The 120,707-nt window shown below is 45.5% G+C and overlaps 3 protein-coding genes and 2 long non-coding RNA genes across 12 annotated transcripts; 3 read left to right on the top strand and 2 right to left on the bottom strand.

Annotated features, from left to right (window-relative positions):
• Window positions 1-10,884: 10,884 nt before the first annotated feature.
• Window positions 10,885-26,414, bottom strand: LRRC3C (leucine rich repeat containing 3C). 2 transcript variants are annotated; one of them, XM_081886416.1, is made up of 2 exons: window positions 25,259-26,414; window positions 10,885-13,681 (listed from the first exon to the last, which is right to left on the bottom strand). In XM_081886416.1, the coding sequence occupies exon 2, from the start codon at window positions 13,572-13,574 to the stop codon at window positions 12,792-12,794; it is 783 nt and encodes a 260-aa protein (XP_081742542.1). In that variant the 5' UTR covers window positions 13,575-13,681; window positions 25,259-26,414; the 3' UTR covers window positions 10,885-12,791. The 2 variants fall into 2 exon arrangements, with proteins under 2 accessions (XP_081742542.1, XP_081742541.1); XM_081886415.1 differs by lacking the exon at window positions 25,259-26,414 and adding an exon at window positions 17,990-18,199.
• A 5,327-nt stretch (window positions 26,415-31,741) lies between these two features.
• Window positions 31,742-38,161, bottom strand: LOC309355612. The gene is made up of 4 exons (XR_014162561.1): window positions 38,118-38,161; window positions 37,313-37,399; window positions 33,991-36,234; window positions 31,742-32,548 (listed from the first exon to the last, which is right to left on the bottom strand). It is a non-coding gene; the product is annotated as an uncharacterized lncRNA (long non-coding RNA).
• Window positions 38,162-62,474: 24,313 nt separating this feature from the next.
• Window positions 62,475-94,729, top strand: ORMDL3 (ORMDL sphingolipid biosynthesis regulator 3). Of its 4 annotated transcripts, none has more exons than XM_081886555.1 (5): window positions 62,475-62,642; window positions 73,990-74,047; window positions 78,094-78,285; window positions 84,929-85,080; window positions 87,324-94,729. In XM_081886555.1, the coding sequence occupies exons 3-5, from the start codon at window positions 78,112-78,114 to the stop codon at window positions 87,457-87,459; spliced, it is 462 nt and encodes a 153-aa protein (XP_081742681.1). In that variant the 5' UTR covers window positions 62,475-62,642; window positions 73,990-74,047; window positions 78,094-78,111; the 3' UTR covers window positions 87,460-94,729. The 4 variants fall into 4 exon arrangements, with proteins under 4 accessions (XP_081742681.1, XP_081742680.1, XP_081742682.1 ...); XM_081886554.1 differs by having other exon boundaries at window positions 73,993-74,047; XM_081886556.1 differs by lacking the exon at window positions 62,475-62,642 and adding an exon at window positions 66,408-66,594 and having other exon boundaries at window positions 73,993-74,047.
• A 2,046-nt stretch (window positions 94,730-96,775) lies between these two features.
• On the top strand, window positions 96,776-97,795 carry LOC309355614. The gene is made up of 2 exons (XR_014162563.1): window positions 96,776-96,873; window positions 97,108-97,795. It is a non-coding gene; the product is annotated as an uncharacterized lncRNA (long non-coding RNA).
• Window positions 97,796-102,806: 5,011 nt separating this feature from the next.
• LOC309355465 (gasdermin-A3-like) lies at window positions 102,807-120,350 on the top strand. 4 transcript variants are annotated; one of them, XM_081886369.1, is made up of 12 exons: window positions 102,807-103,286; window positions 104,971-105,126; window positions 108,712-108,960; window positions 109,941-110,130; window positions 111,032-111,197; window positions 111,312-111,405; window positions 112,470-112,508; window positions 114,289-114,342; window positions 115,833-115,999; window positions 116,987-117,137; window positions 117,952-118,025; window positions 119,357-120,350. In XM_081886369.1, exons 3-12 carry the CDS (start codon window positions 108,744-108,746, stop codon window positions 119,582-119,584), a joined length of 1,380 nt encoding a protein of 459 aa, XP_081742495.1. In that variant the 5' UTR covers window positions 102,807-103,286; window positions 104,971-105,126; window positions 108,712-108,743; the 3' UTR covers window positions 119,585-120,350. The 4 variants fall into 4 exon arrangements, with proteins under 4 accessions (XP_081742495.1, XP_081742494.1, XP_081742493.1 ...); XM_081886367.1 differs by having other exon boundaries at window positions 102,808-103,286; window positions 104,971-105,076; XM_081886368.1 differs by lacking the exon at window positions 104,971-105,126.
• The last annotated feature ends 357 nt before the right edge of the window (window positions 120,351-120,707 follow it).

Consider the following 120,707-nt stretch of genomic DNA (forward strand, 5'->3'; position numbering starts at 1 on the left):
CAGGATGGCAAATCCTAAATCACAGACTCAAAAGGGCACTTCAGGCAAGGATTTTGAGTTCACCTTGGGTGGAATTTCCTCAGCACTTTACATGTGTTTTTTTTTAAATGCCCTGGAACATGTATAACTCAGTCATGTTTACGCAAACTCCTGAGTGTAACCAGGAGCAGCACTATGTTCGACTCTCCTATTTCCTAGAAACAAAAGTCTTTCCCTTTCCATCGCTCCCTCTCCATGATGCCTGCCAATATATGGCGGGGCAGGGTGTGTGTGGATAACTTTTCTTGTTCCTGTGGATAATTCTATACTTATTGATTCTTCACGGGTGCCTTTTTTACATGCCTTAAAGGAGAATTGATTCTATCCTTTTGTTTTTAAGAACATGCTGCTGCTATTGGTTCTCTGGCTCCATTCCTGGTTTTTGCACAAGTTTTCTTTTAGACCTCACGAACCTGAAAGATTTATGTTCTTTGACATTGCCACTGCCTCCTGTGAGGGGCAGGAGTGGAGAAAAGCTGGTTGTTGCCTTATCCCTAGTAATGCGTGCGTCAGCTTAGGCAGCAGTCCTGTATCTAGTTGGCCATTATGCCCACGTGTCCAAAGGACCATAAAGAGGGTTGTTGATCTGCTTTTCCACTCCCTTTTCATACACAACAGCTCCCTGCCTGCTATTGCTGCTGTCTTCCAGAGAAAAGTTTTGTTTTCATTGGAACTGTCTGTGCACTGGAAAATGTCCTCCGCTTTGACTGTTTTAAACAACTTCTGAATCTGGCAACAGGTGGTTTTAAACAGAAACTGCTGTTATTTCCAAAGTCACATTTCAGGTTATATTACAAGTAGATTCAGCGCTATTTTTCTAGAAAAAGAGGTGCCAGAACTCACCATGAACACCTTCCTTGTTCTCTTATACAGTGGTACCTCGTGTTAAGTACTTAATTCTTAACCTGAAACTGTTCTTAACCTGAAGCACCACTTTAGCTAATGGGGCCTCCTGCTGCCGCCGCACCACCGAAGCACAATTTCTGTTCTCATCCTGAAGCAAAATTCTTAACCCGAGGTAATATTTCTGGGTTAGCGGAGTCTATAACCTGAAGCGTATGTAACCCAAGGTACCACTGTATTTCATCTCTGTATTCATTTTTGCACAGTCATAGTTTTGCAGTCTGAAATCTGTATATGAGCTTTACTAAACCTTTCTGGATAGAACAGACTCTCTTTAAGTATTGCATTCAGGGAAGTTTTCCATGTGTGACATTTTAATGTATTTTTAATCTTTGTTGGAAGCCGCCCAGAGTGGCTGGGGAAGCCCAGCCAGATGGGCGGGGTACAAATAATAAATTATTATTATTATTATTATTATTATTATTATTATTATTATTATGCACAAACCTGTGTTCTCTTACTTTCCCCTAGCGCAACTGAACAGAATGCCAGGAGATAAGATATGACGATGCAGAACGAAACACTAGGAGATCAGCCAAGCATCGTAAGTACATTATATCCTGGGTCAGGAACATAACAAAAATATCAACATAGAGAATTGAAAGCAGACATGGGCAAGATCGCTAATAACACAGAGCAATGAGTCAGAAGACAATGAAGACAGTGAAATACAGTTAGGTGTATGCACATATTATTAGAATGAAAGGATTAGAGTGGGCCGAAGGATCTCGGAGTAGCTTAAGAATGACAACAGCGTGTTGGAACGGCTTAGCGGTTCATTATACAAAACATCAACAACAAACAAACTGCTCAGGATGGTAGAAGGATAGTCAAATTTGTAACTGAAGCCATGAAAAGGTTGAGGGGAGAGTTGCTGACTCAACAGGGCTACCGCAAAGGAAGGAATTGTGCAATAAAATGGAGAACAGTCATTCTTTTTCCATGATGCAAAGGCTCTCGCAATTTTCTCAGCATTGCAAGTTGGCACCCTGAATAACCCTCAAAACTCAAGAACCCTGAAACACCCTGAGAATGTGATGAACCTTGGGGCAGTGATAAAGTTAGAGAATGGTCAGGAACAGGGAACACAACCCTCTGAACCCCCAGCTCACCCCCAAACCCACTTGTCAGATACAATTTCTAGTTTGGGGAGGGGAAAATCATTTTAACCTGATTTTGGTGCTATGCATCCTGAAAGACGTAATTCTTGGCTACTTTCCAACACAATTGTAGTTCTACTTCATTGAACAGAAAACTTATATTATGAAAAAAGTCGCCCTCTACAGGATCATGTGAATGAACTAATATTAACCGAAGTCCTCAAATTACCAGATGCATGAGAAGCAGTTGGGAATGACTTTCACTATACTGGTTTTTGATGGTCAGGGTTAAGCCAGCATGGAAGGAGTTGCCATGGCAGGATCTCCAGGGATAGGACTGAAGTTTCTGCTTCAGGTGGCAGAATCATGGAGGCAGGTATGATTTATGATCAGGGGTTTCAGCCTCCATCTGCAAGGATCCCGCCACATTAGAGTTTTCACCTAAATAGGCATCTGGGGTTGTACCATTTGAGTAGCTTCTACCCAGATTGGGTTTGTTTTGAACCCCATGCCTGGGACAAATGATAAATTTAGCCAACAGAAACTAAGGCTGTCGTTCCAACTCCAGTACTCTCATTTTAAGGTTTATACATGTCAAAATAATTTATACTTTTGTTATTGTTTACATGTGTAGCACACAATCAGTAGCCCAGAACTTGAGGCAATTCTGTGGTTTTATTTCTTATTCGTAATATACATTTCCCCCCTTATTTTTAAACTCTCCAAGCTTTCCCTGTTAAGTCTAAGAATATGAGCCAAACTAATCATCCCCTTTACATCCTTCATTTGTTAACAGATAATGATAACAACTATTTCTGTTCCGGGCACAGTAAGGATATTTGTGATAAATTCTGCATCTAAGATTTCTTCTGCTCTCCACTACCTCTAGTATTTTCCAAAATGGCTTAATTCTAGGGCAAGAGGATTCCCAGGACCACACATGGCCCTGAATAACCTAAGCAGTTTTGTCCAGTATACTTGAATTTTACCAAAATAGAGGTGCTGGCCATGTTATATGCTCATATTGCAACACCCCTTTTCTTCTCATGCTACCTCAGCATACTCCTTCCTCCTCCCCCCACATTACTCATTGCTGAAGATCCTTCCCCTTCTGCAGGGTTCTGCATTTGTTTACTCTTCCACAGGGACGGGTGGGTTTGTCAAATTCCATTTCACTCTGTTTTCTAATCACGACTAAACAACAACAACAAAGTTCCATTTGTCACATGCCCACATCTATTTGCAAATTCTTTTTTTAAAGCATCATCGTGAAAATTCATCAGCATATTAGTGTGAAATTCTTCTAAAATACAATTTTTGTATGTAATTTTGCCTAATGTACACTTTAACTAGCAAATTTCCCCAATATAATGTATTTTTGTCTGTGGTTTTTCACTAATATATGTGCTCCCATTTATTGATTATTATCTCCTCTTTTTTCATTATCCTTATCACTTTCCTATTCACAAAAAGTCCATTTTGCTTTCTTATAGCAGATTCGGCATGCCAGAGTACCAAATTTGTGACTGAATCCATTATGCAAAATATTGAAATTGTGGAGTTTATTAGAGATCAGGTTCTTGAGATCCAGGAAAGCGACTGAAGACTGAACTGTGATACACATGAGTCCCCACTGAAAAGATTGTCAAAAGGCATTTCAGAAGTTGAAATAGGGTCATTGACTTACCACGCAGGTATTGTTATCCAAACACAATGCATTCTCAGGAAATCATTTGTTAGGCAAACGTTCACATAACAAGTTGATGGTTTCAATTGATTCCTATGGGGAAATTTCCACATCGTTCCTGACCACAGAATTTTGACCCCAAAGTGATGAAAAACCCCAGGCATAGGTTCTGAAACCTTGCAAAACCCTCTGAAACCTTGCCAAAAGCAAACAAAGAAGGGAAAAAAATGCTTTCTTATTTGTTGAATCTCTCACCCTTCCCGCACCCCACCATGGTTTCTGGTGAAACAGCTGACCAGCAAACCAGTAAAACACACAAAGTAAGACTTGTTTAAGGTCACTTATTTGTTTACAGTAATACACTGAGATCTGGCTGCTTGGATGTGTGCAGTGTGTATAGTGAAGTTTGGGTACTAATTTCTCGTGTTTGGATAAGTGAATTTTGAAAACAAGCATTTGGGCAGTGGGAGCTGCGTGCATTTGAAAACTGGCAGTGCTGCTGGTCATTAGGGTCAGTTTTGGGCATGTGCATCTATGGATAATACAAACTGCTCCCACAGCACAGCTGCAACCTCCTTGATTGAAAAGAAAACCGTCAGGTATTCCAGCCGTGTCTAGTCCACCATATATACTTGATTTCAAGGGGGTAACATGATATATAGGTGGCTCTGAACATGACCTCGTTCACAAAAGCCCAACAAGCTTGTTGTTGTTTTATTCATTCGGGGATAAGGTTGGATTACACGCTGGCACCCGAAAGTGGGATTATGGCATCTCATTTCTAAAAACCTCTGTCCTCCAAACTCAGCAGAAGTGGGATGCAAGGAATGGCTGTAGCTAAACAGAAGCTTTCAAAATGGTTTAGCTTCCAGGACCCACCAGGCCCCAACGAGAGTTCCTCTGAAGAGGAGGAGAAGCTGGGTCCATCCTGAGGTGTCCTCTAGAAAAAAAGGTGGCCCTGGGGACTCCTTCCCGCCGGAGCGGTACCTATTTATCTACTTGCACTTTGATGTGCTTTCGAACTGCTAGGTGGGCAGGAGCAGGGACCAAGCAACGGGAGCTCACCCTGTCACGGGGATTCGAACCGCCAACCTTCTGATTGGCAAGCCCTAGGCTCTGTGGTTTAGACCACAGCGCCACCCGCATCCCGTCTCGCTATCCTTATCTTAGGGCAAAGCAGGTTTGCTGTGCAAAACTTCCCAAAGAGCTATAATTGTGCAACCTCAATTTGCTGGTATGTGATTGAATTCCACCTAATAGCAACCTCATACCTCAGCTTCTGCTCTCCGTCTGTGATGTCGCAGGACGTAACACTGACCTACCTTGCAGGGTTATTGCTAATATAAGTGAAGCATTTTGAACACTCGAAAATACCATATATGCTAAGTATTGCAATAATTAGGTTTAATTTCATAATCAAAACAATTAATGCTAAGCACTACTGCAGAACAGCCTGCCCTTTTCTGATGCCGTTGACAACCTTAATCTTACTTCAGCTATCAGATCAAGGGGAAAACAAAAAACCTTTTGGAAAAATTGAATATGTAGACGAATGCATGATTGGCTCTGAATATTTCCATACAACTGATAATCATCTTTATCAAGTTTTAGGCACCAGATAAAGGTGTTCCCATTTACCTAGGATTTTAAAAAATGTTATCACATGATAATACCCTAGCCTGCTGCGGTGTTCCATCTTTTAGCTGGGAGAAGTAGGTTTTGTCCCTTTTTAATCATATTGCAGGATTGTCACTTTTAGTAAATAATGGTTGAATCTTTCGGTATTATTTTAAATGTTTGTGTTCTTGGGGTTTTTTTACAGCTGCAAACCACTAGTGTGCAATGGATAAACATATATGCTAACGCTAACGGTAATATTAACATTTCTGAAATCATGAAATCACGAGACTGGGCAACAATTAAGACCTTTAGCCACATTCAAAATACACTCACACTCCTGGGCACATAACCAGAGGATTCTTTGCTGCTGCTTCTCGTTCTATTTCCTCTTCTACTTCCTTCTTGAACCTTCCCATTTTTGGAAAAAAAGGTCACATTGCGCTCCGTTAACTACTTGCAAGTACAAGGAGCAGAACATTTCTGTTCGGTTCAATCACCTTTCAACTGGTCCAACAAACTGCATGGTGTCTCCCTCACCAGCCAGTGGAGAACCTTCCTGAGCTTTCTGGGCCATTGGCAGATGCTGTCTGCCAGTATGGGCATAGCCAGGATTTTTGTTGGGGGCAGGGCAGGGTTTTTGTTGCGGGGGGGGGGGGGCAGAACCAATGCAATTGGTCAGTTAGTTAAGTATTTGTGTTGTTTTACTTGATCTAGCAGGGGCAGCTGCCCCCCTGCCCCCACCCTTAGCTACCCAGACGCCCATGTCTGCCAGTTATGGCTGGTGCCTGTTGAGACTGGTAGGGCCGGCCAAAGATGAAGACAGAGCCAATGAAAGGTAAAACCAACTAATTCGAGTTTCGCCCCCATCCTCCTCCCTGCTGAGGTCTACAAGAGCAAAGCGGGGAAGGAAACAGACAGCTAGGACCCTCCCTCCCTGAACTGGATATAAGTACAGTGGTACCTCGGGTTACAGACGCTTCAGGTTACAGACTCCGCCAACCCAGAAATAGTACCTCGGGTTAAGAACTTTGCTTCATGATGAGAACAGAAATTGCGCGGCGGCAGCACAGCGGCAGTGGGAGGCCCCATTAGCTAAAGTGGTACCTCAAGTTAAGAACAGTTTCAGGTTAAGAGCAGACCACCGGAACGAATAAAGTTCTTAACCCGAGGTACCACTGTAGTTAGGGAAGCAGGTAGGGGCTGGCTGAGGACAGAGTTTAGTGAGCCAGTGCCCCATTTCCCACTATATTATTTTTGTTGTTGGGAAGTTGAGGAAAGAATGACGCAGAACGGGGAGGGAAGGACCAAGGGGGAGAATGATGGGCATTTATCTGAGCTCTCGGCCCTTACTTTGGAGGGTAATTAGTTATATCTGTGGCCAATTTTTGTGCTTAGCTTTCAGTGGGGTGGGTAAGATTTGTCCTTTTCATATGCAATTATGGACGAGCATTTTTGGTTCTTGTTTTATTGCAACTTTCCATCTAGTTTTTATTATTATTTTTTAAGTTTCTGTTCTTTTTTGTTAAGCCACTTTGAGACACTTTGGCGTAATACAGTAAAAATTAAATTTCTTGTCTCTGTATTGCAGGTTGCAGCTGGCTTTAAAATGTCTGAAGAAGACTACTTTAATGAAAAAGTGGGGATAAGAACGGAGAATCTACTGGCATGCTTTTTTTTTGGTCCACACTTTCTTGATTTATAATCGTAGAATTGTAAAGTTAGAAGGGACCATAGGCCTAGTCCAAGCCCCTATAATGCAGGCTCAAATCCACAACTCATGAGATGGGAGAGTCTCTACCGACTGAGCTATCTCCCGCTTGAAATCTATTACATTAGCATGAAATGTCCACAGATAGACACAATATTGCCAGCGCAATCTTCTGACCTGAAGTGTGCTTGTGGTGTGCTTGTGAATCACCGTGTGAGGAAGTGGGGTGGGCTGAGATTTGCACTGAACCTATGCGGAGATGACTCGAGATTTCTGCCAGGAGCAACCCAAGCAGCTCTTCTTCTGAAATATCACCTCCATCAGATGCCTCCTGTCCCCGAGGTGCTTCCATTCTGGCTGCTCAGGAGAAGGACTAACATTTAACTATTAAGAATTGGTTCCCAAGTTTGCTTTCTTCCACTTCCCAACCTCTTCCTTTTCCCTTGTGTGTCACATATCTTTTTGAGCTGTCAGCTTGCAGGCAAGGACTATCCTGTTTTAAATTGATTGTATATTAAGTCGCACAGGGAGCATTTTCTGCTGAAGGGAGAGGTGTGCGAAGGCTCTAAATCAGGCCTGGAATTCAAACTCAGGCCTGGAGTTGAAATGCATTAAAGAAGCAGTGCTCCTCAAACTATCTGATGTGGCGGACCAGCAGTTATTTCCCCCAATGTGCTAGGGACTGGAACCATATTTGATCCCTGACACGTTCCACCCAACCTGGGCTGTGGTGGAGATACTGTGTACCAGCAGCCATTGGTACAACACTTCCCCTCACACCCCATTGCAGAATACTCCCATAAAATGCCAATCTGGAAGGACCCTAGGTAAAACCTTCAGCCTATCCAGCTCAGCATTTATCCCAGGATGGCTTGCTTGTGACCCTCCAAATGTTGGAGGACTCCAACTCCCAACCGCCCCAGGCAGAATGCCCAATGGTCAGGGATAACAGGAGTCGGGCTTCAGCACCGTCTGAGAGCCAGTGTGGTGTAGTGGTTAAGAGCAGTAGACTCGTAATCTGGTGAACCAGGTTCGCTTCCCCGCTTCTCCACATGCAGCTGCCCGGTGACCTTGGGCAAGTCACACTTCTTTGGTCTCTCAGCCTCACTCACCTCACAGAGTGTTTGTTGTGGGGGAGGAAGGGAAAGGAGATTGTTAGCCACTTTGAGACTCCTTAGGGTAGTGATAAAGCGGGATTCAAATCCAAACTCTTCTCTTCTTCTTCTCTGGAGGGAGACAAGTTCCCTTTCCCTGGGCCACAAATTGACAAGAGGGCAGCTCTTCAGGGTTTCGGACATTGTTATGGGCTGGCTGGATGCAGGAGACAGGCACCAGTTGAGGAACTCCCTAGAGAACCCCCAGGGGAAGAAGGCTCAGAGCCGGGGGATTGGTGGTGGGATGACGATGAGTGGTCCAAGGGAAAAGACTGGGAGGAGGTGGTTTTGGAAGCTAGAAGGGCAACAGGGTTTAGTGAGCAGGAAGAGTCTGTGGCAGAAAGCAATTCAGACTTTGAGACTGAAGTGGAGGCTGGAGAGAAGAGTGGGGTCAAGAGGTGGATGAAGAACCCAGGGAGTCTCCTGCTGCTGCTGCTGCTGCTGCTGCTGCTGCTGCTGCTGCTGCAACCTCCTCCCTTCCCCACTAGTCTGAGAACATGCAGAGAAATGAAAAGGGCAGAACAGAGATTAGTTGTGCAGTTTGAGACTGCATGGGGAAAACCCGGGAGAGTAGTAGCCTTAGAGAGGGGTGGAGAGGGCCTTCAGTCTTTGCAACCGTGTCATTGGGGCAATACCTGCTGGGAAGGGTTGCTGAGACCACTGGGCCTGAGCTGTATTTTGGTTTACTTGAATAGAGTTAACATCACCGGCATCAGTGACTTTTTACTTTAGTGCTGACCTAGTGCTGACCTGGATCTCACTCGAGCTTTGCCAGCCCTACCTGGATTGAACCCGTGGTCTCCTGCAAGCGAAACCCATGCTCTGCCCAAATGCCTTGAACCAACCCTGCACAGATCCCCCGTGCAACCCTTGCGTGGAAAAGCACATTTTCAAAGACACACACGCGGACACATAAAGCAGCCAAGCATCTTCCAATGTAACCTGTTGAATTTTTGTTTATTTGCCTTTTTTCATGGGGAAAAACTGAAATAAATAACATTTTGAGGGGGGGGGTGAAACAAAAAACAAAACAACCAGGAAAGTTTTTACTTATTACCAGTTATTTCTTCCTTCCTTTTCTCCCCCTCTCTTCTTTGTGCGCATGTGTATAAGCTTTTTCCACGGCTGCTTTGGTTTTCCCAACGGCAGCTCCGGCCGGCTGCCAACGCTGTGATGGAGGGGGGTCCTACTGCATACTGGGAATGTAGAGAAGAGGTACTGAGTTTGAAGAGGTCAAGGTATAAGGCTGCTGATCAACAGAGAAAGAGAGAGCGTGCGCACCAGAGTCTTCCTCCTCACCTCTTGGGCTCCCTCAATGCACGGTCACAGTGGAAGGTCAGTTGACTTCTGGGTCCTCCGTCGAGACACATTCGGTGACCAGCTGCCCCTTTTAAGTCTGATGGTAGGCTATTGCAGTGCGTTCTCTCTCTTGATAAAAGAAGGCGTTTCGGCTTTTATTGGTAAAGGAAACGGAAGGAGGGACCTCTTGAAGAACAAGGGGAGTATTTTGCTACAAAGTAGGTGGGACTTGCCAAAAAATAATAATAATAAATGTCCCCCCCACACACAGAAAGTCCTGCCCTGGAACACCAGGCTGAAAAGCTCTGGAGGAGGATGTCTCTCAGTAAAGGGCACTTGAGAGAATGGCAGGTGGATGTGATCTCTATGTCTTGCCCGCGCTTGGGCCAGAACAGAGTTATCGTATGGTCTAGAAACCTGGCAGGGCGTCATTCCCCCCCAAGCAGGAACCAGGTAGGCACATGAGGAATACAGGTGGATATCCAGGTCACATCTGCAGTCTGGAGTGGTGCGCCGCAGATGTGCCCCCTTGCCCACAGCTCTTTCAACACCCTCGAGGTTTGGAGCAAGTAGAAATAACTCTCCCAAGCCCAGCATACCTCCCTAAGGTCCTCCTTAATTTACTTCTTCCAGCGTTTGGAAAAGTCCAGACAAAACAACCCTTTGATGTGGCACATTGGTGTTGTATAAAAGGTGATGCAGTATTGGCTAGCAGGAGACATCAGATCGGATGATGCTTTCCACTGGCCCTGCGCAATCGACCGGGGCCAGTGCAGGCAATCCCCTTTTGATGCTCTCTTCACTCACAGGAGCAGTCCTCCCCATATGGGAACTGGCGGATCTCCGCTCCCTGTAAAGGTATTACTTCAGACCTCCACAGACCATGGAGGATGACGCAGCTGAGATCTGAGGTCTTGATGAAAACAAGGAGTTAAGGAGCTGGCAGGTTTAGCGTGCCAGCGAAACGATGAACAAAGCCACATTTCAATGACACTCGCTATAGAATCCCGGGCATAATTTTGTACGATGGTATAATTCATTGGCTGTTAGTTGCCCTGAGCTTCCAGACTGGAGGAAGGGCAGGTTATAAGGATCTTGGACAAAATAAATAAACTATTGAGTTCCACGAGTGGAGCTGGAAAAAAAGCATGTGCTCCGTTTTTATCACTGTTGTTCACAACAAGCAGGCAACTTCTGTGAGTGAAGAAATAACAAAAGGGCGACATGTGAACTGTTCCCCTTCCCCGCCCCCCTTTTGTTTTCCCGGGTTCATAGTTCTGGTTCTGAGAAATGGAAAGGTAACAGTACGATAAACCTTTGGAGCCCAGGTCAATAGTTTGAGCCTAAAACTCAAACTATTGAGTTAATAGCCTAAAACTATTTTCGTTTTTTGAAAGAAAGAAAAAAAGTCTCAAAGAACATGACCCCGTGATTCTAGTCTATAGATGTGTCTTCTATTATCTCGTGCCTTACTACTGATCCAAGTATTTATGCTATTGATCCATAAGTCCATATGCATTTCCATTCTGATAATTGCCATGGCTCGACGTGAAGCATTCCAGCAAAATGGATATCCAGCTATTGCTACAGCACATATAAAAAAGTTGATCCGTTTGGAAAACCAGCGACGATATGCGTTCGGGTTTTTAAGATTATTATTCTTAAGTACATAAAACTTAGCAAAACGAAAATTGCAATGTTCCCTGTTTTTTTTGGGGGGGGGGGATGCTGATGAGATAGTATACATTTCTTGGTAATGTGGCATTTTGCCTGTAGGTGCCAAAATAAATATTCTCTGCTACTGGTTGATGATTCCCAGATAGGAATTATTCTGTTTGGTGTGTGTTTTTTTAAAATTATTTTATCAAAATGGCAAAACCTCTTGTGAATCAAGGGAATTTTTTGGAGTCCTAGAATACTATAGTGATGATGCAGCCATTAGTTATAAGAGAAAACGGGTAAACACAACTACCCCTCAATCCAGTGGATGCAGTAGAAATAGGTTTCCCTGGATGTGAATCTATCACATAGCAGGTGTGGAAAAGGCTGCTGTGGAGTCGACAGGAGGGGGATGGACAGGTGGACGACAGGCATCACCCGGCAAGGTGAGCCATATGCTACTCCTCAGAGGCCCCTGCCAAAAAATCAGCTTAGCTTGGAGAGCTAAACAGTGTCTTTGCCTTCACGGCCTTCTGCTGGTCTGCCATCTCCTGGGTTGAGGGCGTTCATTGTGCATGTTTTCTTTGTGTTCCTTGAGAGTTGGTGCGGGTACGATTCCTGCCCCCACCCCCCCCACCCCCGAATTGCATGACTTGAGCTAGTTAAGATTTTTCCATCTCCCGGCAGGCCAGAGAAATAATCTTAACAGGAGCAAGAACTGTGAGAGAATGGCTTAAAAGTTCAAAACATTGATTCTCTCCCCCCCACACACACACACACTCCATGCTGAATGTTTTAATGGATTCCTGCAAAGAAGAAAATGATTAAAGGGGGTGGGGGGAAATCCCAATAGGAAGCATCTGACAGGGGAACTGGTGGTGCTATTAATGTGTGTTCAAAGAGAACATTCAGCATTAAGGGGACGCTGCAATTTGTTTCATCCTCTATAATCTTGCACATTAATAACAGGCTGAAAACGCCTCCCAGCACTTGGTAATTACTGTATATTGTTCAGAGCGCTTTGGGGGGGGGCTTTCGTACTTCAGGCCTTGAAATACCCTCTAAAGTCCGGCGCACACTTACTGAGGAGTAAACAGCACTGAACCCAGTGGCACTTACTTCTGGGCAAACGTGCGCAGGATCTTAACAGCACACCTACAGCACTGAGCTTCGCCTAAGTCTCACTCCCAATCCTTCTGGAGCATTGCATGATGGGAATATATCCCAGGATGCAGTTCTCCAGGTTTTTGGTACTCAATATCATGAGAGAAAGAGGTGGGTGGTTTTTTTTGCAAAGTGTGTGTATGATGGAGTCTCTACGGCAGGGTTGAGAAGTAGTTGATTCAACCTGGCACTAACCCCTGCCTTGAAGTGTGCCGAGTAATTCAACCTTGACATGATTTTTGTTGCTCATTGCTCGAAAAGAAACTCTTAAGGGAGGCCTTCTGTATAAGCAAGGCCCTGCCTCCCCAAGTCGTTTTGTTTGCTTAGTAACAGTCTCTTCAGCCATTGTGCATTCCAGCATCTAGTGGACACGATCCACATGAAGGAGATGTAGAATCTCTTTTATCTGCTTACGATTTTCTTGAGGATGCGGGGCAGAGGGAGGGTTTCGTTTTTGGTCACACCACAGTGCTAATAGTAGACGACTCTTCCGACTTCTTCTGCTTGCTGGGCAAGGACTTGAGATATTCTAGGTGCCGGCGGGCGTCTTCTTGGTTCTGCCGGACGTAGTAGATCAAGTACGAGATCACCATGGCGAACCAGCCGAACATGGTGACCAGCATGGCGATGTCTGTGGTCTTCTTGTAGATGTTGCAAAAGTCTATGTCCCCCACCAGTTGCAGAAAGGGCTTGCCGATGTGCTCCTTCCGGGCTGAGGCGTCGCAGATGATCCCGTCGGAGGTGCCGGCCACCAGCTCCACCCTCTCGACGAGCTGCTGGAGGGTGCAGTCGCAAAGCCAAGGGTTGCTGGAGAGGTTGGCTTTGGCTTTCAGCGCACTGAAGACATCCTTGTTGACAGACACCAGCTTGTTTGAGGACAGGTCCAGAGCATGCAGGCTTTCTGACAATCCCCGGAAGGCCCCGACCTCCACGCGGCTGATGGCGTTGTGCGACAAGTCGAGTTCCACCAGAAGGGGCAGGTTCTGAAAGGCGTCGTTAGGCAGGAAAGAAATGTGGTTGTAATCCAGGTACAATTTGTTGGTGTCATTGGGGATATCCCTGGGGATAACGGTGAGCTGGGCCTTGCTGCAGCGGAAGGTTTTGAAGCCGTCCTCGGTAGAAGGGTAGCAGCCCTTGGGGAAGGTGGTGGCGGAGTGGAAGCAAAAGGCTATCAGGACAAAACTCTGGAGGAGCAGCCACATGGCAACCGAGTGGTAGAGGAGCCAGTCCAAAAAAGGCATGGTGGGGCATCTGGGGAGCCACGGTGAAGCCGCTCGGTCATCAGTCGCTTGGTGGGCGTTCTTTGCCTCTGGGGGAGCCTCCGAGGCTGCGGCTCGGGGATCACTAACTGAAAAGACAGAGCAAGGGCAACACTGGAGCTGAGGCAACGTTTCATCATCACAGTGAAACACCACCACCACCAAAACAAAGTACAGTCGTACCTTGGAATCCGTTCTGGAAGTCTGTTCGACTTCCAAAACATTTGGAAACCCAAACACAGCTTCTGATTGGCTGCAGGAAGATCCTGCAGCCAATCAGAAGCCACGGAAGACTCGTTGGACGTTAGGGTTCCAAAGAACGTTCGCAAACCGGAACACTCACTTCTGGGTTTGCGGCATTCGGGAGCCAAAACGTCCGAGTACCAAGGCGTTTGGGATCCAAGGCGTTTGGGATCCAAGGTACAACTACATGTAGTCCTGGGTTTTTTGACATGGGTGCCCACCAGCGTTACAGTATATGAAAACGGCAGAGTTTGCCCCAAATGAGCAAGCTGTGGCCCTCCAGATATTCACAGAATTGTAGAGTTGGAAGGGACCCCAGGGGTCATCTAGTCCAAGCCCCTGCTGGACCCCAACTCCCATCAGCCCCAGCCAGCACGGCCCAAGGTCAGGAATGATGGGAGCTTTAGTCCAACGGCATTTAGAATTTGTTTTTATCAACACTGCATAAAGGTTAAGATTAGGTGAACTGCAATAATAATCATGCGATGTTTATAAGGTTTTTTGTTTTGGTTTTTTACATGGGTGTTATTTTATTTTTCTTCTTCTCAAGTCTTATTTTACCCGGTGCTCTTATACCGGTAATTATATACCGTATTTTTTTCGTGTATAAGACGCCCCCATATATAAGTCCTCTTTTGGGGGACTCCAAATTAAGAAAACACCCCTCAGCACTACCCGTGTATAAGACGAGCCCCAATTTTAAACCTTATTTTTTTGTTTTAAAAAAACCTAGTCTTATACGCAGAAAAATACAGCACTTCTTATTTTTCAATAAAGTGTTTACACACACATACAGGGGTGTATCTCCACTGCAGACAAGATATCATAGTCATTACCAGTCCTGAAGGAAACCTGAGAGCTACAATTCTGGAAGCAAGGCTAAAGATCTGAAGTTACCAGAGCACCTTCACTGCAGTTCTCATAGGACATGGCATGAGATTGCTGGGCCAGAACAATGATCCACCTAGTTCTGCCTCCTGTTCTCTCAGTGACCAACCAAATGCCTGTGGGAAGCCCACAAACAGGAACCTGAGTGCAAGAACACTCTCCTGTCCTGTGGATCGGTATTCAGAAACACACTGCCTCCAACCAGGGAAGAAGAGTGTAGCTATCGTGTCTAGCAGCCGTTGGAGAGCCTTGTCCTCCATCACACTTGGTGACCACCACAACCTTCGGTGGGAGCAAATTCCATGGCTTAACTATGCATAGTGTGAAGTACTTTATCGCCCCCAACGTGCGTCATTTTACCTCAGAAGGGTAATCAGAGGACTCTCCTCTGACCGTCCCTTCAAATAGAGTATTGTCTCCTGAGAGGTAGGACACATGGCCACCTTCAAAGGTGAAATTAGAGGACAGCTTCTGCTGAAGACACCAAGGCACGGGCAGGCTGGGAGGGGAGGAGGTCTTCCCGCAAGGTCCCACACCATTTAGGGCTTTAAAGGCCAGCACTTTAAACTGGGCTCAGAACTGAATAGGAAGTCCGCCATATTGAGGCCAGAGATCTTTAGAGCACTCCCTGCTCCGGCGCATCAATTGCCGGCTTGTGTCACTTTCTCATTTCCTCACCTAGTCATCTGAGCCACTGTTTCTGGATCATCAACAGTGAGGGCACTGCTTGTCATCTGCTAAGTGGTGGAATCTGACACTCTGGTATGGAATTTAGCCTCCCTGATCTTGCAAGAGACTTGCATTCAAATACACTTGTGTTCAATAAAGATCTTTTCCTTTTTTTAAAAAAAAAAAGCACACATGGGCACAATTCATTGCAGCTTGAACTTCCTTTTGTGATTAAGATCCTTGCATTTCTTTAAAAAAATGTTGGGGGTGTGCCAGGTTCTCAGGTCCAATTTCAATGTGGCACTGTTCATGCTGGGGTTTTAAAAAAACAAAACTTGTCTGAAGTCTCATGTGTCTAGGTGTTACATTTAAACTGGGTCACACCTGAACTTATAAGGAGCATAAGCACAACAGTGGCGTTGACCATGGAGCTGTGTTATAAACAATGGGCTTATAGGGTGATACTTTATACAATGTGCCCCATGAGCAGCAATTGTGTTATTAAAAAAAAAAAAAAATCCAGCACAGAGCTGCCCACAATAACTAGAAAATGGCCAGAAACAGTCCTGGAAGGAGAAAGCTGTTTTGGAGTTTCCCACTCCCTAGGCTGGGCATGAGATCATCAACGTGTCTGTGTCAGAAATAAATAAATTAATAATAATAATAATAATAATAATAATAATAATAATAATAATAATAATTTATTTATACCCCAACCATCTGGCTGGGTTTCCCCAGCCACTCTGGGCAGCTCCCAACAGAATATTAAAAACACAGTAAAACATCAAACATTCAAAACTTCCCTAAACTGGCCTGCCTTCAGATGTCTTCTAAAAGTCCGATAGTTGTTTATTTCCTTGATGTCTGGTGGGAGGGCGTTCCACAGGGTGGGCATCACTACCAAGAAGGCCCTCTGCATGGTTCTCTGTAGCCTCACTTCTTGCAGTGAGGGAATTGCCAGAAGGCCCTCGGAGCTGGACCTCAGTGTCTGGGCTGAATGATGGGGGTGGAGACACTCCTTCAGGTATACAGGACCGAGGCAATTTAGGGCTTTAAAGGTCAGCCCTAACACTTTGAACTGTGCTCGGAAATGTACAGGAAGCCAATGTAGATCTTTGAGGACCGGTGTTGTGGTCTTGGCGCCCACTCCCAGTCACCAGTCTAGCTGCTGTATTCTGTTTTTCAGCGAATGGTAGACAGACAGGGGCTACGTACACACAACGTACATTGAAAGTTGAGTTGCCTCAGAAAGCATGTTGTGTTACAGGCTGTTCCCTTGGTGGTCCTGAGGTGAGCGCAGTGGAGTTTGGAGAATTAAAGCTATACCTCTACCTGTGTCTGACCTGTCTATTTGTAAGGAAAGGCAAATACTACAAATACCATAAACTCCCTGTAACCTTTTGCTGGAGGTAACTGGTGAACCCAGGTGATTGCTACGTCCCGAGAACTTCTCACCAGCCAGGTGAGGTGAGCATGACAACATTGCTGTGAGATTGGGGGTCTGGGCAGGGCCAGAAGGACTACCTAAAGCTGGTCAGATCTGCTGGCCAGGCTCCAGACAGACAGACAGACGTCTCCTTCTATTAAGACGTCTCCTTCTATTAAGGGAAGCTGCATTTTAAGGCGTCTGCATAAGAGCTAACAGTCAGACAACTGCTTCCTGATATAGTGCCACTCTGGATGGTTCTGTATATGAAAAACCAATTAGAGAACGGGTCAGACTTCCCCTTCCCAAATAGGATTAAAATGTAATCCAGGAGTGTGAAGAAAGACCGCCGTTTGAGTGAGACTAAAGAGGGAAAAGATATAGAGAGCTGAGTTTGGGCTCTGTGAGCAGAGGCAGATTTGGGGCACTGCAACCAGTTCCCCCGCACAGGGCGCCAAGATGATGCCTTCCTGCCTCCTTCCCAAAGCCTTGTTAGCGATTGCTCGGCTTTGGGAAGAAGACAGGGGGGCTCTAAGATGCGGCCAGAGCCTGGTGCCTCCTTCCCAAAGCCTGGCACCTCGCTTAGCGGTGCAAGGGCTGGGGCGTATCAAATTTTGACCTTGCACAAGGCCTTACCAAGATCTTCCCCTGCTGTTAAAAGGTAAAGGTACCCCTGACCATTAGGTCCAGTTGTGGATGACTCTGGGTTTGCACGCTCATCTCACTCTATAGGCCAAGTGAGCCGACGTTTGTCCGCAGACAGCTTCCAGGTCATGTGGCCAGCATGATTAAGCCGCTTCTGGCAAACCAGAGCAGCACATGGAAACTCTGTTTTACCTTCCCGCCGGAGTGGTACCTATTTATCTACTTGAACTTTGACGTGCTTTCGAACTGCTAGGTTGGCAGGAGCTGGGACCGAGCAACGGGAGCTCACCCCGTCATGGGGATTTGAACTGCCGACCTTCAGATCAGCAAGCCCTCAGCTCTGTGGTTTAGACCGCAGCGCCACCCACGTCCCTTTCCCCCCTGCTGTTAGCTAACAGCATTTAGGGATAGTGGCTGCATCTCTCTGGAAACCTGCTGCGGGATGCGAGCCACAGACTTTGACCGTGTTTGTCATGGCCTCCACCTCCACCTGCAGGCATGAATATAAAATGAAATACAGTCGTACCTTGGATCCCGAATGCCTTGCGAGTCGAACGTTTTGGCCCCCAAACGCTGTAAACCCAGAAGTGAGTGTTCCGGTTTGTGGACGTTCTTTGGAACCTGAACGTCCAGCGTGGGTTCCGATTGGCTGCAGAAACTTCCTGCAGCCAATCGGAAGCCGCGCCTTGGTTTCTGAACATTTTGGAAGTCAAATGGACTTCTGGAATGGATTCCATTCAACTTCCAAGGTACGACTGCATTACAAAGCCCCAATAAACCTACAGTGACTGCCTCCTAAAGGGAACCAAACCTGGTCAGCACTGCTGGACATTCCCACTGCTAGGAGAAATGGGAATGTCCACAATAATATCTACAAGGAACCCCTTCCAATCCCAACAGATGACCTGAGATTGCCCCCTCAATGGAAGAGCTGCCCGCTCCTTTCGGCTATGAGAAATTGGGGACAAATCATTTCTAGCCACCTCTCAGATAGAAGGCCATAGGCAGGATTGGCACTGAGGCAGGCTATATTGGGAACAAGGGTGGGAGGAGACCAGGAGACCTCTTTTTGTCAAGAGGCTGCCATCGGGAGAGCTACTGAGGAGGTGCATACCCTTCAACATTTCTCCGATGCAAATAGGGACATCCTATTCCATACCCTCCAACATTTCTCCAGTTAAAATATGGGCATCCAGGTGGCAGGTCTGGCTTCCAAGGAGCTATTGCTGTTACCGTGGCGGTGGCGCCAGCAGCAGGCAGCGTGTTCCTCAGAGGCCAGATCTGCTGCCCCTGTGGATCCTCCTGCCTGAGGCAGCTGCCTCACCTTGCCTCATGTGTGGGCTGGCGCTGACCCCGTAGGTCACAGGCAAACAGCACCCTGAACTCAATGTCCTTTGGTGCCAGCCAAGTCACTACAAAAGCGTGCCAGTGTTGGCTGCCAGCAGTGTGCCCACGTGGTGTCAGCAAGCTGAGGTCACCAGTGTGAAGTTCTGCAATTATGTTCTCCACCCAGTGTTGTCATTTAAAAATAGACTGCAACCTGGGAGGGAAAGACGTCGGGGAGGAGGGGACTAGCCGAGAAAGGAAACCTACTAGGAGAAGGCTTCAGACATGCTGGCATCAGATAAGCCCTTTTGTGCCCACATGTCAACATCAGCTTTCACCCTGCAATGATTATGCAATGGCTTGGCACCATGCTCAGGGTGGAAACGTCGCAAGGCATATCTGATGTGGAGCTGCTTCCATACTCATCTCACATAACTACCGGGACCCAAATGGAAGTGCTTCAGAATGGGTACAGCAGCCAAGATGCAGCTGGAGAGCAAGTTTGCACCCACCCAAGCCATTGCTCTTAATGTATACAATGCTCTGCATCAAGGGAGTTGTTCCTGTCTGCCTCAAGGGGGCAGTAGTGAGCCCAGTCGTGGAGAAGTCAAATTTCACCAAGAAGCCATTTGACCATGGACAACTATGATCCAGTCTCTAAGCAGCCTCTAAACTTTCAAGGAGTTTGGGATGATACTGATGGCTTGGGTCCTTTCTAGTCTGGGTTCTGTCCCTTGGCTACCCTGGTGGATGGCATTTGCCAGAGAATGTATCAGGGCAGTTAGACCTCTCGGATTTCTCTGTAGCTCTCAGTACCATTGACCATAGTATCTCTAAGGTTTCCTGGGAACAGTCCCCGTTTTACAAATCAGTCCCCATACAAAATCCATTGAAGTTTAAAAGTGTCCCCAGATTCATTGAAAAAAAATCTGGTAACCTTATTCTAGGTCGGGATTAGGGTTAAAAGGTACTTTATTATAGTAATTCAGGTTCTTCATGGGTGGCCACTCCCAGAAGACGGTGTTGGTGAATGTTTGTTCCACGCTATGGCCATTGGCCTGTGGGCTTCCAGAGTGGCTTGATGTTCTACAGCTACATGACACGGCCAGGAGAAGTCACCTGCAGGTTTGGACTGCAGTGTCAACAGCATGGCTAAGGTGGCCTCAAGGTGGAATGGTATCGCACTGCAAATCTGCCTAGCGCCTCCTGCGCTCCACTTTAAGATTGTTATAAGCTACATATTTTGGGCTTCCAACACCATTCCTACATTTTACTTTCTCTCCATGCATCCCCCACCCCACCCCATGCACTGTTTTGCTTAATAAGCAACCTGAAGGAAAGTTCTGGAGAACTTGCTCTGTGATGCCTAGTAGCCATTGGCAGCCGCCTCCTCCATGAATTTGTCTGATCTTTTAAAGCCATCTAAACTGGTGGCTGTTACTACCTTTTGTGGGAGGGAATGCCGTAGTTTAACTCTGCACTGTGTGAAAAAGAAGTATTTCCTTTTGTCTTCCAGCATTCAGCTTCATTGGGTGGCCCAAGAAAAACTTGTCTCTGTCCATTTTCTCCACATAATTTTACTCTTATATCACCTCTTATCTCCCTTTTCTCTAAAACCATTGTTTCCCAAACTTGGGTCTCCAGCTGTTTTTGGACTACAATTCCCATCACCCCTGGCCACTGGTCTTGCTAGCTAGGGGATGATGGGAGTTGTAGTCCAAAAACCAGCTGGAGACCCAAGTCTGGGAAACATTGCTCTAAATTAAAGAACCCCTAGATGTTATAACCTTTCCAAGGCTTTGACAGGCATTGTCTCAGATAATTCTGTGCTGTACTTTGCATTCATGAAGGTTAAAAGTATGCAGGGTTGCTCTTTTTTTTTAAAAAAAAAAAAAGAGGGAAAGGAAGAAAATTATTATACTTAGGAAACAATTTCTCTCTCTCCAAATAGAACATGCCGTTCTTGCTGTGATCAAAACTCTGCTATCAGTGGAAGGATAGTCTTTCCAAATCTAGGATCAATAGGGCTTCTGCCTATTTCAAAAAGCCAATTATGCCTGGTGGGTTTTTTTGAAAACGGTCCTCCAGCTCTGAGGAGCTATAAAAGGTCTTGAGCCTGTGTGTTTTATGAAGGTAATTTGGTCCGGATTTCCATGAAACGAGCCAAGCTAAGATGTTTGGGTCTTTCCCTCCCTTTCAAGCAAATGGGTCTTCTGCCAGGAAGGCAATCCCATTAAATGGTGAAAGGGATTCACTGAGTGTTTCCAGGCTCTGCAAATGACGAGTTGCTTTCCCTAAGAGAGCGAAGAGGGTTGGGAAAGCCCTGCTGGCAACAGATCGGCCAATTAAAGATTCAAAAGTACCGAGTTGCACTGCTTTGGAACAGAACGAGGAATGAACTCACAAGGATGCAGCCTCAACCATTTCTGACTAGGAAATGGTACCAGTCTCCAAATATACAGCCTTGCCTATACCTGTGGGCAAGACTTGTAGGCAAGGTTTCAGATCAACATCCTTCTGACCAAAATCAGGACGCTCCTTTTTTTTCCCCATCCAGAGCTCTCTTGAGCAATTGTTTGTTCATTTTTTTGGTCTGATGCTTTGGTGCGAGCCAGCTGACTTGCACCAGAGAGCCAAACCGGAAAAAAACGCCCTGGACATTTCAGGATGCAGTACAGAAGCCAAGATGATGTTCTGTAAATCCGGGGTGTCCTGCTTAAATCAGGACTGTAGAGTGGCATGGGATCAGCCTATTCTCACAATAGCAAGGGCAGGCTTGTATGGAACCTCCTCATCCGATGGCTTGTGATGAGTCAGAGGTCACATTGTACTTCAATGCTAGCAGAACAGTGTCGTCCATTGCCCCTGAGGGCAGTAGGCTAGCTAATGGCACTGGGATAAGGCCATGTGGCACGCATAGGCCTGAGCCCACAAAGCCTTGCTACTGTTCCCTGCCCCCCAGGTTCTGCTGCCTTCCTCTGCCTAGCGATAGGGCCGGCCCTGAACTAGAAGGCCTTCTCCACTGGGGCAACTGCACACATGGAATCTCTCTGCCAGGCAGGCTTAAAGGTAAAGGTAAAGGGACCCCTGACCATTAGGTCCAGTCATGACCAACTCTGGGTTTGCGGCGCTCATCTCGCTTTACTGGCCGAGGGAGCTGGCATACAGCTTCCGGGTCATGTGGCCAGCATGACTAAGCCACTTCTGGCAAACCAGAGCAGCGCACGGAAACGCCGTTTACCTTCTCGCTGGAGCGGTACCTATTTATCTACTTGCACTTTGACGTGCTTTCGAACTGCTAGGTTGGCAGGAGCAGGGACCGAACAACGGGAGCTCACCCCATTCCGGAGATTCGAACCACCAACCTTCTGATCGGCAAGTCCTAGGCTCAGTGGTTTAAAGGTGCCAAATTTGATATCCTTTTGACAGCAGGTAAATAATTGTGCATTCAGCCAGACTTCCTAGCACAACTCCCAAGATTATTTCAATCTTGATGGTTTCTAGCAGTGCATCTGTTGTTCTAAAAAAAAAACTTTACTTGAGTTTTACTATTCTGCATGATCCCGGTCTTTGCTCCAGACTGTTGCGAGTCACTCTTGAGAATTGTCGCCTTAAATTAATGGACAAAAATATGTTTAGAATGAACAAACAAATAATTAACTGTACTGAAAAGTTCAGAACTTCCATCTTGGAAGTTAATTACAGCACGACCTTATGTATGTGTACTTAGGAGTTAAGTACCATTGAATTAAATGGGGCTTACTCCCAGGTAAAGCTGGTGTAGGATGGCAGCTTTGACTACTGAATGAGCACCAGGTAACTTAGGTTATATCTACACCACGGCTGCCTCACACATAATCCTGGGAACTGTAGCCTGTCACGGGTGTTGGGAATCGTAGCTCTGTGAGGGGTCAACTGCAGTTCCCGGGATTCTTTGCGGAACACCCTCTGCTGTACGGTGTAGATGTGGCCTTAAATAATAGGATGCCTAAGGTCACCATGGAGTGTCCTTTGTCTAAGGTGCAAACACACACACAAAAACACGTTGTACCTGCAGGGTTGGCCCTGCCATTAGGCAAAGTGAGGTAACTGCCTCAGGCAGCAGCTGCTGGTGAGCAGCAGTATCAGGCCCCACCCCTCCCCATTGTTCCTCCTATGCACTCTGGAGCCCTCCTCTTCTTAGAGCCCTGCTGGATCAGACCAAAGGCCCATCTATTTCAGCACTCTCTTCTCACAGTGGCCAACCAGATGGCTATGGAAAGCCCGCAAGCAAGACGTGAACGCAACAGAACTCTCCCGTGCTGTGGGAAAAAGCACTTTAATTTTGCCTGCCCTGAATCTTCAGCTTCATTTGGCTTCTGTGTGCGCTGCCAACCAGGCCAGTCACGCACCCCAGACTACCCCATGGCCAGTAGCAAGATTCAACAAACAGCCGAATCATTTTCTGAACTTGGAATGGGAGGAAGCCATCTTGTCCTTTGCCTCAGGCAGCAAAATAACTTGAGCCACCTCTACAAGCATCATACAGGAATTGTGACATGCATGTTATTTTCCCAGTGAAGGTATGCAGTCCCAAAAGCCCATCTAAGGAATGCCTTTATTCCCCCAGGGCACACCAGTATTTACAGGCATCTTACCGCTGCAGATTGCACACCTCTGCCATTTTTTTAAATTAAAGGAAAACCCTAACTTCAGACGACACCTTAACTGCACATTTTGGTTCTCCAGAACGGAACAGTCTTGCGCACACCCCTTTTTTCTGTTTGCTGCTGTGGCTGCTGCCACCACACACTCTCTTAAAGACAGGCATAATCAGCAGCCGTAAATTCCTATTCATTTTCCAGAAAAGGGAGAAAGAGGTCTGTCTGCATGTGTGCTTTCAAAGCAAACCTAGAATAATACTATCTTATATGACTATATGCAACCTGTGAAGGCCCATCCTTGCAAAGCAGCACATTAACAGTGAAGAGGGGATTTTTTAATTTTATTTTTTGGCAGATGAGCGTGGCCAAAATCTGAATCAGAGTTGCACCATGTGATTGTACAAAATCTATCATACTAAGCTGCAATCAAGCTCTGGAGGCAGATAAAAACTACATTTTTTCCAGGGGGAATTTAGCAATAATTTCGGGGTTGTTAATTTCCTGCTGTTTCCTTGATTTTTAAAGAAAGTGTGTGTGTGAGAGAGAGAGGGGGGGGGATCTTGATGCAGAGCCAGAGGAAATATCTACTACTGTAAGATCTGAAGTAAGATATACGTACTAAGAAACCAGCTAGGAAACTAATTCGTTCTTCGTTTGTTAAGTGGAACTGAAACTTACAGAAGCATGAAAAATGCCATTTCCAAAATTCTTCATGAAAAGGATGCAGAGAGGTTTCAAGTACTAAAATCCACCATGAAAAATGGCATTGTCTAGATCCAGTTGCTGCATAGATTTACATTCAAGATGATCCCAGTGGTTTTTACACGCAGGCTAAGTTTCTCCCCCAAGACCAACGTCCTTATTTCCTCACCTTTTAAAACTTGTGCTTAAGGAATTGCAACCTCTTGCTTTTTTAATATATATTTTCCATGGTTTTATATACTGTACAGATATACACGATATAATGGTATGAAACGGAGAGCCACGAGAGGGCACCAAATCAGCGGCTTCATACCTAAAGCAAAGGGTCTTTCATTTCTCCCTCTCTCTCTCTCTCTTACACACTCACGCGCATATACACGTACACACACATGCACAACCCACCCAGGCAGAATGGGAGAACCAAGCTTCAGCTGAGTACAGAGCAGGATTCTGCGTCGTGCCTGGGAGCCAAAATAAAGTGAGCTGTCGGATGCATGTCTAACCATGCACCTTGGGCAATGCAACCGACCGCCTTACCTGGGAGCCGGGGGGGGGTGGCGGGGCCACCACACACACCCCTTCCCCGCCCCTTCTGAAAACCCAGCTATTATTTTTATTATCACCCCCCAGTTTTTCGGTTTGGAAAAGACCTTTGCAACCAAATTTGCAAGCCCGTTTTAAATTTGCAATCCCCGTTCCTCTCTCCCGCACGAACGCTGAAGCGGAAGAGGTGTAACCAGGCTTCTGCAAGGCTGCAATCTTAACCGTGCACACTTTTGCCTGGGAGTAAACCCCGCTGCACACAACGGGGCTTACTTCTGAGCAAGCATGCATATGGTGCACGTTTGCCTTCCCTCTTTAAAAAATTAATATATAAAGATTTTGCATGGGAAGGGAAGGGGGGAATGAAACCAGAGACAACTTTCCACGATGCAGGCAAAGTTGCAGCACACCATCTCTCCCTGCAACTCCGCTGCTCCTCCGCGCGGGTCTCCGGATCTCGCTCCCGCTTCGCCCTTCTCGCCGGAGGAGCCATGGCTGAGCTCTCCCGCCCCGCTTCCCGCGCTCGCCTTCCTCCCGCTTCTGACCCGGGGGGGGGGGTGGAGGGCTGGGATCCGGCTCACCTTCCGCCGCTCGCCTCCCGCCGCTGGCCGTAGCTGCCCTCCGGAGCCCCGCAGCCCGAGGGGGGAAGCGGGAAAGGCGAGCCGCGGGGGGAGCCGACCGAATCCGCCACGATCCCCTTCCAAGCAACAGGCATTGCGGCTTTCCCCGCTCGGCTCCTCTCCCTTCTCCTCTTGCTCGCTCTCTTTTATCCCGTTAATCCGCAGCAGGCTCCGGAGCTTGCCTCTGAATCCGGAGCAGGAGACGACCCCGACCTCTCTCTCGCGCAAGAGCTCCCATCACGCCAGGGCAGGACGCGTGAAGTTTGCCAGCTTCTTGCCGCCACGCGTGCGAGCCGGGAACGGGCGTGTGAGTGGGTTGGTTGGGTGCGCGCGCGGGCGGGCGGGCGGGCGCGGGTGCACCTTGGGCACCTAGACTAGAGCAGCCTCTGGCTAGCTGGGAAGAAATCGCAGGCAAAAATGAATTAAGGGGGTGGGAGGGAAGTCACCGATCAGGGGCTCGATGCCCTCCCTGGTCTTTGTAATGTGCGAGTGCGTGTGTGCGCCTGCCTGCTCGTTTCCCTGCGCGCCACTGTGCGTTTGAGCCGGCGAGGGCGAGGGTGGGTTCCCCGCTTTGTCGCTGAGAATGATAGCTCTCCTTTGGGGATTGAAAACCCCGCCTGGAAAGAGGAGTGTGCATATATACACGCGCAGCGCTCTGTGCAACCTGGAATGTTTGTTGTTTCAAGTTGGGAGGCAAGCAAAGACGCTCCCTGCTAGTTATTGGGTATTTCTTCCCCATCTTCCCGTTTCTACTGATATCCCAAAGTGGAGACACAAACCCTACTAAGTTAACAAGCAAAGCGGACCGCTTGGGAAACTCCGTACTGAAAAGGGACCCTGAGACGACGTGGCTTGCGTCTGATTTGCATGCAGAATTCCCCTGGTTCAATGAGCAGCATCTGCCGGTAGGGCTAGGAAAGACCCCCTTCCTGTAAAACACACACACCCCGCGCGCAGAGCTGCTGCCTGCCCGTGTAGACAACACTGAGATAGATGGACCAGTGGGATAAGGCAGCACCCGATGTTCCTAAAGCATGCCTTTATTGGGATTGCCCACCATAAATGACCAAACGAGCAACAAGTCGCCCTTTAGTGATGCAAAGATGGTTTGAATGTGTGAAGAGAAAAACCAACCAAAATACAGGTGGGGAGGCTGACATTTGGATGTGGGGCCTGAATAGTTGGTCTCTAGGAAGCTCCCCAACTGAGAGTGGGACTCTGGTCAACAGGAGATCATACCCAATTCACCCACAAACCTTCAGTTTTAGGGCCTAACTGCAGAAACTGTTAAACTCCCCCTCCCCAAATTGCCTTGAAGAGGTATGTTGGAGTGGGATCCAGCAGACAGATCCCAAACCAAAATGAGCACTCGGATCCCCACAGCCTTTAAAAATAGCCGCTTTCTGCAGCTTGCCATTTTGACAGGTCCTGGACTCCGATGGCATATCTTGTTTCCTTGAAGCTACCTTGAAACTAAATACACCTCTGGGAACCATCTTGGGCTCATCTTCCAGTCTAGCTGGCGGAGGAAGGGGGCCCATCTGAAGCAAGTTGTTTTGGCAGCGGCCGCAGAAACTAATAGACATCGATCATGGGAGACAAGGTTACAGGACTTGGAGCACAGGGGACGGGGAAAGTCATCTCCCAAACATTACTTTGCTGCAGCAAGTCGTCCCCGTCCCCCAGCATCTTTGCAATATTAGGAATGTGTTCAAGCTAAAAATAAAATAAAATAATCATTTAAATTAACCCCCACTGAGAACACGGCCCAGCTTTTGATGTCTGATGCATCATGTGTTCTTTTATATTCAGTTGGAAGCTGCCCAGAGTGGCTGGAGTACAAGTAATTAATAATTTTATTATTTTTATTATTACTACTATTATTATTACAACTGTCATGTTGTTGTGCTCTGGTGTCAACCAGTATCATAACAGTATTCTGGTGCCTGTACTGGTTTCCTGTTCCAGGCTCAAGCGAAACAATTGCTTTCAAGCCCATAGGGAAGGGATAACCCCCTTCTTTGTATGGCCTCTTAGGACACCACTTTGCATCAAACTCACATATACTAATTTATGTTAACAGCATGGATGCAGATTTAGAAATAATGACTGTGGTATGAACAGTGAAGGCGCTGTTCCCCAAGCCTACGTCTGCCCTCAGCCAGCCCCCACTTGCCTGCCTTCTTACTCACATCCAGTCTAGGGGGAAGGGGTTCTTGTCTGCCAGCTTCTTCCACCTGAGTCCCAGTGTTGCCCTTGTAGAGACTCAGCAAGGAGGAGGATGGGGGACAGGGCTAGAATTAGCTCCACCTCTCATTGGCTCTGGTTCCCCTGAGCATTCTGCATCCCTGCATTCTGCTCTGCCATTCTCAGTGGGCAGCGGCCACCGCAAAACATGAATAGAAATAATAAAATCATAGAACTGTAGAGTTGGAAGGGACCCTGAGGGTCATTCTAGCCCAGGGGGTCAGCAAACTTTTTCAGCAGGGGGCCAGTCCACTGTCCCTCAGACCTTGTGGGGGGCCGGACTATATTTGGGGGGGGGGGAATGAATGAATTCCTATGCCCCACAAATAACTCAGAGGTGCATTTTAAATAAAAGGACACATTCTACTCATGTAAAAACACACTGATTCCCGGACCATCTTCAGGCCAGATTGAGAAGTCAGTTGGGCCAAATCCGGTCCCCAGGCCTTAGTTTGCCTACCTATGTTCTAGCCCAACCCCCTGCAATGCAGGAATATATGCAGTTGTTCGAACCTGCAACCTTGGCGTTATCAGCACCATGCTCTAACCAACTGAGCTGTCTGCGAAGCATCTCAGCATAGCTGGAGAAGACTGTGGCCAGAATGTGACCTGCTGTGTTCCTTCTTTGGTTGTCCAGGTTAGGAGCAGTTGATGGGGACCCTCCAAGGTCCCTCCTGTTGGAGTTCTGGACTGGATAGCCTTTGAAATAGAGGATGCCTTCAAAGAGAGGACCACCCTCTAACTGCCTTTCAAATGCAGTATTGTCCTCTAAAGTAGAACATGCCACCATGCTCCTGCTTCTATGTACCCGACAAAGAACTTGTGGGAGCATGTGATCATTGAATTGTCGACTTGGAAGGCACCCAAGGGTCCTCTAGTCCAGCTCCCTGCAATGCAGGATCCTGCCCACAGCCATCCCTGGGTGAGCTCAAACCACCAACCTTCTGGTCAAGACCCACTGACTCACTGTGCCACTAAAGCAATGTGGAAGGCGTTATGTTTCAAGCCCTAAAAACAGCTGGAGATTGGGCAATCTCCAGGACAGCCTCCTCTTGTATTGAACCTGTCCACACTCTGCAATCGCCAGGAAACTTTATTCCACCCAATGAGATGCAGAGGATGAGGATTCGAGACGGAGCCTTTTATTTTATTTTTAGGAATGCCTGGTCTTTGGAACTCACTGCCAAGGGAGCTTCAAGCAACTGAAAAATTGGTGTCTTGCACCAGACAATGTGATATAAAAGATGGAAGAGTCACCCATGCTCATTTAAAAGAGAAGAATCCAGATGTCTTGTTGTTGTTGTTGTTAGAGACATAGGTGGCAGGAGAGATGCATTTCTGATATTTCTATTTCCCGCCTTGAGAATCCCAGTAGAGGGAAAGGAGAGCAAATATAGCACTCCTAGTTTGACTCCAGTGTTAGCTTTTGCTGAACAAATAGATCAGCTTCTGTGGCAACTACTTGTGGGCCACCTTTAAGATCAATTGTGCTCATGGGCATTAGCGACAGGGCCTTCTCAGTGGTGGCTCCAACCTTATGGCACTGCTTTTCAAGAAAGATATGCATGGCTCCTTCATTTTCATTTTCAAGGAAGCCATACAATACCATCAGTTTTGCTCAGCAGGAGCATGGATAGGGAACCTATCCAATGGGCTGGACTACAACTCCCATCATATATGATCCCTTGGCCATGCCAGCTGTGGCTGATAGTAAATCCAGCAATAACCTGCTGGAGTTGCTATACAGTGGTACCTCAGGTTAAGTACTTAATTCGTTCTGGAGGTCCGTTCTTAATCTGAAGCACCACTTTAGCTAATGGGGCCTCCTGCTGCTGCCGCGCCACCGGAGCCCGATTTCTGTTCTCATCCTGAAGCAAAGTTCTTAACCCGAGGTAATATTTCTGGGTTAGCGGAGTCTGTAACCTGAAGCGTATGTAACCTGAAGCGTATGTAACCAGAGGTACCACTATATATTGAATTTTATTGACCTGGAAACTAGTTGGTTTTTGAAGTTTGTTTGTAAATGATAACGTGCATCTGTTACTAAATGCAAGCCTCCTTGGGAAGCCTATAGTCTTGAAAGACTGGGTTAAGAAAAAGCTCTAAATCAGGAAAGGCACAAAAGAGAAGCAGCCGCGCAGAATTGAGCACCGTTTCTAGATTGATAGCAAAAGTAACCAAAATGGAAAAGTGGCCGCAAGAGGCTTGGCTATCCAGGTCGGAGACATTTTTATTTGTCTGCAACTTTTTGAGAAGGAGAAAGAGCAACTCCTTCCTCCATACTCCAGAGAGCCATTAATCACTTTTGCACATTCTTAAACAGTAATGGCATATTTAACTTTTAGGGTGGCTGGTGCTGCTTGCTCTACTTCATTTGGGTTGGTGCCCCCCCCCCACGCTGCTCTGGGAACATGTGGGCAGGCATGTGTTTCAGCCACATTTTATTTATTCTTCAATATTTATATACCGACACAAGAACAAATGTTTCTGTGGGTGGTTTAGAAGTTTAAAAAAAAAATTAAAATGAAACCGTAAATTACAATATCAAAAGAAAATCTAATACAACATAAAACCTGCCACTGAATAAGACTTTAAATTTAAAAAGAACTTAAAAAGAAGCAGCAGGGCAGACATCAGTACAACAGCGCTAAAAAGTACCAGATATAGATAGATAGATAGATAGATGATAGATAGATAGATATAGATAGATAGATAGATAGATAGATAGATAAATAGATAGATAGAGATGATAGATATAGATAGATAGATAGATAGATAGATAGATAGATAGATAGATAGATAGATAGATGATAGACAGACAGATAGATGATAGATTTGTGGGATTAAGCCTGTGGCAAGTAATGTGGCATAGCCCACACTATTGTTGTAGCACATGAGGCAAAAAGGTTTACATGTTACCAGAGCATTGCGAGAGATGGCGGCAAGCCACAGTGAAGCAATATGGCAGGCAACCCCAGCCACACAACTGAGGCAATTGTAGATCGGCCCCTCAAAGCAAACCAACTGAAAGCTGAAGGGTGAATAGGACAATGCGAGACTGTGCAGGTCTACTCTGAGGTAAGTCCCGTTTAAATCAGTGGGGCTTACTCCCAGGTAAGTGAATGTAGGATTGCAGCCTGAGGTTTTATAAATCTGTGAGTCACGTGTGGAGAGAATTAGGAGCAGACACACAGCACTCACCTCAGAAAACCTGCGGACAGCTGTAAAAATTCATAGGCAGTAGAATTTTTAAGAACACAAGAAACGCATAATTGGTTTATAGAACCCATAAATGGCTTTTTAAAAGGATTAAACAGATAGATGATGAGCTTACGGGCAGCTACTAGCCACAAGAGCCAAATTCTCGAGCTCCGTTTTCAGAACTGGCAGGCAGTTCTAGGTGCCAGAGACAAGCAACAGGGAATGGCTATTGATTAACACCAGTGTGTGTGTGTGTGAGAGAGAGAGAGAGAGCGCTTCTGTTGAAAGCCTTCCCTTCAGTCTGTCTGACTGGGAGTCTTTAGCCAAGAGAGCTCTTCCCGAACCACAATAACTTGCTGAGGGGCTTCTCTCTGGCAACTCTTCATACACAGAGTAATGCGTTCAAAAGTCTCCATGTTCAGCAAGGTGCCTCAGACAGCAAAAAGACATCTCGGCCTGCCCTGGACATAGCAAGCATGAAAGCAGGCCTGAAGGACTGCCTCTCCCCATATAAACCACCCAGGACTGTGTGTTCATTATCTAAGACCCCTTTTTCGTGTGCCTCCTCCATGTGAGGTCCGGAGGGTGGCAACATGAGAACAGGCCTTTTCTGCAGTGGCCCCCCCGTTTCTGGAATGCTCTCCCCAGGGACGTTCGCCTGGTGCCTTCATTATATACTTTTAGGAGGCAGGCAAAAATGCTCCTCTTCAACCAGGCCTCTGGCAGATAAATATTCTACAGCCTTTTAAATGTGTCTGTGGTAAGGGTGGTTATTGTTTGGCCGTTTTGTTTTACTTACTTACTTGTTTTTAATCCTGTGTTTTATTCTGTCAACCGCCCTGAGATCTTTTGATGAAGGGCAGTTTATAAATCTAACAAATAAAATAAAATAAATGAGGTACATGGGCAGCTGGTATAGCCTAGATAGAGTCCTGAGGACCAGCCACAGAAGCTTGGAAGGGTACATTCTGTTTCCCTGCCCCAGGGCCTGAGGTTCTCTACCTTGGCTTCTCTGTGATAAAGGCCATTTGGTCTAGGGACCAATGCCATCTTTTCTGGCTGGTACCTTTCACAGTTGCATAACAGACCGGGATTCAATCAATGTGGCTTTCCCCTTCGCTCTCCTAAAATAGCTACTACGCCTGTTGGGTTTCTGCCTGTGGTCCATACAGGAGACAACCCTGTTTTATGCATCTGGTGTAGACACCAGTCCACAAAAAATCAATGCCATAATAAAATCTGATAGTCTTTAAGGTGGCACAAGACGTTTCATTACTCTTTGCGTAACAAGCTGGGCATGAACCCAAGGCCTGGCTCTGCCATTAGTACAATGCGAAAAAGCTTACTCTTCTTAGCGTCAGTACCTGTTCTGCTCCAATTGGCGATCTGGCCCCCGGAGATTAAGTGGGTTAGTTTTGCATTCACCTGCTGAGAGCATCTGTGCTTTAATTAAGCCTCATGTAGATGCATTGCAGAGACGGATGAGGGCTCTCACCACAAGCAGCCTCTGTTATGGCGCAAGGCATTCCTTCTTAAATTACACTGCCACATTTGTGTAGACAGCAGAATCAAGGCTCTCTCTTCAACTGGCCTCATTACCATACACGTTATATATGGGCCCAGCGCTTGTGCAGGGAACACCTGATGCTGTAACATTGTCAACAGTACGACCGGATGGGAGACCACTGGAGCTCCACATAAATCCTTCTGAGTGTTCCTAAACAAAGGCGGGATACAGTAATAATAAACCATACATATATACATAAGGTCATGCTTCACTAACGGGGAGTCTTTTCCCCTATCCTGCTTCTAGGCCAGTGTTTCCCAACCTTTTTTGGGCAAAGGCACACTTGTTTCATGAAAAAAATCTCGAGGCACACCACCATTAGAAAATGTTTAAAAAATTAACTCTGTGCCTATATTGACTATATATAAAGTAACTCTCTTTAATAGGAATCAAATAAACACAAAGAAAGTATTTTATAATTACTTTATTATGAAATAGTAAGTAAACAGAAATATGAAAAATTATAAAATACTTTATTCAGTGCGCAACCTGGGCCTGTTTGGCTGAACACAAAGCTGATATTCTGGCTGGAATCGAAGAAAGACACACACGTAGCTCTTCGTCAACAGCTCTCAGTCTCTCTCTGTATTTAGTTTTTATAGCAAATGAAGGAAGAGTAAGCAGGCTGGGGTGGGTTAAGTAAGGGCTGAAAGTGCCTAGATGAAGTGGGGGAAGCTAGAGAGGAGGTACATTCTGACGTTTGAGGATAGACTAGGTTCTTTATGTGAATGATAGGTGAGTTATTTGACAGATCGAACTGAGAGCAAGGTGTGGCTTGTGTAGCTGGGGTGGACATGAATGTTTGGGGTGCAAACCCCAGGCCAGCCAGGTCTGAGGGGGGGGCAGGGAGAGACGGGCCTGCCTGCCTCTGCCTGCGCTGTGGTGTGTTTTGCCCCGACGGACCGACCTGCCAGCTGTCTCCGCAGTAGCAGCGCGGACTGGAGCTCCGTCATTCTCCCCGCCGGTGCCTGGGGAGGGGAGTGTGGGGCGGCCGCTGTGGAAGCGACGGCGTGCTCCTCCTCCTCCTCCTCCTCTTGCCGGGCTAGAGCCAGCCGGCTAGCGCTCGCCCCTCCTTGCTCGAGCCGACCCCGCCGCCGGGGGCCTTCCCGTCCTCTCAGCGGCGCCGCCTCGCATCCCTCGTCCGGGGGTTGGGAGGGGGCTGGAGGGGAGGAAGGGGGCGAGGGGGAGCAGCCGCCGCCGCTCCTGAGGAGATTCTGAGGCGGTGGCGGGCGACGCGTGGCGGAAGAGGAGGGACCCGCCAGCCCCGCATTTCTCTCTCTCCCTCACGGAAACCTTCCCCTCAGCTTCTGCCGCTTTTTCTCTTTTTTCCCTCTTCCTTTTTTTTTTTTTAAATGAAAAATCTTTCCTTTCTCTCTTTTCCAGCCCCCCTCCCCTCTTCACGGAATTTCACTGCACTCGGGCGCCGCGGCGCGCAGGCGCACTGCTCGCTCCTCTTTCCGCGCAGGCGCCTTCTCTCGCTCTTTCGCCTCCTTTTCTTTCTCTCTCGATGGTCCGCCTACAAAGGAGTGAGGGAGGCGCCCGCCATGTTTGGATTTGCATCCAGCAGATGCCGCCGCCGCCCCGCCTCTCACCGCCCGACTCGCCCGCCTCCCTCCCACGGCACACCAGGCAACGTCTCGCGGCACACTAGTGTGCCGCGGAACACCGGTTGGGAAACACTGTTCTAGGCACACATCCCTAAGTATTCACAGGTCTTCTGTTAGCAGAATCAAAGCTCTTGATTAGCTTAATTCGCTTGGCTCCGGTGTGGTAGTCATTTCGGCAGTGTCGGTGGCTTGCCCGCCCCAATCACCAGCAACCCATGCTACACCACTGGCTGTCTTGCATGTTGTGTGTATGGTGATGCAAGGTCTGTGCTGTCTCTGTATTCAGAAGTCTGTTGGCTGTTTGTTTGTTTCTCTCTCTCTCTCTTGGTGTGCCATGTGGGTGCCTTTGTGCATAGCGGTGGACAGTGGCAGTGTTTTAAGGGGTGTGTGTCTCTGGTTCACCTGCTGCTTTGGGGTTTTGTGGCAGTGTTTCCCCTCTTCCCTTCCTGGCTGGCCATGTGCTGGAGACAGTGGCCAAATCTGCCTGTATAAATGTGACCAGGTCCAAGAAATAAGGTGAGCACAGGATTACTCTGGACATACCTGGCAAAAGTAGCAGAAGAGAGCTGTTTGATACTGCCCATATTTCTACAGAGTGATGGGGCAAGAGGCCAGGGCTGGCCCAAGACATTTCAGCTCCAGAGACAAACCCCAATATGGGGAGCTGTGCTTTCCACCAGGGGAGAAGGAATGAGTGAAGATTAGCATCAGGAACAAGCATTGACGGAGTGGGAGTGGGGAGAGAAAGATGAAACAAGGACCTGCTGCCCCGGGACCCTGCCGCCTGAGGCCATCACCTCACCTGGCCTCATGGGTGGGCAGGAGACATTCCATGGACATTCTGCTGGCTTCTGAGGATGTTCTACACAGGCATTCCCTTGATCTTTTGACCAGAATCTCCTCTTTTTTAATTACTGTAATGTGTGTGTGCGTGCGCACACATTTTAATTATGGATTAAACCATGGCTTTTAATGGGATTACTTTATTGTGTATTTTAATTATGGATGCTCGTATTTTAATGTCTATGGAATGGGTTTTTGAACTTTGCAAACTATCTTGATCTTACATAAATAAACAAATAACAATAATAAAAATAACCCAGGCATTCTGCGGAATTGTGGGGATTTAAAAAGGCGATGACTGGTGACGTGCAAATATAGAAGGGGCTCTCTATAAAGCACTGAGCCTTAAATTTGAAGCTGGTCCTGAACTGAACCTCACCCTCTGGTACCCCTCTGCAAAGATGGAAGAAGTTCATGCAAACATCCAGCTCAGAATTCTGTCCGAATCAGAGGCTCGCATACTTCTGCCAACCTGTAAAGCTTTCCAAATATCAAAGTATCACTTTACTTATTCTAGATTTCTCATTCTTTGCTGTACAAAGAATGCAGTACAATAAACCTTGACAGGTGCTGTAGAGTCAGCATTGTTAGAATCAGTGCTACAGGCAGGTGTTTGGAGTGGGGGAGAACTTAAAGGTTGTTATGACAGGTGGCAAGACAAGGGAAATGTCCTTGTTGTTCGTCCTGACTGCTTTTGGATAAAAAGGGCCAATGCAATTCACAACAAACAATGCAATTCGGCAATTGCTCCATTGAACAAAGCAGCCAAGTTCTTTGTAGGGTTCAGTGGAATAAAGCCTAGCAGCTGTTGCATTCGGGGATCAGATGTGTATTTCCACTCCTTTGTGTATCCTGAATCCAAAGTTCACAAGGAAGGGAAGCAAGTCACCTCTACCTGCAATCCATCGCCCAGTTATTTGCTGGAGCTGCCGTCCTGCAAAGAGAAGGGAGTGTAGGGTCTGCAAAATCCTCCAGGGGTCAGCATGCTTCAAGCCGCAGCTGCCTGCTGTCCCAAAAGAGCCATTCTCCTATGTCACCCTGCTTTGGGGAGCCAAGAGTAACCTTCTCCCTTCCTCCATGCATGGCAGGCTGCGAGACCAATGAAGAATCAAGTAGGATGGGGCCCATCAAACTGACCAATGAACCAAGAGGAAAATCCAAGATGGCTGAGAGAACTGGGCAGGGGTGGTGGTGGAATGAGAACCGACTGAAGAGGCCTTCGGGCACCTGCTCCCCTTCCAAGTTCAGAAACTGTTCAGAACCAGCAGTTGAATCTTACTTCAATGTTGGCAATAGACCAGTGTCCTCAACTGCACCCAAGGGCAGCAGGCTTGCTTTGTGGGTTCAAGCTGTGGTACGTGCCCCATACCTGCCTGCAGTATTAGGCAGCCATGAGTTCTACCTTACAGAGGACTGTTTGAAGGAGCTCCCCATTGGAAGGGCTGTCTGGTCTGAGGCTGGTTTAAAGAACCCTAAGAAGGAAGACCACATCGGAGGCGCTAAAGCAAACTCACCAGGTCACCTGTTTGCAGCTAATGCTGTAGATGATCTGCGTTGCCACTTTAAATTGTAATAGTTATGTCTACATTTGCATTTTCTTTTCCCTATAATTGTTATTAAATTTTCTTTTTTACATTTTAGGATATTCACTTAAACAACCTTAAAATATCAACGACTTCCCATCTTCTCTTTCCATAGTTCGTTTTGCATAACATAAATCCCTGCATATTTTACGTAAACTAAACCATTCAGTGTTCCATTACGTATTACATCCATCAAAACTTACGGTATTTACACTGTTGAATTTATCTTAATGCTGCCCACATTTTCAAATGTACACAATTTCCACCCATATATTCAATAAAAATCCTCCAATCTTCTTTAAACCTATGTTCTTCTTGTTCTCATATTCTATATGTTAGGTCTGCAAGCTGCACGTATTCCATCACTTTAGTTGTCATTCTTCTTTAGTTGGGACTTTGCCCATTTTCCATTTGGGGACTAACAAAACACGGACCACAGTAGTGTCATACATAAATAACCTTTATGGACACCTGGGAATTTCCATCTGAATTATCCCCAACAAAAAGGACTCTGGTGTTTTTTTAAAGTACTTTTAAACTTTTTTTTCAATTCATTATAAATTATTTCCCAATACTCTTTTACCCTTTTACAGGTCCACCACATGTGATAGAACGTGCCCTCAGTCTCATTGCATCTCTACATTTCCATTTACACCTCTCATCTGCACAGCTGCCTCAAGCGAAAACACATTTAAGATGGACAGGGTTTGAGTCAAGGATCACTAGGAGGTAAACCTATTGTTATGATCCCAGAGGCCAGGCCTGGGACACGTGGACTGATCACAAAGACACCCATGTGGGGTCACAGCTACCCCCTTCTGCAGAAATGTCTCAGATGAAATGGTAACAAGGAGGCTTTCATCTAAGAGATGTTTTTCAGAAAGGCTTGTATTCCTAATGCTTCTCCTATGAGAAATTAACTGCAGCAATTTCAACTCTGCCTGTATTGTGTTACCCAACTCCTTACCTGCCCCCTTGATTCTACTCCAGGAGAGCTCCTGCTGCTGTAATTGACCTAGGTTAGGTTTCAAGAGTTTGATCTGGAGCTCCAGGTCTACAAGGGAAGGAATTTAATTCTCAGAGGGAGAAGCTGGCAGAATACTTTCGGTTCAGAGTTTTCCCTGATTAATTTAGAGTGGCCACTTACACGCATTGCCCCCCAGAAAGATAAAAGAGGACACAGGTTTGCATACGTGCATTTATATGCATAGATGTGAAATTAAAAATAATTCCTGCAATTTCAATTATTGCAGGAACAAGTCCTGTTGGGAGGTGGTGGATAAGTTTAAAAGTGCAACCTTGTTTATCACAGCTATAGAATTGTAGAGTTGGGAGGGAGGGACTGCAAGGATCATCTAGCCCAACCCTCTGCAATTCAGGAATCTTTCACCCAGCATGAAGTTCAAATCCACAACCCTGAGATAAAGAGTCTTATGGTCTACAGGCTGAGATATCCCTCAGGACAATGTGTGCTATATATAAGTAATGATGCTATCCACACATGAAGAGCAGTGAGATTCTTCTTGCCTATACCACTTCAGACTGCAGGTGGGGACTTCTGTGTTCTGACGCTCCTACATGTGTATATATCCTTGCAGTTAACAAAATCCAATATACTGTTACAGATCTAGAGCTGGCAAATGTTAGAAATTAGTAAAATGGTAGAATTCAGCTGATACCTGGGGTACTGAAGGGAAAATACAGGCTGCAGCAGTTCTCCTGAACTGTGCAAAAAACACTGAAATTCCTAGGTTTACCCTATGCAAACTAACCTGGCCTGGCTAGTTGAGTGGTCAGTCTTGAACACATCAAAGACAGATCCTTAGGTTTGTGCAAAACAAGCGGTTGCCAAGGTGACCGGGGAGGGCGTGGTGTTGCACAAGAAAAATGTGTCCCTTTTAAAACAGAGAAGGGGAGGGGCCCCTTAGCAAAGGTTCTTGGGAAGGGGGGGGAGGTGTCAGAACTGGTGGCAAGAGGCTGTGTCAGGCAGAACCATAGTATTGGCAGGCTGAGGCTGAGGTGTGCAGAACGCCTTGGGCTCCAATGCTGCGTTGCTGTGCGAAAAGAGCTGCTCTTGAGATATAATGCTGCAGACTCTCTTCCTCCACCTTGGCCCAGGTGTCTAGAGGTGCAAAATAAGCCCAGTCTCTGATAGCTTCCTTCCTGTCTTCTTTCTTGCACTCTGACTAGGGGCATGTCACTGCCTGTCAGCTTCTGCCTCCTTAGTCTTAGTGTTGCTCTTGTAGAATTCAGTTGGGAGGAGGATGGAGACAAATCCAGGATTAGTTGGCTCTGACTGTCATTGGCTCTGGCGCCACCTACTGTTCGCCTCCCTGTCTTCAACCCTACCAGTGCCAACCCATCGCTACTAAACTCTGGAAACAGGGTGATCTCAGGAAGACTGTACCACTTGCCTAATCTGACCACATAAATCAGCTTAGTCCTATCATAGTTAAAGAGCGCTCCCTCATTTCAGAGCCTTGGACTGAGGGATAATGCTGTACAGCCACAGAGAGATGGAACATGGTAATTGAATTTATTTTATGCGTTTCTAAAAAAGCACGCTGCAAGCCTGTCATATTTCCATGCCCTTTGGCTGCACTAAGACACTAACCTATTTACTGGGCAGCTGCCCGAGATCTCGCCTCAATTAAGAAGAACAAAACTTGACACTTTTGAACAAAAGACTAAAGAGCAGGTCAGTTCTGCAAAAGGAGGGGCCTGTTTGTTGATGTCTTTGCCTGCAACAGCCTCTGGTCTCTTGTCAGATGTGTTCACTTTTCTTGCTTATTTTCAAGGTCCACAAGAGCTTACGCTCCAGAAGAAAAGGGGTGTGTATGCATGTTGTATGACCGCTGAGAAAAATGGCTCCACATTTACAAAATGTTTTGAAATGGGAGGAAGACAAGGGAGCAGAAGAGAAGGGGGAAATGGGATACCATGCCTGTTTTTGGCTCTGGGCCTACCCATCAGCAGCCGCCAATACCCCCTGAATACTACCTTTGACAGAAAAAAAGTGTTTCCCCCCTGTCTGTTATATATAGTTAAGTCACTAGGTGGCACTGGACTTAGTTGTATTGAGGCGTACTCAAGGATTTCCTGTGTCTGAGTTTCCTGTATCTATCTGTTCTGGATGAAGAGTCAAAATCTGGGGGTTTCCCAAGGCATACAATTTGTAGCGCTATAGTTGCTAGGTTTGCGGTTTTCTTCCAGATTTTTCTGTATGCTTCCACATGACATTGTTATCATTCCATCACTATTCCAGAACATTTCCTTCATCATCAAACTGTTTTTTCCTCTTTTGTAAAAAAATTCTGAACCTTTGTGTGGTTCTCTTCTCACAGTGTGTGGAATATGTTTTGCGCAATTTCCCATTTTTATGTCAGGTGGGGAGGCTTGCAGTTTGAGCAACTTACGTTTCACACCATTTCCTCAACTTTTTTTTTTTCCAAATGCGGCCACTTATTGCATTCTCCAAAATGGTGGATAGCTCCGACTCACCCAGTGAACTCAAGGGGTTCCTGCCAGCTATTTTTTCCTAATCTTCGACTGGAACAGAGTTCTGGAATTCTCCCTGCTCAAAAAAGAGACCCAAGTGAAAAGGGCTGTCAGGAAGCTGTGCACATGCTCATAACTTGGACATTTGCTAGTTGCTGGAACAAGGGGGCAGAAGGGATGTAACACACCCTGTCATTGGTATGTATGGAAGAAAGTTTAATCACCCTTTGAAAAACAGCAACAAGCAGCTGGTGCGGTGCTCTACTACTATTTTGCTCCAAAAAAACATCAGAACAGAGAACAACTCCTCTCTTTCCCAACTGGGCTTCAAAAATCTTGTAGAGGTTTTTCAGCACATACTGAAAACAGAAAAGCTTATCTACAAATTACTCTAAGACCAAGATTGTGATTTTTGGCAGATACACTCCTAGGTATAGATGGTGCTTGGATCATCAGGCTATAGAACAAACTCACTCATTTAGATACGTGGGTATACTCTTTAATGAAACCCCATTGGACACTTGGCAGTATGGAGGCAGTGAAAGTCAAAGCGCATAAAACCATAGGGGCATTGATGAGGGAGGGCAGCTGATTGAACCTGCCCTTAAAATATTTGGTAGCTTGAAAAAGGGACACGACAGGGGTGCCCTCTATCTCCTCTGCTGTTTATTTCAGTCCTGGAGGTGCTACTGAACATGATCAGAAACGACCAGTTGACACAGGGAATTGTGGTCGGAGAGAAACAATATAAACTGAAAGCTTTTGCAGACGACTTGGTATTAACATTACAGGAGCCAGCCTCTAGTACTAAAAGAGCGTTAGAATTAATTTCTGATTTTGGTCGGGTGGCGGGATTCAAGCTGAATAAACAAAAAACTAAAGTTTTAGCAAAAAACTTGACAACTACTGAAATAGAGGAGTTCAGAAAAGAAACAGAACTAAATGTGGTTAAAAAAGTAAAGTACCTAGGGGTCCATTTGACCTCCAAAAATTTGAATTTATTTAAGGACAACTATGAGAAATGTTGGTCAGAGATAAAAAGAGATCTGGAAACATGGTCAAGATTAAAACTTTCCTTGTTGGGCAGAATAGCTGCCATAAAGATGAATGTATTGCCGAAAATGCTATTTTTGTTTCAGTCCCTCCAGGTCGTGGATAAGGTGGAATGTTTTGGAAAATGGCAGAGGGATTTATTTAAATTTGTCTGGCAGGGCAAAAAGCCCCGAATAAAGTTTAAAATACTAACAGATGCGAAAGAAAGAGGGGGGTTTGCCCTGCCGGACTTGAGGTTATATTACGAAGCTGCAGCCCTCTGCTGGTTGAAGGATTGGATCCTATTGGAGAACACCGATGTCCTTGACCTGGAGGGATTTGATAATGCTTTTGGGTGGCATGCATATTTGTGGTATGACAAGGTTAAAGTTCATAAATTGTTCAAAAACCATATTGTCAGAAGGGCAATTTTCATGGTCTGGTCAAAATATAAAGACTTATTGGAGAGTAAAACTCCGAGGTGGCTCTCACCGATGGAGGCCAAAGCACGTAAAAGACTCAATATGGAGGCCCACTGGCCTAAATATTGGGAAATAATTGAAAAAATTGGAGATAAATGGAGGTTACAGAGTATGGAAAAGTTAAAAAACAAGGTGCGAGATTGGTTGCATTATGCTCAAATTCAGGAAGTTTTTAAAGCAGACAAAAAAGTGGGTTTTCAGGAGGAAAAATCGAAACTAGAAACAGAGTTGCTTGAGCCAAAATCCAAGCTAATTTCGAGAATGTATAACTTGCTGCTTAAATGGAACACACAGGATGAGATTGTCAAATCCTCTATGATAAAGTGGGCACAGGATTTGGGGCATAACATTATGTTTGAAGACTGGGAAAGGTTATGGAACACCGGAATGAAATTCACGGCATGTACTGCCTTGAAGGAAAACATTATGAAAATGATATACCGGTGGTACATGACCCCAGTCAAGCTTGCAAAGATATATCACCTGTCTGACAATAAATGCTGGAAATGTAAGGAAGAGGAAGGGACATTTTTACACCTCTGGTGGACCTGCCCGAAAGTGAAGGCCTTCTGGGAAATGATACATAATGAACTAAAAAAGGTGCTGAGATTCACCTTACCTAAGAAACCGGAGGCCTTCCTTCTGGGCATGGTAGACCAGAGGATGGTCAAGAAAGATAGAATTTTCTTTATGTACGCTACTACAGCAGCGAGGATTCTGTTGGCAAAGCACTGGAAGACACAAAATCTACCCACATTGGAAGAATGGCAGACGCAGCTGATGGACTATATGGAGTTGGCTGAAATGACTGGCAGAATTCGAGACTCGGGAGAAGAAGAAACGGAGGAAGTTTGGAAAAATTTTAAGGACTATTTGAAAAAGCATTATAAGTTGTATGAATGTTAAAAAATGCTCCTTTCTAGGAAGGTATAGCTTCAGTATCGGCAAATTTCTGAATTGATAAATAAGACACTATAAGACAGAAGTGAGGTAACGAAATATTTTTATTGTGTGGAAATTAAAAATTAATGCAATTGTATCGAAATGTCTACATCAGATAACACGATAAAATGGAAGATATATTGTTATGTACAAAACAAGTCAACAAATTGCTGAGGTTTTGGTTACACAGGGAATGCAGTGCTCGGGAGATGGGGGAAGTCCATTGGATTCATGGAAGTATGTATTTGAAAGTGGAAATTTGTTTATTAAAAACCTAATAAAATATTTATAAAAAAATAAAATAAAATATTTGGTAGCAAAGTGCATACTCAGGTGCTCTATGGTATTGAAATACAGGGCTCTGATCTCCATTACAGTTTTGGAAACTGCAGGTTTTTTCTCTCTCCAGAAGCTGTAGCCTCTATCGTCAAGAATATCAGCAGCTCTTCTTCATACAGAATCTGGGTGGACAACAATTAAAACAAGAGCAGACTGCACGCAGTTAAAGAATATTTTTTAAATTGCTACCATGCCTAATGAGCGCATTCCTGCTCTGTGCTATGTGGAACTGGGTGGAAAGCGGCTTGTCAAGATGTTTTAGACTATTATCATTTTCCAGAACTCAGCTCTGCTTTGACCTTGAAGAAGTGTCAACTAACGGATTGTCTCTTCTGGATAGAATCCAGAAGGGACCTGCAGCTAATTATAAACACAATCCAACCCCCCTTGGTATCCAGTCTTGAGAAAGAGCATTTTAGAGCTTGTCATGTGACCAAACTCTTGCCAGCTTCCTTAAGAAATGCCTTTTAAAAAGGTAAAGGAACCCTGACAGTTAAGTCCAGTCGCAGGCGACTCTGGGGTTGCGGCACTCATCTCGCTTTACAGGCTGAGGGAGCCGGCATTTGTCCACAGACAGTTTTTCCAGGTTATGTGGCCAGCATGACTAAGCCGCTTCTGGCGCAATGGAACACCAAAACCTGTTCACACAAGCAAGGAGGTACACCCCAACAGAAAAGGCCCAGTTTATTTTGAGTGACAATAATAGCTTCTTAACACAGAGAGTGGCAGCCTGGGCAGGCCATGTTGTCCTCTTATATACCTGCTGGGATTGACACGGCATCTGACCCTCACCTGAATCTCTTCTGTAGCTGCCTCTGATTAGCTATCATTTAACTCTTGGGGAAAATAATTAGCATCACGCATCATGTGCAAGGAAGTTGCCAAACTAATTAACCAACTATAATAATATAATAATAATTTATTATTTATATCCCACCCATCTGGCTGAGTTTCCCCAGCCACTCTGGGCAGCTCCCAATCAAGTGTTTAAAACAATACAGCATTAAATATTAAAAACTTCCCTAAACAGGGCTGCCTTCAGATGTCTTTTAAAGATAGGATAGCTGCTTATTTCATTCACATCTGAAGGGAGGGCGTTCCACAGGGTGGGCACCACTACCGAGAAGGCCCTCTGTCTGGTTCCCTGTAACCTCACTTCTCACAATGAGGGAACCGCCAGAAGGCTCTCGGCGCTGGATCTCAGTGTCCGGGCTGAACGATGGGGGTGGAGACGCTCCTTCATGTGTATAGGACCGAGGCCATTTAGGGCTTTAAAGGTCAGCACCAACACTTTGAATTGTGCTCAGAAACGTACTGGGAGCCAAGGCAGATCTCTCAGGACCGGTGTCATGTGGTCTCGGCGGCCCAGGACAATAACTAGAAGGATTACTGTTAATAGCACCAGTTTTCCTATAACTTGATATTGCTGGATAGTTCTGGTGAACTGCAAAAGCATTTTTAGTTTGCTTTCTGTTGCCACCCTGGAATTTTTCTTTTATTAGTGCCACTTTGTTTTGTACGATTCCTTGCAAATGAAGGAAAACAACTTTTCTGCTTGTATATGTTGATAATATAATTTTGGTTACTGAGGACAAACAAGATTGTACAAAAACAAGATTGGGTGCAGGCCTGGCCAGGACATAGGCGTCCTGACTGTGACAAAGGTTACCTGTGTGCTTGCTTGCTTGCTTGCTTGCTTGCTTGCTTGCTTAACAGCTGTTGGGAAGTTAAAGGTCCCTGCTCTCCCTTCTTATGGTCTTTGTACTGGGCCTGGAGACTCCAATAGAGAGCATTCCATGTCAAGAAGGAGGGCAAGTGGGCACTCTATCAAATGACAGGGCAGGAGTTACACGGAGCAGGGCCTCTTCACTGCTGCTGCCCATTGTATGCCTCACTCTTCCCTGCTCTCTTTTGGCCTGTATTTTGGAGCTTTATAATTTAGGAAGACGGTGGAAGAGCTGGTTGACAAGTCTTATCAGTTGCTGACATATGAGCAGATTTTATTTGTTGTTATTCTGTGCTTCTGGTGCACCAGGGTTTACACCAGTGTAATAGAGTTGGCCAGGATGCCAGAAGGGATACAATTTACGAGCTTTCTCCATTATCTGCACAGCAGGGGGTGTTCAGTCAAGAATGCAAAGGCTGAGCTGAAGTGTTCCCTGCTGGTTACCTGCTTTCAGCAATAGGTGTCACTGTTTGGTAGTACCCAATTGGTTAGCTGTCAGATTCTAGAGCTCTCTATTGGTGGCTCTTAGGTAATTCAAAAAATACAGAGTCCGTTCATAAAACACAGTGTTAATTAATAAAGCAGTAACATAAATCTCCATTGCTACATATTGGTTATATGTTTCAGCGGTTGAACGTACAGTGGTACCTCGGGTTACATACGCTTCTGGTTACATTCGCTTCAGGTTACAGACTCCGCTAACCCAGAAATAGTACCTCGGGTTAGGAACTTTGCTTCAGGAATAGAACAGAAATCGTGCTCTGACAGCAGCAGGAGGCCCCATTAGCTAAACTTGTGCTTCAGGTTAAGAACAGTTTCAGGTTAAGAACAGACCTCTGGAATGAATTAAGTACGTAACCAGAGGTACCACTGTACAAGTTTATGGCCATGCTGTAGTGTAGTGCTTATGTGACTGTGAATAAAAAGTGGCTGGGCTCATTGTCTCGGGGGTTGGGGGGGGTTAGAAGTGACAAAACTGATTTCCAATAAGTGCCTCCCCTTTATTTCCATAACAAGTCCTTGAGCCTGTACACTGAATGGTGACACCAGGGCACTGAATGGTGACACTAGAAGGTGCAGGGCTTGTCAGTCCAACCCCTGCACAGTCTCATCAGGGCTGACCTTAAGGCAATTGGAGCAACTGGGCCAAATTGGGCCCCGCAGGCCGCTCCTAAGGGGCCCCTGCACCAGGGCAATCTAGGTGGATTTTATTTATATCTATAAGATTTTGCAGACTTTGGCTGTGAAGTGGGGCCCTACAAAAAAAAATTCAAGTTGCACCCCACTGCTTCAAATTGGGCACCACTGGCTAGCCCTTAGTCTAATAGTTGCTGGGCCTGAGTTGCCCTGCCCTTGCATGAAGTCTTGGGTTTGCAATTTTGGGAGAGGAGAGACTGCCTGCTTGGGAGCGGGAGGGCTGGCGAGGCCCCCTAGATTTAGAGGCCCTAGGCTTCAGCCTACTTAGCCTATACATAAATCCGGCACTGCCCCTATAGTATGGTGTCTGCAAAAAATCTCAGTAAATATTCCCTCAAAAATCCATGGTGCACAGGCTTGACCTCTTCCACATTGAGCACAGATTGGACTCCCTTTCTCTTTGAAGAGGAGAGGTGCAAAGAGCTTCTTTCTGTGTGTGTGGTAGTAGTGCTGATGTAGGTGCCATTTTCCCATTGTAGGGGAGGGTCCATTTTGTGGTCCTGTCTCCTTTTCCATTTGTCTTGGTGTGACGGCCATTTTGTGTTATAGCCCACACACTGCCCAGTAGCTGTTTCCTGACTGGCACTCACACACTGCCCAGTGTCCATTTTCTGACTGGCATTCACGGTACCTTCCCAAAATTCAAAATGTGCCATAGCCCTAAAATGGTTTGCAACCCCTGTCTTAAAAATTGTTAGGCAATTGTTTCTGGGGGCAGCATATTCCACAATCAGAGGAGGCCCTTTCTTCTCACCTAACCTCTGAAGATGGAGACATTTAAGAAGACCTTAAGGCGGGGTGGGGGTGGGGAACCCAGTCAGGTTCATATGTGAGCAGGAGACCCTTCAGAAACTGGGCTTCACAAACCAAATAATGAAAAAAGCTTATCTAGAATGGCAGCAAATTATTCTGCACGCAGCGATATGCGTGTTTCCCTATCAACAAGGGATGCAGATCGTACACTGCAGATTTATTTTTAGCTGCAGAGCAATGGCAGCCCCAGGTGTTTCCTTTTCAGAGCCTTGTTAGGATTTCCCTCCATTCAGGCACTCGGCACTTTCCCACCAGGAGCTATTTTTAGAATGGGCTGCCCTTTCTGGTGGTGTTGGTACTGTGCGCGTGTGTGTGTGTGTGTGTGTGTGTGTAGGGGAGTGCTTAACGTTGGGGAGGGAGAGTAAGAAGCAAACTCATTGGGGAGAAACATGAAAAGCTTGCTTGATCTCCTCTTGGAAGAAAATCCCTCGTTTCCAGGCAACAGGGAAACACTGGGGTCGGGGAGCAGGGAGGGGGATATTGTTCTGAGATGCTTAGGCATTTCTGCAGAGTCTGAGCTTGGGGAGGTGAATCCCGTTTTGCAGGGAGGGAGGAGTTGCTTGCAAAGATAAGCTTTTCAATTGGAAAGCTTAAGGGTTGTCGTTTTTAAACATATGCACAGCTACACACACTCGGCGCCAGGGTTACACCCCCTCCCCACCAAATAATTCCATGCCTGAGAATGGAAAGTCTAAATAGCATCATCCCCAAAACACAGCAGCTAATCCAGCAGGAAGGTCTGCTGCACAACGCTTGCTTGAAGGAACAGAAGCTGCAGAACAATACTACCACATCCCATGGGTCACGGTGTCTCCCACTCAGTGCATGAGTGTACACTCCCTTAGGTGACTGCCCCCATTACCTAATACTAAGGCAGGTGTTGTTGAATTAAGAGGACTGTCAGGTACTGGCTGGATGAAGAGGAGCGGTGGGAGGCACCAGCCAGGGGAACCCCCAAGGAAACAAAGGCTCAGAGCCAGGGGATTGGTGGTGGGACACTGAGGAGAGGTCAGAGGGAAGAGAGTGGGGGAAAGGAGGTGCTGGATGCCGAAGGGGCAGCAGGGTTTAGTGAGCAGGAAGAGACGGTGACAGGGAGCAGTTCAGACTCTGAAGCTGAAGCAGACGAGGGGGGTCAAGAGGCTGCAGAATAATCCAGGGAGTCTCCCTTTCTTGCTGCGACAAGCTCCCCTCTCCTCTCCAAGAGCATGCAGGATAGTGAGGAGGGCAGAAAAACTCGATTGACGTTTGCTCCAATTCAGCAGTAAAGAGTGTGGTTTCCCAGGGAAAGCAGCAGGACAAGTGGAAGTGTGGAGGAGCCTAGAGACAGCCTGAGATATAGTAAGGTGATGGGATATATTGCCAGGTCAAAAATTATGAAATGGCTATCACAATATGGACGTCAAACTGGTTTTGAGCGATATATCAGAGCAGCGCACGGAAACACCGTTTACCTTCCCGCCGGAGCGGTACCTATTTATCTACTTGCACTTTGACGTGCTTTCGAACTGCTAGGTTGGCAGGAGCAGGGACTGAGCAACGGGAGCTCACCCCGTCGCAGGGATTCGAACCGCCAACCTTCTGATCAGCAAGTCCTAGGCTCTGTGGTTTAACCCACAGCGCCACCCGCGTCCCCAATATTGATATTTAACATTCAATAAATATACTCAAGCATAATGTACAATTCAGCCTCAGTAGTTCTCCTCACGGTAAGAGAGCTGCGGCCTGTGTTTCCCCTCCCCAGTAAAGACCCCCACCACGAAACCTGAGTCCTGATAGGAAGTTTATTCTGGAGCCCAGACCACCACGTTTGGCTGGTGAACTCTGTTTGGGTTAGCGAGTCACAAATTGTGCAGGGCTGGTCAGAAAGTGCCCCTTTCTCACGAAGATGAGGGGGGAAAGTTCTTTCCCATGGTGTTTGCTCTGAATGTCCTCAATGGCTTTCCTTAGTGAGGAGTCCCTGTTCTTATGAAATAGTTCTCCAAGGAGGTATTAGAATGTGCCTTCCTTCCGTGAGAAGACCATGGTCTTTCCACTGTCGTGAGGGAAAGAAGAAAAAGGGTAAACTGCCTCCAGAAGTCACAAGGAAAGATCTTTCCTAAACACCAAAGTTATCCCAAAGCAGAATGCCAGGAAAAGAGGGGGAGAAAATGCCACTGTGCCCTTGTTCTGGCGTGGGCTCAAATCTCCTCTTACAATAGAGATTACGCGAGTCAAAAACAGTAGCTTTATGCAACTCCCAGGCTGCAGAATGGGTAACGTAGGCTGGTTATCCAAACACAAGGCGGCACAGGAAACCATGTCAAAAGGCTGTAGTCACCAAATTTCCCTTTGAAGTAATGATGCCAGTGCCATTTTCCAATGGCAGCCAAAGGTTTTGGAGGTTAATATTAGGAAAAAGGTATAACGAAGGCACATTGTTAGATCCTTTTATCGTTTTGTTAGGGTTTTGTAAAGAAGAAATTGGACCGGAAACAAAAAAAAGGGAATTAATTCATTCTCTGTTAATGGCAGCCAAAGTTTTAGCTGCTCAGATTTGGAAAAAGAAAGAAGAACTGGGAAATCTTATGTTGCATGTTAACCTGGCCAAGTTAAATTACTGGAGAAAAAGTGAAGAAAATCAAAGAGAAATATTCAAGATGAGCTATTTTGATAATTAAAAAAAATATTTTAAGAACAGTATAGATCTTAAACTGGATTGATTTCACAGAGGGTTAAGAATGAGGGGCTTGTTTTTTTATATATGGAACAAGGAATTTTATGGATTTTTTTGTCTTTGACATGAATTTATAGGTTTTGACAGCTGAATTATCTCTTGTCTCTGAATATTCTGGATGTTGTATCTATTGTGTTTATGTGGTTTGTTAAAATTGAATTTAAAATAAAATAGTAAATACAATAAAATAGCAGCCATGGTTATCTCCAAAAACAAAATGGCAGAGCTGAAGTCACACCAGGTCATGAGCAGCACTGAAAAATGCCTAGTGTCTTAGGAATGAGCAGGTGGGAAGCCTGCTCTAAGACGGGCCACTCAGAATGGCCTGAGGCTCAAGCCTTGAATTCAGAAGCCAGGGCTTACCAAGCCAGAGGGCTTAGGAGACTCAGCAGGCAGGAGCGTGGGTCAGAGTTGATTTGAGGGCCAAGCCAGAAGGTCAGATGCTAAACAACCATCAAGCACAACTTAACCAGTGAGCAGCAAACTTCTGTTGACCTGACAGATTCTCAGCAGTCTTCGGATCTCTTAAATTGTTTCCTACAAGGGTTGGCCAACAAGATCAAACTCTGGAGGCAGGGTATGCTTCAGAAAAACAACAACAACTACAACAACAACAACAACAACAACAACAACAAACAGAATAGCAGAGAGAGCTGTCTTTCAGGCCTTTCCAATGGCACTGGAGAGAAAAATGGCTTCACCTCAGAGTGAGCAAAACCCAACAAAGGAAACCTGTACCTGCTGAACATCTCCAACACCTTGGCCTTACCTGTGACTATTCTCCAGCTTGTATGCTGGAGTAAACAAGCCCTCCCATCAGATGTCAAAGAAATAAACAACTATCTGATGTTTAGAAGACATCTGAAGGCAGCCCTGTTTAGGGAAGTTTTTAATGTCTGATGTTTTAATGTATTTTTAATTTTTTGTTGGAAGCCGCCCAGAGTGGCTGAGGAAACCCAGCCAGATGGGCGGGGTATACATAATAAATTATTATATTATTATTATTAGAAACAAACACACACCAAATACACCCACCCACCCCAGAGTCAGATACAGAAGAAAAACATTTCCCAGTCCCAATAGATCACAAGCAAAATATGAGAATACAAATCAAGAGGCAGTTTCACAGGTAGTGACACTTTAAAATGGGGGGGGTAAGAGTGTGTGTGTGTGTGTGTGTGTGTGTGTGTGTGTGTGTCTATGTGTGTGTGTGTTTACATTTCCCATCATGTCTGGAACTCAGATCCAAAAATGACATTGGAGCAGACATGCACACAGATGAAAGATGGAAATGTTTACACTGAATGGTACCCTCAGTTTGATACGAGTGTTTAAGTCTGCATCTCTCTTCCACATATGTGTACAGATTGTGTAAGGGCAGCTGAACGGGTGGAAGCTTCCAAAGTGTTTGCAATCCTTCTCAACGGAATGACAAGAGGAGGCAACTTCCTAGTTCCCCCAGCCTTTTCTCACAGGCACTGGTTCCTAATCCAGTACAGCCAAGACCTCTTGGAGAGCAAGTGAACTTATTTATTTTTTCTAATGCAACTGAAGGGACCAAACTAAGACACGTGTTCCAGATGAGAACTTGGGAGATCAGGGTTCAAATCCCCCACTTGGCCATGACCAAACTCACTGGGTGACCTTGGGCTGGCCACTGCTTCTCAGCCGAACCTGTTGCGGGGATTAAATGAGGAGGACAGCCATCTGTATCACCTTGAGCTCCTTGGAGGGGGGGGATAGGTGGGCTAGGAATGCAATAAATGAGACATTTCACTGGAACCATCTGTGTCTGCTAATGCCTGATATCTCCGGCTCTTTCCTCCAGCTGTGCATGGCATCCCAACCCCCCAAGTATTTAATCCTGCATTTCTCTCTCTCTCAAACAGCTCTGCTTAAAGAGGTCTCCCGGCTGCACAGGCAGGCACGCATCCATCAGCCTCTTCGATTTCCCATCCACTTTCTTCTGACAGGCTTGGGTTTCCCTCCCTGCAAAGGCAATCCTCTCTCTCTCTCTCTCTCTCTCCTGGTCCGCCTTCTTCAGACAGACCCTGAGCTTTGCATCGCTTTCCCGTTTAATTACAGTTAGCTTAAAACAAAAACAAAAAGCAGTCCGTTTTCCTCGATGACCGCCTTCATTACCAAGCCTGGGAAGCCCTCTGGCAGCTGCTCACAGATAAATCAGCCCCCCCCCCCACCGCCCGCCACTCCACATCCCCACAACCCACCCCTTTCCCCTCTCCCCCCGCCCCTGCCAAGCGAGGCTGCAGTGCGGTAGGATTTGTGCCGCACACCTTCTCCTTCCCCCCACCCCGCCGCCCAGGAGTGGAGACCCCCACACACACCCTCATTCTGCATTCAGGCCGGGTGGGAGCGCGTGGGAGGCGGGCAGGGAGGTTTATAAATAGTCAATGTCGCCGAAGCAGCTCCTGCTAAATATAGAAACGCCTATTGACCCAGACAACAAAGCAGCTGCTGCTGGAGCAGCGTTGACCTCCCGGGGTAGGGGGCTGGTTTGGGAGGGGGGGCTGGGAGAGGGGAGCACAACAAGGCCTTGGCTGTAAGGCGAGAGGTGCCACTCAGCCTGGGAGAAATCTGCAATGTCACTGCAAAGAGCCTTTATAGCCCTTAAGGACTACTAGCAAAAGCGCGTTGCTTTGTTATGGCAATCCAAAGTCTGTCATGGCGCAGGGCAGCTGGAGAGATCCGGGAGGGGGGGGGAGAGGCTCTCTTCTCCACCACCATTTCTGCCACAGATCCCACCCCACACTCCCCCACCCCATCGAGCGGCCTTGGGGAAGTTTCTGCAACCTCCGTTTCCTCCCAGATCCCTTCACTGGGTGCTCTGCAAAACAAGGCCTCGGAGGAACCTACAGGCGGCTTTGCTTACCGTTGTGTGTGTGCCCCCCCCCAGGTGGCTTTGCCCAAACTCTGCCTCTTTGCACCCTTGCGCGTGCCGCACCCCCAAAATGTTTGTTAAACATTTTGGAGAACGCACCCCAGAGACAGGGAGCCGTTGGAGCTATGGTATGAGTTCTAATGAAAACTTTAAATATGCATCGACGTATCTGCCTATGAGTTGAGAAAGAGCAGTTCTGAAGGCCTGCTTTCTCTTGGTTTCAGGTGATCCTGCGCATAAGTAAAGGTAAAGGGACTCCTGACCATTAGGTCCAGTTGTGACCAACTCTGGGGTTGCGGCGCTCATCTCGCTTTATTGGCTGAGGGAGCCGACGTACAGCTTCTGGATCATGTGGCCAGCATGACTAAGCCGCTTCTGGCGAACCAGAGCAGCGCACAGAAACACCGTTTACCTTCCCACCGGAGTGGTACCTATTTATCTATTAGCACTTTGACGTGCTTTTGAACTGCTAGGTTGGCAGGAGCTGGGGCCGAACAATGGGAGGTCACCCCGTCACGGGGTTTCGAACCGCCGACCTTCTGATCGGCAAGTCCTGGGCTCCGTGGCTTAACCCACTGCGCCACCTGCATCTCGATGCTGCGCATAAAGTACCCCAAAAGCAGGCATAGGCAAACTCGGCCCTCCAGATGTTTTGGGACTACAACTCCCATCATCCCTGACCACTGGTCCTGTTAGCTAGGGATGATGGGAGTTGTAGTCCCAAAACATCTGGCTGGCCAAGTTTGCCTATACCTGCCCAAAAGGAACAGGACGTGTCCCCCACCAGAAGTACTACCCCTCCCCTAACACCCCATACACCAGGTTAGGGGATACAGAATTGTAATCTAAGCCTCTCTGAACTCAACAGATACACACATGCTTGATACTGTGCTACAGAAAGTTCTTGCATCCAAATATAGCCATACTTAGAAGAGCAGCAGGCCTGCGGATTTCAGTGGGTCTGCTGAATGCACGCCTAAGTCAGGATCCCAGCCTATGTTTTGGGGCCAGTCGCTCGCATGACTTCACCGAGCTCCCTTAAGCTAACATTAGGCAGCTCCTTTTGTTCTCGAGGTGCTTAACCGCCTGAAAGACCACAGAGAGGCATCAGCTGAACGAGGGGAGGAAACGGAGGAAGGCTTCTGTAGCTTCATCACCGCGTCTCCTCCCTCCTTCCTCGAAGGAGCAGCTGGAGATGTCAGAGCGAAGAGCATAGCTCAGCAGACTTCTTTGGAGAGCAAGTGGGAGCAGAAATCCCGGCATCCCCCTCCAGTTTCCTCCTCCACCGCCGCCGCCTGGTTTCCTCCGCGGAGGGGGTGGGTAGGAGAAAAGCCTGGCTGCCTGAAGGAGATGAATATTTATGGAGGTTGAAAATAGCTCCGGCATTCGGTTTCCCCCTCACGTGCTGAGCCAGCAGGGATACTGCTAAATTGGATGTCAGCGCAGAGAAGGGATTCTGCTCATTCAGGCAGGAGAGCGGATACAAAATAGATGCGTGTGTGTGTGTGTGTTGTGGAGATATATCTCTTGAGTGAAAAAATCCTTGAGAAGCCCTCCCTCCCGCAAACCGCCTGGCAGCATCCGGACACACACACACACCCCTGGATCTCTATGCCATGATAGACGGCTGCAAAGCTTTGCTCAATATCCCCCTCGCCCACCACCACCCTTCCTCCTGCGACATTCCCCCAGCCCTCCACCAACCCCTAACTCGTCTCCTTGGCCCCACTGCAGGGGTCCCAAGACGCAGGGGGTCTGGGGACTGGCAGGTGGAGCCGGAGCGACGGGACTCCGGATTTGGATCGCCCCAGCCCCCGCCCTGCCGAGCTCTGCAAGGGGCAACACGGAGACCGGGGTCGGGGGGGGGGAGCTTGGAAGCTCACAGCCAGTGTCCTTCCCCGCGGCCCCCCCCCCCACCGCCGGGCTGGTTGCAAGGAAGGAGGTAGGCAGACAGACAGACAGAAAGGGGCTGGCGTGGGGAAGGTCGAGCCTGGTGGGGCGAGTGCCCCCATTTGCCCTTTTGGAACAGCCTCCCAAAATAAACCAAAGGAAAAGATTAGTCAGCAAGATGGGATGGATGCAATATGGTCCCTTGCAGTACTGGGGAAGGGGGCATCCCCCGCCCCCCCCCCGATTTATCAATACCACTCCAGATATTTGCTTGCCAGCATGTTGGCTCCCCGGTCCCATTTTTCTTCTCTGAAAACGAGAACAAGCTAGATCATCCCTCCCACCCCCTTTATTAACTCACATTTCTCAGTTGGCGTGCAAAAAAAGCATTGGGGGGGCGACGATCTCCCCACCCCTTACATTAAGGACCTGAGTTACCTGGGGCCAAGGGGAGGTCTCGCTTACCTGTTAGATCCCCCACATCAGCTACTATATTTAAAGGTGGGGAAGGAAGGAGGGCGAGTCAAGGGTGAGGTCTTTCTAATTTCATTAAGGGGAATTTCAACCTTCCCCCGCGTCCCCACAAAAATATTGTATGTATTTTGGAGCGTTGCATCGCTGCATCACGGCCAGGTAAGATACCTCCCTCCCCCATCCCCACTCCGCTGCCCGAGATCTCAGAGGACTGGGTTGGAGATCTGCAGCCAAACCCGGGGGGTCAAGAGCATGCGGCGAGCAATACATCAAGGGCGCTTTGAAAAGGCAATCGGAGCAATTAAATGGCGCTGCCGGTTTGGCTCCCGGTTGCGTGGCACGTCCTCGGCTGGAGCTCCTCGGGATCTCAAGGCAGACGCACATCTAACAATCTGGCAGCTCGCGGGCTCCAGCATTGCCAACTGCAGCTGCGAGGAAATCTCTGCGAGATAGGGACCCTCTCTGCACTGGGAGGAGATGACGTCAGCCCAGGGCTCGAGAACCAGGCCGGCGGTGTAAGCAGCATCCCCTTGGCGCCAGCATCCAGCAGAAAATTGGTAGGGGGCAACGCCACCTATCGGCTAAAACCGGCATCGCCTGGCGAATTACTTTCTAAAAGGAAGCTTTAATTCACACGCGACACACAGTCGTCTGAAGACATGGCATTTGATGCAGCTTTTGCACCAGTATTCTCAAGCGGGAGGAGGAGAAGGAAGAAGAAGAAGAAGAAGAAGAGACAGATGCCATCAAACACACGCAGCAGACTTGGCGTAATCCCAGGTGGTCTGCCTTCATGTGAGGCCCATTCACACTTTCCTTGGGGTCCAGTACAGAAACATGCAGCAAACAAGCGTGTCCGTATGAAAAGTCAGCCCTCCAACCCTTGATTTAGGCAGGAAGTGCAAGGGGCTTGCAAGACAGAAAGGGACAACGCTGCTCACAACTTTCCTGGGAGTTGTTTTAGATGGGAGTCTAACACCAATGTCCACTTGCTGTTGTTTAGTCGTTTAGTCGTTTCCGACTCTTCGTGACCCCATGGACCAGAGCACGCCAAGCACTCCTGTCTTCCACTGCCTCCCGCAGTTTGGTCAAACTCCTGCTGGTAGCTTCGAAAACACTATCCAACCATCTCGTCCTCTGTCGTCCCCTTCTCCTTGTGCCCTCCATCTTTCCCAACATCAGGGTCTTTTCCAGGGAGTCTTCTCTTCTCATGAGGTGGCCAAAGTATTGGAGCCTCAGCTTCAGGATCTGTCCTTCCAGTGAGCACTCAGGGCTGATTTCCTTCAGAATGGAGAGGTTTGATTTTCTTGCAGTCCATGGGACTCTCAAGAGTCTCCTCCAACACCATAATTCAAAAGCAACAATTCTTCGGCGATCAGTGTACTTTATGGTCCAACTCTCACTTCCATACATCACTACTGAGAAAACCATAGCTTTAACTATACGGACCTTTGTTGGCAAGGTGATGTCTCTGCTTTTTAAGATGCTATCTTGGTTTGTCTTTGCTTTTCTCCCAAGAAGCAGGCGTCTTTTAATTTCGTGGCTGCTGTCACCATCTGCAGTGATCATGGAGCCCAAGAGAGTAAAATCTCTCACTGCCTCCATTTCTTCCCCTTCTATTTGCCAGGAGGTGATGGGCCCAGTGGCCATGATCTTCGTTTTTTTGATTTTGAGCCTCAGACCATATTTTGCGCTCTCCTCTTTCACCCTCATTAAAAGGTTCTTTAATTCCTCCTCACTTTCTGCTAGCAAGGTTGTGTCATCTGCATATCTGAGGTTGTTGATATTTCTTCCGGCAATCTTAATTCCGGCTTGGGATTCATCTAGCCCAGCCTTTGCATGATGATAAAACAGCCATGGAATAGCAAGCTCTGGACTGGATACACAGTGAAATAATCACACCAAGACTTTTATTGTGAGACAAAGAGATCTCTTATCAACCCGAGATAAGATTAATGCAGGTAATCATAGGGATACTTGCTTGGGAGCAAGTCCTATAAAACTCAGTGAGACTCCGGCTGTATACACAACGTGTATTCAAAGCAAATGTCTTCCCTGCAAAAGAATCCTGAGAATGGTATTTTGTTAAGGGTACTGGGAAGTGAAGTTCCATGAGGGCTATACTATAGCTCCCAGGATTCTTTGAGGGAAGCCACGTGCTTTAAATGTACAGTATGGGGTGTGTTACATTAATAGAATCAGATTCTAAAACATTTTTAGGGGGGGAATAAAATCTGCCATGATGTTTGATGAGACTCCAGGAATGATTCATGTTCAAATGTTTGTACTCCCCCCTTTTTTTTGCACCCTTAGAAATATCTGGGATGAATGTATGTACTCAAAAAAACAGTGCCAGGAGGATTGTCATTTCCTGTTGTCTTACAAACTATATTAACCATATTCAAAGCGCTCTCTCTCTCTCTCTCTCTCACACACACACACCACTCCCCCCAGTGGCGGAGCTTCAAGCTCTGGCAGGTGGGGTGGAGAGTGGGCGTGGGCGTGGCTGGCATGCATCCTGGGGGTGCCCCCACACCCCTGTTCCTCCGCCAGTGCTCCCCCCACCAAAAAAAAAGCAGCAATACAACATTAGCAGCAAACCCTTCTAGCATCATTCCTAGCCTAAAGTAGATAATGAGGTTAACTACATGAATGCAATTAACTGTGCATATCTTTTGTCATGTAATTAGTGGCAGAGAGGAAGCCTGAACAGTAGGGAGTTTAACTCCTCCTCTCCCTGTCCTAATCCTTACTTACAACAACAATTGCCTATCTGAGGTTGCTATTTGCATTCAGGGAAGGCTGCAGTGGCATTTAATGCTTGTGGTGAACAATTAAAAAAACAAAACAACAACTACAGTATTCAACATGAGTAGGGGCAGGAGTGGGGGGGAAACTTCCTCGTTTCCCCCAAAGCTAGGATCACATGGAAGTGGGGACAAGGCTATGACACAGTGGCAGGCAGTAAGTGGAACCCCTTTGTTGGTCACAGGGTGCAAGCCCGCGTAAGAGTGTTTAGGGGTCAGGACATGCTCTGACCTGTTGCCATGAGTCCTTAGTGGATCTTGGCTGTCCTGCCTTGAAATCGCTGCAGCTGCCGAGTTCCTACAAAAGCTTCTGAGAGTGGTTGCTGCTTCCAGAAGCTGGGCCATAGGTTAAAGAAATTACACGAGCATTTTACTACTCTTTCATAAATCCACACACTTCCCATTCACAACTGGCTGTTTTTCACGCCAAAGCACTTGGTGAGTGTTCAACGGCTGAAGCTCAGCAACTGGAAGGCCTGGAAGTCCACAAGCAGCCTAAAAAAACAAGGTGAACTGTAATTAAATGTACCTGAAGGAGGAAATCAGACCCAAGTACCTATTTCCTATAAACAAACATGCCATTAAGTTATTAGAAGCTCTTACAGACTCTTTCAAAAACCTCCATGAACATGTAGCCTAAATTAACCACATTAGTTAAATAAAACAAACAAACCAACCTAAATCACATTTCCTTTTTCTGAAATCATTATGGCTGTACCTTTTCCTGTACATGTCCCATCCTGGGTCTCACTACAATGAAGCAAGTGGTGAGATTTCAGGACACCATACATTTAACCCCCCTGCCCAAAATAATCATAGGAACTGTAGTTTGCTAGGGGGTTCTGGGAACTGTAGCTGTAAGGGGCAAACTACGGTTCCCATGATTATTGGGTAGGGATGTGTGGAATGTGTTCAGAATATATAGTGAGAGCCAGTGGGGTATAATGGTTAGTGTGTTGAACCTGGGAGACTGGGGTTCGAATCCCCACTCAGCCATGAAGCTCACTGGGCGACCTTGGGCCAGTCACCATCTCTTAGCCTAACCTACCTCACAAGGTTGTTGTGAGCATGAAATGGGGAGGAGGAGAACGAAATACACTGCCTTGAGCTCCCATGAGGTTAAAGGTTGTATATAAATGTAGTAGTAGTAGTAGTAGTAGTAGTAGTAATAATACAGTGGTACCTCGGGTTAGGAACTTAATTCATTCTGGAGGTCTGTTCTTAACCTGAAACCTGTTGCAGGGAGGAAGGGGAGTCGCAACTCGGCAGAGTCAAAGGGAATGTATGGCATTAATATGGTTTGTTGGAAAAGAATATGTAAGGAAAACAATAAAAATTTACTTGGATAAAAGGAACTGTTCTTAACCTGAGGTACCACTTTAGCTAATGAGGCCTCCTGCTGCTGCCACACCACCGCTGCACAATTTCTGTTCTGATCCTGAAGCAAAGTTCTTAACCCAAGGTACTATTTCTGGGTTAGCGGAATCTGTAACCTGAAGCATCTGTAACCTGAGGTGCCACTGTAATAATAATAATAATAATAATAATAATAATATGTAGCCCAGGTCAGTGAAGGAAAGGGCCTAGTGAACCCTTGCCCCATCCTTTAACTCCCTCCCCTTGCTTTTTTTTCTTGGCTGGACTCCTTTTCTTTCTTTTTTAAGGATACTGGAGAAAAAAGGTAGCTGGTGAGAGGTTAGGGACTGAGGAGGATTCCACCCCATCTCCTTTCCTAATCCCTCTCAATATGAAATTCCCAGCTTAATGCCTTTCTGGCATGATCCACCAGCCCAGTAACCACCCCATCTCATTAGTTAGCCCCACAGAGAAGACTGTAGATTCCCGTAAAGAGAGAACAATGGTCTCTGCATGCCCTCAGCAAATCGCTTCAACAGGCTCCTGCGTTTCAGTCAAAACCGTTCTGAGCCATGGAGCCAGTGGCGGCCTGGGCAGCACTGCTTGAAAGGACATTTCCCCCCCTGTAGGGAAAGGGGAATGAAATGTCAGAGAGCAGCTGGAATAGTAGCAGGTGGGGGGTGGGTGGGGGGCTCTTCTCATTTCTAGGAAGGCCCCAGGATTCCTCAGCTGCTTCTCTCCAAAACATAGCAGGGTTTGGTATTCTCCCTGCGTGAATTCCAGCAAATGAAAGGCAGGCTTCTCTGAGGCACGACACTGGGAGGTGCGGACAGGGAAGAAACCGCAAATAAATTACCAGCGGGTATTGGATGCCTTTCAAGACCAAGGTGGTGAAAGATTGGCTAAATGAGGCAAGCGAGGACTAAGAAGAACACCACAACTGAGAAAGCTGCCTTATGTTGAGTCAGGCCAAGGGTCTTTGAAATCTACTGAGGAGGCCTTTCTCTCAGTCCCCACCATCTTCACAGGCACATTTGGTGAGGACACGACAGAGGGCCTTCTTAGTGGTTGCTCCCAAATTGTGGAACTCCCTTCCATGGGAGGCTAGGCTGAACCCCTCTCTGCTCTCCCTTCCCTGGCAGGCAAATACTGTGGTATCTCGAGTTACAGACACTTCAGGTTACAGACGCTTCAGGTTACAGACTCCACTAACCCAGAAATAGTACCTCGGGTTAAGAACTTTGCTTCAGGATGAGAACAGAAATTGCATGGCAGCGGCGGGAGGCCCCATTAACTAAAGTGGTACCTCAGGTTAAGAACAGTTTCAGGTTAAGAACAGACCTCCAGAACGAATTAAGTTCTTAACCCGAGGTACCACTGTACTCTTTTTGTTCAAGCAGGCCTTTGGCCGCTAACTCAGCTGTTGTGGCAGGGTCTTCTAAGGGTGGGTATTGCTTTGAAATGGTTTCCAACGTTGCTTTGAACAGGGTTCTTTATTCAATTGCTTATTCAATCTACCTGGGGATGATGATGATATTTGTATCCCTCCCATCTGACTGGATTGCGCCAACCACTCTGGGATGATCAAGAGAAATCAACAGGTGCAGCTTTTCATCACACAGGCCAGAGGTTGCCAACACCAGAAGAGTCTTCCCTGGCACCCAAAGGATTCCCCATGCCCCACCGAACCAAGGCTTGAAAGATTCATTTAGCTGGGAGTCAAGAGAACAAGTTGGGTGGTGTGCTAGGTTAGGATGCATGGGCAGTGTCCACAAAACTTTGCAAGTGTGCCACAGGTTCAGAAAAGTTTGGCAACTCCCAGCAAGGGCAGAAATGGGCATGATTACCTCCTGACACCTGCAAGTTTAACAGCTGCTGAAATTTGTTGTTTAGTCGTTTAGTCATGTCCGACTCTTCGTGACCCCATGGACCAGAGCACGCCAGGCACTCCTGTCTTCCACTGCCTCCCACAGTTTCGTCAAACTCATGTTCATAGCTTCGAGAACACTGTCCAACCATCTCATCCTCTGTCGTCCCCTTCTCCTTGTGCCCTCAATCTTTCCCAACATCAGGGTCTTTTCCAGGGAGTCTTCTCTTCTCATGAGGTGGCCAAAGTATTGGAGTCTCAGCTTCACAATCTGTCCTTCCAGTGAGCACTCAGGGCTGATTCCCTTCAGAATGGAGAGGTTTGATCTTCTTGCAGTCCATGGGACTCTCAAGAGTCTCCTCCAGCACCAGAATTCAAAAGTATCAATTCTTCGGCGATCAGCCTTCTTTATGGTCCAGCTCTCACTTCCATACATCACTACTGGGAAAACCATGGCTTTAACTATACGGACCTTTGTTGGCAAGGTGATTTCTCTGCTTTTTAAGATGCTGTCTAGGTTTGTCACTGCTTTTCTCCCAAGAAGCTGCTGAAATAGGGCCAGGTTAAAAAAAAAAAAGGTTGGCAGTCCTGTTTGCTTGTTTGTTACTAGTATTTTCATGCTGCCTTTCCAGACCAAAGTCCTCCCAAGGCAGATTATGTACAAATTTAGAACATGAACTACAGATAAAGATCAATTAATTAAGATGAAAAAACTAAAGCAAAAGCTCTCTCTACAGTCCAGCACGTCAAGTCCAGTAAAACAATTCAAAACCGTTTAAAGCCGAGACTGCAACAATTTAAGCAACATAGCTTTTGGCACACCTCCTTTCACAGAAAGCAAGAGTGAAACTAAAGGGGTTACAAGGCCTGTTTGAAGGCTGATAAGGATGGGAGCCACACAAATGTCCCCTGGGAGGGAGTTTTGCGTGTATGGGGCCACTCCAAGAAGGCTCTGGGCCACTTCAGACTGGTGAGGGGTTTTTTTTGTTGGTTATATACTGAAACACGTCACTGATGCAACAACAGAGCATTCGTGGTGGATTTATAGTGGACTATCCACACGAATCATTCTGCTTTATTGGTTGGTTTGCAGTGGTTCCCCAATGGTACCACCTTATTGCCATCTAGAGGGTGACACCTGCACTAAAGCTGAAGGAAAAGCCCCACAGAAAATCTGTAAGTATAAAAAGTTACAGGATTTCAGCAGGAAGCTATGGGACATGTACCCATTGGAAACAAAGCACTATGTCTGTCTTGGAACTTTTGCAAGTGGAAATAGTATTGGGATTGTGTATGGCCACACATCACAAATGTCTATAACCTCACAGGCATAAATCATCAGAAATGTACAATAAAAAGGACGTCTGTGCTGGAAGTGTTGGGATGCAACTCAGCTGATGCCTCTGCACTGGGGAGAGAGCACAGCGGTGTATCCAAATTTCCTAGGCTGCAATCGTCTCTACTCAGAATTAAGTTCCACTAAATTAAATTGGAGTTTACTGTCAGGCAAGATCGCAGCTTTAGATACCTCCTCGGTGCCTATCCTGCCTCCCCTCGCCTTGCCACGGGGACTGGGAATCCCGCATTTTCCTCGTGGCATGTAGTTCCACTCAAACAGTGCATCTTACCTCTTTATAAAAACAATTTGAGCGGCTCGATTCCATCAGCCGGTGACGGCGAGGGGCCTGGTTCTCACTGAGATGTTAAACCTGCTGCACCTGCCCGCGTTGGGCTGTAACATTACAAAAAATAAATAAATATAATCGCTGTGCGTTAAAGAAAAACCAGCATGCCAGGGGCAAAGACTAAAATACAACCCTGTAATCGACTGGAGGTATCATCATCATCATTTTGTACAGGGGATCACAGACAGTGCAATCTAATAACTGCACCGCCTGCACAGAAGTAATCCCCAGAAGTTAGTTGAACGGGGAAAGGCGGCGCAGGTTTGCAGCCAGAAAACCCTGCAAGCCTCCGCCGTGCCCGTAGCTCACTGGAAGGAATTTGGGACTAGCGGCTCCCTGGAGAACTACATTTCCCAGCATGCTCCACCGTCCGCTGGTGATGATGTGTCCGGAGAGGCGGTGCTTGAGAGAGCTCCTTGCTGTGTTGTCAGCTCTTGGGAAGAGAAGTGTGAGCTGCGGGGAGCGGGGCTTTCGAGGGAGAGGAAGACCCCCCACTTCGTGAACCCATCCCCACCGCCGTTGCCTTTCCAGGCAGCCCAGATCTGGGGGCCACGAAGGAAGGAAGCCGTCCCTGCTGGTAAATGAAGTGCATGGGGGGTGGGGTGACGGTGGGGCAGAGAAAGGGGTCCGGCTGCTCCAGCCAAAATCACAGCTTGGGGGGCGGAGGGTGCTTGTAAACATGCCAAGGAAGGAGTGGGCGGCCAAGCGAAGGAAGTTTTTAAAAATCTGGGCCTGGAGGGGGGAAGCACCTTGGAGAGGAAGGGATGCAAATATATGGTAAATGGGAGGAGGTTCTGCACATTTGCCTCGGGGAAACGGTGTGTGGGTTAAGAACAGCTGCTGTGAGTGTTGATAAGGGAGACGGTGTACGTGTGAACGCTTTGGAGCGCTGCTCTCGTTCAGAGAAGCTGGTGGGTTGCTTTTAAAATACAGCCTGGGGAGGAGAACTACAGAGTCTCTGAAGTTGGGAGTGACGTGCTTGCTCCCCCTTTGGACAAGAGTGAGTAGAAAAGTCTAACCCAGCAGAAGCGGGTGCTGAATGTTGTGGGTTCGAGATACGCACACACCTTTCTGGGCATCTGAGCCCACGATTTAGTTCAGAGCCTGGGATCTGCTAGTGTCGGCCTTGTTTAAAACTCCTGCACCGAGGTTTGCTGCTGTGTTTTAGCGTGTGCACCTGTTTGACTTAAGCCAAGAAGAGTGAAGGTTGTCGGGAAAGCATGAGGGGTTAGGACACAAAGGGGAGAGGAGATGGAAATCTCCCCAAGTGTCTGCAAAAAACAAACAAGCAAGAGCAAGTGTCACTGAGGTCACATCCACACCAAACACTTAAAGCACTCTCAAACTGCTTTAACAGTTGCGCCTCCCCCACAAATAATCCTTGTAGTTTTTAAAGGGTGCTGAAAGTTGCTAGGAGACCCCCTTACAGAGCTACAGTTAACAAAGTACAGTCCCCAGGATTCTTCATGAGAAACTATGGCTGCTAATTTATGGCATGGATGTGACCTAGATGACTATGTTGTATTCTAGAGTTTTGGAAAGTTTGTTTGTACAGAAAATGTGTACAGCTCTCTGTAATGATGTTGGAGGTGGGGGAGCGTATGTGTGACTTCCTTGGAACAACCAAGTACTATATAGGACAGGAAGCAGGTTTGGGCACAACACCCCTGCCCTTTGACTCTTTTTCATCATCTCTAATATGTCTGCTGAAGCAGCCAGCTCCATCAGCTCAAGGCAGAACTCCTTTTCACTCCGAGATTCATATTCTGATGTGGTCAAAAACCCCTGTGGTGCTATGGATAAAATTGAATATTTCCCTTGCTCAATCTGCCTCCCTTTCCCATGATGCTTTTCTGCAGCAGAACACAGTGGAACATCTTTTGTGATTCTAACTGGGTTTGTGTCATCCAAGAGCAAGTGTAGACTGTATTGAGTTTGTGCCATGAAAGAGTGAGGTCACCTCCAAACCACACACTTTAAAAGCGCTCATATGTCACTTGAACAGTCATGGCTTCCCCTGAAGAATTCTGGGAAATATAGCTTATTCCCCTGAGGAATTCTGGGAACTATAGCTTATTGAGAGCGCAGAGATGGGAGACCCACCACAGAGCTACAATTCCCAGCACTACAGTTCCCCAGGATTCTTTAGGGAAAGCCATGGCTGTTGAAGTGGCATAGGAGCGCTTTTAAGTACACGGTGTGCAGGGCAGCTTCACTCTTGGATGGCACACCAATATATGTAGGGTTGTAGATGTGCCCAGCAATGTAGGGCAGTAGAAACTAATAGGCCAGCGTTGTGGCGCCTTAAGAGGATTTGCATTGCAAAGAAGCTAACCAAAGCAAATTGGAATCTATTTGCAACCCAGCAATGGGTTGGAGAATCTGGAGGCAAACATTGCAATTTACCGGTATATGCAATATCTTTAGCCGAAAGCCGTAGAGCAGGAAAGGATCGGGAAGGGGGAACCATTAGTGAAACCTCCCTACAAATCTGACCTCTTATCCATATTCTCAGTTCCAAGAGAAGCAGGACAACTGTTGACTATATATGGCAGAAATGTTATTTTTGGGAACTATTTGCAGGAGTTCCGCCAACAAGAGACCGGTCACAATCGCTTTCACCCAGCTCTCCTTGGATCTTCCCTCAGTTGGAACTTTGCACATTGTTTTCAAACCATTGTGATGGGGGGGGGGATTTGAACAAAAGACTGGATCCAAAAAAAGCAAAGGGGGGAAAGCAGATACGGTTATTTCAGCTGTCGCTTAGTTTGGATATAGTCTTGCAGTGAAGTGAGGTGGCAGAGGATATACTATAGCAGACTTCAGGAAAGCAGATCACTCCCCAGTGTAAAAAAAGCAAAAGGCCTATTGTCACTCTACGCATGCAAAGTGTCCCTGGGTTCAAGCCCTGGATATCTCCAGATGGTGCTGGGAATGTCCCCAGATCTAAAACCTTGGAGAGCTGCTGCCAGCCAGTCCGGACAGGTGGTCTGACTCGTATAAGGTTCTTAAAAATGAAAGGCTTCCATGCAAACAGCATATTAGCACATTGGAGACTGGGCTGGACTAGAAACTACTGTAGTTGTTTACTTGCAAGGAGGTACGGCTCTATGAAAAATGGCACCACCCGCCCACTTGCAGCTCCAAAAGGAAAAAAAGGCTGCTGTAATAACTGTGTAATGACAGACAAACTGCCCTGTGAGGAATATGTACTAGAAGGCAACTTTATATATCCGGTAAATAAATACTGACCTGGAATTCTACTCTGCCTCATTCTTTTGCTTGGGCAGGCCAGGTTATAGATTTGGGTCTAAGAAGTGGGAATTTACTAAGCTGGGAAAGATAGGTTTGGTTTATTTTTTGTGGGTTGGGGGTACCTTAATCCAACATGTGTTAGATGATGTGTCTATTGTTTGCTTTGGATCCTTTCAAACAACCTAATTCCTCTTGATTGACTGCAAAAGACAATGCCTATTGAGAATAAACCTGCTTGTCCGAAACCAGTCCCGCTTCATCCCCAGTGTTTGGCCATTCCTTTTACCCCCAATAAACCTTTGTAATGTTTTTTTTTTTTTAATAGCTGTTGAAATCCGTTTACAATCGCATACCGTTTGGGGGGGGGAAGGTTTGGAAATTGAGAATACGATGGGCTAAAAGGCGGCTGCTATTTCTGGAGTTTGAAACACGATCCTAACTTCCTTTATGGAGGAAATCCTATCTGTGAATGCACTGTGTGCTGCCTTCGCTTCCTCCATGCCCACAGTATAGCTTTAGTGGGTTGTGTATAGTCTTATTCCTACGCAAGAGTAGACCTACTGGAACGAATGGGCATGGCCAACGCTGGTCCATTATTTTCAACAAGTCTTGAGCAGAACGCTGTTGGGTGTGACCCAACATGATTCTGTTTATCCAGACGTTTTGGGTTCTCTCCAGTCAAGTGGGATGGCTAGAGTCATGCTGCAAAAAGGTCACTTAGAAAGAGCCAAGTCAATAGTCAAAAGAGCACCAGCCTGAGGCACAAGTGATGCTGCAATTAAAGAATCACCAGCCACCAGAATAGGAAGAGCCCTTAATTATCCTGTCCTATGGGTCACTTTGCAAGGATGAGACGAGCAAATAAGTGTGACTACTGCACCGTGCATGGGCAGAGGCAGTGGCAGGACAAAAGGTTGGAGGAGACCTAGGGACACGTGACACAGCCGCAAATTGACTCAGACCATTGGTCCACCCAGCATTGCGGTGTGACACTGCAGGATCTCACCCTGCTCTGCCACCAGAAGGGTTTAAAATTGATGGTTGAGCATGGCACTCTCTGCATGAAAAGCCTGTGTTCTGCCATCGAGCTAAGTTAAAGAATCCTCAGTCCAGGCTCCTCCAGCTCAGCCAAACTCTGGTTCAAGAGAGCTTTAAACTGCATTCAACTCTGGAGGGGGGTTTACCCAGTTCTTTGAACGGTTGGGTTGCCTTTTTCAGCACTTTTTTTCCAGCGCTACAGTATCCTTTTTGAGGCGACACCAGAACTGTGCAAGGTAAGGCATTATTGACATTGGAAGATTCGTTTTTGATCCCTTAGAATGAAACTGGCCTGGTTCCTCGCAAGGATCGGCCATAGTTTATTAAACTGAGGTTTATTAACTCGTAGCTTGTTTGACCCTGCTCAGCAGCTTAACAGTGGTTTGTTTGGCGCCAACAAACTATAATCCAAGTGCATAGTTTGTTGTTTCGATTACAAGCGTTTTATTTGTTTTAACTAGGGTTTGGTGTTACGTGCAAACCTGACACCCTTCCTTAACCCATGGTTTGTTTAGCCAGGCCACCCCAATCCACCCTGGATGCTCGCAAAGCTGCAAAGACATGAAAACAAAGTAAAGTTTGGAGGAACAAGCTGTGGTTAATAATTGTCTGTGGGACAACGTGCAGTTAATCATGGTTTACTCTCGTCATATTGTTGCAATAATATGGTCAGATGTTTATTTCCTTAAAAAATAAACCACCTTTAAAAAGTTACACAACCCATGTTGTTTGATTAAATTGGTATCCTTGCTCAGATTAGCTTGCTCAAGCCTAGTTAAATTTGCATAGAACAGTTACATTGTGTCAATAAAAAATGATCCTCAACTGAGACTGTTGAATTAAACTCCCTCAAATAAAAACCAGGATTTAAGAAATCAAAGGCAGTTGCTTAAACAAACAGCTTAGCAAATAAAGAAATCGAAATGTTAGATCTGGAGGTTTCAGTTTCTAGCTGAAATAAGCTGCCCAATATAGTCTAGTCTCGATACTCTTGTATTTTGTTCTGGTTGACTGAAACACAAGTTGCACAAGTTTAGCTCAGTGAGCGCAGAGGCTGAGCAAAACCAAAATACCTTCAATAGGAGTATATACAAAGACCACTTAAAACAGATTTGTGATCCATGGTGCTGTTTAGGGAGCCTGGGGCATACATGTCTCTTTCCAACGCCCCTCTGGAAACTACAACAAAATGTTGCAGTGTGGAGTGTTCCCTGTTGAGAATTCCAGCCATTCTATTCCCCCTCATTCCCCAAATCGTTGGTATTCCACGCTCACTAGGCATGCCAAGTTCTTATTGGAGCTGTTTCTGGGGTTCCCACCACCCCAGGCTTTCCTTTCCTGGAGTTTGTATCGTAAAAGGTTTTGGGGTTTTTTAAGTTCTGCAAACTTTGGAGTTCTCCCAAGCCTGCTAATACTTTCTTCCTGTTAGCTTCAGAGCAACAACACTCATGTCTGGAATGTTGGAAATACAGCGGTACCTCGGGTTAATAACTTAATTCGTTCTGGAGGTCCCTTCTTAACCTGAAACCGTTCTTAACCTGAGGTACCACTTTAGCTAATGGGGCCTGCTGTGCAGCCGCCGTGTGATATCTGTTCTCATCCTGAGGTAAAGTTCTGAACCCGAGGTACTATTTCTGGGTTAGTGGAGTCTGTAACCTGAAGTGTCTGTAACCTGAAGTGTCTGTAACCTGAGGTACCACTGTAGAGGGAAACAATCAAAGCCCTGCAACAAAATGTTGCAGGTTATCCCTGGTAACCTGAACCTGCAGCTGAGGGGGTTGAAAAATAAAAGTTACCATTAAATACATATGCGAGTTTCTGTTCTAATTTGGTCTTTTTCTTCACATACTATGGAGAAAAATGTGGGTGTTTTTACATTTAAAAATGGAACCAGTCTGCTTGCAAGTTAATAGAGCATGAGGTTTCTGCAGGCAGCTGGGTGCTGGGCTTGCTGTTGGAGGCCAAATAGTCCCATCTGTGGCCTGAAATACAGCAATGGGTCTACTTTACAGGGCTGCCGAAAGCTGTTTTTCTCCAGCACCGCCCTCCAAGCTGCAATAGGAATGTAGCAGTGAACTACACCTCAGGGTTGTTGTTGCCCAACTTGCAATGTGGGGATTAAAGTAGCAGACAGAAATGCAGATTTGTTGGAAAACAATCAAGCATCTGGCCTGCAGTATTTGATGTGACTGTCTATAGTCACTCTCTCTCAGATGCAGCCAATTTCAGCCTGGAAGTATAAGGACAGTAGTCTTGCATTTGCTCTGAAATTTGCATTAGCGGTGTAGGAAACTATTCCATTCGTTGCTGCCTTTTTCTTTGGTGTGTGTGTGAGAGAGAGACAGTAAGGAAAGTGGACAGACACACTGATGCCTAGCCCTGGCTGAGTTACAACCTTGGATTTCTCTACTATGGGCAGTTCTCAGTTCTGTCTCTGGGGACATTCGAAAATAGCTGCTCAGCGTAAACCAGGAAGTGACCTAGCTAGACTTGTTTCTTCTGCCCTTTATATCAGGGGTGTAGAACGTTTTTGGATCCACAGACCATAGAGCGTCCTCGCAGGCCAAATTTGACAGGTGGGGAAACTATATGAGTGAGAATTTTGAGAATATGCCCTGCGAGTTTTGAGATTGCTCTTTGGGCCTGAAGTTCCCCATCTTTCCTTTATCTGTCCCTGCAGTCATCTTCCAGCCAGTTCATTCCATCTCCCCACCACTGACTGCCACACCCCTGACCTCTCAATATTCCATGGCATTTGGTTATTATGGGCCTTTCTAACTTTTGTGTACGCATGCCTAGGATGGCACTGTAAACAACCATCTGTGCTAGTTTTGCATGCCAAAGGAACAAGTCCTGTTGGTGTTCCTTTAAAAGAAGGGACTCATTGCGAACATTGTTATTACGAGGCATTAAAAAATAGCCACTTAAAAAAAACCACACCTTTGCTATTTTAGAGTTTCACGCAAAACGATCTCTCTGTCTCTCACTCACTTCTCCCCCCTCTCCCCAAATACACAACACATGATGAATACAGTAAGTATAAATGTGTGTCTGTTGAGAAATTGCTTGGATCCAGGGTCTCCTGTCCTCATTTCATGCTTCAACGCAAAGTTAATAAATTCAGTGTCTCATCTGTCCTTGTAGTTCTCTGGTTAATGTAACTTAAGACAGGAGCGCATTCATCAGGCATGCTTGCTCTGGTGCCAGCTGTTTCCAGCTGTTTATTTGCTACCCACCAGCACCACTTGTGCTCTCGCTATCTGCAGCCAGATTTACCATTCTGATGGTTCCTAAGACTTTTAATGCGGTGTTTTTCAACCTTTTTTGGGCAAAGGCACACTTGTTTCATGAAAAAAATCATGAGGCACACCACCATTAGAAAATGTTTAATATTTTTTTCTTTAATGGCAAACAAAAACGTTGCGGACCGTTCTCTGCTCAGCGGGGATCGATCCGCTGATCCCTGCTGAGCAGAGAACGGTCCGCAACGTTTTTTGTTTGAACAGTGGTTGAAAAACACTGTTTTAATGAACACTCATCCTTAAACAGAGTTCACTTCATATGTAGCCTTGTCGCCGTTGAAAGCTTTTAACACGATCACTTATTTATCCTTTGCAATCAGAGGCTTTAAAAATTAACCGCAACAAACGCTGTCAAAATAGGCCGGGGATTTGTTTGGTTTTTGTTTGCAGTCTGAATCTGAACATGAACAAAAGTGGGCTGTTAAAATCTTATCAAAGAACCTGCTTCTCCCAACCCCTCTCCAAAAACATATTCTGAAATGGATCTGGTTTAGAATGGTGAGAGGGGCATTCTAAAAGCGAAGAGCAGGTCTTTTGGAGAAAAAAGGTGAAATTGGTGTGATATAGAGACATTGCTTTCCCATGCTGTCATCTCTGGTTGGATCAAGTTTTGAAGCTTTCTTTCTCCCCACCCTGCCCCAAAACACAATGACAGCAGGATGAGTACCCCACTGTCAACAAAACCTCCATCACACCACATTTTAGCTTGCTTTCAAAATGCACACTGTGAATGCTTGCGAGCTGAGCTACCAGAAAAGACCCCACTAGACCATAGCTGTCAACTTTTCCCTTTTCTTGCGAGGAATCCTATTCGGAATAAGGGAATTTCCCTTAAAAAGGGGGGGGGGAATTGACAGCTATGCACTAGTCCCCGTGAAAACAAACAAAACTATAAGTTCCAGTGTTTTCAGCCGATATGGGAGAGTTCCCTTTTGGATCCCAAATATGGTTCCACATTAGTGGAATGAACCACTGTGTGCCTCCATAAAAATAAAGGGCCCTTAGAGCCATCCACTACTTGCCATCTCTGAATGTCTCCTTGATGGCTGTGGCAGTCCTAGAAGAGGGATGGAGGACTACCTATGGTTTTTCAGATGTTCCTGGATTCCATCTTCCATGTTTCTGTTAACTAGAACAACATCCTTAATGACCATTTGTACCACTTTCAGGCTTCGGGTTAGCCGCAGCCATTTATTTCCATCTTGGCCTTGTGGTTGCGGGTGGGGTGGGGAGTGGGTTTCGGGAGTCGCAACAGCGTCTGAAAGGCCTAAGGGGTCCCTATCCTTCAGGAAAACAAGAAAGCCAATATAGCTTCCCAGAATAGGTGCTCTGTCTGGCTCTCCAGGTACAGATCGAGCTTTTCCCTGTGGCTCATTTCATTTGCTAAACAGGCAGCATCAGTTGGAATACTGGGCATTAAGAATGCAATTTTAGTGCCCTAAAATTCAGTTCAGCCCAGAGGATCTAGCTGTTGCGTTTACTTAAACTGCACTGACATGAGCAGATCCATGAATGACTTTGCACAACCAACTAATCCTGATTTGTAATGGGCTTGCTCCAGATGCAAAGAGGCCTGTGATAAATCAACTTGTTTCAACCTGAAAAGGTACTATTTAGGTTTTTTTTTTATGTGATGGACCAGCACAACAACCCTGCCAAAATGTTAATGGAGTTATAGCTCTCTATAGCCCTCCCATCAGATGTCAATGAAATAAACATCTATCTAACTTTTAGAAGACATCTGAAGGCAGCCCTGATTAGGGAGGTTTTTAATGTTTGATGTTTTATTGTGTTTTTAATATTCTCTTGGGAGCCCCCAGAGTGGCTGGGGAAACCCAGCCAGGTGGGTGGGGTATAAATAATAAATTGTGATTGTGATTGTTATCTATCTATTGCCAGCTTTTATGGTCTGCCCATCACCCGTTGGTCTGCAGGCAGGTTATGCAGGTGGTGCTGTGGTCTAAACCACTGAGCCTCTTGGGCTTGCTGATCAGAAGGTCGGTGGTTTGAATCCGCACTACGGGGTGCGCTCCCATTGCTCTTTCCCAGCTCCTGCCAACTTAGCAGTTCGAACGCACGCCAGTTCAAGTAGATAAATAGGTACCACTGCGGCGGGAAGGTAAACGGCATTTCCGTGCGCTCTGGCTTCCGTCACAGTGTTCCATTGCTTCAGAAGTGGTTTAGTCATGCTGGCCGCATGACCCGGAAAGCTGTCTGTGTACAAACGCCAGCTCCCTTGACCTGAAAGCGCAATGAGCGCTGCAACCCCATAGTCACCTTTGACTGGACTTAACCGTCCAGGGGTCCTTTACCTTTTACCTTTACCTTACATACATTTTTTAAAAATACAACCCAATCAGTCTTCAAGGGCAGCCCCAAGTACAGTGGTCCAGTTAGACCCTTCTCTGCAGAGCAAGGACCATAGCTGCTAAACCAGCTGTCGCTGGCAGTAAGCGCTTCTTGTCACCAAAGCTACTTGATGGTTCACAAGAGTTTTCAAGGATCTCTGGTATCAGTGCTTGTTTAAGCAGCATATTTTGGGGTGGGTGGGAATGTAACTCTTTACATTTATTTATTTTATGCTTATTTATCGCTGCGTTCACTTCATAGGAATTTGCAATGGTCAATGTTTGCGGCGTCAACTCGCACATTTGAAGAACTCGCGACCCTGACAAGCTAAACGTTGCCTGGCAACTTTGGCAAGAGTATTTCCCACCCTGGCAAGGCCACAGGTTCTTGGCTTGCCTGTCTTTCATCCCAGGATAAGCAGCGGCATAAATAAAAGCAGCATTGCTTTTCCTGGTGGGCAGATCAGAGAGTCTATTTTATCTCAAGTGATCACCTTGAGGGTTTTCTTGCATTGTTTGCAAGGGGCAGGTACATACGGTGTGGCTGGTCCCCACTGGAAGTTCATGCACGTTTGGGTTTGAGGTGTGGCTTTGCTGGCAGAAGAAGCCAGACTGCCATGTTTTGAATGATGGGAAGAAACAGCAGGCTTCAAGCCCAAACTTGAGAAAGTCCCACTCAAAGCAGATCCATTGAAATTAATGGACCTAGGTTAGTTGTGGCCATTAACTTCAATGGGCCTGTTTTGAGCGGAAAACTAGCACTGGATGCAACCCAGTGGGGTTAAATACCAAAGCAGATGCAGTACAGGCGGTTTAAGGGAATGGCTGTGGCTCAACCAGAACGACTGTCGCTCATTGGTAGAACATCTGCTTTGCATTCAGAAGGTGCCTGTTTCGACTTGTGGCTTTTCCAGGTAGGGGTGTGAGAGATCCATGTTTGAAACCCTGGAGATCTGTATACACCATACCGTTTCCTGCATTGCAGGGGGCTGGACTAGATGACACTCGGGATCCCTTCCAACTCGACAATTCTGTGATTCTATGACCTTGGCTGGACCAGAGGTCTAACTCTGTATAAGGCAGCTTCCTTTGTGTTTCAAATATAGAGAGAGAATTCAACAGTCCTTAGTTTCCGTTTTGGTTGTTCATTAGTATTGTTAATATTGTTTTGTGGATTAGGAGTGCTGTACTTTGGTAGTCGAATGGCTTAGTTGTCGAACAAATCGGCTCCTGAACGTCGCAAACTCGGAAGCGAGTGTTCTGGTTTGTGAACATTCTTTGAAAACCAAACATCTGACATCGCTTCCAACAGGCTGCAAGAAGCTCCTGCAGCCAATCAGAAGCCACGCCTTGGTTTTCGAACCGTTCTGGGAGTCGAAGGACTCCCAAAACGGATTGAATTCGAGAACCAAGGTACCACTGTAATGCTTTGTGAATTTTATCATACGACTTTTCTTGCGTTTGTGCTGTTTCGCCTTTTTGTTGTTATTGCTTTGTTAATAGTGTTTCATAGAAGGCAGTTGTGTTTTACTGATGGTTTGCAATCGTTTTGCTGATGATTTCAATAATTATTTTATACCATTACACTGTGGTTGTGATGTTCTGCTATGTTATCACTTATCGTATATAAGACGTTTGGGACTCACGTGAGTGAAAGGCGGAATAGAAATGTAAGAAATGAAACGAGTTGTTCAATAAACGCAGCAAAAGGGGAGGACCTTCTCATTTTAACAGCAATACGGGTGCGTGGGTAAGGGGTGCTAAATCCCACCCACCTACAATTTACCACCCTGCAGACCTCTTCCCAAACACCATTTGTCAGTCAGTCCATCGCTAATAGCTGAGCCCAGACAGAGATTTGGGAGTGGGGAGTGGGGTTCTGCGTGCTGCACACCATTTTTCCTTTTTTTTGTTTTGTTTTGCTTCTAACAATGTATTTTCCTTTCTCTCTCCTCCCCCCCCCACCCCCTTTCTATTTAAGCAGAACGGGAGCTGTCTCTAGTTCCACTCTGATACGTCAATTCTGCCCTGCTGGAGAGGTAAGCAAGGATTAAAGTTTGACAGCTTATCAAACGCTCTCCCATATTTGCGCAAGTCCTTGGTTGGCTGCGGTGGTATGAAACCTCGGTCATGAAACCGCTCAGTTGTGTCTGTCTTTTATGAGCAGAAAAAAGAAAAAAGAAAATGTGCTTCAGCAATCTGAACTTTGCTCCCCAATGCAAGGAGATGTTTTCCTGTGCAATCCCAGTTTTGAAGCCTCGGGGGACGATTGAAGTCCCCTCCCCACCTAATCATAACCACAGAGCTAATAAAGGCTAGGATTCAGGGCTGTCAGGCCCTTACCTCTTCTAACACACATTTGCCTGCTCGGGGACACGACTTTGCGCCGCGCTGTAGTCATCAGTAAAACAAAACTCCACTTGCAAATTTTTAAAAAGCCTCATAAAATGCTTTGCCGAAACAGGTTGTTAATTTTTATAGCTCGGTATTTTCTCTCTCTTTTTTAATTGGTCTTTTAAACTAACGCCCAATTGCTGCCAGAGTTCCGGGATAATAGCTGGAGCCTCTGCAAGCAAATGTTCATGAATAGAAAGGGGCGATGGTTGTGTGTGTGTAGAGAGAGAGAGAGAAGCTCTTGGACAGAAGTAGTGTCTGATAATGCCTTTTATTAGCCTGCTTCATGTGCCGAGCTCGGATCAGAAGGGTGCATAAAGAAATGTTTCTGGTCACATACCTGTAGAACTCCCTTTGGGAAGGAAAACTTATTCACCAGGTTGCACAAGAATGTGAACAGCAAGTAATATAGGAAGCAGACCGAGTCAGGCAATTGGTCCATCTAGCGCAGTATTGTCTGCACTGACCGGTAGCCACTCTCCCAAGGTTTCAGACAGGGACATTCCCAGTCCTACCTGGAAATGCCAGGAATTGAAGCCACGACATTTCATACACAAAGCAGACGCTCTTCCACTGAGCTGTGGTCCTCCCTCCGTGTACAAATTACTAGATCAATGGGGAAACCACACTGCAGTGAACAAAATCCATGGAAATGCTGTCCAGCTATTGATTTTTCAGGTGTACAGTGGTACCTCGGGTTACATACGCTTCAGGTGACAGACTCCGCTAACCCAGAAATATTACCTGGGGTTCAGAACTTTGCTTCAGGATGAGAACAGAAATGGTGCTGCAGCGGCGCGGCGGCAGCAGGAGGCCCCATTAGCTAAAGTGGTGCTTCAGGTTAAGGACAGTTTCAGGTTAAGAACGGACCTCCAGAACAAATTAAGTACTTAACCCGAGGTACCACTGTATAAGAATAGGGGGAAACCCAAGAAGCCAGCCAGAAAAGTGGAACGTATGTTAGAAGCAGAGAACCGTGTCAGTCCAAGATTATTCTTTTTTAAAAACAATACATAATTGGTAACACCACTAGAAAAAATGCTCTGTGCTTAAAAATGGGTGAGTGGGTTGTGTCCTACTGTTAAGCAGGCTGATGTGCAGGTAAAGGTCCTTGTTGGGTAAATTCAGCCCAGAATAGGAGGTTCTATAAATAGCTACAGAAAATGTGTCTGACTTGCATCCCAGCTGCGTAGATAGCAGCCCACAGACAGGCCAGATGTTTGGGATCTGACTGAGATTACATGAAGCTTGAAGGACAGAAGAGCCACAGAAGCAAGTGCTCTCGCTCTCTTCCTCTCCCTCTCCCTCTCCCTCCCCAAATTAAAGTGGCCAGGACAATGCAGAAGGCAGAACTACAGACTCTGAAACAGCTCAGGCCCAAGTCTAGATGCATTTGTGAACATCTGGTGTCCGCGCTGCCTAATGATGCAAGAGGCCGGACTGCAGCTGCCTTGATAATTAGGGCACATTCGCTGTAGAGAACAGATAATTAAGACATTTTGGAAATGGGTGCCATGGGAAACTCCTAGGATAGAGTAGGAGGAAGTTAAGTGCAATGTGCATATTTTGACAGCTGCGATTGCATTGCATGCAAATTGGATGGTTGCACGGCGCTCTTTTATGGGACTGCTTTGTAAGGATTGCTGAGAAGAATTTAAGCAAAGCAGAGAGTGGCTGTATGTAGCTCACTGTAGGAACACCTGCTTTGCAAACAGGGGGTCCCAGATTTAAACCTCAGCATTTCCAGGTAGGGATGGGGAAGACCCCTTCATGAAATCCAGGTGAGCCATTGCTAGCCTTTGCTAACCTGGTGTCTCCCGGATGTTTGAGACTATAACTCTTTGGCCCCAGGCAGCACATTTGGAGGGTGCCAGGTTTGTGAAGGCTAATGTAGACTCTACTGAGCTAGGTGGGGCAGTGGTGTGACTCTGGAGTAAGCCAGCATCCCATGCCCATTCAAAAGTGTTGCATGGATGCTGAATGGCATTACTAAAGAAGAGGCAGGAACCACGGCAGCTTTCAAACTTCTTACACCTTCTGAAACCTGTGGCTGGTCCCTATTTCCTGTATGACTGTGCCCCTAGTCATGCTCATTGGAGAGGCGGTGGAGATGTCTTTTTAAAAATATTATGATGCTCTGTGTGTGTGCGCGTGTGTGTGGCAGCGGAGTCTGTGCGCTGGTCCTCACCCACCCACCCCCCAAAGTTAAATATTGAGCGGGAGATGGGTGTGCCTTGACGCTAGCGCATAGAACATGTAAGTGCCGGTTTCCAGAGTGCCATCCCTTCCTTGCCATCCCTTTCGCCAGCCCTCTTATCTAAATAGGAAACGTTGCCTAATGTGTGTGTTGTTCTGCCTTTGAGTTGCAGCTGTTTTGTCGTCAGGACAAGTGGATTCACTGTGAGAGCAAACATTGCTCCATCTGCTATATGCATGTATTCATTTACTCTGCAATCGGAGGCTCTGCCTTGCGCTGGCAAGTTGTGGCTTGGGCCCAAACTAGATGGGGCTATCCAGCCCTCGTGCGGCTGATTCTTCACCCCACCCCACCTAAAAATAAACAGCTCCTGGAGGGGTTGAACCAGATTGCAGCTGTGGTGCTTTAAACCCTTTGCACTTTGCTACAGTCAAAATTCGAATTGGGCTGGGTGCGCGCATGCACTCGTTCCTTCTCTTTGCCGCAGGAGGGAGGTTTCACGTGGTGCAAGCAACAGGGATGGGCCCCCTCTTGATTTGGAGCATAACCACAGTGGGGTGCACACAGGGTTGGAGATGATCTTCCCCATGCCAAGGTATTGCTCCAGCTCCCCCACCCCTCACTTGGCTATTTGTTGTGGGAGAGGGAATCGGCCGTGCAAGGGTTAAAGATGTGAATGACTTCATGCCCCGCTTGGCCCCGGCACAACTTCGTAAGCCGGAGCACGGCAGGGCATGCCGTTTCAAGGTAAAGACACGGCGTGTGCCGCAGATAAAATCAATATGTAATGGCAGTGTGCTTATATGATTGTGGTGACCGTCGGTGTGAGGGTTGTGGATGTTGCGTGTATTTAAGGATGCCTCAATGTGTTTTTGATCGGCTGGAGAGTTCTAAATCCGGGCTCTGTTAATGATAGGACCCTACACACCGTCCCTGTGGTGGTATCTGTTATGTATTAAAGTCACAACTCAATAGTATCCATAGGAAGAGATACAAGATGGCCTCCCAGGTCTACGGGAAGCCAATTGAGCAGGGATGTGGCTGCCCAGTTGATCTTGGTCTGCAACTCCCGTCTCCCCTGATCATTCACCCCGCTGGCTGGGCTTCTTGAGTGGCTGAAGTCCAGCAACATCTGGCACATCTGCTACTGAGCATCTATAAGGGCCGTACCCTCACCTAGCCGCATTCTGAATCAGCCTCGCCCCTTGGTGGGATAATTAGGCTTAACGATATCAGGGTTGGTTTACGGAAACTTGCAAAAACTGACCCAGGCCAGAAACAGATAGAGCCACCTGCTCCAGGGATGAGGAACCCACAGCTCTTGTTGGACTACAACCCCCATCTGCCCTAGCTGTGGCATGGATGATGGGAGCTGTAGTCCAGCAACGTTCCAAACAGCCGTAGAGTCCCCCAGCCCTGGTCTTCCCCCCCCCCTATTTTGGAGCTTTCCCTCATCCTGCTAACCCATCTGTGTCCCTCTGTGTCCTGCTGCAGGGCCGCCGAGCTGGAGAGATGAACGTGGGCACAGCTCACAGCGAAGTGAACCCGAACACCCGGGTCATGAACAGCCGGGGCATCTGGCTCTCCTACGTCTTGGGCATCGGCCTTCTGCACGTGATCCTCCTCAGCATCCCCTTCTTCAGCGTCCCTGTGGTTTGGACTCTGACCAACATCATCCACAACATGGTACGGGGAGCCCCTTTGGGAGCAGCTTTGAGTTCCGGCGTTGGGCACTGTAGGCAAAGGATGCTTCTGCAGGCAGCGCAGGGAGGGGGGAGCCAACACACTTCCCACCCCCTGTACTCCCTATAACACAGGGGTGGGGAATCTTAGGCCCAGGGCCAAGTACAGCCCTCCAGAGCTCCCTAACTAGCCCTTTTTTCAGCCCTCCAAGAAATGGCCATCTAGGCTATATGAATGTCTGGTGTCTAGACCAGGCAGCCGGCAAGTATCCATCTAGATGCAAGACTGACGCTATCAGCTGGATTGCCCAGAGAGAGCCATCAAGTTGTCAGTGCCAAGGATGGGATTGTTGCTATGAGCATGCAAACTGAGCAGAGAGTCACTATTTTAAAAAAACGTTTGTGCATTCATCCTAAGCATTGTTGTGCCTACCTGCCAGGTATAACAGACATTGATTTTTTTATTAGGGTCTTGGTGGTGGTGGTGGTTGTTTTTAAATCTGCAAACCAACCCACTTTTAGTCGTGAAATGCTTCTAATGGAGACCTCTTTTCTGACTTAATTTATCTTGTTGTTGTAGTCAGTGTCCATTTTACAATTTTTTAAAGATACAGTACTGCCCATGTGCCCACGCTCACACACATATACATGCACACAGCTGGCTCAGATTTGACAACCTCAGCATAGGAAACTATGTGATGTATTATGCCAAGAACCAGTTTGGCGCTTGCATGCTCCCTGCGCCGCCCCCATGCACCGACCTTTAGCATTTCTATCACAATTACTTTAAACCACTTTAATGCCTGATCTGGGAAACCATGGATTAATCTTGGTTCACTCACCGAGTGTGGTTATACCACAGTTTCCCAGTTCAGGTGTAATGGGAAACTATGGTTTAAATTAACTCTGGACCACTAAAGCTTGCAGCAGGAAGGGAGTGGGGGGTGGTGAAGCACAGGGTTTATTAAGGATTAGTAAGCCATCTGAAAAACCTCATACATGCTTCTACCCCACCTCCTGCTTTTGTTTTGTGCAAACCTGAGACTGTTAAGGGGAGAAAAATCCTCCCTAAACCCATTCAGAAAACAAAAAGAACATCCCAGTTTGAAAGTCACACCAGTTTGAAAGTTCATGGCTTCCCCCTAAGGAATCCTGGGAAATGTAGTTTGTTAAGGATGCCGATAGTTAACAACAGGAGACCCTCAACAGAGCTAGGCTTTCCAGAGTTCCCTGGGAAGGAGGGATTGATCATAGGGGGTTTCAGCAACCTGAAAACAAACTGCAGTTCCCAGCAACAGTGCTATAGTACAATGGTACCTCGGGTTACAGACGCTTCAGGTTACAGACGCTTCAGGTTACAGACTCTGCTAACCCAAGAATAGTACCTCGGGTTAAGAACTTTGCTTCAGGATGAGAACAGAAAACGCATGGCGGCGGCGCAGCAGCAGCGGGAGGCCCCATTAGCTAAAGTGGCACCTCAGGTTAAGAACAGTTTCAGGTTAAGAACGGACCTCCAGAACGAATTAAGTTCTTAACCCGAGGTACCACTGTATACTGCAGATGGGGGACTAAAGCTCACAAAACAGGCTGCACAAGGAGCAGGTGTGAAAGTACAATTTGAAATAATCATAATACAATTTTGATGACTATGGTGTGCCTTAGCAAGGGCTCATTCTCCCTCGTCTTTAACATTGGTCCATATTTCTGGGCATCTCCCCACCCCACCCCCACCCCTCAGTTAACCTTAATCTGCTTAGCCTAATATCCAGACGCTATCTCAGCGCAGACATGGCAGCCTGCTGGCTTATGCCCTGTGCTCAGAGTGGTGCATCATTTTGCATCTAGCCAGGGGCGGTGGGGGTGGGGAGCAGCTCTCCCGGCGGGTCACCCCATCTGCTCCACATGCAATTATTTCTTCACTTTAGCAGTAAAAACAACTGAGAGTGACAGCTATGTGCTGTTTGGCTTCCTTCCCTTCTGATATATTTAACGTGTCGCTGGCCCTGTAGGGTGTCTAGCTCAGGATTGTTAGAAGAGTTTTTTATAACGGCGTCAGTGTAGAGAGATGCGCTTGCTGTGTTTGGTTTCCACAGAGTGGTTGTATTCCAAAGCACATGCATTCATCTAAGTCCAGGGAGTGAGGAAACTCAGGCCTGGGGGCCTGGATTTGGCCCTCAAGACATCTCTGCCTGGCCCTCACGTCCCTTCCCAGGCCACACCCCTCACTCGGCTGGCTCTGCGCCCTTGTCTCGTGATTTTTACTGGACCAAAATGTGTCTGCTTGCATGCCTGGATGTAGGCAAGAGTTTGGCCTCACCCATCCCTGCTATGTGGCCCTTGGAAGACACCCCCCATGACAGAATGCAGCCCTTCATTACCCCTGATGTAATGGGCATCTAAGAAAAAATGTGGCAAAAAGAGAGAGAGAGAAAGATGCAAAAGTGTTAGAGGAGGCAACAAGACGGGATAATCTTGACTGGATTTGTAGGCTGAAGCACACACACACACACACACACACACGGGGTCTCTCTTTCTCTCCTGGCCACCTACTGTGGAACAGCCGGAGAGACCCTAGCTGACATTCAGCCGGACGCCAGAATGAGTGAATTGACCTCAGTACCCGCTGACATCAATTGAGCAACTTTGTTGTGACTCTAGTCACCCATTGGTTTCAGTGGGACTTAAGTGCCACCACCTTATAATTTGGATCCACCCAATGATTTCACGTGGGAAGAACTGAAATCAAAGAGGGTAAGAGCTGGAAAGAATTAACACAAAGGAATCCGGGCACCTTGGCACCAGTTATCGCCATGCTTTGTTATCATTGCTTCATGATAGGATGAGCTTAAGATGATTTGGAACTGGGAGTCGCCCGCTCACAGATTTTATCTGGTGCTTTTGTTCTCTTTCAAGGCTTCCCCACCCCCGCTATGTAGGAAGCGAACACTGTACGACCGCCAGATTAAAATTCCAAAGTGCAAGGGTTTCTAGAGTGCTGCAGTATCCTGTTCCATGAAACTTGAAGCTTGGTGAAATTGGGGCGTCTGCGGCTAAAGGATTGTTATTTGGGCAGTTCATCCTCCTCCTGTTTAATACGGACATATGGATTTCTCACACCCAGTGCTTATTATCACACCCACTTACTCCATCCAACTTAATTGCAAAAAGCTACAGCCACCCCTAATTTGCTTAATACCACGTTAACAAAAGCTTCCCAGCACCTACTGCATTAATTGGAAATGTGGGGCGAGCCACACTTTTTGTGCAGGGCGGATGATGATAATAATAATAATAATTAATTTATTATTTATACCCCACCCATTTTAAAATACATTAAAAACTCAGTCATTAAAAACTTCCCTGAACAGGGCCGCCTTCAGATGTCTTCTAAACATTAGATGGTTGTTTATTTCTTTGACATTTGGTGGGAGGGCATTCCACAGGGCGGGCGCCACTTCCAAGAAGGCCATCTGCCTGGTTCCCTGTAACTTCACTTCTTGCAGTGTGGAAACCGCCAGAAGGCCCTCTGCACTGGACCTCAGTGTCCGGGCAGAACGATGGGGATGGAAACGCTCCTTCAGGTATACTGGGCCGAGGCCGTTTAGGGCTTTAAAGGTCAACACCAGCACTTTGAATTGTGCTTGGAAACCTTTGCAAAGGTGTTCAGGGGTAATGGAGGCACACTGAATAACGATGCACCCTTGTGCATTTTTTCAAAGCACAAGAGCCCCGCTGGGTCAGGCCAAAGGCCCACTTAGTCCACCATCCTGTTCTCATGGTGGCCAACCAGATGTCTATGGGAAGCCCACAAGCAAGCCAACAGCCGTCTGCCCATTCGTGAGTCCCCCCGCGGGTGGTATGCAGAGGCAGGCCACTTCTGACATTGGCGGTAGAACATAGTAGCCGCGATGGCTAGTAGCTGTTGATGGCCTTTGTGTAATCCTCTTTTAAACCCGTCCAAGTTGGTAGTCATCGCTACAACATGTGGGAGTGAGTTCCGTAGTCCACCTACGCTCCGTGTGAAGAAATGGCTTTCTTTTGTCGGGGGCGCAACCACATCTGGCGCAAGTGGGGTGGAGTTGCCAAACACCTGGCAGGCCACGATCCATGACTGGTGGACTGCATTTCGATTGGTAGAGTCGAAACGTGGAGCCCTGACATACAGCTGTGTTAAATTTCCCACACCACACATTTATTATTTCTTAAAATTTTGTACAGTGGTACCTCGGGTTACATACGCTTCAGGTTACAGACGCCGCTAATCCAGAAATATTACCTCGGGTTAAGAACTTTACCTCAGGATGAGAACAGAAATCATGCAGTGGTGATGCAGCAGCAGCGGCGGGAGGCCCCATTAGCTAAAGTGGTACCTCAGGTTAAGAACGGTTTCAGGTTAAGAACAGACCTCCAGAACGAATTAAGTTCTTAACCCGAGGTACCACTGTATATCGCTTGATTGGGGGGGGGGGAGGACTCAAAGCGGTCTACAAAGCAGGTAAACCAATAAAATCATCACTTAAAAATTTACAACCGTAATTTAAAACAGCATTTCCCAAACTTTGGTCTTTAGCTGTTTTTGGAATACAATTTCCCATCTTCCCCAACCACTGCTCCTGCTAGCAAGGGATGATGGGAGCTGGTAGTCCCAAAACAGCTGAAGACCACTCTGGGATTGCAGCGCTCATTTCGCTTTATTGGCCGAGGGAGCTGGCATACAGCTTCTGAGTCATGTGGCCAGCATGACTAAGCCGCTTCTGGCAAACCAGAGCAGCGCACAGAAACACCGTTTACCTTCCCGCCGGAGCAGTACCTATTTATCTACTTGCACTTTGAGGTGCTTTCGAACTGCTAGGTTGGCAGGAGCAGGGACTGAGCAACAGGCGCTCACCCCGTCGCGGGGATGCGAACTGCCGACCTTCTAATCAGCAAGTTCTAGGCTCTGTGGTTTAACCCACAGTGCCATCCGCATCCCAACATTTGGGTAGGCATGTCTAAACTAAACAATAATGTCTTTGGCAGATGTGGAAAGGAATACAGTGAAAGCGCCTGCCTTGGTATCAATAGGCAGGGAGTGCCAAACTAAACGAGTTCTTACAGATGCGGTTGTGGGTATTATGTGGCATTTTATAGAAGTGCCAATTCTGTTGACTGAAGTGGTCAAGTGGGCACATATGGTACTCTAGCTGCTATACGTCTGGAATTCCCTAGACATATCTGGGATTTGTCCGTCGGAAATAGCGTCCATACGGAATTTCCGAAAATTGGTAAAAATGGCAACCTGAGTCAGTGGTGGTAATTTGTTGGCAAATTTCCTTTTTTTAAAAAAGCCCCAAAACTTCAAAGCTCAACAACTTTGCCCACAAGAAAGCTCAACAGCTTTTATGTCCGGACTTTCACTTTTTGAAATATGGCAACCCCAACATTTGGGTAAGATGACGTCATAGGTAAACAGGTCCCAAGGTGTTAAGAGTTTTATATACTAATAGTAACACCTTGAACTCTTCCCGGTGCCGGATCGACAACCAGGGCAGAGCCCTGAGCACAGATGTTAGGTGCTGAAAAGGCATTTTGCACTAACTGCAGCTTCAGGGTCAAGGGCAAAGGAAGTCCCAAAAACAGCGCATTGCAGTAATCTAAACATGAAGCAACCAGTGCATGAACTACTGTGGCCAGGCTCTCCCGGTCCAGGAGCAGCCCCCCTATGTGTATTACAAATGTCAAGCTGCCTCCTACACACCTGTGACAATAACATGTGTGTCTTAGTTGCTGCTGCTTGCTGCAGTAACCTCGAGCAGATTAGGAATCTGCACACAGGGCTGGCTCAAGGCATTTTGTTGGTGCGGTGTGAAATCTGAATAGGCACCCTCTCTCTGCCCTGGGTACCACTGGCCACGCAGACGCCAATAACCGGTGTGGCACAATTCGTGACCTAGAAGTAGATCTGTGTAGGAAATCTGCTTTGCGTAGAGCGCCGGCCCTTTGAAAAATTATGTATGTGACACTTTGCCTCCAAAAAAGAGCAGGGAGGGGGCTGCCTCTTGAGGCCCCAGTTATATTTTTATGTGCATTACAGCATCTGAATTTCTGAGCACTGCTTTGTAGGCAGCAGAAGTGGCAACAGCTCCCCCTGCCAGCACAAATGTATAAATGACGTGTTCCATCCTAGTTCACTGCTCAATGCTTCCTCCTGCTTTTTGCTCCTTTCTTCCTTGGATCAGGTTAGCCGAAGCATTTTAAGGCTCCAAATACTGCAGCTTCTTTTCCTCTGCCACGTTTTTAAAGGTCGGTCAATAGTCCTCTTTGCGGCACTGCTCCTACTGGACTTCAGCCAAGCACCTTAGATTGAGGGCTTGTAGTAGAATAATAATGATCCTAAATTAGCACTGTATCTGCACATTTGCCCTCTTTCCTGCTAGGCTCCCCTTGCTTCTCATTGAAAAGTGGTTCTTCATTGGTTGTGCAGGAACCTTTCCTTCAACGCGGCACATCTTTCGCAAGGACGTTGCTGCCTTTTCAACCGGTTAAATCATGACTCGAAACAAGAGAGTGGAAGAGATTAGCGAAGTAGCCCAGAATAGGGACGGAATATTGTTCCCCACCGCCATGTAGCCCTAAAAACACACGTGTGTGTTTGTGTTTTCTTACAGAGCATGTACATTTTCTTACACACTGTGAAAGGAACGCCTTTCGAGACCCCTGACCAGGGCAAAGCCCGGCTGCTGACTCACTGGGAGCAGATGGATTACGGGGTGCAGTTCACCGCTTCCCGCAAGTTCCTGACCATCACGCCAATTATACTGTGAGTGTAAAAGAGGGCTTGGGACTGTACCTATAAGGCTAGGTGCAAATCGCTTCTGGGTCAGGCCAGAGGCGTGCCAAGCCCAACATCCCGTTCCCACAACGGCTAGTCTGATGCCTGCGGGAAACCCTCAAACAAGAAATGTTGCTGTTCTCAGTCAATGAGTATTCGGAGTCACGATGCCTAGAGAGCCAGTGTGGTGTAGTGGTTAAGAGCGGTAGTCTCATAATCTGGGAAACCGGGTTCGTGTCTCCGCTCCTCCACATGCAGCTGCTGGGTGACCTTGGGCCAGTCACACTTCTCTGAAGTCTCTTAGCCCCACTCATCTCACAGAGTGTTTGTTGTGGGGGAGGAAGGGAAAGGAGAATGTTAGCCGCTTTGAGACTCCTTAAAGGGAGTGAAAGACAGGATATCAAATCCAAACTCTTCTTCTTCTTCTTCTGTGGTCCTGAGGATGGTATGAAGCCAAGTTGACTAGTAGCCATATCCTCCATGTACTTGCCTCACCCTCTTTTTAAGGCTGTCTATGCCCTAATGGCCACCCCCACAACTCATAGCAGGCCAGTTCCATAAATTAACTCCACACTGTGCGAAGAAATACTTTTCAGACCCACAGAACTCCTTCCTCCCCTTGTGCCCTTAAAGACGTGTTTCCCAAACTTGGGTCTCCGGCTGGTCCCCCCAACTACAATTCCCATCATCCTTGACCCCGCTGGTCTTGCTAGCTTGGGGATGATGGGAGTTGTAGTCCAAAAACGACAGTACCTTAACATTCTCTGGGTAGTGAGCAATACGATTTGCAACGTTAAAGAAAAATTCCTGGAAAAATGAAAAGCTTTTCACCTGGCATCCAAAGAATATATATAAGATGTATAAGACTGAATCAGGTGAGTGTTGGAGATGTAATGAGACTGAGGGTACTTTCTATCATATATGGTGGACCTGTAAAAGAGTATTGGGAAATAATTAATAATGAACTAAAAAAATGTTTTAAAGTACTTTTCCAAAAAAAACCTGAGTCCTTGAAGTTGGGGATAAGTCTGACAGAAATTCCCAGGTGTTGGAAAAGGTTATTTATGTTTGTCACTACTGCAGCTCCTGTTCCTTTAGCCCAAGGGTCTGCAACCCGCGGCTCCGGAGCCGCATGTGGCTCTTTTACACCTTTGCCGCGGCTCCGGGGCGGATACCAGCGAGGGGAGGAGGCACATTGTGCGCCCCGACACTCCCCACTGTGGCGGGTGCTGTACTGGCTGTGACGTTGCATGGGGGCAGTGCGTGCATTAGTCACACACCGTCCCGGCGTCACCTTCCCGCCCACTGTCAGATCGCGGCTCCGGAGATATATTTGTTTTAAATGTCGCAATGGTTTTGCGGCTCCCAGTTTTTTTCCCCTTCGGAAACGGGTCCAAGTGGCTCTTTTTGTCTTAAAGGTTGCAGACCCCTGCTTTAGCCCAAAAATGGAAAATGAGTGAAGTCCTGACTGGCAACTTAAACTGATGGACTATGCGCAGCTTGCGGACCTAACATATAGAATAAGAGAACAAGAAGAACATAATTTTTAAAGAAGACTGGAAAATGTTTATTGAATAAATGGGAGGGGGGAATTGTGTACATATGAAAACGTGCAGGTGTTTATGCTGTGCAAAATGTATTATGTATTGAAGTTCTCACCCTGGGCCAGCAGGGGGATACTGTAGATAGTTTTCACTCAGGTCCACATATGCAAATAAGGGATTGAAAGTGACGTTCAGTGATTGGATAGTTACAGAAAGTGGTTACTGTTGCGTTCTAGTGGAGCTCTGGATAAGCAGGCTGGCTGAACCCTTCAGTTCAGTTCTGTTCTGGCCTGTGAATAAACAAGAGCTGTTTGAAGAATCGCTGTGTCGTCTGATATGTTCACCCACAACTGAACAAAATGAGCCATGGAAAGAGAGGAAGGGAAGTCATTGATATGTTAAGGTTGTTTAAGTGAATATTCTAAAAGGTAAAACAGAAATTTAATAAAAAATATATATCCAGAGAGAGAGAGAGAGAGATTATATACATGATATAAACATGTTGTGTGTGTGTGTGTGTGAGAGAGAGAGAGAGAGAGAGAGAGAGAGAGAGAGAGAGAGATAGATACGGGCATCCAGCAAGTCTCCCTAGGGAGGGCATTCTATGTTTCAACCTTCAGCGTGGTCTAGTTGAGGGAATTGGGCCATACGCGATTCAATTCTCTCCTCCTTTTCTTTCCTCCGCAGTTATTTCCTTACTAGCTTCTACACTAAATACGACCGGATACACTTCATCATCAACACCATCTCCTTGATGAGCGTCTTGATCCCCAAGCTACCCCAACTGCATGGCGTACGCATCTTTGGGATTAACAAATACTGAGCCCAGGTGTCTTTTATATTCCCTTCTGGTGAGCTGTGAGAGGCCAGCAACGTGAGAACCCTGTTTCCTTCGTTCCGGCTGCGTCTTCAGGATACACTTCCACACAATGGCTCCTTTTTAAAAATTTAATTTCTTTTTAAAATGAGCACATGTTGCGCAGGATTCCAAGATCCGACAGAGAACGCAGACGGCTCAAACGATACTTGAATCCTGGGTAGAGTTTAGCTTGGAAGAGAGACAAGGGCTGGGGGGGGAGCTTAAAATGTATTTATTTTTATTATTATTGTTATTATTTTATTTTTCAAGAATCTGAAAATAGATGCAGACAACACTGAGATTTGAAAGGTACTCATAGCTTGCTCTCTGGGTGATGGAAGACATCCAGCCCAGAAGGCTTGGACAGGTATAGAAAGGTAGGAGCCTATTGCAAGGCGATGTTTAGGATGATAGCAAATGCACTTTAATATAAAGTTGTCCCCTTTGGGGGGGATTTGTGACTTGCTCATCGAAAGGGCTATATCAGAAATTTTGAGATGCACACTAGGTATAGATTTCTTTGTGAGTTTGGAAACCTTAGCTGATCATTTATAAATACATTTTAATTATTTGGTAGGCAGTTGGGACAGATTCTCATTCTTTCTTGCAGGGGCATGAACCAGGTTTCTCCCCCCAGTTACAAAAGCAATGCTCTTCAGAGTCTTCTTTGAAAAGCCTTTGCCTATATATCTCAAAGCTTTTCCCTCTCCGAGGTTGAGGGAGTGGGGAACTCCACATGGCAGGTTGAAAACACAACCCAGGGACGAAAAGGAAGAGGGAAGAAATGTTTTGATACTTGCCTTGCAGTGGTTGCCACATTTCGACAGTCGCAGCTGCCTCACTGCGGCGTCTCTTCTGGATGGGAGAGCCAATGGCTGAAAGACCAGGTGGTTTATTTTGACATTGTACAATGACGGCGGTGGAGAAGACACAAGATGAGGCCAAAGGACCCAGGCACCATTTTCCAGTCTCTCTCGGTTGGAAATCCAGCATAAGTTGATTAGGGTTGGTTAGGTACCACTCGTCGTCGATTCATTCGCTGATTCATGCCAGCACTGGGGTTCAGAGAGAGCTATCTTGTTGCTGCCCTCTGTGATGTCTAACTGAGATGTTTCCTGGGCGGCCTCCACCCATGTGGTTTAATGGGCTTTTGCTTTAGTGCCCCACTGTGTCAGAATAAAAAACCCCGTATTGCTCTCTGTCACCTAGAATGCAGATATTTTGGTATACGTCTGACTGCTGGTTGGTCTGCTTCCTAAACACCGGTACAGCAAGGAGGAGGGTTTTCTTCTGCTAATGGATTAGTAAGTGGGTTTATTTCTTTCTGATGCTTCTGTTGGATGGAGGGGGGGGGGGAGAGAAACAGACTCTGAGAGCTATAATACATTATGTCATGTAATCGCCAACAGCCTTTTAAGGTGCAGGCTGCAATTCAATCATGCGGACATCAAGAAAAACGTGTGTTAAGTTTTGGGCATCAGGATCATAGGTATGTGAGTTTGGTTCTTCTTGTCAATGTTGTGTCCTTTGTTTTTTTTAAAAAAATACAATTTCCCTCCCCTTATCCACCCTGCCCCAGGAAATGCACACATTGCTCGCTAGGATATGAGTTTTATGATGGGATTTAAACAGCCTGAGTATTTCCTGGAATCTGTTTCTCAGGCTTGTTAGCTTGGCAACTGAAATGTTTCCTTACCCCACTAAACTGGAGAGGCATCTAAACATTTGAGGCCAGTGCCAATAATTCATAAACCGTTTCCCCAGCTTTATAACTGTTTGGGACACTTCCCTGAAAGGAGGAGGAGGGCATTTTAAACACCACCTCTGCTTTTGGCAGTATCTAGAAGTGATGGCAGGGCAAGTCCACCTGGTTTCAGTGGCCACATCAGCAGTGGTGATGCTGTTGGGCTTTGCAGCAAGCAGAGGTGCTGGGTTGGGCAAAGAGGTTTAAAAGCCTTCTGCCAAGACCAGTATCATTAAAGGGATAGGAGTTGCCCCCTTCTTTCTCTTCAGATGTCCTTACCATTATCTGATTTGGTACAATCTATGTAATAAAACAGATGATTTTAGCTGAGGTTCCTGCATTGCAGGGGCTTGAACTAGTTGACTCTACAATTCTATGTTTCTATCCCTATCCTTGACCAGCGGTTCAAGGCAGCTCAACAGACAAAAATAAAAGCCCCCTTACACCTGCAGCAAAAAATGTAAAGGACAGTTAAGTGGCTATCCGGGGAGGCAATGTGTACTAAAGTCCACAAAGCTTCAGGGAGAATGATGCAAGAAACAAAGGAGATTGAAAACGTGGAGGCAGAGGTGGTGAACCTGCGGGACCTCCAGGTGTCGGGGGACTACAACTCCCATAATCCATGAACATTGGCCATGCCGGCTGTGGTTGATGAGAGCTGGAGTCGAGTGGCACCTGGAGCATGTTCCCCACGCCCTCTATTGAAAGAATTACAGTGGAGCTGTGTTTGGCACAGCTGCGGCCAAACATTGCTTTTGGGCTTGTCACCTGTATGCTTTAGCAGCCTTTGTGTCACACTTGGGACTAGTAATCTTGGAATGGAAGGTCAGGTCCTGGTGTACTTGGAGCTCTCCCTCCAGACATGGAAGGAAAGAGTATCAGCCCTTGCAATTTCCTGTCTGTCAGAGACCTTCTCGGTTGGCCAAGTAGAAGGACCAGGTCCCTGTTCTCTACCTTTGGTTGCCTAACAGAGCAGGACCTTATTCCTGGTTACTCCTGAGGCTGTAATTCCTCAACCTAATGGAAGTCATCTAGCCCTTGCCCAACAACTTGTCATGTTGTTGTTGTTTTGATTGGCACTGACAGTTATAATGAAGTTTAGGTACGTGAGTTTGTGAATTAGGAAGGCGATAGTAGCTTCGAAATTACGGATAGGCAATATATACCACTGTTGATGATGACTGGTGTGGACCAGAGCTTGTCATCTAGGCACAGAGAGGGAGGCAGGGTCTTCCCGGTGTAATTCTTCTCTGAGAGAAGCAAGTGGCCTTCCCTGCTCAAGACACCTGCCAGCAAAGTGGGCTAAGAGGATTAACATTGTAAGCTTTTCACCCAAATCCCAGCGCTAAGATGCTGAGCTGCTATTGACCTCCGTTAGAGCCTGTATTTTTTAACTTCCTGTCTAAGGCAACTTGAAGGCAAGGTACTTTTTAAAATATTCATGAAAAAGGAAGAAAACCAAATTTAACAAAATGTGAAAAATATACCGAGGCTGGGGAAAAGACTTGGCATTGGGTTCTCAGAAAAGGGGGGCAGGGCGGAATAGGCATTTTAATTTTTCTTCTTGAGTTCAGTTCAATTATTAGCTTTTTCCAGCACTAGATCTCCCCGTTCTACCTCCCATTCTTTATTCTGCAAAAGAAAAACAGCTACTAATATTTCAAAATAATAGTGGAATGCTGAACAACCACTTCCCAGTTTTCAGTAATTCAGTGGAACCAGATGAGCCCAGGTTAAAAGTTCAAACTCAGCAGCGATTTTAAGAAATTTTAACCAAACGCACAATTTTAACCCCAGGTCTTGCTTTGATGAAGAAGCAAAAATACCGGGGGAGGGAAACAATCTGCTTCAACGTAGATTTCTGCAATAGAAGTTGTGCTCATTACTTGATGATACGTGTAACTCAATATATGGATAACTTAAAGGGCTTGTGTATTTTTTAACGCTATTCCAATATATAGGTGGTTAAGGCCTTAAACACCGATCTAAGTTGCACTCTTCCGAAAAACAGAATGTTCTTTTGCAAGGGTATAAATCAGTACCCTACTAAAAAGGAAAATATATAGAAAGAGCTCATTAGCACTATGTCTACACACCAGCCAATTTTCATGTCATTCATTGCTCTGCAAACTTCTGCTCCTACCGCTTCTTTTTCATTATTCTGAGTACAGAGGGGATTGTTCAGAGTAGCCCGTTCATCAGCCACAGTGCTCTCAAGGTATTCTAGGCCTGCCTTAGCAACCTGAAGTCCTCCAGATGTTTAGGATGTCCATCAGCCCCAGCCAACAAGGCCCAGAGCTCTAGGATGAAGGGAGTTGTAGAGCAACAACATCTGGAGAGTACCAAGTTGGGGAACTAGCTGTTCCAGGCTGTGTTTCCCGTTGTCAATAAAATTTCCTGTTACAGTTAAACAAAGGGGGTGGGTTTAGCTTTATGAAAATCTAAACAAAACCCTTTACAATGCGAGCTGCCAGCTCACTCTTCTGGCAATAGTTATTGCTACTAGAAAAGTGAGCTTACGTTGTCCAGGCCAAGGCCATATGAGAGAATCAGCTGGCAGATTGTTCATTTACATTAAAAATATTAAATATTTGTGGAAACTTTCAAAACCAAGTGGAGATGAAGAGAGCCTGGGCTGTGGTCAATCCTATATGCTCATTTGCTGAGGACTTGCTCAGTCCTGGCTTTGTCAAACAGAGCAAGCCCTGTTAATATGGCGTGAAACCCATTTGTTTTCCATATTCCCCAATGAAGCTGCTTCTTGGTGCTGACACGAGAGTTCATGCAGTTTCCTTGTTGACCACTTTCTGTAACTCGATACCGTAGAAGGAGCTGCTTTACTAAGTCTTGGCATTCTCCATAAAGAAGGAGGTTTCTGTATACTATAAAATTTAGTTGTTGTGGTTTCTGTGGACAGCAGAACTTATTAGAGATGATGCACCACCCTATCATTTTTAATAATTTGGAATCACTTCTATCAGCAAATTGTTCCCCTGTGTGCGCCCCTAATGGAATATCCCTGGCAGAGGGTAGTGCACATGCCTTAGCCTAACTAAGGATGGCAGGGGGGTGCGGAAGTATAATTGTCTTTTCTGAGTTGCGTTTTAACCAACCCAGTTAGGTCCACTGGGCCTTTTACGAAGAGCCCCAAATTCCTCCTCAGTTTGCCTTGGGAGCAAACAGCGATTGAGCCCTTCCTGCTCTTCTAAAGGAGGTGCTGGGTGGGTAGGTGATAGCCTGCTCCCTTTAATTCACTGTCCCAAAGGCCAATCTCTTCCACCAGCACCCTAGTAATCATTTTGAAGGGGACTCAGAATGCAGTGCACCATTTGCAATATTGTCTCTGGGCCACAAATCTCTCCCCACCCTACATGGCTTTACGGATAAATAAATGCTCTGCATCATTGAAGTGGTGAGTGGAGAGGATGGGATTTCCCACACAAATGTTGCATGTGAACACATTTCTCCTGGAATAATTGTAGGTACCAAGGCTGCTTTGTCCAGGCTGGTGTAATTAAGGTATAAAATGCATCTCGAGCCTGGTGCATCTCAGAGACTGAGCAGAAAGGCCATGCACTGTCTAGGGTTTCTGTTGTCAGGTTCTGTGATAGGTGCAGGAACAATCTGAAACATGGGCCTGTGGTGGTCAAAGCTTCAAGTTATACTAAAATCATGCTTGGCATTAACCATGTGTATGCAATAAAAAGCTGAGGTTTATCCCTTCTCCCATGTGCTACTATCCTCCTGAAAATTACCCCTCTGTGAAGGTGCCCCCCCCCCAGCTGCCATTATCTGCAAACAGCAGCTTCAGGCAAGAAGTGGGTTTTCAGTGATTGAATGGTGCAGGGAATTGCACCCCCTTCTCTGCATTATGTTCCCGATCTAGAATCGCTCCCTCTCGCACACAAAATAAATAGATTGTAAATAAAAAGACACGGGGAATCTCAACACGGGATTCAAGGACTTAATGTAGCATGTTGATAGAAAGAAAATATGGAGCCTATCTGAAACAAATCAAGGTTTTCTTGTGGCTTTTGATGTGGACTCTATGGGGTCTGTGCACACCCAGGACAATGCACAGAGCAGCCTGGAGGAGAACAACCCCTCTCCCAGCAGCTTGCATAGCATGCAGGTTCCACGGAGCAGACTGAGTAGTTGTGTGCTTTGTGCCAAGTCTGGAGCCAAAGTGCTAGCAGATACCTAGAACAGGTGGACCTCCTAGTCCTGGTGGGCACCAAACTCCCATCACCCTTGACCAATGGTCAGGGTGATACTGGGGGTTGTAGTTCAGCAGTACCTGGAGGTCTGTAGGTTCCCCCTCCCTGGGCTAGAGCAGATGATCAGGGCAGAAGTTGTCTCTCAGTGTAGCAGGTGTGAAAGATTTGCAGCAGAACTGGATTTGTTATTTGATGATCATCTAATGGTCAACAGAGTTGCTAGTGTCCCTACTCAAATTGCCTGCGGTTCCTTCCTCCAACAGGCACCTAGTGTGGCTTGGTGAGTAGGGAATCTGTGCCTGAACGGCTGTGCTCCTGATTTGATCCCTAAAACAACAACAACAAGGCTGTTCCTGACCATGAGAACCTCTGTAGCAGCAGAAGTAATGATGGAACACGCAATCGCACAATGGTTCACTCAAAGATCAGTGGAAAGGAAGCAACGTCTTTCCAAGTTGCCACAAGAAAGTTTTGCTCGAAATAAGTAGAACTGGGTTGTGGGGCTGCAAATGGCCTGCTCCCACCCAGATTTTTGCACCAGGTAAAGCATAGTATCATATGGACAGGTCATGTATATGGGACCATGCAGGGAACAGTGTAACAATGATTAAAGGGTCCCTGCCAAAGGGGCATATGTAGCATTTCTGGAACTCTAGAAATGGAAGGAAAAGGGAAAAGACCAATGAGCTCTTTTCACGACTTAACAGCAAGGTGCTGTGTTAACTACAGGAGCTAATACTTGTGGGTTTAATTGCTAATTTGGCATCAATTGGTTGGTGAGGTCTAGGTTTTTCTCTTAGCTTTATAGGCTGTTTACTTCATAAGGGTTTAATTTTAAAACAACAACAATAATTAACTATTTTAAAGGTATGGTAGTAAGCTCTTTAGGAGGGCATGGTAGCTGAGTTGTTGCCACAAACTGCATTTTATGATATGTCTGTGGATTGTTCTTTAATTGTAGTGAATTAACCTATTGTATTGATTTACCATTATCTGTGAAATATAATTTTTAGAATGTAAGTGTGAATGTTCTTTTCAGTGAGCGTTAAATGTTTTACACCTTTGTGTCGAACATAGAATTACGGTTGTGTTGGTTTTATTTTTTTTAATCTTCTTTTGTTTTCTGGATTTGCTCTCGTTTTGTCGTGTACACGTGAGAAAAGAAAACTTTCATCTGGAGAACTTTCTAAGACAAAGTGTGAATATTATTTTTATGAGTCCTTTCTACAGTATTCAAAGACAAACCAATTAAAAAAAATCAGTATTCATGTAATATATCTTGTATGTATTCCTCAAATCTGTACAAAAATATAAGAAAAGCTCTAATGTGTCATTGAGCCCTGTCCTGCTCTTCCCCTGAGTAGGGGAGGATGCCTGAAAAAGACAATGGTGTTTTGACATTGTGTTGAGGGTTCTTGGCTGCTTCCAGATCAGGGCCTTTTTGAGTCATTTTTCATCCTAATGATAGTGATGTAGGAAGCTGCCTTATACCGAGTCAGATCATTGGCCCACCCAGCTCAGTATTGTTTATACCAGTGTATCCCAAACTTGAGTCTCCAGCTGGTTTTGAACTACAACTCCCATCATCCCTAGCTAGTAGGTCAGGGATGATGGGAACTGTAGTCCAAAAACAGCAAGAGACCCCAAGTTTAGGAAACACTGGTTTATACTGACAGGCAGAAGCTCTCAAGGATTTCAGGCAGGGTTTTTTTCCCAGCCTGACCTGGAGTTGCCATAGGAGCTTCTCAGTGCAAAGCAGATGCCCTACCTCTGAGGTAAAAACAGATGGGCCCAACGACTCTTCCCCCCCCCCACACACACACATTTTTTGGCAACTTGCTTGTTCTGTCTCTCTACAAGTCAGCACCATTTAACACACACACACACACACACACACACACAGAAACAAACAAACAAACAAAATCAAGGCACAAAGCACTTGCACATTAGTACCCAATTTTTCAAAATGTGGGAAAGTAACCCATCCAACACAAGTGGTAGATGAACCTGTGAGGAAGGAAGGAATGGCAGACTTGCTGCAGCCTTATTGAATGAGATTTGTTGCTGGCCCAGAACATCTGAGGGAATCAAGGAGAGCATTGATAAAGACCATCAAAATTTCTCAGGGGAAAGGAACGCCTTTCGAGTTTCCACTGGGTTTTCCTGAAGAGCCAAATTTTGTGGTACACTTAGAGGTTCCCGCTGAGGAAAATTGCCTTTCAGTCAGGCAGCCAAGACATTTTTATTCTGCCAGGCTTTTAAGATTTTTTAAAACTGCATTTAAATCCTCCTCCTTTTTTATGCTGCCTTTCAGCAATCCTTTTAAGATATTCTTCTCAGTTGTTATTGTATATATTTGTTGTAACACGCCTTGGGTCACTTTGAGGGCCAATAGGCAGCATATAAATGTTATCTTACAAGAGTCCAAGTAATTATTATTTTTGGGGGGAGACAATAAAAATAGGCTTTACTTATATTTTAAATTGATAATGAAAAGCGTGAAATGCCACAAATAATGCACAATATTATATTCTTGCTCTTGATCTTTCAGGTTTAAAAGGAAGAGGCAGTTTAGAAACTGTTATTTGGTGTAGACACACCTCTCCAAGAGAAATTAATAATTGGAGCTACTGTTGTAGTTAATAGGCAATTACTTATTCCACACTAAAGAGTCATTTTGTCAACATTATTCTATGCACGGAAAATAAAAACAAATATGTTACAATTCTTATCAAAAGGAGGCACCCTTCTCCTAGATTTCAGTATAATGAGCTTCTCAGCATGACTATACTCAACCAAAACTCTTAGGAATCAACTGTCACAATGTGAGTGAAAACTTTATAAAGGCAATGATGCTAATAAGAAATGAGACGACATACAATTTCAATGCCTGCAATCTCCCCATCAATTGCAGGAGTTGCAGATATTAAGAGTAAATTCATTAGCTTAAAGCCACCATTCTTTAGTCTGTCAGCACAACTATCTCAAATGAGTTATGAAATTTGAGTGAACAGCGTTAGGTTTAGGATGATTCAAGTTCCAGGACAAAATTCTACTCCAGCTCAAGATATTGTATACCTATGCAAATTTCCTCACCATCGTGCACCTAAATGATCACGACAATGTTCAAATGCCTCCTGTGAAATATGCTATGGTTTGAATTCTTCAGAACTTGTCAGCTTTAAGGGAGAAAATCGTAAAACCTCGGGGACAATATGCTGATATTTATAAATAAAGCAAATCTTCCTTTTTAAAAAAAATAATAATAATGTTACTACCCCCCACCATTAATAATAATTATTATTTATTCCCGGGGTTGACAGCCTTGAGCATGCTCAGTTCCAACTTTTCTGTGGAAACTTTTGGGCCACCAGGTGGCAGCCACATAAGCATATCTTACAGCCACCAGTAAGAAGAGTTTGGATTTGATATCCCGCTTCATCACTACCTGAAGGAGTCTCAAAGCAGCTAACAATCTCCTTTCCCTTCCTCCTCCACAACAAAAACTCTGTGAGGTGAGTGGGGCTGAGAGACATCAGAGAAGTGTGACTGGCCCAAGGTCATGTGGCAGCTGCATGTGGAGGAGCGGGGAAGCGAACCCGGTTCACCAAATTACGAGTCCACCACTCTTAATCCCTACAAGTAAGGCAGATCCTCCTCGCCTGTCACTTCCGGTCCATCTCACTCACCTTCCAAGTGGGTCACCAACTTCTAAGAATGAAGAAGCAGCTGCTGTGTCCACTTTTCTTCTACACACACAAACACACACACACACACAGAGCTATGGCGCTCTGCAGAGTAACAGGTGTGGACCATATGTGCAAAGCTCTCAGACCTCACATGAGAAACCCCAGATGACCGATCCCATTATAGTTGGTCACTGCCATGCCCATTGGGGCTGATGAGACCTGTAGCCCAGTGACTTCTGACCATGGGCTAGCCTCCTCTGTTCGATACCAAATGGAGGGTCCCTCCTTATCCTGTATCCTGTTCCCACTTCCCAGGTTCTTCCCTTGCTGCTGCAAAGAAAGAAGGATGGAAACTTGACCCAGAACTCTCCTTTTAGGAAAGAGGATGCACTGCAACATTTTGCTGCCCATCCCGCTACTGCCATGTCCATGTCATTTTCAGTAGGCCTGGTCAGTTCTGCGCAGAGCATTCTTGCACCAGACATAAATTTTCAGTTGTGCTGGTCTTTCCCTTCTCATTTCCTGGCAGCGTCTTGTTTTGCTGCATATGCAAAAGACAAAATTAATCTTCTATCTTCCAACATGGTACGAGTTCAATTTTTCATCATCTCTTTCACAGTGAGGCAATGAAATAAAAAATATACATGAAATGTCCTATCTATAGTTTGTTTGTTTGCTACATTTTTATCCCACCTTTCGTCCAGGGTGGTGTACATAGTTCCCCACCCCCCATTTTATACTCACAACAACAGGTTAGGTTAGGCTGGGCTGAGAGAGGCAGTGATTGGCCCAAGGTTCATGGCCGAGTGGTGATTTGAACCCAGGTCTATCCAGCACTCTAACCACTGCCTTCAGGCCGTACTTCTGTAATTAAGGAGATAATTTTGCTTAGTTCACAGATCAGAATTGTGAAATAGGGTGTTGCACTATCAAGACAAACCACCTTATTTCCCTATCAAAATTACAGTATGGGAGAATGTGAGCGAACGTTTCAACTGAGCCACTTTTGAAAGGACAAAGTGTCAGATGCCAAGGCGGCTCAGTAAATTGACCTCCCATAATTGCTGATGGCAAAGCGTTGGGGAAGTGCTATATGAAAACAAGCAGTGCAACAGAATTTCTTTCCTGTTTCATAACATTAAGAGAGTTGCTGGGAAAATAATGCTATTGCAAAATAATGCTATTTTACAGCAACGTCTTCTGTATCACTTCTCCCTCACACTTTTTGCCAGCTGACTTGCTTTCTTCTTCCTCTGTACTAGTCAGAGTCTATTTTAGACCATTTGTAAAAATGTCATGACTTAGCATGGGGGAGGGGGGAGTTGATTCGGCTCACTTTTTTTTATTTTATAAAAGTTTTTTATTGATTTTTCCAACACATAATAAAAGACAAACACATTACAAAACAAAAACATACACCACATTAAACATATACTGACTTCCCCGTACCTCCCTTTCGCTGCATCCTTATTCCAAAGTTCTTTAGCAACCCTTTAATCAGTTTATCTATTGGTTCCCTTTCATTAAATTTCTTTAAACTTAATATTTACAGCTGTATTTCTCTACTTCTTACCCCTTGACATCTCAACACTCCTCAATTTTGATTCAGCTCACATTTAAATCTGAATGCTGTATATCAAATCTACACTTTCCAGAATAACATGATAGCTGAGTTTTCCAACCACCCACCTTCCCCCCCCAAAAAAATGCATCATATTAGGCGAAAGTCTTTGCAAAAATGTGTACACAAATGTGTAATCACACAAAAAGTATGTTGATTAGAAGAAATCCGCACTAAAACAGGCCTAGGCAAACTCCCATCATCCCTAGCTAACAGGACCAGTGGTCAGGGATGATGGGAATTGTAGTCCCAAACATCTGGAGGGCTGGAGTTCGCCTATGCCTGCACTAAAATGTTGGAGTAGTTTTCATAAGGGTTTTTTTTTTAAGAATAATCGCAAATGTGGAGAAATGTAATTAAGACTTGTAAAATGAGAAACAGAGAAGCAAAACTGACAGATTGTTGCATCCATAGGCATGACTCACAAATGTACGGTACTTCACCTAATTTCTCAGACTGTGTCTCATGTTCCCTTGGAAAGTTGAGAAACCCTTGCAGAAGGCTGAGGAATGCAGAGCTGCCACCAAACTCTGCTGAAACTTTGAGGATTTGAGCATGCCACTTTAGTAGCATGTCTCTTAAAATTCATTCTTAAATTTCCACTAAATGCATTTTTTGTTTGTTTAGGTGCCATTGCACAAGTATTTTTAAATGATTTTGAAAGGCTTATGTAATAAAACACTTTGCCACAAATCAAAAGACTGGTTAAAAATCACCTAAATTTGCCATAGGTAAAGGTAAAGGGACCCCTGACCATTAGGTACAGTCGTGGCTGACTCTGGGGTTGCGGCGCTCATCTCGCTTTATTGGCCGAGGGAGCCGGCGTACAGCTTCCAGGTAATGTGGCCAGCATGACTAAGCCGCTTCTGGCGAACCAGAGCAGTGCACGGAAATGCCATTTACCTTCCCACCGGAGCGGTACCTATTTATCTACTTACACTTTGATATGCTTTCAAAAAAGGTGTTTGCTAGGAAGGTAATAGTGGACCGCAGGGTTTAGCCAACCCAACATGTCACTGAACATATCAAAACTGTGTCTTTTCGGACAGAGGAGCAGCACTGAGGCAGCCAATGTCTGCAGAGTTTGCACTGCTTTTCCATTCTGTGATTCCAAAAAATGAGATATTGTGACTTGCAAAACAAAAGAAAATAAAAAGCAGCAGAAGGAAAACAAAAGAGAAAAAATGATTTTATGACCATACAATGTGGATCAACAAAGAGTAGCCATTCTAAGACAAATGTCTAATGTGAAAGCCTCCTTTATTAGATAAACAACAGCTAGGTTGAAAACAATGGTTATTGAGAGAGTTGGCAGGGACCGGATCGATCTGTTGCTGAATGATGTACACATGCATTCCCCCCCCCCCATTCCGCTGTTGCCTTTGGCCAAATTGGAAGTCGGTGTGGGACTACGAGAACCTCTCTGACTGGAGGCAAGGCTGGGATGAACTAAATCTGTCAGTACCATGATAGAACCTGGTATATTACTTTCCACTCTATTGGGGTGGGGGGCAGACCCCTATCGTCATTAGCTAACTCTAGTATCCTTGCACAGCAATTCTTTCCCTGAAGTGAAGCAAGATTTTTATTGTAACTGCTATAATCCTTTTTCTTACCAGAGCCAGAAGGAAGGATTGTGAAATCACTGCTACGGTTGATGGTAGCTCAAAAGCCCAAGGTTTCATCAGTGTGGGAAGGGGAGAAGTGGAACTAAAATGCACAGCATTGAGATAAAGGTTAACACCAGCTTGGTCTTACTTCACTGCTACTGCTGTGATTGATGGAAGTATATAATTCCTAGATTTCATAAGCATGGAAAGAGTGAAACCACATTTCACAGCTGAAATAATGAGGGTGCGGGGTGGGGTGTTTCGAAAGCCTGGTATCAGCACACTGTGCCATAAATGCAAGCCAGAACTGGAAGAGCAGAGCAGAGAGGCCAAGACAATGGCACCAGTTTTCAAAAGTGATCTATTAATTCCATCTACTCCAGAGCTCTTGGTCATACAGCACATTCAGAGATATAGTTGCCAAAGACAGTTACTGCATCAGCCTAGTAGCACAGAGGGATAGCAGAGAGCGGCAATGGTGGACTGCTTCTTTTGGCTTGCTGCAGACATTTTGCCCCCAAATATCTCTTTCCTTAAAGTTCTTACAGTTTTCCTGCCTCCAGTCCTCTCTCTCGGTGGCGTAGCATGGGGGGTGCAGGGGGGGCCGGCCGCAGCGGGCGCAACATCTGGGGGTTAGGGGGCGCAAATCCACAGGTTAGGTGGCGCAAATTACTTGCCTTGCCCCGGGTGCTGACAACCCACGCTACGCCACTGCTCTCTCTCCATTTACTCTGCCCAAAATTGAGTGACAGGCAAGCTGTTTGTCCTGATTACAAGGCTTTCCAGCCTTATTGGAATGCCGTTGCCCTTTCTGGAAATTCCACGATGCAATTTGAGCCCATTGATGCTTTGCTTATCTATTACCAGCTTCCAGGTAGATAGCTCACCTCTTGGCTTCCCAAAAGCAAAATCTTGTTTACCAGAGATAAGCTGCTAAAAGCTATCGATGGCTAAGAAGAGCTTCACTCATTTGTTCGGCTTGCGATTACATTAAAAATAGTAATGTTATATGGATAATAAAAGTATAAGGGTAATGAATACATGAGGATCAGACATACTGTACAAAATAATATCTGGCTGATTATGGTCTCTCTTATTTTGGGCAGGGACCTGCCTTCTCCTCCTGCGATGCTTGCTTTGGAGAGTGCTAGGTCCTCCTCTGAAGGGGATTTCTCCTGGAGGGACATTTCAGTTACAGAGTGTCCAAATCTGTACAGATTTGAAAGGTTCAGAATGCCATCTTGTTTCAAAGTGCTACCCCATCCTAGGCACACGTAGACCAAAACTTGTTCCTTAATCTCAGAAACAAATACATGCCAAATTTGGTTATGATATCCTAAGAGGTGTTCTGAATGCATAGACAACAGACATTTTTTTAAAAAAAAACTTTCCAAAATATAGAGATAATATAGAAAGATTAACATTTTAGTCCCTCAGAGTTAGGAATAACGCTTTCCGTTCCAACATTTCTCAGTAACTGCAAGGGATGCAGACCCAAAGAGAGAATCAAGTTCCACCCTCTATTCCTCCAGCCATTTAAAAAATCTGGGTTTTTGGCTTTATTCAACTGATTTAACATCACTTTGCCAACAAAGGTCCGTATAGTTAAAGCTATGGTTTTCCCAGTGGTGATGTATGGAAGTGAGAGCTGGACCATAAAGAAGGCTGATCACCGAAGAGTTGATGCTTTTGAATTATGGTGCTGGAGGAGACTCTTGAGAGTCCCACGGACTGCAAGAAGATCAAACCTCTCCATTCTTCAGGAAATCAGTCCTGAGTGCTCACTGGAAGGACAGATTCTGATGCTGAGGCTCCAATACTTTGGCCACCTCATGAGAAGAGAAGACTCCCTGGAAAAGACCCTGACATTGGGAAAGATGGAGGGCACAAGGAGAAGGGGACGACAGAGAACGAGATGGTTGGATAGTGTTCTCGAAGCTACCAGCATGAGTTTGACCAAACTGTGGGAGGCAGTGGAAGACAGAAGTGCCTGGCGTGCTCTGGTCCATGGGGTCATGAAGAGTCGGACAGGACTAAATGAATAAACAACAAGAACTGATTTAACACTGATATTGATTTAACACTGATGAGATAAGTGAACAAGCACCCTCCTACATCTGCAGATATTATTGAACTACAGCTTCCATCCTCCCTAAGACCATGATGGCCTGGGGCTGATGGGTGTTGAGAGTCTAACCACAACTGGAGGGTCATGGGATCCCTGTAAAGATCTCTGTATCTCAATACCTTTTGAAATTGAGCTAACCTGTTACAAACAATGGTAAAACCTTAAATCCTTATCACCTTACTTGCTCCTTCATTTATTCATCTGTTGGCATGATTGAATAGTGACGGACAAGTCTGTCAGTTTTCATTTCTCACTGCTTCTGATTTTTCTCCACATTAGTTTGTGATTTAAAACAACAACACTCTAATGAAAATTTATCACCATTCTAGTGTAAATTTCTCCTAATGCTGATATTTTGTATGCAATTTTTTCTAATGTACATACTATTGCAAAGTAACTTCTCCGTGTGTGTTCAGCTTGAGCATTTTTTAAAGAAATTGCAAATTAGGGAAATTTGCTTTAAAGGTGAACTGATTTAAAAGCAAAATTAGGGAAATTTGCTTTCAAATGTGAATATATGTTGTCCTCCTCTCTAGGAAGTTTGACAGTATTAGCCAAGAAGAGAGGGAACTAAGTTACTGTCACAGGCAGCTAATTTAAAGTTAAATGAAGCCAAAGACATTCAAAATCTGCTACAAAAGGAAGTTGAATTCCCCCCCCCCCCCCGCTTTTTTGCAAAAGAAGTGTGGAAAACAGAAGACATGATATGCAGAAGTAGTTGTGATTGCTTAAAAGCAAGGAACCATCCTTTTCTGAAAATTCGCTGTCCAAGTACAGGAGAGGTAAGAAATATTCAGAGTTTGCAGTAAGAGATTTGGGGGGGGGGGCTGGCTTTGAAAATGTATTAGCTGTTTCTTTGTTCAATCTACTGTTGAAGCAGAGATCCCTGTGATTCTTACTGGCAGGTTCTCTGTGTCCCCCGCCCCACAGTGACCAGTAAATGAAGCAGCAGCAAACAAGGGGAATCACTTTTCCTTAAATGTTGCAGTTGATAAGGTTTGGGTTCTCTCATCACTCGGCAGTCTCAGTCTGTGAAAGGAACTACTCAAACAGATTGCTGAAGAGGACGCAAAAATTAGCCATCTGGACAGCTTCCAACATATTTAAAAACATAATTAAAATGCATAGTTTAGAGATTCCGGACCCAAATTTTTGAAACTATCTCCACCATCACCTTACCCAGATCCAGCCTTAGTGCTCCTATCCTTGGAGCCTGGTAACAACTTCATCCACCATGCATGAATCTCTTGTGTTTATGCTACTTGCCACAGCCAGGAAGTCAGTGGTTTCCCACTGGAAATCTGACTCACCTCCTTCCTGAGAGGAGTGGCTAGTGAAAGTATGGAACAATTGCACTGTCAGAACACCTGGCACAAAAACAGAGAGTTCATCAAGAATAGACCACTTTCATTTGACTTGGTGTAACTTTTTCTATGTTAACTCTCCCACACAGCCCACTAAACCCCCTGCTCCACAGCTAAATATGTGGAGAGGCTTTATTGAGAACTAATTTGACTCACCTTTTTCTTATATGTGATAAATGTATGCGGCACTGCACTCTCAGTTGTCTCCTGGTTTCCCCCTCCCCTCTGTATTCTCATTTCATCTTTCTACTTTCACATTCATTAGCATTTGGTATGTGCTTATGTAAATAAGCATTCTGTATGATAAATGACAACAACAACAGCAACAACAACAGCAACAACAACGTTTTTTATTGGGTTTAAAAAAATAATCATAAAATATTAAATAATAAAAAACTTCCCTATGGAGGACTGCCTTCTGGTGGCTGGGGGTGTGTGTCAGATAACGCCATACCCTCCATCATTTCTCTGAAGAAAATAGGGACGTCTTAAGGAAAAGCGGGACACACTGGAATCAAATCAGAAACCGGGACAGCTTCCGAAAATCCGGGGCTGTCCCTAGAAAATAGAGACACTTGTGGAGTCTGTTACTTTAATATTTTAGAGTTGGGCACAACAGTTTATATTCCAGCATTTCTCAGTAACTTGTAAGGGTTGAAGATGCATGAAGAGAATCAAGCTCCAAACTCTGTTTGCTCAGCCTGCTTTTCTAATCTGATCCCCTATTTGCTAAAAACTGGCTTTAGCATGGATAACAAGAACTCACAGATTTTTTGGACTACAGTTCCCATCATGCTCATTCATGCTGGCTGGGGTTGATGGGAGTTGGAGTCCCAGACCTTTTTTAGACTGACTGACTCGCTCAAGATTCTGTTATGCAGCGCCTTTTGAAAGTGAGCTCTTCTGTCCTAAACAATCTTAAATTCCCATTATCACCCCATTGACTCACCTCCCGTGTCCCCATGACGGATTTGTGAAAGCATTCCTAGGAAACTTGGCAGCATTAACGAAAAAAGGAGTGAAATAAAGTAGTGGGAGTAGCTAGCTCCCGGAAACAGAAACCGAAACCAGAAAATCATAATCTGTTTTGATCCCACTACAGTATTTGCAGCTGAAGCGTGAAAATCAACAGGAAATACACAATTGCTGAAAGCCAAGAAACCAGCCTTTTGCCTTTTCTCAAAAATTGCTGTTTAAGTACAGTGGAGGTAAGAAGCGCTGAATGTGTCTATGAAGAGGTTCATTCAACAATAGATCGGTGGGCAGCTGAGTTTATTTCTCTTTTGCCTTTTTGTTCGGCTGAAGAAGGGATCTCTCTTCTTTTTAGGGACGGGATCTCAGTGCTTTTCAGTGATCAAAAGGAAATCAAGGGTGGCTGCTGATATGTTTGTGGTTATCTGATCTCTAAATACATAGCTGTCAACTTTTCCCTTTTCTTGCGAGGAATCCTATTCGGAATAAGGGAATTTCCCTTAAAAAATGGAAACAGTTGACAGCTATGCTAAATAGCTGTGAAAGGATTTATTCAGATGGCTTGTTGAAGAAGCGGCAAAGAAAGAAAGAACAAATTAGAAGCCAGTGTTTAAGATGCCTCATGGGTAGCCTGAAACATTTCCTTTTAAATTTCTCTTTCAGAAATGTTCTCGTTCCTCCGATTTGTCACATGGTGGAGTCAGAGAGTGCTGCTGTAGTTCATTTCCCAATCTTAAATTCAATTTTCCATGTTTCTGCATCAGCTTGTCACTTTTTTTAAAAAAAGAAGCCTAATAAAAATTCATTGGCATTTTTAAGGCAAACTTCTTTTAATTTATAAATTTTGTATATATTTCTACCCAATCTACCCATTTTTGAAAGCATTTCTCCCTAATATGATGCATTTTGTATATAGTTTTAGTTATGGTTTGGTTTGCTTATTATCAGTGCTTTTTCCTGGGGGGGGGGGACACAGGGGGACGCATACCCCTAAACATTTTGTGAATCTTTGTACTTTTGTCCATTTACTGTATTTATTTTTCCCAATTCGAATTATAAGATGGTGATTTTCTTGAGTCAAAATGAGAGTACCCCTAAACATATTTTTTAGGGGGCGGAAAAGCACTGCTTATGTAAAATCTGAACTGAACCAACTCTTTTCTCCATCCAAACCCCAGTGGCTAACAGCAGATTTTAATTTACATGTCCTACAAACCAATCCCATGCATATCCAGTGATTTTTTTCCCCAGGGAGTACTCAAGGGTATGCAGTACCTGCACCTCTTATTGTTGTTGTCAAAAAGTGTTTCACTTACTGTAACAACTTCATGGTGAATACCGGCACCTATTTTTCAAGAAAAAAGCACTGTGCATATCTACTCAGAAGTAAGCTCCGTTGAATCCCACTGAATTGCAGCCTTAGTAGATTAATCTGTGTTTTTCTTTTGCTGTTATTTATGCAGCTTTGGGTTTTTTTGTTTTTTTTGTGTGTTTTATTTTTACTCATTTATTCTAAGCCGTTCAGAGAAGGTCATTTTAGCTAGCAGCATTAAAATGGCGTAAGTACATGATGAAATAAATAAATGCAATATACATAGCTGTCAACTTACAGATTTGAAAGTAAGGGACCAGCAGCCTTGAAAATAAGGGACCAGCAGCCAAAATAAGGGACCTGCAGCCTCACCTGTTCCAGGCACTCCAGTCTTCCTGTCCTCCTGCAGTCTGGTCAAACTCATGCTGGTAGCTTCGAGAACACTGTCCAACCAACTTTGTAACCAGAGGTTCAACTGAATAGAATCTGAATCACATGCACCACAACGCCTATGCAGCCTCAACTTAAGATGGCTCCCCGGCCTGGCTTTGCACTGCAAAGTTTGCAGCAGCACGTACAACAAAATGGCGTCCAGCATTCAAAAACCCCCTCAGCTTGCATTAACTAGCCACACAAAAGGCATGCAAGCTCCACCCCCAGTCTTTCTTAGACTTCTTATTGGGTGAGCAACACAGCCAAGCAACACAGTTGGAGCCTCCCTCCTCCCTGGCTGGCAGGCAGGGAGGGAGGGAGAGGAGCTGCTTCCTTTGAAATTTAAGGGACATTTAAGGGACATCCATCAATAAGGGACAGCAGCGGGACATGGCGCTGGAATAAGGGACTGTCCCTTCAAATAAGGGACACTTGACAGCTATGGCAATATACAAGCCCCTGGTCCACCAGGCTGGAAGGGGTTTTGAGAGGTGGATGTGTCCCTCTGCGCAGCCCCTGCCTGCCTCTGCCAACCTTGGCCAACACAGAAGCAGTTTCAATGTACTCATCCAAATGGCAGGTGAGCAAACCTCCTGTTCCTGGTATCCCTGTTGGCAAGGAGGTGGCAGAACTGGGCTAGCAAAGGATCCTGAGCTGGCCATGCTGCCACCATATGATAGCAACATGTAAGACTTGGCACCCCCCCCATATATATATATATAAATAATAAATCATTTTCAGATTATAGGGGGGAAATCAAGGGCTTTCAAGATTACGAAGATATAGAATTGGGATGATTTTGTTGTTTAGTCATTTAGTTGTGTCCGACTCTTCGTGACCCCATGGACCAGAGCACGCCAGATACTCCTGTCTTCCACTGCCTCCCGCAGTTTAGTCAAACTCATGCTGGTAGCTTCGAGAACACTATCCAACCATCTCGTCCTCTGTTGTCCCCTTCTCCTTGTGCCCTCCATCTTTCCCAACATCAGGGTCTTTTCCAGGGAGTCTTCTCTTCCAAGGAGTATTGGAGCCTCAGCTTCAGGATCTGTCCTTCCAGTGAGCACTCGGGGCTGATTTCCTGAAGAATGGAGAGGTTTGATCTTCTTGCAGTCCATGGGACTCTCAAGAGTCTCCTCCAGCACCATAATTCAAAAGCATCAACTCTTCGGTGATCAGCCTTCTTTATGGTCCAGCTCTCACTTCCGTACATCACTACTTCCGTACATCACTATCCTATATATAGCATAGCAGTTAGGAAATTCCAACAAGCTGAAGAAGTAAAGCAAGGCAGATAGAGAATGCATGGGAAAGATTATAAAATAGAAAGCTATTGCAAGGTATTTGACAGAGATGCCTTGAAGCATATGGTGGTGCATCCATTCTGGGCGGGGGAAACCCCTCTCAGGACCCCAAGATCCTTGACAATTGCCTTCTATTCATTAATACTATTTTAGGGGCAAGATGTTGGAGAGGATAGTGGAAGCTGAGCTGCAGGCACTTCGGGAGGAAACCCATTACAGTTGTACCTCGGAAGTTGAATGGAATCCGTTCTGGAAGTCCGTTTGACTTCCAAAACATTCAGAAACCAAGGCACGACTTCTAATTGGCTGCAAGAAGATCCTGCAGCCAATCGGAACCTGTGTTGAGCGTTCTGGTTCCCAAAAATATTCACAAACTGGGAAACTCAGGTCCCGGGTTTGCGGCGTTCAGGAGCCAAAACGTTCAACTCGCAAGGTGTCTGACTTCCGATGTATGACTGTATTTGGAACCATTCTAATCTGGGTTTTGGCTTGGTTTTGGCATGAAATTGGTCCCGTTTAGCCTGAAATGTGAGTTTTTCTTGGGGAATGGCTTTAAATTCCATTGACCAAGGTATCCTCCTGGAATCGTCTCTGTGAATTGCGGGGTTGGAAGCACCGTTCCACAGTGGTTCCATGTCTCCCTACATGAATGGCCTCAGGGAATAGCATTGGAGCAGGGACTATACATCTACACCTATTTAAACACTGCTTTGAAGGCTGGAAGGAATTACTGTTTGGAAAAGGGGAAGGCATTCTGCAGCAGATTGCACAACATACCCTACACAGTTTACGAGTTTGTTTCGCTTCTCGTTGTTTCTCTGTCAAGGTCAAACGGCAAGTTTTGCATACATCTCAGAAATGTTGTTTCATAAGGCAACCAAATCTTTGTCCAAGGAACTGGACCCAACAGGAGATTTGATCCCAGTACGAAGTGTTATAGACCAACATCATTTTAGGCCTCTCTGCCTGGTTCAAAGAAAGAGAAAGCAGTCGTGGTGGCAGACCAGCCGTTTTCAGAGAACTGAATACAAGCTAAGTGATGTGCTGTTATCGGGAGACCATGCTGCAAAACTCGGTAATTTCCAATATTTACAAAGCTATATGTACACATTCAGAAGGAGGCTATATTGGGTTTGATGGGACTTACTCCCAGGTAAGTGTGTAGAACAGAGGTGGAAGAGCCTCTGGTCTTCCATTTGTTGCTGGCTTCCAACTCCCTGAATTTCTAGCCATGGACCATGGTGGTTGGGGCTCATGGAAGTTAAGAGTCCAACAACTTCTAGTGGCCTACAGATTCCACACTCTGGTTTAGATGATTTCAGGCTCATTCTCCTTCACACATTATTTACAGGGCTGTGTGCCTTCCATGATTTGGTAAGAAAAACACAGGGTGCATAATTCAATTTCACGAGCATCTTAGCATTCATTTAGAGCATATTTCTTGTCCCATTTTACTCAGTGCTTTGTGGTAGTGCCATAGTGTTTTGAAACCTTTACTCATAGTTATGCTGTTTTATCATTAGTTTTGACTTGGATAGAACCATAGAGTTGGAAGCCAACTATCATCTAGTAGTCCAACCCTCTTAAGGGAGTTCATAGATGGCAAATTTCCAACCCCCTCCTTCCCACTCTGCCCCCCAAAATCTCTCAAAAATCATATTTATAACTCATGTTATTCTGTTTTCCATAATTATATTCAGGGATGGTTTTTTCTCCCAGCTGTAACTCAGTTCTGGCACCCCTCAGGTGGGCGCCACTGCCATTATAAGAGAACAAGGTGAATTCCGGCAACACTTTTTCTAGAAAAACAGCACTGATTATATTGTTTTAAAAAACAATTTATTGGAATCTTCAAGCCTTAACACCATGGCAAAAAGCATGCTTTGCATTAAGGAAGTCCTGGGTTGCCTTCCAGTATCTCTAGGGCTGGGAAACACAGAGAACCACAGCTAGACAGGGTAGAGAAGACAATGAACCCGAAGGACTTAAGTTACATTTGTTGTTCTAGTGTCCCTTTTGTTGTCATTGATTTTTCTCAAATTTTTAAATCTCCAGAAGTCCAAGATTCAGGTTCATTCACCGTTGTGGACCACGTAGATGGAAAAGTGGAGGGAAATGTTGGTGGACGGATTGAAGAGACAAGAGTAGAAGCGGTGGCGGCTGTTAGTATGTCTCATTCGAGGTCTGTGAACGTGAGAAAGATATATGTCCACCCCCAACTCCTCGATTCTGCAACAAGAGATGGGTAAGGCTGGAAGAAAAGAGCTTTGGATATTGACCTCATATGGAACTAAACATCGCCCGTTACACTTTCTAAGAGGCCACCTCCTTCCCTACAGACCCTCCCATACTTAAGATCAATGGAGGGGGCCTTTTTGGTTGTTTCACTTGCTTCAGAAGTGTGTGAGGGGGGAGGCAGAAGACATTATTTGTGGCAGCCTCTAAGCTGTGGAATTCCCTCCCCACAGAGGTGTGTCCAGTGCTAGATTTATGTATAAGCTAAACAAGCTATAGCTTAGGGCCCCACTCTCTTGGGGGGCCCCAAAAATTTTAACAAAAAAACCTGGATGTACAATTCCAAAATATAAGATAAAAAACAAATAAAATAAAACCTACATACAGCAACAGTGTTTTGTGTTGTGTAGGCTCCTATGATGTAAGTCATGGGCGCCGCCTGCTCCCTAAAATATCACTGGTTTGCTCATTTCTATATACAGTCATACCTCGGGTTACATAAGCTTCAGGTTGTGTTTTTTCGGGTTACGGACCACCGAAACCCGGAAGTACCGAGGTACCACTGTATACCACCCACTCACATTAAATACCAAGCTACTGAGATGTCAGGTAAAAGTGACATGGTCACACTCCTGTGTTACATTTCAGCAGGGCAATCAAGGCTGATTCAGTCCCAAAACCATGCTTGGACTCAGAGGAAATGGGTCCAGAGGATCAGGAACTCTTCAGTGGAAGAGAAACCAAATGTTACAGGATTGTACCTTGTGAAAAAATCCATGTTCAGTATTGATTGGAGTTTAGAACAACGATATAGAATGCAGAAGATGCACTGCATGTAGTTTGTATAGGTGTTGCTATTTTATGCACTTTTCTCCATTGGATAATGGATGCATCTTTTCCTTCTTCTTCAGGAAAATCAACTTGCAACATGAGTTCATTAAACAATCAAAGATGATTCGAAGGGACCTGTTTGTGATCAATGAGGCAGTGGAGACTGTGGAAGAGACAGAGTTCAGGGAATCCAGGAATGCTGAAGGCAACATCTTTTATGACACCTGCATCAATCTGAAACTGAAGGTCAGGTTCGAGTTGTGGCCTTTCATGAAATAAGGAGTAGGGGACGGACACACACATCCTTGCAGTCAAATTTTGTTCCCTGTGGTTGATCCAAATTCTCCTTTCATGTTCTAGGGAGGCAGAGGCAGTAAGAAAGCAATCATCATTCCCAAATCCTGCATTCTGGCATTCAGAGCCAAGCAACTGTTATTTGGAGAGAGAAATGCATGTAAGATACTTTTTCTTTGAGACCTAGACCACTGTGACTTAGCTGCCTTGCTGAGGTGGAACTTGTGGCGAAGAAGGGATGCTCAAGCAAAGCCTCTCCCACCTTCTCCCTTGCCCAGCGGCGACACAGCAGACCTGCAGTGCTGCCTGTGGGTCTTATTCTCCAGTAGTTGCTGCAACCATCCTCCCACTTACTCCTGCAGCCCAAAATGGGAGAGGACCTGGGATGCACCAAAGCAATTGCTTTTAAAAAGGCTCCGAGTCAGGGCACCCAGCACTCCTCGGTTCAATCCACACAGATGAGTCTTGATGCTGATATTCAACACAGCATCCAGTTCTATCTCAATACTGGCATAAATCAGAAGTGATTTCAGTGAGACATATAAATGGGCCCTGAAGTGAAGGACATGAGACAGGAGTTGATCTTACAGGTGAGCTATGCATAAGCAAGCTGCCAGCGAGCTCTGCAGAGGCTCTTTTTATTAGCACAATATGCAAAACCAGTGAGATACGTTTTGGACTGTGCCCTTTACACATCTTCCAATCACACGATCGTGGGGTGGTACAAAGTTGTTTTGGCACCTGTTTCCACCGCGTCACTTTCACCTTGAAAAGTGTTTAAACGAAGAAGACAAAGGCCACAGATAGGGCACAGCAGACTACTAAGACAGCAAAAGGTTAGAGCGTTCAGACAGCTGTGGTTTTTCTGTGGGCGGAAGTGTGCTTCACACCCGGCAGTCATTCCTTCAGGGCCCAAAATGGCTTGGCTCCTCAGAAAAGTTAACTTGTGGAACAAAAGTTTCTCATCTCCCCCATAGCCCTTTTGCACCATCTCATATTATTTCAGAGAGCTCATTTGTGGGCCACAGAGGTGGTGGGAATGGGAAACTTTCCTTCTGTGAACTTCCTTTGTTTGGCCATCTTAGGACCCACTGTCTACTTTCCTTCCCAAATTTATACATTACTGGTAAGAAAGAAATTTTCACACATTTGAATATTAAAACAAAATGCCATTATTATTCATACACTTTATGTAAACTAGTACCTTTTTGCTCTTTCTCCCAGATATTTCACACTATCCATCCAAGGGAAGAGGAACTTTTGGTAAGCACGTTTTAGAAGTTCCATTTTAATTTTTTTTACAGACGTTTGACAGAGTGATAGAGATGGCTTGAGAGTGTCATTGCTGTATTCACAGCACATACATTTTTCTCTGGCCTAATGTGATGTCTGAGAAAGGGGGGGAAATCCTGTGTTTTCATTTGATTCAACTTGAAGCAGGGAATAGTTGGCTGTTGTAGCAGGAGGTCTTGTGAAGCAATGACAACAACACCATGGGTAACAGGAGCTGAATCATGCCAACTTTGGCTCTTTGAAAACTGTCTCTATCCTAAATCAAAATATGTTCTTAACAGATATACTTGATGGCAGAGAAATCCAGCATCTAATAGAGATGTGGGGTGATGGCAGTTATGTACATTGGTATGAAATCTTTATTTTCCTGAAATGTAAAGGAACTGAGAGGGAAGGATCAACGATCTCTATATGTACTTTCTCATTTCTCCGGATAGAATAAAATGTGTTCTTGTCCCGTACAAACTGCAGTGCGGTCCTAAGCATATTTATTTAGATGGGCCACGGAAAATTGGTTTGAAGTATTTTTATACCACTTTTAAAAGTTGGAAAGCTTCTCAAAGCGGCTCTTAAAATAAAAGCATGAAAAAGTAACACAAGCGCGCATACATTAATTAACTATGGTTGACATAGTATTCAAAATAAAAAAAATCAGAAACGGTTGAAATTGTAATTATAAATATTTGTCAAACATTCTCTTAGAGCAGGCATGGCCAAACTTGGCCCTCCAGCTGTTTTGGGACTACAATTCCCATCATCCCTGACCACTGGTCCTGTTAGCTAGGGATGATGGGAGTTGTAGTCCCAAAACAGCTGGAGGGCCAAATTTGGTACAAAGATGTGCAACTTACAGACCTTTGGGCCCAAACTTACAAGCCCCAGCAAAGTATCAAGTTTGTACCTTTGAGGTGCTATATATGACTTCCACTGACTTTGGCTGTTATCCATGTCAGGCTGGCATCTAAGATAGACTCTAAACTAGATGTGTTAGACTACACACCTAACTGAAAGTAAGCCTCATTGAACTTCAATAGGATTTTATTTTCAGTAAGTGAATATAGCATATGATTGCACCGGAAACTTGCTTATCGTAACACTGTTTTGTGAATTACCACTGTAATTATTTTACATATAATTTTTAAAAGTATTTTACATTTAAGGTTTAATGTAAGTAAGCAGTTATTAAAAATTTGCATACATCCGAAGATCACAGGGTGGTTCACAAAATAAGGAACACAAGTTACAAAGAAAGACAAAAAGCAAACCAATAAACCCCCTCCCACAGTTAAAAGGGCAAAGAATGTTTATAATCAGCCAAAGGCCTGGTTACAGAGGGGTGTTTTATCCCTGGGGAGAGCATTCCACAAACAGAGTTGTCAGAGTCTGTTGCTGTTGTGCATTTCTTTCCCCATTGACCCTACATTTCTCCCCCACCTGCCTACATCCATCTGCCCTCTTATGATGTTGCTGGATTACAACTCACACCATCTCTGACCATTGGCCAGGCTAGATGGGGTTGGAATCCAACAACATTTGGAGAGTCACAGGTGAACACTCCTTGTTTAAGATGCCTCAAGACTGTTGTGCTACCTAATGCAACTTTTAAAAACTTCCAAAATAGACCATGAAAAGTAATTGGGAGCTTCCATTTGTTCACCAGGCAGCAGTTAGATTATTGATGGGAAACTCAGAGGTGTGCTCATACTGTGTCAATACATTAAAATTGCACTGATCCCCTCTATGTTTCCAGATGACACTGTTCAACTATGCGCAAGTAGACAATGTGATTCAATTGAGAGAAAATGTAAGTAGATTTCAGAATGGTAGGTTGGAATTAAATGTGGGTCTTGAGGTGGGAAATCTGAAAACTACCATTTCAGCTAACTTTTTAATTGATTACCTTTTTACATTGCAATGCCTCAGTAAAGATGTTTTTGATGATTCTGAAGGAAGACAATAGATCTTGTGCCGTGTGGGATTTAAAAAAACGATACCACTAATATTTCCTGTTTAGGGAAGCATTTAATGTTTGATGTATTACAGTATTTTAATATTTTTTTTGGAAGCCGCCCAGAGTGGCTGGGGAAGCCCAGCCAGATGGGCGGGGTATAAATAATAAAATTATTATTATTATTATTATTATTATTATTATTATTATTATTATTATTAAAATAAAACATTTATTGTTTTTATCAAACTTATTTTATCAAACTGAAATATCATCCTGACCTTCAGATATAGAAAATGTTATACGTTCCTGGACACCAAAATCCAATACATGGCAGATGGCATCAAGCATATTTATCGCTTACTCTGGGCAAAAATGGGGAGGGGGAATGTTAACATTTCCAGAGTACCAGCATCAAAGCTGCATGTACCATGAGAGGCAGGCACTCCAAGGCTTCTCTAGATGACCCATCAGGTTTATGAGTTTAATGCAGCCTTCATCCTAGCACCCTCCAGCTATTCTTGACTACAACTCCCATCAGTCCCAGCCAGCAAAACTGATGAGGGGTTGCAGTCCAAAATAAATTGAACAACAATTAATTGAACAATAATTTGCTTTAATTGAAGTTTTTTGGTGGGCCCTAAACTTTTTCGTAGGCTGTTGGGAGTTTTGTGGGTCCTAGGCACTGTTGGACATGGGATTGTTGTCTATCACATCACGGTGTATGTTTTCATTCCACAGTGTGGGAAGTGACAGAGACAGGATGTTTTGTGTTACTTTGTTCCATGAAGTGGGACTATTGTCCTTTCTCTTTGCTGTCTGATGAGAAAGAGGCAGGAGCTAAGTCAGGATGCTCCGAGTGTATTATATGTAAATAAACGTAGATTAGCCAAATGCTGAGCTACTGAGTTCTGTTACACAAACTGTGAATACTCTGCGGATCCCTGAGTGTGCTAATGCATTTGTCGCTGTGATGTTCGGGCAGATGAAAGCTTTTGAAGCTCCCGAATGATCAACCAGGAGGGAAAGAACATGCCAATCGGGCATGTGTCTCTGCCAGGATTCTACACGAGAGTAGGACGCTCCTAACAGGCACTGCATAGATACAGATAATCCAGCCCTTCAAGGGGCTAGTTCTAGTTTTGATTGGAGCAGTGACACTGAGGGAATGAGAGTTTCCTATTTCTAACCCCACCACAACTTCCAGCATTCCTAGTAGCCTTACAGGGAGAAAAGGTATCTTACAGGTATTCTGAGGTTCTTTTCAGTAACATGGATTAGTGTCAAATTTTTGAACCCTATGTTTTGTCACTTCCCCTAATCTCTAATTCTGTCCATACTGCCAGTTTTCTCAGGAATCATCAGAGAACACAAGTGTAAAGACATACAGCAGGAAGTTAAGACAGAATTTGTAATATTCTCTTCATTATCTGCAATGCTGAGTGGCAAATTTCTAACTGGCTTTCTGGTGATAATGAGAGAGAATGACTTGTTGCAGGAACTGGAGCTCCAGGTAAAGTTTAATATATATATATATATTACTTTAGGGTTTCATTTATATATCACTCTTAAATTAACATATTGCAGAGTGGTTCAGAAATAATAATGTAATACACACAAAGAAATACGAGTACAAAAAAAATCATTACTTTTAAAATCTTCAGAATTGTTCTGTAAACAAAACAAAACTAAAGCAGTGAGGTGTTAAATAAAATGTTCAACAGATTAAATGTTCCAGACCCGAATTAGAGACTAAAAGGCCCAGGTTTGGGGGGGTGGAAGTGTAGCAACAGACAGACATGGCCTCTCAACAATCAGGGGTTTGTATGGCCAGTTATAAATAGGAAACACATCTGAACCACTTAGAGAGAAGTAGGGCAAAAAAATAAAACCAGTGGCTGTGTTGAACATTAGTAAAAGATTTTTCAGGGTGTGGGCGAGGGGTGATGATTTATCATACAGCTTCCAGTTGCTGGCTGATTCCTTCCTTAGGATCTAGCAGTTCTCATATCTCTTGCTTTCAATGGAGTGTGCATGAACTTGGCTGCCCTCCTTTAACCTTGCCCTATTGACATGATGGGCCCCTCTCATTACAATCTTCTACACACACACATACACACACACTATGATATATAAAATATATATATATAATAAATTGGAGGTACAAAAATTACCTACTGTAGTTACCCGATGTCAAAACTTTACTTATTAGCAACAGTCCAGTCTATCATTAGGCCCTCATCTCCCTCACTGCAATACTCCCTGCCCAAAAGAGTCATGCTTTTTCCTAATGTTTCTAGGCTTTGTGGATTGTGCCACATCTAAGTAAAAAAGGCCAAATGGTCCAGAGTCTTGCTGTTCACAGCCGTTTACAAATAAAGCGATACTCATCACCTACCAAGCCCAACTTTTGCATATGTGCTACGCATGGCCAAATCTCAGGTCATATGTTAATATACCATTTGGCATTAACATCTTTTGCTGTAACCTAAACTCTCAGCTGGAAGAGGCTCTTGAAGGCACTGGCCAATTTGAGCTGAAGGCTGGCAAGCCAGAGCTGCAAGACTTGGTGGAGAATTTACAAGATTCCAGTGGGGCCGTTTTCACTGACCTTGTTGAGGCAGTCCTCTACTTCCTTTATGCTCTAGATGGTAAGCATTATCCCTCTCAAAATATCAGAATCAAGTATTTCACTTGAATGGAGAACATTTCAGCGTTGGAAGGATGGAAGGACAGATCATCCTTAAGAAAGATGCCAGAACTAAAGCTGGTTGAAAGCTCACACCTGCCCCCCAAAATTTGAGATGTGGTGGTATTTGCTTATCATTTTCTAGTTGGGATGCTCAAGGAAATCAGTCTTTGCAAACTCCAGCCTGATGAATGTGCTGCCTGGACCTTAGCTATCCATAAGCTTTTACACTTTTTCTTACAGTTCTGATTATGACAGAAAACATTGGTTCAATGATTTGCAAATATTCTTTTCCATGTATTGTCACAACTACATAAGACAACTAAATGGGTTACTTTTATAAATCCAGAGTGTTTGGGCTAGGCAGAGGCATCCTACAGGTAAATATTATCAGTGGGCAATGCTGAAACTGTAGGACTCCCACTCATCTCAAACAGCCCTGCAATCTTCAGGACAGATGCTGGAGATGCCAGACTGTGACAACAGTTATCTTCCATATATATATATATTGATCCTGCACAGCTCCTTTGCCAGATGTGGACATAATCCTCCCCCCAAAATGAGCTCTTAGATTCTCTGATCCCTAAACAGAGCACTTTGAGAATATTTAAGGGAGATAGCCGTAGAGGAAGACAAGTAATTATTTTGAGAACAATGAGGCAACTTACAGCTGCTAACTGAAAATCCTTGAAATCTTTGCCAGGTTTCTGTTTTGGCCTTGCATTTCACAGAATGGAACCCCTTCCTGAAACTGACAATATTCCTCACTTTTCCAGAATTGACAGAGGAGCAGCTTATACTCCTGGCAGAATCTGTGGAGAAGAAGATTGTGAACAGTCAGCTTGCACTGGTAAGGGAGAATTCCAGTTAGTTCTTAAGGCAGAAGATACTTTTCCTGGAAATGGGTGAGGTTAAAGATATGCAGAATGTCACTACTGCACATTCACAAGTATAAGGTTTGTGTGCATCCTTGGCTGATCCATCAGATCAGCACACATAACTCTTCCCTATGGCTGTGAGTAAGTATTGTGGCAACAAGTCAAGCTTAGGAATTATTTTTTTAAAGGCAGCAACCCTTTGTGTGCTTACTGAGGAATAAGTCCCACTGAATTTGGAGGTGTGTGCTTGCTAATAAAAATGAACAACGTAATACTTACTGCACAGTATAAACTCACAACAGGAATTCTACAGTGATGCATGCTGCAACTTTCGTTAATGTAATGAATTGAATGGGCATAGCAAAAATGGAATTCGGTGTTAAACAAGTGTAAAGTGGTTAACACTGGTGCCCAAAAACTAACCTCACATAAACGCTAATAAGGTCTGAATTGGCCAGGAAATCAACCTTCAGGTTGTAGTGGATAGCTCAATGAAGATTTTAACTCGTGGTGCAGCAGCTGTCAAAAAGGTGAATTCTGTGTTAATGAGCAATAGCAAAGGGATCAAAAAGAAAACTGCCTGTATCATAATGCCATTACACAAATCGATGGTGCAACTACACATGGGAATATTGTGTACAATTCTGGTCACTGTAGAAGCTGAAAAGGTTTCAGAAAAGGGCATCAAACTGATCAAGGGGCAGGAGCAATTCTACAGGGAGAAAAAGGTTACAACAAATGGTTTTTTTTAGTTTATTAAAAATTCAAGTAAGAGGAGGACATGATAGAGGTGTATAAAAGTATGGCTGGCTTGGGGAGAAAGTGGATGAAGACATACATACACACACAACTCTCATAATACTAGACCCTGGGAATCATCTGATGAAGCTAAATATTGGGAAATTTAAGACAGACAAAAGAACTATACTACAGAATTTGCCATCCACAGGCGTAGCAATGGCCATGAACTTAGATGGCTTTAAAATGGAATTAGGCAAATTCATGAAGGGTAAGACTATCAAGGTTACTAGCCATGATGGCTATGCACTAGCCTCCAATGTCAGAGGCAATATGCCTCTCATTATCAGCTCCTGAGAATTACAAGTAGGCAGCTTGATATCTGTAGGCTTCCATATAAGCATCCGGTTCACAACTGTGAGGACAGAATGCTGGACTTTGGCCTGATTCAGCAAGACTCTTATATCCTCATTATGTCTCTTGCTTTTCAACACTGATACCATTCATCAAGCAATGGTATTGCACACCAGCAAGTTCTGATTTTGCCTTTTTCTTGTTTGCAAAGGTCGGAAGCATCCTAGATGACTTCAGCAGAAGAGAAGAAGTGTTTACCATAGAAGCCAAGTTCTTAAGCGAAGAGGAACTGAATATAACTGGAGCAATCATCGAAATGAGTGGAGTCACGGTGCAAAAAAGTGGATCCAGTCTTGCTGGGACTGGAAGGCCTGATGCTTTCTCAGCTCTCTGTGCACTATTTGTAGCTCTGTATGCACTCAGTATCATGTCTACTTAGGTATCTATATGTTCAGAAGTCAGTTGCACTAAATTCAATGGAGCTTACTCCCAGGAAAGTGAGTACAGGGTTGCCGTGTTAGTTTTTTTTATCCTCTTTGCATTCTGACCCTCTAGAATCCCACAGTATCCACTTTGTTTACGTCTTTAAGTCTAATGCTTGTTCATGGATAGAGGTCATTGCTTTAATTCAGTGCCTCTGCTGACTCCCTACTATCTAACACGTATAACTACAGATCAGTTCAGATTTAATGAGGAGCCATGGTTTCCTTCCATAAGAATGAGCTGAAAATTCCCCCTTCCACCTTCATTTGTGCCTGCAAGAAGACTGAAGATTTCTGATATTCTAACCATCTTCACTCAGAGCCATAGAACAGCCTATTGGAATGTGAGTAGTATTTCTACAAGTGCCTTGATTATCTTCAAAAAATCTATGTATGAGACTTTTGTGGAGTTTTGTTAATACTATCCAGAAAGAGAGAAAATGAACAGATGACCTAACTCTTGCAGAAGTTGTGTGTAGTGGCCTGCTAGATCCAGATTTTAAGTCAAAACACATACTGTATTAAAGATCTCTTTTCTTCTAATGTTGGTGTTTTATTAATCAGAAACAGTTAAGTGGGAGAATCAGGTCTCCTCCAAAGCTATTTACAAATTCTACTTGTTACCTTTTCCTCCATAAGTAATTGCTACATTATAGTCACAAAAGTGAAGGAGCCATAACATTGTTTGGTTACAAACTTACAAAATAAAACATGGTCTTTTGATATAGTGTCTCAGATTATTAGGTTACGTGTTTTTGTTATGCTGTAAATTGGCCTGAGATTCTCAGGTGAAGGGCAGTATAATAAACAAAGAAAGTTAATTTTCAAAGCAGCATACACACAAAATCCAATCTTTTTTTGCAAATGGCACAGGTATGCCATATTTCACTTTCGTCCAGAATTTTCACTGCAACCTTAACTCTGGCATAGCAAAAATTATGCTACAGGTTCCCGGCAGCAAGATCAATCCAGTTTAGCACCTGCAGGTATTTCTATCTTTATCCATACAGAATCAGAAGTGTGGCCTGAAGCTGGAACTTCCTCAACAGATGGCTATCCAGTCTCTGCCTAAAGACCGGA

Source organism: Podarcis melisellensis, assembly GCF_964234715.1.
Source record: "Podarcis melisellensis genome assembly, chromosome: 13".
Classification (NCBI taxonomy): domain Eukaryota; kingdom Metazoa; phylum Chordata; class Lepidosauria; order Squamata; family Lacertidae; genus Podarcis; species Podarcis melisellensis.

What these genes read in the sequence shown, in the direction of transcription:
- LRRC3C (XM_081886415.1), bottom strand. Translation starts at nt 18,164, where the DNA reads ATGTTCAGAAACCAAGGCGCGGCTTCCGATTGGCTGCAGGAAGTTTCT. An exon ending in CAAGGCATTCGGGATCCAAG is followed by an intron (nt 13,682 to 17,989) that starts GTACGACTGTAT and finishes CTGTCTTTTCAG; the next exon opens with TTAGTGATCCCCGAGCCGCA.
- ORMDL3 (XM_081886555.1), top strand. Translation starts at nt 78,112, where the DNA reads ATGAACGTGGGCACAGCTCACAGCGAAGTGAACCCGAACACCCGGGTC. An exon ending in CCAACATCATCCACAACATG is followed by an intron (nt 78,286 to 84,928) that starts GTACGGGGAGCC and finishes GTTTTCTTACAG; the next exon opens with AGCATGTACATTTTCTTACA. An exon ending in ACCATCACGCCAATTATACT is followed by an intron (nt 85,081 to 87,323) that starts GTGAGTGTAAAA and finishes TTTCCTCCGCAG; the next exon opens with TTATTTCCTTACTAGCTTCT.
- LOC309355465 (XM_081886369.1), top strand. Translation starts at nt 108,744, where the DNA reads ATGTTGTTTCATAAGGCAACCAAATCTTTGTCCAAGGAACTGGACCCA. An exon ending in GATTCTGCAACAAGAGATGG is followed by an intron (nt 110,131 to 111,031) that starts GTAAGGCTGGAA and finishes CTTCTTCTTCAG; the next exon opens with GAAAATCAACTTGCAACATG. An exon ending in TGCAGGAACTGGAGCTCCAG is followed by an intron (nt 116,000 to 116,986) that starts GTAAAGTTTAAT and finishes CTAAACTCTCAG; the next exon opens with CTGGAAGAGGCTCTTGAAGG.